This window comes from Mya arenaria, chromosome 10 (assembly GCF_026914265.1).
Source record: "Mya arenaria isolate MELC-2E11 chromosome 10, ASM2691426v1".
Lineage (NCBI taxonomy): Eukaryota > Metazoa > Mollusca > Bivalvia > Myida > Myidae > Mya > Mya arenaria.
This window is the reverse complement of record NC_069131.1, coordinates 53949848-54094026: the sequence shown is the minus strand read 5'-3', so window position 1 is coordinate 54094026 and position 144179 is coordinate 53949848. Positions and strand designations below refer to the sequence as shown.

General features: G+C 36.3%; 8 protein-coding genes and 1 long non-coding RNA gene across 11 annotated transcripts in view; 3 read left to right on the top strand and 6 right to left on the bottom strand.

The window, feature by feature from the left end:
* The window catches only part of LOC128206141 (copine family protein 1-like), a 10109-nt gene extending 3477 nt beyond the window's left edge, over nucleotides 1-6632 (bottom strand). Inside the window, exons 1-7 of the mRNA XM_052908417.1 lie at nucleotides 6566-6632; nucleotides 5518-5678; nucleotides 4813-4913; nucleotides 4151-4267; nucleotides 1977-2108; nucleotides 1134-1239; nucleotides 1-167 (exon numbers count right to left, since the gene is read on the bottom strand). The exon at nucleotides 1-167 is cut by the window's left edge and continues 3477 nt beyond it. Coding sequence (XP_052764377.1) covers nucleotides 1-167; nucleotides 1134-1239; nucleotides 1977-2108; nucleotides 4151-4267; nucleotides 4813-4913; nucleotides 5518-5678; nucleotides 6566-6612 — 831 coding nt within the window. The 5' untranslated portion in view covers nucleotides 6613-6632. The remainder of the gene's footprint in view (nucleotides 168-1133; nucleotides 1240-1976; nucleotides 2109-4150; nucleotides 4268-4812; nucleotides 4914-5517; nucleotides 5679-6565) is intronic.
* Nucleotides 6633-29807: 23175 nt separating this feature from the next.
* LOC128204824 (diacylglycerol kinase theta-like) lies at nucleotides 29808-39464 on the bottom strand. The gene is made up of 8 exons (XM_052906233.1): nucleotides 39395-39464; nucleotides 38933-39052; nucleotides 34502-34599; nucleotides 34267-34339; nucleotides 31179-31329; nucleotides 30738-30834; nucleotides 30218-30331; nucleotides 29808-29870 (listed from the first exon to the last, which is right to left on the bottom strand). The coding sequence occupies exons 1-8, from the start codon at nucleotides 39462-39464 to the stop codon at nucleotides 29808-29810; spliced, it is 786 nt and encodes a 261-aa protein (XP_052762193.1).
* LOC128206870 (uncharacterized) lies at nucleotides 37188-37673 on the top strand. Its single transcript, XR_008256608.1, has 2 exons — nucleotides 37188-37246; nucleotides 37578-37673. It is a non-coding gene; the product is annotated as an uncharacterized LOC128206870 (long non-coding RNA).
* Nucleotides 39465-43919: 4455 nt separating the features above from the next.
* Nucleotides 43920-48151, top strand: LOC128205256 (uncharacterized). Of its 2 annotated transcripts, XM_052906775.1 has the most exons (3): nucleotides 43920-44001; nucleotides 45180-45542; nucleotides 45780-48151. In XM_052906775.1, exons 2-3 carry the CDS (start codon nucleotides 45181-45183, stop codon nucleotides 47296-47298), a joined length of 1881 nt encoding a protein of 626 aa, XP_052762735.1. In that variant the 5' UTR covers nucleotides 43920-44001; nucleotide 45180; the 3' UTR covers nucleotides 47299-48151. The 2 variants fall into 2 exon arrangements, with proteins under 2 accessions (XP_052762735.1, XP_052762734.1); XM_052906774.1 differs by having other exon boundaries at nucleotides 45180-48151.
* A 4173-nt stretch (nucleotides 48152-52324) lies between these two features.
* On the bottom strand, nucleotides 52325-95184 carry LOC128205221 (diacylglycerol kinase theta-like). 2 transcript variants are annotated; one of them, XM_052906723.1, is made up of 22 exons: nucleotides 94733-95184; nucleotides 92791-92973; nucleotides 92400-92488; nucleotides 91368-91499; nucleotides 89019-89160; nucleotides 70418-70537; nucleotides 68487-68584; nucleotides 68252-68324; nucleotides 65238-65388; nucleotides 64796-64892; nucleotides 64276-64389; nucleotides 63778-63928; nucleotides 63305-63462; nucleotides 62120-62271; nucleotides 61024-61172; nucleotides 60484-60589; nucleotides 60149-60352; nucleotides 59845-60000; nucleotides 59046-59211; nucleotides 58611-58709; nucleotides 58246-58378; nucleotides 52325-57659 (listed from the first exon to the last, which is right to left on the bottom strand). In XM_052906723.1, the coding sequence occupies exons 1-21, from the start codon at nucleotides 94959-94961 to the stop codon at nucleotides 58250-58252; spliced, it is 2898 nt and encodes a 965-aa protein (XP_052762683.1). In that variant the 5' UTR covers nucleotides 94962-95184; the 3' UTR covers nucleotides 52325-57659; nucleotides 58246-58249. The 2 variants fall into 2 exon arrangements, with proteins under 2 accessions (XP_052762683.1, XP_052762684.1); XM_052906724.1 differs by having other exon boundaries at nucleotides 65238-65376.
* Nucleotides 75399-86139, top strand: LOC128205222 (uncharacterized). Its single transcript, XM_052906725.1, has 3 exons — nucleotides 75399-75486; nucleotides 77899-84326; nucleotides 85602-86139. The coding sequence occupies exon 2, from the start codon at nucleotides 77900-77902 to the stop codon at nucleotides 80021-80023; it is 2124 nt and encodes a 707-aa protein (XP_052762685.1). The 5' UTR covers nucleotides 75399-75486; nucleotide 77899; the 3' UTR covers nucleotides 80024-84326; nucleotides 85602-86139.
* A 2229-nt stretch (nucleotides 95185-97413) lies between the features above and the next one.
* LOC128205325 (mRNA turnover protein 4 homolog) lies at nucleotides 97414-110078 on the bottom strand. Its single transcript, XM_052906856.1, has 8 exons — nucleotides 109960-110078; nucleotides 106685-106743; nucleotides 105000-105103; nucleotides 103673-103822; nucleotides 103092-103243; nucleotides 100959-101035; nucleotides 100005-100125; nucleotides 97414-97527 (listed from the first exon to the last, which is right to left on the bottom strand). Exons 1-8 carry the CDS (start codon nucleotides 109985-109987, stop codon nucleotides 97424-97426), a joined length of 795 nt encoding a protein of 264 aa, XP_052762816.1. The 5' UTR covers nucleotides 109988-110078; the 3' UTR covers nucleotides 97414-97423.
* A 3149-nt stretch (nucleotides 110079-113227) lies between these two features.
* Nucleotides 113228-117988, bottom strand: LOC128206375 (solute carrier family 23 member 2-like). The gene is made up of 2 exons (XM_052908771.1): nucleotides 117687-117988; nucleotides 113228-117486 (listed from the first exon to the last, which is right to left on the bottom strand). The coding sequence occupies exons 1-2, from the start codon at nucleotides 117897-117899 to the stop codon at nucleotides 115885-115887; spliced, it is 1815 nt and encodes a 604-aa protein (XP_052764731.1). The 5' UTR covers nucleotides 117900-117988; the 3' UTR covers nucleotides 113228-115884.
* A 2213-nt stretch (nucleotides 117989-120201) lies between these two features.
* On the bottom strand, nucleotides 120202-131669 carry LOC128206227 (uncharacterized). The gene is made up of 7 exons (XM_052908557.1): nucleotides 131523-131669; nucleotides 126947-127107; nucleotides 126592-126692; nucleotides 125317-125433; nucleotides 123295-123426; nucleotides 122527-122632; nucleotides 120202-121491 (listed from the first exon to the last, which is right to left on the bottom strand). Exons 1-7 carry the CDS (start codon nucleotides 131555-131557, stop codon nucleotides 121283-121285), a joined length of 861 nt encoding a protein of 286 aa, XP_052764517.1. The 5' UTR covers nucleotides 131558-131669; the 3' UTR covers nucleotides 120202-121282.
* Between the last annotated feature and the right edge of the window lie 12510 nt (nucleotides 131670-144179).

The following is a 144179-nucleotide window of genomic DNA, read 5'->3' as shown; positions in this document are numbered from 1 at the left end:
GTACTGGTCGGGGATTTCCATAAGGGCGGCTAGCGCCACGGCCACATTCGGGTTCCTCACGCCTTTCTTCACCTGATCAAACCACACAAACTGGAAATTGTCAAACTTTCGCGTCGGTAAGTTGTCATCAAATTCTTTCATCATGTCCCACGGTCCGTCCCCTACACCTTAGGCCAAAGAAAAAAGGATGAGTCGGACTAATTCAGTAATTCTAACCGGTATGACAGGTCGACTATTAGTATATACAACATTCTAAAAACTAGCTTTTCCAATATATTGCCTACCACTTACCTTTATTTAGTGCTTTTGCTGCATATATTAATCGCTATGGGCTTAATGATAAAGTAAGCGTTCTGATACCGTTTTTCGATCCGTTGCCTTTACAAAATTTAAGGGAAATTGACCATGTGAGCTATAAGTATGGCCATGTTACTTGTGATAGGAATCTTGCTGTTCCCATTGATGACGATGGACTGGGACAATTTGGCGACCCTGAAAACCCCTTTACCGATTTGAAAAAGGACATTTACCCCCCCCCCCCCCATAGATGGCAGTATCAATCAGGAAGTAAACCGCATAATTTATAATGGTTTAATTGATTATTATTATTTTTATTACTTTATATATTTTTATTTTTTCTTTCTTTTTTTGGGAGGGAGGGGGATCTTATATTCGCACCTATCGTATGATCCCATTTTGGAATGGATATTGCTGATTCATTATAATTTCATTTCGAAACTAAGAGGCCAGCTTAATCGGATTTGTGAAACTCACGACACTGTCTAACCGATACTGTTGGACGAATACTCCCTGACCGGTAGTGCTGGACCTATACTCACTGACCGATATTCCCCGCCGATATTGCCAGACCGATGTTCCCTTACCGATACTACCGGATCGATACTCCCTGATCGATACTGCCTGACCGAAACTGCCTGACCGATGCTGCCGGACCGAAACTGCCTGACCAATACCCCCTTACTGATAATACCTGACCGATACTCCCGAACCGATACTGCGATCGATGGTCTGGGACAAAATAACAACTTCCAAATGATGATGATGATGAATTCGTTTCACTTAACGCTCATTTTAGAAGGTACCATAAGCTTTAAGGTAAACTCATATCTAACCAATGACGACGATGGACAATGGGAACTCGGACGCCTCAACTATTGCCTTGATGGTCTCCTCTTCGTTTGTCACCTGGCCGTCTGCGACAATCACCAAAATGTGGTACTGCACAATTACCGGAAATAGAATTAAGTTACGTGTGTAATGCATCACTTCATTGGCCACAATCATCAAGGGAGGAGTATGGTGGAAAATATAGGAACTAATTTAAAGGTTCAGCATATGTGTCAATTTGGTCAAATGGTGACCGTATTTGACTCTCATATTTGATTATTGGGTTTTCGTGTTTCGCAAAACATTCCAAGTTGTCAATAGCACAAACATTAAACTATTGTTTAGATCAATATTTAGTCCTTTACTAACTGACTAATTGATTAGAATGATCACAAATCGACGCTATATCCCACAGCTTTCGATAGTGGTAATGTGGCCGACATTGCGAATTGTGAATGTAAATGAATGTTTTTAACTATTGAACATTTCTAGAGATTCAATTATCTATTTTCTTTCCGAAATGGAATATCTCATATCGAGTTTCAAGCTGCGGTTTCTAAAATCTAAATACAGTCGAAACTCGTTAGGTCGAACTCTGTTATCTCAATGGTGTGGTCATTTTTTTCAATTCATCGATTAAATGATACACTTTAAATATTTCGGTTATATCGAATATTCTTTATCTCGAAGTATTTCAGAGGTTCTAACTTCTTCGACATAGCAAGTTTTGAATGTTAAGTAAACGCATGAAGGTTCGAACTGATGGTCGCTAGAGAAGTCCGTATTTAATAAAAACAAGAATTCCATAAGTATAAGGACATTTCCAGAAACCAAGTAAAGCCCGATACCTGTCGTTTTTCCTTGACGATATCCACAGCCTGCTGTATGATTGGGGCATAGCTGGTCGGACCTCCTAGCTTGATTGTGGGTGTCACTTCTGTATATATCTTTAAGACTTCCATAAAACCATCACAGTCACCCTGCAGATTTATAACAATGTCAACAATTCTTAACATTTTAGAAGCTCTTGATTTTGCTACTGTTGCACCTCAATGTCATTTTGCCAATTCCTGCTACAGCTATTGCAAGAGTGTGAGTGTGCGTTTTGCATTGCATGCAACCGCATTGTATAATTCTCGTCTTATTTTTTCTTGCTTATACAAACACACGCTACTTATGCTGATGGCTCAACAGTTTATACTACTAGTATTATTGGACAAACTGAAACATATATATACAGTATGCGTGTACCACGTAAAAAAATATGTCATAAATGCTTCATCGGAAGGCAATATTTTGCTTCGAGTGAAGACTTAAAACAAAGATAACTATACAACTTCTTCGTCATTGTAAATAAAACATGGCACAGTGTACGCCGCTTACAGAGCCCCGCCTTCGGTCTTTTGCCAGCGTTTGAATGAGCGTTTAGTTTCTCAAAACACTACGACAAAACCGCCGCCTGGTGGAGCACTGTCAAAACAGTATTTTGAAAACAGGTTTGTCGAAGTGTTTTAGGAAACTAATCACCTAATCAAACTACGGTAATAAAACGAAGTCAGCTCTCTTTACGCGGCATAGACTGCGTTTTGTTTCATTTGAAATTGTGAAAAAAGAAAATATATTTCTGTTTTAAGTATTCATTCTAAGCAAAATTTTGCCTTCCGTAGCATTTATGACGTAATTTATAACGTGGTATGCCCGCACAGTTATAGAAACTACTTATAATGTGAAGTTTAGTGAATCCACGAGAGCTAGATCATACAAACTGATTTTGAACTACAGTCTTATTTGTCTAGTGTTTATATAGTAAAATAAAGGACTGCCTTGTGGAAAATAAATGTATCTGCACACAGATTGGAGATAGAGACTGGTAGATGAAACCAACCAGTAATAATACCCCATTGTGATGTGAAATGGATGCAATGTAATAGAAGATGAATTTCATTTTATTTTTGAATGTTAATTGTATTAGAATGCAAAATATGAAAACATGTTATTATCAGTGTGTGTATACCACGTGAAAAATTGCGTCATAAATTCTACGTTGGAAGGCAATATTTTGCATCGAATAAAGACTTTAAACAAAGATCACTTCAGTTTTTTCTTAACCATTTTAATCGAAACATGGCGCAGTCTACGCAAATTACGGTGCCAAACCTTTGGTCGTTTACCAGAATATGATTGATAATTTAGTTTCTTGAAACACCTCGACAAACCTTTTAATAATACGAATTTCTGACTGAGCACTGTCAAAACATTGTTTTAGAAAGGGGTTTGTCGAAGTGTTTGATGAAACTAATCACCTTATCAAACGTCGGTAATAAGACGAAGGCGGTGCTTTTTTTAGAGACATAGACTGTCCTTTGTTTTATTTCGAATGGTGTAGTAAAAGAAAAGTTATCTTTGTTTTAAGTCTTCATTTTCAGCAAAATTTTGCCTTCTGACATAGCATATATGACGTTATTTATCACGTGGTATACACACACTTTAACATACCGCACCGATTATACCTAAATTTGTTGCATTATTCGAATCGCAAAATGTTACTGTAAATAGAAACCTTGCCATTTATGTCAATAAGTCAATGAAATTCAGATTGAGGTATTTATTGTATAACAGGAAATTTGGCAACAATAACAACTTCACGCCTAAAACTGCACTCTCACAGATATACCATTATTACAACTTTTCTACTTTTTGTCTTGGAACGAGCAATTTATTGCATTAATATCTGCGAACCAGTGATATAAGATTGCTGACAAAAACCAGATCGTAGATATTCATATTTCTATTCGAAAATTAATGGTGTATAACTTAAACAGTTACTAACGGTTTAAAAATACTTAAAACATCAATTTTTGAAATTAAATATAAAAATCAAGTCGCTGCTTCCCTGTTGTTATGGTTTATTGCTTCTACAAAACTGTCTAGCCAAGGAAAGTGTAATGTGATAATGTTAATTCTATGCAAAAGATACATGTATTTAGTGTTTTTTTCAGGTAAGGTCAGCTTTTATACTCACATCCTTTTTGAGCGGAAATACTCCCTTGTCTTTAACAGTCCTGTCCCCAAAGCCGTACACGGGGATGATCCCGTCATCATCAAGAGGTTCCAGAGTTTCTCCGAGTATACAGATTACCTGCAACAATCATCAACACTTTCTGTAAGATTTGTAATAGAGTAACAATGTGTGTATGTCACCTGATGAATTGCGTCATAAATGCTACATTGGAAGGTAACATTTTGCTTTGAATGAAGCCTTTAAACATAGGTAACTTAACTATATATTCACCATCATAAATGAATCTAGCGCAGTCTACGCCGCTTACAAAGCCCCCGCTCTGTCTTTTACCAGAGCTTGATTGAGAGAGAATTTAATTTCTTAAATCACTTCGACAAACTTTTTCAAACAACCGCCGCCTGATGGAACACTGCCAAACAATTTTTAAACAGGTTATTCGAAGTGTTTGAGGAAACTAATAACATAATCGAACTTCGGTAATTAAACGAAGGCTCTTACTGCTCTTTGTTTTATTTTAAGCTCTTACCAGGGTTACATTCTGTCTGTGCACTATGCTCCAAAAATAAAAATAATAACTTACATTAACGGAGCACTCGCCGAATGTGCAAGGCCAGAGTGCGAGTATAAATAAGCTTACATACCACCATTGACTACAAACCAACCTCCTGGTAAGGATTGGACCTAGACGGATGGACGTCGTGGAGGGACAGGCCACCATACGTTTTCTTTCCCTGCATTTGGTTGCTCATCGTGTAGTCGATACCTGGAATTATCATTCGGAACTTCTCGGCCATTTTTATCAAAAACAACCGCGGATGTATGCCGGTATATGAGTTGAAGTAGTTTGTATTTTTTTAAATTTATCATTAATTAAATGTAGAGTTTTAGAGTTGTGTTTATTGATCTAAGTTTAGATTGATTGCCAGTGAAGTGTATTATTGCAACCATAATAATTATTAAGATTCCTAAGACTTAAGTCATAGGGTTAGTCAAACTGCTAAATAAAATTACTACGCGATCTACTTGCAGCGGACTTAAATGTATCGCTTTTTGAGTATGTAAAACGTCCAAATACATCTGAGGTTGTTTTCGATAAAAATGGCCGAGGAGTTCCGAATGCTTGAATTATAATACATGAGCGGAGCTGGATAAAAAGGAAACCCTGTATACTGCTATAATTGCAGAATTTGATGATAATAATATTTAGGACAAGAACAACAAGGATGGTGAATGCGACAAATGATAATGATGACGATGATGGTGATGATGATGATGCAACTTCTGCTGCTGATGATGATGTAACTGTTGCAGCTGCTGCTGCTGCTGATGATGATGATGATGACGACGTTGTCAGTGATGATGCTTACCAAATATCAGGCCGCACTCCTTAACGCCGACGCTTTGTATGGCGTCGGTAACCTCCTTGAGGCTGTCGAATCTATCTGTGATCCTTCGAAACTTGACTTCCTCGTCATCATCCGCGATTTCTTCGCTCATGGAGTCCATCGCCTCCAGTAGGGCAATACGCCTGTAACGAAGATAGGTACATTTGAATGGTGACTTTTCATGTCTCAAATAAACACTCCAACCTCTACCCGTATTCCCGTTATTTCAGTTGCATCTGAAGGACACGGCCTCTACAAAATGGAGCTCTAATTATGTAGTTCTTGATAGTAAAAGCTACTCAATCGTCGGAAACACCCGATACACTACTACGCTTTGCCTGGTTGTGTATGTTCGGATAACCAAGACTAACTTCTACGCTATGCTTCGTTGTCTACCATGGGAGATTTGGCTAAGAAAATCTCGTAATAAATTAATCAACAAATGAAGCATTGGTTCCAAAAGGCACCGGATGTTTTACCGTTGAAAAATATTCCGGCGGAAATCGTTTTTGAACTGGCTCCGCCTTATAAGTACAATTTTATTTGTCAGCAGTCAAGACCAATCTGCCATAGAGGCTAAGCACACTTAACGGTTATTGAAAACTATGATTGTAAAATGCGATTCGTTGGAGAAAGAGTTGACTCACTTGCCTCATGCATATTAATTAAACGAGATCTTGACAGTCAATTTGACCAGGATATTTTGAAGTGTAAAGGTAGAAAGAACCGTGGTTGCCGACGGTCGCAATTGTAAAATGCGACGTTTGAAAAAGAGTTGTCTCTCCTGCCTCATGTATATTTATATATATAAGTATAAGTGTAAAGGTAGAAATAATTGTGTTTGCCGACGGTGAAGATATCTATGGCTTATATTGTTAATGATATTTCAAAGAATTGGGAGACATCGATGATATAAACTCTTGTTTACAGGAAATTAAGGCATGTCGTACATTGTTATTGTTATTTGCAAACATTTCCCTCCGACTATTGTTATAAAATCTTGTTTACAGGAAATTAAGACATGTCTCACATTGTTATGTCCAAGTATCTCTTTCCGATCATTGTTACATATGGCATGTGGCGGTCATGATACTGCGTTTCACCGGTCGATTAAAAAGAAGAAACTGACGTCATTTAAATGTTATAATACCATTGGCTGCAAAACGCTACTGGTGCTTGAAGGTCTAGCTAAACTGCAATTGACCTCAAAGCTGCATAATATAGATGGATGCATTATCACTGCATAATACCAACAAAATATGTCGATGCAAAAAATAAGGTTTTTTTTTGTTTTGTTTTTTAATTTTAATGCATAATCATGTTAAAAGCTGCACTATCACTGTTTAAACGTTTTGACATTTTTTATATTTTATTTTGTCTTGGAACGAGCCAATTTATGCGAAAATGCATGTACACCAGATATATAAGAATGCTGACAATATATTAGATCACAGATATTTATATAACGTCCCAAATTGTCTTGATAGAGCAGTGGTCAGCGCAATAACGTCCCAGTTTGTTTTGCAGTGGTCAGCGCAATAACGTCCCAGATTGTCTTGAAAGAGCAGTGGTCAGCGCAATAACGTCCCAGATCGTATTGATAGAGCAGTGGTCAGCGCAATAACGTCCCAGATTGTCTTGATAGAGCAGTGGTCAGCGCAATAACGTCCCAGATTGTCTTGATAGAGCAGTGGTCAGCGCAATAACGTCACAGATTGTCTTGATAGAGCAGTGGTCAGCGCAATAACGTCCCAGATTGTCTTGATAGAGCAGTGGTCAGCGCAATAACGTCCCAGATTGTCTTGATAGAGCAGTGGTCAGCGCAATAACGTCCCAGATTGTCTTGATAGAGCAGTGGTCAGCGCAATAACGTCACAGATCGTCTTGATAGAGCAGTGGTCAGCGCAATAACGTCCCAGATTGTCTTGATACAGCAGTGGTCAGCGCAATAACGTCCCAGATCGTCTTGATACAGCAGTGATCAGAGCAATAACGTCCCAGATTGTCTTAATAGAGCAGTGGTCAGCGCAATAACGTCCCAGATTGTCTTAATAGAGCAATGGTCAGCGCAATAACGTCCAAATTTGTCTTGATAGAGCAATGGTCAGCGCAATAACGTCTCAGATTGTCTTGATAGAGCAGTGGTCAGCGCAATAACGTCAAAGATTGTCTTGATAGAGCAATGGTCAGCGCAATAACGTCCAAGATTGTCTTGATAGAGCAGTGGTCAGCGCAAAAACGTCCCAGATTGTCTTGATAGAGCAGTGGTCAGTCCAATAACGTCCAAGATTGTCTTGATAGAGCAATGGTCAGCGCAATAACGTCCCAGATTGTCTTGATAGAGCAGTGGTCAGAGCAATAACGTCCAAAATTGTCTTGATAGAGCAGTGGTCAGCGCAATAACGTCCAAGATTGTCTTAATAGAGCAGAGGTCAGCGCAATAACGTCCCAGAGTGTCTTGATGGAGCAGTGGTCAGCCCAGTAACGTCCAAGATTGTCTTGATAGAGCAGTGGTCAGCGCAATAACGTCCCAGAATGTCTTGATCCAGCAGTGGTCAGTGCAATAACGTCCAAGATTGTCTTGATAGAGCAATGGTCAGCGCAATAACGTCCAAGATTGTCTTAATAGAGCAGTGGTCAGTGCAATAACGTCCAACATTGTCTAGATAGAGCAATGGTCAGCGCAATAACGTCCAAGATTGTCGTAATAGAGCAGTGGTCAGCGCAATAACGTCCCAGAGTGTCTTGATGGAGCAGTGGTCAGCGCAATAACGTTCCTTATTGTAATGATAGAGCAGTGGTCAGCGCAATAACGTCCAAGATTGTCTTAATAGAGCAGTGGTCAGCGCAATAACGTCCCAGGTTGTCTTGCAGTGGTCAGCGCAATAACGTCCCAGATTGTCTTAATAGAGCAGTGATCAGCGCAATAACGTCCAAGATTGTCTTGATAGAGCAGTGGTCAGCGCAATAACGCCCCAGATTGTCTTGATAGAGCAGTGATCCGCGCAATAACGTCCCAGAGTGTCTTGATAGAGCAGTGGTCAGCGCAATAACGTCCCAGATTGTCTTGATAGAGCAGTGGTCAGCGCAATAACGTCCCAGATTGTCTTGATAGAGCAGTGGTCAGCGCAATAACGTCACAGATTGTCTTGATAGAGCAGTGGTCAGCGCAATAACGTCCCAGATTGTCTTGATAGAGCAGTGGTCAGCGCAATAACGTCACAGATCGTCTTGATAAAGCAGTGGTCAGCGCAATAACGTCCCAGATTGTCTTGATAGAGCAGTGGTCAGCGCAATAACGTCCCAGATTGTCTTGATAGAGCAGTGGTCAGCGCAATAACGTCCCAGATCGTCTTGATAGAGCAGTGGTCAGCGCAATAACGTCCCAGATTGTCTTAATAGAGCAGTGGTCAGCGCAATAACGTCCAAATTTGTCTTGATAGAGCAATGGTCAGCGCAATAACGTCTCAGATTGTCTTGATAGAGCAGTGGTCAGCGCAATAACGTCTCAGATTGTCTTGATAGAGCAATGGTCAGCGCAATAACGTCCCAGATTGTCTTGATAGAGCAGTGGTCAGCGCAAAAACGTCCCAGATTGTCTTGATAGAGCAGTGGTCAGTGCAATAACGTCCAAGATTGTCTTGATAGAGCAATGGTCAGCGCAATAACGTCCCAGATTGTCTTAATACAGCAGTGGTCGGCGCAATAACGTCCAAAATTGTCTTGATAGAGCAGTGGTCAGCGCAATAACGTCCAAGATTGTCTTAATAGAGCAGAGGTCAGCGCAATAACGTCCCAGAGTGTCTTGATGGAGCAGTGGTCAGCGCAATAACGTCCAAGATTGTCTTGATAGAGCAGTGGTCAGCGCAATAACGTCCCAGAATGTCTTGATCCAGTAGTGGTCAGTGCAATAACGTCCAAGATTGTCTTGATAGAGCAATGGTCAGCGCAATAACGTCCAAGATTGTCTTAATAGAGCAGTGGTCAGTGCAATAACATCCAACATTGTCTAGATAGAGCAATGGTCAGCGCAATAACGTCAAAGATTGTCTTAATAGAGCAGTGGTCAGCGCAATAACGTCCCAGAGTGTCTTGATGGAGCAGTGGTCAGCGCAATAACGTTCCTTATTGTAATGATAGAGCAGTGGTCAGCGCAATAACGTCCAAGATTGTCTTAATAGAGCAGTGGTCAGCGCAATAACGTCCCAGGTTGTCTTGCAGTAGTCAGCGCAATAACGTCCCAGATGGTCTTAATAGAGCAGTGATCACCGCAATAACGTCCAAGATTGTCTTGATAGAGCAGTGGTCAGCGCAATAACGCCCCAGATTGTCTTGATAGAGCAGTGGTCAGCGCAATAACGTCCCAGAGTGTCTTGATAGAGCAGTGGTCAGCGGAATAACGTCGAAAATTGTCTTAATAGAGCAGTGGTCAGCGCAATAACGTCCAAAATTGTCTTAATAGAGCAGCGGTCAGCGCAATAACGTCCAAGATTGTCTTGATAGAGCAGTGGTCAGCGCAATAACGTCCCAGATCGTCTTAATAGAGCAGTGGTCAGCGCAATAACGTCCAAGATTGTCTTGATAGAGCAGTGGTCAGCGCAATAACGTCCAAGATTGTCTTGATAGAGCAGTGGTCAGCGCAATAACGTCCCAGAGTGTCTTGAAAGAGCAGTGGTCAGCGCAATAACGTCCCAGAGTGTCTTGATAGAGCAGTGGTCAGCGCAATAACTTCCCAGATTGTCTTCATAGAGCAGTGGTCAGCGCAATAACGTCCCAGGTTGTCTTGCAGTGGTCAGCGCAATAACGTCCCAGGTTGTCTTGCAGTGGTCAGCGCAATAACGTCCAAGATCGTCTTAATAGAGCAGTGATCAGCGCAATAACGTCCAAAATTGTCTTGATAGAGCAGTGATCAGCGCAAAAATGTCCAAGATTGTCTTAATAGAGCAGTGGTCAGCGCAATAACGTCCCAGGTTGTCTTGCAGTGGTCAGCGCAATAACGTCCCAGATTGTCTTGATAGAGCAGTGATCAGCGCAATAACGTCCCAGATTGTCTTGATAGAGCAGTGGTCAGCGCAATAACGTCCCAGATTGTCTTGATAGAGCAGTGGTCAGCGCAATAACGTCCCAGATTGTCTTAATAGAGCAGTGGTCAGCGCAATAACGTCCAAAATTGTCTTAATAGAGCAGCGGTCAGCGCAATAACGTCCAAGATTGTCTTGATAGAGCAGTGGTCAGCGCAATAACGTCCCAGATCGTCTTAATAGAGCAGTGGTCAGCGCAATAACGTCCAAGATTGTCTTGATAGAGCAGTGATCAGCGCAATAACGTCCAAAATTGTCTTGATAGAGCAGTGGTCAGCGCAATAACGCCCCAGAGTGTCTTGAAAGAGCAGTGGTCAGCGCAATAACGTCCCAGAGTGTCTTGATGGAGCAGTGGTCAGCCCAGTAACGTCCCAGATTGTCTTGATAGAGCAGTGGTCAGCGCAAAAACGTCCAAGATTGTCTTGATAGAGCAGTTGTCCGCGCAATAACGTCCCTTATTGAATTGATAGAGCAGCGGTCAGCGCAATAACATCCCAAAGTGTCTTGATGGAGCAGTGTGCACAAGGATCTCACAATGGCGTCCAGGATCATTTTGATGATCACCACCCTTATATATCACCAAGGCGTCGCTAGTTGTCGTTAAGCGCAGTGGTCAGCGCATCCGCTTCCCACAAAGGCGACATGGCTTTTCCGATTAGGGCAGTGGTTAAGACACTCGCTTCTCACGAATGTATTCCCGACAAGAATTCCGGCACTAGCGTAAGTGGGCTTGGTTTGTTGACATCAAGCCGGACAATTGGGTTTTCTCGCGTACTCCGGCTTCCCCTCTCAAAAGAAGACCACACTTATGCGCATCATCGTAGCGACGAGAGTGAATTAACATCAGTTGATAGAACTTGTACACATTTATTTTATGTTGTTTTAACGACGTCCCAGATCGTATTGATAGAGCAGTGGTCAGCGCAATAACGTCCCAGATTGTCTTGATAGAGCAGTGGTCAGCGCAATAACGTCCCAGATTGTCTTGATAGAGCAGTGGTCAGCGCAATAACGTCCCAGATTGTCTTGATAGAGCAGTGGTCAGCGCAATAACGTCACAGACCGTCTTGATAGAGCAGTGGTCAGCGCAATAACGTCCCAGATTGTCTTGAAAGAGCAGTGGTCAGCGCAATAACGTCCCAGATTGTTTTGATAGAGCAGTGGTCAGCGCAATAACGTCCAAGATTGTCTTGATAGAGCAATGGTCAGCGCAATAACGTCCCAGATTGTCTTGATAGAGCAGTGGTCAGCGCAATAACGTCCAAGATTGTCTTGATAGAGCAGTGATCAGCGCAATAACGTCCAAAATTGTCTTGATAGAGCAATGGTCAGCGCAATAACGTCCCAGATTGTTTTGATAGAGCAGTGGTCAGCGCAATAACGTCCCAGATTGTCTTGATAGAGCAGTGGTCAGCGCAATAACGTCCAAAATTGTCTTGATAGAGCAGTGATCAGCGCAATAACGTCCAAAATTGTCTTGATAGAGCAATGGTCAGCGCAATTACGTCCCAGATTGTTTTGATAGAGCAGTGGTCAGCGCAATAACGTCCCAGATTGTCTTGATAGAGCAGTGGTCAGCCCAATAACGTCCCAGAGTGTCTTAATAGAGCAGTGATCAGCGCAATAACTTCCAAAATTGTCTTGATAGAGCAGTGGTCAGCGTAATTACGTCCCAGATTGTTTTCATAGAGCAGTGGTCTGCGCAATAACGTCCAAGATTGTCTTAATAGAGCAGTGGTCAGCGCAATAACGTCCAAGATTGTCTTCATAGAGCAGTGGTCAGCGCAATAACGTCCCAGGTTGTCTTGCAGTGGTCAGCGCAATAACGTCCCAGGTTGTCTTGCAGTGGTCAGCGCAATAACGTCCCAGATCGTCTTAATAGAGCAGTGATCAGCGCAATAACGTCCAAAATTGTCTTGATAGAGCAGTGTTCAGCGCAATAACGCCCCAGATTGTCTTGATAGAGCAGTGATCCGCGCAATAACGTCCCAGAGTGTCTTGATAGAGCAGTGGTCAGCGCAATAACGTCCAAAATTGTCTTAATAGAGCAGTGGTCAGTGCAATAACGTCCAAAACTGTCTTAATAGAGCAGCGGCCAGCGCAATAACGTCCAAGATTGTCTTGATAGAGCAGTGATCAGCGCAATAACGTCCAAAATTGTCTTGATAGAGCAATGGTCAGCGCAATTACGTCCCAGATTGTTTTGATAGAGCAGTGGTCAGCGCAATAACGTCCAAGATTGTCTTGATAGAGCAGTGGTCAGCGCAATAACGTCCCAGATTGTCTTCATAGAGCAGTGGTCAGCGCAATAACGTCCCAGGTTGTCTTGCAGTGGTCAGCGCAATAACGTCCCAGGTTGTCTTGCAGTGGTCAGCGCAATAACGTCCCAGATCGTCAAAATAGAGCAGTGATCAGCGCAATAACGTCCAAGATTGTCTTGATAGAGCAGTGGTCAGCGCAATAACGCCCCAGATTGTCTTGATAGAGCAGTGATCCGCGCAATAACGTCCCAGAGTGTCTTGATAGAGCAGTGGTCAGCGCAATAACGTCCAAAATTGTCTTAATAGAGCAGTGGTCAGCGCAATAACGTCCAAAATTGTCTTAATAGAGCAGTGGTCAGCGCAATAACGTCCAAGATTGTCTTGATAGAGCAGTGGTCAGCGCAATAACGTCCAAGATTGTCTTGATAGAGCAGTGATCAGCGCAATAACGTCCAAAATTGTCTTGATAGAGCAGTGGTCAGCGCAATAACGCCCCAGAGTGTCTTGAAAGAGCAGTGGTCAGCGCAATAACGTCCCAGAGTGTCTTGATGGAGCAGTGGTCAGCCCAGTAACGTCCCAGATTGTCTTGATAGAGCAGTGGTCAGCGCAAAAACGTCCAAGATTGTCTTGATAGAGCAGTTGTCCGCGCAATAACGTCCCTTATTGAATTGATAGAGCAGTGGTCAGCGGAATGACGTCCCTTATTATATTGATAGAGCAGCGGTCAGCGCAATAACATCCAAAAGTGTCTTGATGGAGCAGTGTGCACAAGGATCTCACAATGGCGTCCAGGATCATTTTGATGATCACCACCCTTATATATCACCAAGGCGTCGCTAGTTGTCGTTAAGCGCAGTGGTCAGCGCATCCGCTTCCCACAAAGGCGACATGGCTTTTCCGATTAGGGCAGTGGTTAAGACACTCGCTTCTCACGAATGTATTCCCGACAAGAATTCCGGCACTAGCGTAAGTGGGCTTGGTTTGTTGACATCAAGCCGGACAATTGGGTTTTCTCGCGTACTCCGGCTTCCCCTCTCAAAAGAAGACCACCCTTATGCGCATCATCGTAGCGACGAGAGTGAATTAACATCAGTTGATAGAACTTGTACACATTTGTTTTATGTTGTTTGAACAAAGTCGGATTATTTACGTTCTTGAAAAATTATCCATGAAGTTCAAAATCTTACCTTCCAACTTTGTTTCCACCAGTCCTTCCTGCCATATTAGTTGCCAATCTGTTGAATATCACTCAATTGAACAACATCTTAAAAGCAAATGTTTATGTTTTAATGTTTCGATGAAACAAGGACGCAAATTGCTAACCACTGACGAAAGATGTGTCCTGTTTTAAATCAGCCTTTTAATTTTTATAACATTTTTTTAAAAAGCTGCAATCTCACAGATTGAACGTTTTGACATTTTTTTTTTGTCTTGGAACGAGCCAATTTTTGAAAAAAGGGATGGATATCAGTGATATCAGATGCTGTTAAAAAATCATATCGCAGATTTTCTTATTTAATTTCAAAAATTGGATGTTTTATGCACCTTTAACCGTTAGGAATGCTTTCAGCCGTAAAATATTAATTTTTGAACGGAAACGTGAAAAATCTGCTATTTTTTTTCTTTTGTAAGCAGTCTTATATTACTGGTTTGCAGATATTTACGCAAAAATTGTCTCCTTCCAAGACAAAAACTTAAAAAGTTGTCAAAACTGTAAATCTGTGAAAGTGCAGCTTTAAATAAATTGAGTGAAATATCGAAATACTATTTTAATTGGACATGCTTTTATTCTTTCTCAAACTACAAAAGCAGAGAAAACTTTTGCAACAAAAAAAACATTAATCTGTGTATCAAGTTTATAATTTTGACATGGTATTGACAAGAATGCTAGTGCGTACCTGATAAAGCCTAACAAATACATTTGGTTGAGCTTACCAAATTTACCTACGAAATAGGCTCCGACCCCACCGTTTCTATATTCAGTTGTTGTTTTTTTATTATTTTAAACTGTCTGTTTTAATATGTTGTAAAAACCTTTAAAGGTTTATACTAAATATTGCTTTAACACCATTCTCCAATGGCGACAATACGTTCTTATATCAAGCCTAATGCAAAAATAAAGTGAAATAATAAAAATCCTACCTAACCTACCAGTTTTGGGGTTCTTGTTTTTGTCGCTTTGCTCGAAATCCTTGTTAGCTCGAATTGGATGTAAATGACCAATTTCTTTATACTGAAAGTAAGCATTCATTCTTTACTCGAGTTTTTTTTTAGGTATCCTTGCTTTTACCAATCTCGAAGCAAAGAGCTTAAAGCGTTGAATGCAAAGTTTTGTGAGTATAGTCATGTAATTGTAAAACATAATTATTAACATAAAAATTTAAAGATAGTATATGCTCGCCTATAATTTCCTTCGCGAACACTTTTAGAGTTTAAAGTTGATTCTCAATGAGATCATGCAGTATAAGTTACTTGAAATGTGGACTACGCCATATAGTTACTTATAATTCTCAATATCATATTAAACCCAATGAACAATGCACTGCCACGGAAAAGGCATTAAGGAAATTTTAGTAGAATCTACTCTACACTTGAAACTTGACTTGGGCATATTTAATTTACTACCAGTGTATGCCAGCTAAACCAAATGCATCCCAACAAAATGCATTGGACATATTAATTAGTTTAATGTTTAAGCCTTCTTTCTACAACGCCAAATACCTCTGGCTCGAATCACCCACATACTAATTATTTCCTGTATGTTTGATGTACATACATGTATCCTAATTATGCCCTCAACGTATACCACTCGTGGACAAAATGAACAGATTTACATCGTAAATTAGGTCGGTGACCACCGCAGTTCTAACCGCGCTGGGGTTGATACGCCCGCGCATTAATTCGCCAATAGTGAAAAATGGTTTTGGTCCCACTTGACCTGTTTGATCTTATAGCTGTTAACCTAATTATATACAAGTCTCCGCCTGAGCAAAAATCGGCCGGTGCAGTGGGCACTTGTGATGGGGTATGGAAAAGGCTTAAAGTGACACTCTTATTCAAAATGAATACATTTACATGTATAACAAACTTAAATTTTGACTGATAAACCTTTAACTACTTACTAAATAATGCATTAATGGAAAATATTAAATTCTGATAAGAAGATTGCAACCGTGAATTTAATAGCAGAAAGCGCAAAAATATTAAATGATTGGTGAATGCTTAAAGATTTACTTTGGTCTACTATAGTCTCGTAAGGTAGATAAACTGTGTTTTATGCTCATTTCTTTCAAATCAAACTCGATATCCTTCATTTGAACCATTGTTTTTGACATTTTTCATCCTTTTTTGAATATTAAAACAATATTATTAATTGTGGTCAATCTTATTTGGGAGTAAGAGTGCATCTTAAAGTTTCTGCCATTTAGGAAAGAATGTTCAGGCTCATTTCCACTAGTTAAAATGTTAAGACATTGGGTAAAACTTTCGGCCAGTCATCCATGTAGTGAAACAAGTATTTATTACTGGATTTTATTTATGATGTCTTTCTTGGGTTCCCTTCCATAATAGTCTAATGTAATTAAACAAGAACAAAAAAATATTAGGCATGACATTCACCAGATTCTTCAACGCACGTGAGGAGAAAAGAGAGTATTTCAGTTATTTGTAAGGTCAAGTTTTGATAAAACATAACCTTATGTGTTGCTTAAATTCTTTATCGTTTATATAGCACTATTCAAGTCAGTATCTCCATATGTTACAAGACCTGCATATAATATACATGTATTGATCTGGAATTTCCGTAAGGGCGGCGACGACTACAGCATGGATGGTCCGCGCACCTTGCCTGACTTTGTTAAGATTCACAAACTGAAAGATATCAAACGTCCTTTCCGGAAGATGGTCATCAAAGTCGGTAATGACATCCCCCCATTCGCTTCGGAACCCTTGTGCGAGTTGGGTGTTCTGTACGACGTCTTAGGCATCGTCTATGAGAGGCGCAATGTTTTTGTGTCCGTCTAACCCCAAACCCGGGGTAATGTGAATGTAAACGTCCATCACCTCCATAAATCCATCAAAGTTGTTCTAAAACATTTGTAAAGCATGATACATGTCATGCTAACAAAATATCAGGAATATTAAGAATAACTTGGTTAGGCTAAAATTTGGTACGCAAGTCAATCTGACAATAGGCATAAAGTTTATATAATTAAATTAAAATGATTCTGGATGAAATAGTTGTATACACTTATCAGTAAGAGAATTACTTCAAGATAGCGACAAAGAACATATTAAGTCCACTATACGGCGATTGGAACACCTCGGTTATCATCCAACATATCCAGAATCTTGCCGGAGATGGCCGAAATGTTGCGATTGCATTAAATGGAATAACCGTTGAATTTTATCCGCCATGCTTTATTTTAAGCTCAATCGAATGTAGAGACTCACTACAAATTGAAGTTAACCGGTATAATAATCGGAGGTTAAATTTACGTTTTCACTCTTCGAAACTACATGAAGGTATCGATATTATCCACTACCAATTCACATGCCTTTAAAACGATTGAGAAATCAAACGATTGTTTACGGTATATTGCAAAAGATTGTAACACTCCTCATAAGCTCAATTGATTGATAACAGGAATGGTGTAAAGCAGGACGCTCAGATCTGAGATCTTATGCAAAACTGACAGCAAAACAAAATAAGATCAATACACAGCAGTTGTGTACTATACACGATGAGTGAGGGGCTCACTTATACAAGTCTTAAGCTAGGCCTGTAGGCTCAATTGCTTGATTAAAGGAATGGTGTCAAAAACTGAATGCTTACGTTTTTCTGAAAGATCTTTAAATAATATAGATATAGATATATGAACAAAATGGTTCAATCAAGTTACAAAATATTATCTATCTATTAAAGATAAAGAATTATATAAATAGTGTACATGTATATATATACATCGTATACAAACACTGATTGTGTCATCATGGTGCACACTACACAACTGATGCATAACGTACATTACACATTACATTTTTCTAATAAACGGTAAGTTGTAAACTTCCAAATGTATCTTTATTGAAAACTTATGTAACATTTCTTTAAATTTTAAATATTTTATTTGCTAACATTTTCTGGTTCAAAGTGATGTGCTTTGTTTTGATCAAGGGTAAGTTAAATCTAAGAATTTTAAAGTAGTTCTTAAAGTTGATATTTTCACTCCTGATTTTGTAGTGAAATATTAATTGGATATTTTCACTGCTGTTATTTCACTGATAAAACTCCATATTTCATCGAAAGGCAGGAAAGAAACAAGAATATTAATATAAAGACGGATATATGATGACAAGAAACATTAGCGCTATGAGCTTTTTTTCGACATGAATAACAAACATATATAACATATCAAAATATAACCAAGCTGGTGACCTAAATATAGAAACATATAGTTATAAATACAATGTTGATACAATATTTGAACAAGTAAGTACAAAAACCGTTTTTTTATTATATTCATTTATACAATTACAAAAGATTGGAGCACTGAATACAATGATAACATCAACAATGTTTTCCTGCTGTACGACCAGTCCACACGATCACGGTTCCTCTTGTTGACATACCACTGTAAAGTGGTTTGTTCTTTCAGTGTAGTATAACTGCTGAAACCATGGACAACAAAACTGAAACTGGTTTGGTATCAACAAAAACGCCCTTGGATACTCATAAACATTTTAAACTGCAAAATTGCAGAATTGTGAACATGGGAAATACAGCATCATACAGTGTTGTTTAGTTGGTAAAAATGTTATAATTAATTTAGCTTGCTAGAATAATCTTTGGAAAGTATTGCACGGAGGAGGTATTTTATTAATCATGTAACTTTAAATATGTACCACTAGATTTTGCTGATATTATCAGAAACAGTAGCATACAAAGGCATGGTTGCTCCTATGATTTGGTCAAGCCCTACCATTGCAGGATTCTGATCAATGGCATTTTAATGACAAAATTTGTAAACTTTAAAGAAAGGTCGAAACACATTTTTGAAAGATGTCGTATAAATGATACTTAACCTTCTAGATTGCATAGAAGGGACGTGTTATAAAAAACATAAAGCGCAGTTCTTAAACTCGCTTAACAATATCAATACAGTCGAACCCCATTGGCTCGAATTTCCAGGGACTGGAGAAAATACACCGAGCCTCGGAAAATTCGAGCCAAGCGGGAATGCGTTCGTTCTGTATACAGATATCAGTCCTTTTCATTCAATTCGAGCCAACGAATAATTCGAACAAAGCGAGTTCGAGCCAATGGATTTCGAATGTATTTATACTTTTCATCATTGGAATATAATATTAACACAGCAATCATCTTTTATCGTATATGCCTCTGATTGTCATGGCACATTTTTTTGTTTACTGCATTGGACAGCATTATAACAATTTTAATATGTATGCTTGTAGGTGTATCAGATATACAAGCGGAAAAATAAATTCTGCCTTTTACAATATTTGTCTTAAATAACGCCAAGCCTTTGGACGATAACATGATATTAACCTAAGACATATGAGCCATATACGTCATTGAAATTGTAATACTGAGTGGTACATCCTCAACGTTTGTGTACTTTTTAAGAATTAAGTCGTCTATAAATTTTGGGATAATTTTGAGCTGTTTTGCATACACAGTTTCTTTGATCCGCTAGCATGTTTATTGAAATTCTTGACTTCGTTGTTATACAACCTGGCCCCAATATCACGAAAATACTTAAGTCAAATCTTAATCTCAGTCACAACTCATTTTACCACATATCATCAAAAGTTATTAAGGTTGTCCGGTTATGGCAGTGGTTAGCGCACTCGCTTCTCGCCAAGGCGACCCGGGTTCAATTCCCGGCCTGGGCGCATGTGAGTTTGGTTAGTGGTCACCAAGCCGGACAAGTGGGTTTTCTCCGGGTTCTCCGGTTTCCCCCACAACACAAGACCACACTCTCGCGCAACATCGTGCCAACGAGAGTGACTTAGTATAAGCTATTATAGCTTTCTTCACAATCGTTGTAAAATATACAATGGTCATAGTAAAAGTTATTAATATCATATATGTTTTGACACCATTTAAAATCGCAGTCTATCATAGAATATGTTGATTAACGCCTTTGGTGAAAATTCCAAGGGAAAACATTATTAAAGCCGATATTGAATTGAGCACAAATAATTGTGTCTATGAGAAAATACGTTTTCATAAGGTATATAAAATGAGTAACGTACTGGCTTATCTTCAATCCGTGTCGTGGAGTTGAAATGGGTCGCTCTTATATATAATTTTCCTCAGTTGTCATTATCGACCAAATAATTCGTGTTCAAAGATTACGCATTGGTTAAAATAAATTTCAGTCACTTTAATTATGAATGACCTTCTATTGCGCGAGCTTGTATATTGCCGATACAAAAATACCTGAACTTTTGCCAGCACACAGATCGCAATGCTCTGTGACTAATGAAGATACCAAGTAATTGGCTCATGGAGTTCCAAGCAACCAGCTATGTTCACCAGACTAAATCGCAATGTTCTATGTTTCTGACTACAAAATTATGTATATTTTGTATACTTTAATTTCTGAAATTTTGCTCTGTCAAACAAAAGGGCACAGAAGGGTGGAAAAGTACAGCAGGGTGCCACACCCTGCTATATAGGCCTAGCTGGAGCACTAGACTATACCTTGTTGTTTTATTTCCTGCTCTTAGGTGGTTAAAAAATTCCAAGGGTCAAAACATGGAAAATTATGTTCTGACAATTGTGAACATATTATTTATTAAATGCATGTTCAGTGAAAACAGGAATTATGCATGTAACCGGTAAACCCTATGCATCAGAATCCTACATGCAACAGCGATTGTTGAGTTGCACCGACATTTCTCATTTCTATTTTCAGTTTCACTTTCATGTTTTTCATTTTGTCCGGAAGCAAACAAAACATTCAATGTTCCTATTGTCAATATTGCAACATCGTTTTTATTTTTTAATAAATGGCATAACAATAAAACAATAATAAATCTATAATATTACAGAACTTTATTGTACACTGAAAACGTTTTACGCGTTCTTCTTTCACTTTAATTAAAATTGACAGAAGGTAAGCGTGCACCTGTTTCCCGTGCTTTTTAGACCACGTGCAGGGTTGTCAACAAGTTTTTGTTGAAGCGACTGAAACAGAAAAGTAGGCGGCCAGCTAGGGGGATCCGTGGGCATCCCCCCCCCACCCGGAATATTTTGAAATTCAGCGCTTCATTTCCTGCATTCTGGGGCATTTTGGGAGTATTTAATTAATTAACCCTTCACTTCCTAGATACGCAATTTTACTTATCTATCCATAGCTTCATACATACCGAGATCCACGATCGATAGCTTCATAGATACGCAATTTTAAGTACTTGTAATGTAGGGTCATTTATTTTCATATCTGTTGCTTGTTTATTTCCTAAAAATTTATTTCCATGAAGTATTAACATCGCTAAATACAATGCACTGAAAAAACAACACTATGTTACTATTTTAAGAATTTTGGAAAATCGCGAAATAAGGTCATTGGTATCAAAGATGTAAAAAAAACGTTGACTGCGCAGGTTTGTGGGCATTCCTGTCTCGTTTTCCTCGTGGAAACAATTCTGCAAGTTATAATTAACTACCAATAATACAACTATATTTAATTGATCACGAGCCTGACGTCACAGGTCATGGTTCAGAATCGTGTCAATATGTCGGCAATGTTGAATAAACAAATACGCCGAATCGTAAGATAATGATTCCGATTATCGGAAAATTTCAAACCAGTCAAGGCGCTGCTCTAAATTTCGAAAAGAGATGTTATAGGCGAAAAGGGCCGTTTTTAGCGGTAAGGAACATTTATTACCAAAGAAACTCGCCAGCATTTTTTTTTCTTCCGGAAAGGTATCCGTTAATTTGCATAATGGGCGGAGTTAACACGTCATTGAGTTTGAGTGCTGCTAATTGACATGGAAACCTTCAGATTCCAGATCGATAATCAGTTGTCACTTCGGGTGTTAATTGCTCTTGACTTTAATTGATTTAAAAGGCATTTAGATCATGCCTTGCGGCTCCTTTTAAATGATTAATAATACACATTTATGATATCATTTTCGGGTCATTTACGATTTCTGTGCGTCAAAACCCGTGGAGCTCGGGTCGATAAACGCCCTGATTAAGTTGGTTTGATCAAGTAAACATAGGTTAGTTAATAATATTCACATGATACACGATTAACACATATTTATTTAATCATTTTGCCCCACAAATTATTGCCGGACACGCGGGCCTGCAAAATAGCTGCGATTGTCGGACCTCGTCATTTATTACCGGCGGGAGCCGAGGTCCGACGAACTTTCGTACAGACTGCTACTTGAACTGAAACACTAGGAAACCCCAAGATGTGCCAAGTCTCTGATTCTATTCTTTACCACAGTGTTTCTTGGGTGTATTTTCCTGGACCCTTGTCAGCACACAGATCGCAGTGACCTGTGGCAAACGCAGATGAGTCTTACTAGAGTTTCCATCCACCATCTCCGTTCTCCAGACTAGATCGCAATGCTATATGTAGCTGGCTTCTTTAACTGGAATACTAGATAACCATAAAGATATCAAGTTCCTGGTTCCTTTTTATCCCACAAATCGCAAGGCCCTGTGTTCATACTAAACAGCCAGAAGGTCAAGAATCTTATTTATAGTCTTGAAACGACGATTTCCTGTTAACTGCTAAATGCTACCACGACGACGGTCAGATTTCAGCTGAGCAACACGATTGTTTACTCCAGGGCGGACGAGTTCATCATTTATATGGGTAAAACGGGTTAATTGCATTTCACGTAAACTTGTTGTAGGGAGACAGCTTTATTTTTACTAATACTCCTTATGAAAACAACTGCCGGTTGGTTAATAAATAATGTTTAACATGATTCCTTCAATTATTCTTGTTGCTTATAAAATACATTTTGAATCTATGAAATAAATAAGACTGTTATGTAAAACTAACCTTTGATAAACTCTTCCAGACATGAATTTTTGTTTGGTTATGCAAATGGCCAATTTATAACAAAGGGCAGTAATTGTGTATTGATGCGGTTAAGCTACACATGCAAGATTTGAATGATACTGTTCATTTATGCGGTAAATTAAGTCGAGATAAAGACTGAGGTTTGACTTAAATATGTTTGTGATGAATATTTAGCCTTCAACTGTGATCAGTAGATGTCTGAACCCACAATGGCATAAACATGAAAATGAACCTTTGGACACTGTTAACCATATAAAACCGACACTGTTCGCTGTACTGAGAGAATGAGGCTCCGTCCTTACTTCTAAGATAAGATGCAGATACAGGTTCTCAATATTGCTTCTCGATCCATAAACTTTATGGAAAGGAGGAAATAATCAAAAGGATTGTACAGTATAATTTTAAACTTAGCAATTTACAGGTATGGGATATTTCATAAAATATGATTATCATAGTCAGCAATATCAGGTGCGCCCGTGTTTTCTGGTTCACTGTTAAATGTGAAAAACGTCATCAATTCGGTGAGTATTTATATATGTTTAAACAATATTTTTTTAAACAAAACACGACCTTATGCACTGAATGATAAGCAATTGCTAGGTTAAGATGACGCCTGTTTTATTTGAAAAGTTTGACTGTATCAAACCTTCTTGTTAAACAATGTATGTTCTTACTAGACTTTCCGATTCACTCAATGTACTTTATTTTTATATATTATTATTGTATACCGTTCTCATTCATCCAAACCTTGTCCGACATTTTGGGTTTGTCAATGACAGATATTGTTATTGTTAACCGAGCGCAGATCGCTATTTCTTGGGATGAATAATGAGAAAATGCTTAATGATTCAGTTTGTGCATTTTTAGAACACAGGTTCACCCTAAATCAGGTATTTCTATAATACACAAAAATAACGATAACAGCGTCGAAGGTTTTTCCTAATCCATGTATGTATACTATAACACGTATATCAGACAAACTCCCATTTCTTAATCACTGAAGGAGCAAAAAACTCGCATGACCATGAAAGTTAAATGACAAAAGACGTAGTCCACCGTACGTCAATTGATTACGGCTAGTATTTTATATGTACTACTTGATGGTGCACTCTTTGCGAACAGTTAAAAAGAAAGTTTGAATCGGGGATGCATTCATATTGTCAGATTAAACTGCGTACCAAATTTCAGCTTGATCAAGTTATTCTAAATATTCCTGATATTGCTAAGGCAAAAAAAACCATTATGTACGCATAACATGCACTATGTATTTGTGATATTTGAGAACGACTGTGATGGATTTATGTAGGTAATGGACGTTTACATTCACATAACACCGGGTATAGGGTTAGACGGACACACAATGATTGCGCCTCTCATAGACGAGGCCTTAGGGGACGTACTGAACAACCAACTCGCAGAAGGGTTTCCGAAGCGAACAGCGCGGTCATGGCCGACTTTGATCACCTTCTTCCGGAAAGGACGTTTGTTACCTTTCAGTGTGTGAATATTTACAAGTCAGGTAAGGAGCGCAGACCATTCAAGCGGCTGTAGCCGTTGCCGCCCTTACGGAAATCCCAGATCAATACATGTTTATTATATGCAAAACTTGTAACTGGAGAAACTGACTTGAATAGTGCTATATAAATGAAAAATATTTTTAGCAACACATTAGGTTATGTATTATCAAAACTTGACCTAACTAATTACTAAAATAATATCTTTTCTCCTCAGGTGCGTTGAAGAATCTGTTGATTGTCATGAATAATATTTTTGTTTATGTTACATAACATTAAAATATTATGGAAGGGAACCCAAAATACTCAACATAAAATACAAATTTTCAGAAATAAATACTTGTTTCACTTTCAAGATGAGTGTCCGAATATTTTACCCATTTCTAACATTTAAACACGTTAAAGCCTGGTTATTCTTCACCAAATTGCAGGAACTAACGCCTCCCCCTACATCCAGCCTCCGCCCCACCCCCCTTCCCGGAATATTGCACAAGTGGAGACTTGTTCCTTGTATATAAATATATTTACAACAACCATAATTGTGTATACCGAACATAATCTTCCGAGGCCATTTATGTGATCCTGCTACATAAATAAGAAACTATTTACACTACATGTATTTCTGCTCTAACAATGTCAATTTCCTACAAACATTTGTTGATTCAAATTATGATGCTAAGAGGGGGTTCCGGTGTCGCCTTAGAAGTGCGTTGAATGAGTACGATCGAAGTATATAAGATCGAACAGGTCAAGTAGGACCAAAAGGTTTTTCGAGATTGCTCATGTATGGATACTTAAAAAAAAGCTCCTAAAAAAAAAAAAAAAAAAAAAAAAAAAACTTACGTCCCCTGACGAGATTTTGACAGGCTTTTAAAATCCACGCAAAGCGGGAATGTTTACTTCGCTTTTGAGCTGCGGAAGAAGATGTTTGTTTTTTAAACGGATATTTATAAAAAAAAATCCAATTGTATTTCAACATGTAATTGATACGAACTAATCATATAAAACCAGCAGCATGTATGCATTGTCGGGTACAATGAATTTCATATAATCTAGAAGGTTAAGTATCATTTATACGACATCTTTCAAAAAAGTGTTTCGACCTTTCTTTAAAGTTTACAAATTACGTCATTAAAATGCCATTGATCAGAACCCTGCAATGGTAGGGCTTGACCAAGTCATAGGAGCAACCATGCCTTTGTATGCTACTGTTTCTGATAAAATCAGCAAAATCTAGTGGTATATTTTTAAAGTTTACTTCAGTATAAAGAAATCGGTCATTGACCTCCAGTTCGAGTAAACAAGGATTTCGAGCAAAACGAGAAAAAAACAGGTAGGTTAGGTAGGATTATTTTATTTTATTTTTGTATAAAGGCTTGAAATATGAAGGTGATTTTTAAAGCAATATAAAAACAACATATAAAACGCACACATTAAAAGAAATAAAAAGTAAATAATAAAAAAAATAAAAAAATCCAACTGACTTTAGAAACTGTAGGGTCGGGGCCTATTTCGTAGGTAGGGTCGGCTAACCTCAACCAAATGTATTTTTTAGGCCTAATCAGGTACGTACTAGCATTATTGTCATAACCATGTCAAATATATATGATTGATACACAGATTAAGGGGGTGTTTTTTTTCTTTTGCTGCAAAAGTTTTCTCCGATTAATTCTGTAATTTGAGAAATAATAAAAACACGTCAAATTTAATTTAAATAATATTTCGATATTTTATTTGATTTTATTTAAAGTGGCGCTCTTATTCAAAATCAATGCAAACACATGTGTAACAAACATAAAACTTAACTGATAAAGCTTTAACTACTTACTTAATAATGCATTTATGGAAAATATTAATTACTAATATCAAAATTGTAATCGTGTATCTAAAAGCAGAAAGCGCAAAAATGTTAAACGATTGGTGATTGCTAAAAGATTTACTCTCGTCTTCAATATAATTATAAGTCTCATAAGGTAGAATGTTTTATGCTTATTTCGTTTAAATTTAACTAAGTATCCTTTATAAAAACCATTGTTTTCGCCATTAATTCATCTTTTGGGAATATTAAAACAATATGATCAATTGTGATAAATTTTATTTAGGAGTAAGATTGCATCTTTAAAAATGTTACATCATTTTAGGGCTGGATTGGTTAAGGACAAATCTTATTATTGTAATTGGGTAGCATTTTGCGTCCTTGTTTCATTGAAATATTAACGTTTGTTATTAGGATGCTGTTCATTTGAGTGAGACATAAATTATTGACAACATGGCAGGAGGGACTGGTGTTAACACAGTTAAAAGGTAAGATTTCGAACTTTAAGTATAAATTATCAAGAATGATATTAATAATTCGACTTAGTTTAAACAACATTAAAACACTTGTTTACAAGTTCAATCAACTTATGTTAAGTCACTCTCGTTGGCACAACGATGCGCTTGAGTGTGGTCTTTTTGTGAAAGAGGAAGCCGGAGTACGCATAGAAAACCCACTTGTCTGGCTAAGTGACCGTAAACCAAACCAACATACGCCAGGGCCGGGATTTGTGCCTGGCACGCCTTGGTGAGAAGCGAGTGCGCTGACCACTGTACTTACCGGACAACCCGGGTAGCCTTTAAGTAAGAAGCGAGTGCGCTGACCACTGCACTAACCAGACAACCCGGCTAGCCTTTAAATGTGAAGCAAGTGTGCTGACCACTGTACTAATCGGACAACCCAGGTAGCCTTTAAATAAGAAGTGAGTGCGCTGACCACTGCGCTAACCGGACAACCCTATACATCTTGCTGGGAAGCGAGTACGCTGGTCACGACGCTAACCGGACAACCCGGGACGCCTTGTCGAGAAGCGAGTGCGCTGACCACGACGCTAACCGGACAACCCTGGACATTTTGCTGGGAAGCGAATGCGCTGCCACTGCGCTAACCGGACAACCCTGGACATCTTGCTGGGAAGCGAATGCGCTGACACTGCGCTTTACGACAACCAGTGACGCCTTTGTGATAAAAACGTGTGGTGACTCAGGATAATCCGGGACGCCATTTGTGAGAACTGCATTAACTGGATAGCCCGGGTTTGGAACGTTATTGCGCTGACCACTGTGCTACCCGGGACGAATTAGTCATCAGCGACTGTGCGCTGCCTACTGCGTTAACCGGACAACCCGGGATGCCTTGATGATCAGCGACTGTGCGCTGCCTACTGAGTTAACCGGACTACCCGGGATGCCTTGGTGATCAGCGATTGTGCGCTGCCTACTACGTCAACCGGACAACCCGGAACGCCTTGGTAATACGTTTTTTTCCTCTGACTTCTGCGATATCAAGACAATCAGTGACGCCTTGGTAATAAGCTGGTGCGTTGACTACTGCGATATCAAATAAACCTTGGACGTAATGGCGCAAACCACTGCTCTATCAAGACAACCTGGGACGTTATTGCGCTGACCACTGCTCTATCAAGACAATCTTGGACGTTACTGCGCTGACCAATACTCTATCAAGACAACCTGGGACGCTTTTGCGCCGACCACTGCTCTATCAAGACAATTTGGGACGTTATTGCGCTGACCACTGCTCTATCAAGACGATCTGGCAAGTGATTGCGCTGACCACTGCTCTATTAAGACAATCTGGGACGTTATTGCGCTGACCACTGCTCTATCAAGACAATCTGGGACGTTATTGCACTTACCACTGCTCTATCAAGACGATCTGGCAAGTGATTGCGCTGACTACTGCTCTTTCAAGACAATCTGGGACGTTATTGCGCTGACCACTGCTCTATCAAGGCAATCTGGGACGTTATTGCGCTGACCACTGCTCTATCAAGGCAATCTGGGACGTTATTGTGATGACCACTGCTCTTTCAATGCGATCTGGGACGTTATTGTGCTGACCACTGCTCTATCAAGGCAATCTGGGTCGTTATTACGCTGACCACTGCTCTATCAAGACGATTGTGGACGTTATTGTGCTGACCACTGCTCTTTCAAGGCGATCTGGGACGTTATTACGCTGACCACTGCTCTATCAAGGCAATCTGGGTCGTTATTGCGCTGACCACTGCTCTATCAAGGCAATCTGGGACGTTACTGCGCTGACCACTGCTCTATCAAGACGATCTGTGACGATAATGCACTGACCACTGCTCTATCAAGACGTCAAAATTGAATCAAAATTGAGATCAACATACCACAGGTTGCACATGCAGAAGGACTCATTCCTAGTGTTTAAGTTGACATACACGTCAGGAGTGAAACATGTTGACATTTCATGTTTTCAGAAGTTATGATGGTTATATTCTGTTAATAGTACAGTGTTACTTTAATATGCAACAAATCAGTACTATAATGACCTGTTCTTATCAAAGTGTTTGTAAGTTAACTTAAAGTTGAAACTCTGTTGTTGTTTCTTGTATCAAATTCATCTTGTTATTCATAAAGTGATAAAAAATCAAAGTTTCAGTATTAAAACTGTTGAATAGTTATTTCATGTTAGCATTACAGTGATAAATTAAGGTATTATTACACTTGTATTCTAATTATTTCACAAGATTAAGTTGTAATCTGAATTATGATAATAATGTGAATTATATCAGGAGTGAAACATTTATTCATCGAACTGCTATATCTTTATATCAGTTCTGTAAGGTGAAATGTTAAGTAATGTTAATGTAATACTCTGTGGTATTGACTTGCTATTCTTTAAAATATAAGGAAAGGTAGTTTTTATGTACAAATATTATACAATTTAATAAGAAAACAAACTTGCTTGTTCATAGTAGCCATTAAATTTGGGTAAATAATGGGGAAAAAATAATTTATTATTATTCATGAAGCAGACGTGGTAGCCGAATTCGGGGAAGAAGTAATAGTGTAATGTAACCAAACCTGCATGTGTTTTTTTTCTTTTAATTTACCCATTATCTCGCGAGTAAAGGCTGTTTTGTTCGTTTATTAATGAAAGGTAATTGATGAAATATTAGTAAGGTTGATTGTATTATTAAATACAATATTTTTAAAAAAAAATAGACTGGTTTATTTGCAAAACAGAACGCACGTCTGTGTTGAGATATTTTTGCGATATTTTCAGAAACTTTATCAAATTTCTCCAACTAGATGCATGTTCAGGTGAGAATATTGGTTGCAATTGAAAGATTGAAGTTTTATCTGCATGTTGGCTGCATGTTTTTGTTGCAACTTTTCGTTTGGGTGCCTTTGTAGGCATGTTGTTCTTAGCTGTCACATTTCGATGAAATTGGAGTTGTTTCACTTTAGTCTATTTAGACAAATCGAGATTTTCTGACTTTGTAAAAGTGCCGTAATTCATAGTTATTTATGCTAGATAGTTGGTATGAGTAACCCCTTATAGTAGCGTGTCATCTGGTTCTGATGCAACGACTCCTGAATTACAAAATCACACTTATTGCTAAAACGGAGAAAGATTGACCCAACAACTCCGAAACATACAATATTTATAAAAAGATGATAGTCTTAAGATGTGGATAGAAATTGATGTCAATTCACATTGACTCAATTATGGCTAACAACTTACCTCAAATAATGGATCTGCACTATACATGCAAGATATGAATAAATCTTGAAGCTTAAAGCTTGAAGCTTTGTATTTTGGATCAAATAATACAAAGTTGAGAATTTTATACAAACAATTTATATTCAGACCAAGATCCAACATGTTGCTCAACATTGATATTTTTTCTAATGGCATTTGCCCCCACTTATAAGCATACCTTTCTGCTGTTCTTGATGATCTCCCAAGGCCTGTCTGAGTTCTCAAGAGTCCGCTCAGACACACCCTTGTCTAGGAGAACCTCAATCAGGCTGAACTGACCTGATTCCGTGTCCTGGGAAAAAAGATTTTATAACATTACATCGGGTATTAGCTGATAATTTTTAGCATACAACAAAACATCGTAATTATCATCTTATATTTACCATCTACCAACCTGTAAAAATTAGCAACAAATGTAAACTCAGAAAACAGTAAGCATCCACCAAAAACATGAAAAAAAAACATGAACTGTTTACATTAAAAAAAATTTAACACATGTAGCATTTAGCATCCTCTAAACTCTTCCATTGTCTAATCTCTCATTTAGATTTGGCATCCATCAAAAATGTAAAATCATATACCATTTAAGATCTATCCCAAAGAATGGTAATCTTTTACTAACAAAACATATCATTTAATACATGACAAAAATGTAAAATTATCAAACAATGCAAATCCACCAATTTATGACCACTCACTGGATCTTCCATGCCAAACTTTTTCAATGCCATCCTAATTATGTCCTCTGTAGTGTTATCACTGGTTACTGTAATGTTCTTGTGACCAGATGCCACCCTGAAATGACAATAAATTTTGCATTGAAAGTAACGGATGATTGTTATTCCCTTATACTGACACATGGTTAAGGGGTAAGAGCGATCAAAAAGGGTTGTCCAGTTAGCGCACTCGCTTCTCACCTTGGCGACCCGGGTAAGTTTCCAGGCCCGGGCGCATGTGAGTTTGGTTTGTGGTCAACCAGGCCAGACAAGTGGTTTCCCCCACAATAAAAGAAAAACTCTCGCATAAAATCGTGCCAACGAGAGTGATTAATATAATGTTGTAATAACATGTTTCACAATCATTGTAAAATAAATAAATAAATAAAAACTCAAACACAGCTTGAACCCAGTATAACTTACTTTAGACTACCAGGATATATTTTCATCTGGCCTTTGTCAGGATCTCGTTCCCGATATCGTAGGAATATCGAGGGTCGTTTGCCGTCCGGAGTTTTGAGCTGGGAACGGATTGGTTTTGATTCATCCAGCTCCTTCTCACCTACAAACAGAGCTGGAAATATAACACCAAGTGTCAAAACACAGCAAGCATAGGGTATAGGTGACAAGGTAAGGTATTTAACATGGAAACTCTTCTATTAAAGTATGTATTGAAGTAAATATTTTTGTAAGTAGTTAGACTCTAATTCAACAGCAATTTGTTCCCAAATTTAAAAGCTCAAGTAGAGACAATCAAAGCAGCACTGTTTAAGCGAACTTTGTTACACCTTGCCTCGGGACACAAAGGAGAGTTTCCATGTTAAAACCATGTACAAAAACAGGAAAATATTTCCATCAAACCATGAACATTACGTACAAATACATACATAGCCATATAAATACACAAAACATATTTTTATCAAGACGAATGTTATATGAAAGCAAAATATTGTGCAATAAAACAAGTTAAAGAGCTCTCACTTAAGTGGAGAATGGCCCCCAAACTGTGATTGGAAAATATGCCTACATACAGGTGTAGTTGACATAAACTCTAAGCATATATGCAGGACCGCATGATTGTTAATTTCAAAGCATGTGTTAAAATCCCCCATACATGACAAGGTTACAGTACAGTCCAAACTCAACCATTTATAATGTATAAGCATATGTGCAGGTTTCCATCATGATTAACCTCATAGTTTGACCTTGACCTTGAAGGCAATTAAGAGGGTCTTGAGCAAGACACAATGACTTTTTCTGTTAAAACATCTGTGGGGTGTTATCTAAAAATCTGTCTCGTACAACATTACAGCCTTGACATGACCAACTATAGGCTTTGCGCATATATGCAGCATTTCATTTATATTCAGCTATTATAACTGTGACCTTGACCTTTGTGGTAGGGACATGGGTCTTGAACGGGAACACGTTGTCTCTATGTGACAAATATCTGACCAATGTAATATTTCAAAAAAATCACACCGTGCATGACAAACATCATACCAAGACATACACAACTACTGGACGGTGTGAACTTCAAGGGCATAAAAAAACTATATAAAATATATGTATAAATTCATATAAACCATAATTTATACTAGTATATTTTTGGATTAGATGCAGAAATATTGCATTTTGTTGTTAATAAAAGGAAGAATTTGTAAGAGGTTTCTTTAAATAACCATAGTGACATGAATAGCGCATTCAAATCTTTAAATGCATTTTGTTTATTTATTTGAGAAGGGTTCTACTAAATTACAATACAGTAATACTGCGAGCGCTCGAGAATGCTTGGGACCGAGCCAAAACCACGAGGGAACCGATGTTTCGAATGCCCCGAATTTTGATTTTCCAGTCTGTTATGAAATATCTTTCAGTGTATTTTAAGTTTGAAGTCGTCAAACCCACTGTTTACCATGACACCAATTACATGTTGCGCTGTGGAAATCACTTATATGTTCAAAGGCTGTCGTATACTAAATGTAAGAGAAATATCAATAAATGAATAAATAGAAATGTTTATTTTTACAAAATTGTCATATTGCAAAGCAACGTGACAAGAAGGAATTCTTTTCAGAGATTCCGATGTTGGATCGATATGGTAGTGTTTATTCATATTTCTATTACTCATTTACATTTCTCACAACTAACTCATAATTATCTTCTCAAATGCCTTTATCAACTACTATCGGTCATGCGTAAACAGTGATAAACGGTTTTTCACACCTAATCAAATTGCCTTTCAACTGTCATTGCAATTTTTACAACTTGCAAAAAATTTAACACCTAGCAATGGTTTGTTTATTTTGGAACAGACTTTCGGGAAAAAGTGTGAAATTATGACCTCGAGGGAGCCATAAGGTTTTGTGCATGATTTGTGTTCTGGGGACCGCCTATATTGCTGGACTCCTGAACATATTTAGGTTTTGATGCAGCGTAGGTATGCTTTATATGAAAATAGATGGAAAAATGTTCGGGACCAAGCTATGACCTCGAGGAACCGCCGGTTCTCGAACGACCGCTTGATCGAACGACCGCAGTTTTACTGTAGATAGAAACTGCCCTGACAATAAAGATTTAGTAGGTGCAATCAAATAGAAGAAGAAGAAGAAGATTTTATTAACTATAAGCTTACAGCCCATCAGTTACATATAATATAAACATGTACAGTATATAAACATTTCCGATATAACAACTTTCAAAATCAATCATAATGTATAAACAAAGTAAAGTTATATCACATTTGCTTTAAATACTGAAAAATAGTTAGTGGAGAAAAGTGTCTAATGTCTAAACTGGCGCATTTCAAAGCCCTTATAGACAAAACAACATAGTTTTCTAATAGTAGTTACATTTTCGCTCGAAATCAGTTCGATAAATTTAGGAATATTTGGATTGCGCCAATAATATCGCTTAATGTATAAGATTCTTAATTCATGATATAAAGGACATTCTTACTCAAGTAGAATTTAAAACATGTAAGTACTGCTAGGATATACTATGCTAGGAGATACCAAAGTAACATATGCTTTTCACAGTTGACTGAGGGCTATAGCATCCAGAGTTTTGAGCTGGAAACAGATTGGTTTTGATTGGCCAAGTAAATTGCCCTTAGTCTGCGGTATTAGCCTTTGCCCTTTATGGTGACCTCAGACAAAAAACTATATGAAATCACCTAAATAATCACATTTCATTATTTTAATACTGGTTAACCCTTTAGCGCATGTATACGAGATAGGCCGACATAGCTCATTAGCAGATGTAAACGCATCTGGCCGACCCTATACACTACTGGATGTAAACGCATCTCCCGCATATTTCAATAGGGTCATTTCAATACTTCAATATTGCATCTTTCTTTTTGTAAACAATATCCCGGATGTTTATAAAGCTGAAGATTAACCTTTTGTGTATTGATTTTCCCTCGAAAATGTCGTCTGCTAAAACACAGACAAGCTAAAATTTAGCAAAACTTGTTAACTGTACAACAATATGTAGAAGAAACACCCACCGAATTCGGAGGCCTCAGCTACATAGTAGTTTTTAGGATCATCAGATATGTGGAATGTTTTCAAAGCTGCCTCCTGTAAATATTCCAACATTTACAATTTTACCTATAAGACTATAAAATACAACATCACTAAAACAGTTTGTATATACTTTTTTTGAGTGTCATAACGTTGATCTTTTTATCATAGCTTTCGAAACAAAAATATAGGATCATGTTTATGTTGTAGATTGATTACCAGTATAGCTTGTGCTGGGGCGTTTTTTGGAACTGATATTGTCCTGTACAGCCTTCGCTTCATGGATGCATTGCCATCAAATACACGTATGATCTCCGCTACAATAAAAACAATATATATATTTATGATCTCCACTATAATCAAACAAACACACCTTCTATCTTTGCTAAAAGCTTACAAATAAACATATATATCTTTGTTATCATTTTAAAAAATACACATTAATCTTTGCTAAAATTCATCAAACACACATATGATCTTGCTACAATCTAACAAACACACATGTGATCTTTGCTACAATCTAACAAACACACATGTGATCTTTGCTACAATCTAACAAACACACATGTGATCTTTGCTACAATCTAACAAACACACATGTGATCTTTGCTACAATCTAACAAACACACATGTGATCTTTGCTACAATCTAACAAATACACATACTGTGAAATCATTAATGTTCGTGGGGCATTAATGTTCGTGGTTTTCGTGGGTTGGGTGATCCACGAATTCAAGATCCCACGAAATATAGATCCAGTTTATCAGGTTTTCAATTGTTATGTTATGTACATACTCTAGTTTATTCGTTAAGAGGCCGCAGTATACATCGTAAATATCCGCCTCTCTGTATATCTTACTATCATTGTTTTGTTAATATATTCTATCTGCATTTAATAAATAATAAACCAAATCATTTTAATGTGTTTTTATGAACCAAATGACAGAAACACGTGCCTAACACGTGCTGTTCATAAAAATCTCCAGGGGTACAAGATGTAAGTGATGAGTGTCGGTTCTCGATTGCTTTCTTTAATAAAATATTTAATTGATTACATTGGAGGTTACTGAGCACCCAACGTGACAATTTACAAAACAACGTGTTCAATATACTTATTAAACAAAAACGTGTGAATAAATATTGAAATGAGATGATATTCAAAAGTAATTGAATTTGTAAACATCAGTGATCTTTAGGGATTGTTCACTCAAATATACGGACCTTCTCGGTGTTTTCACAGTTTGCAAAATTCTTAATTGGCATTCAATGGCTTCGCCTATCTGTATTTAGGATCAGGGTACATCTTCTTTTCCCTTCCCTAAATTTGCCACCAACTTCACCAAATGCCACCCAAATCCATGGCAAATGGGTGGCACTTGGTGGAAAATGGGTGGCACTTGGTGGAATATCAAGAATTCCACCAACTGCCATGAAATTTCCACCCAACTGGAGGTGGCAGTTGGTGTAAAATTGAACTCAGTTTTTTTTTCATGTGGCACTTGGTGAAAAAGTTGGACTACGATGTTGGTGGTTCTATTGATGATGATTATGATGTTGGTGGTTCTATTGATGATGATTATGATGTTGGTGGTTCTTTTGATGATGATTATGATGGTGGTGGTGGTAATTATGATGATTGTGGTGGTGGTGATTATGATGATTGTGGTGGTGGTGGTGGTGGTGGTTGATTTTGATAATTGTGGTGTTGTTGGTAGTTCATTGTGGTGTTGGTGAATATGATTGTGGTGGTATTGGTGATTATGATGATTGTGGTGGTGGTGACAACAACAACAACATGTTGTTATTGATGATGATGATGATGATGATGATGATGATGATGATGATGATGATGATGATGATGATGATGATGATGATGTTGATGATAACAACAAAAAAAATGTGATGATGATTATCATGATCATGATAATGATGAGTTAAACTAAGTTTTCTGTGTACATGTGCTCTGTTGCTATTTCCCCAAAGGTACAGGGATCCCATTAATGTTTGATTTAAACTGGGAATGACCTCTCTGCTGGAAAATCTCCTCAAAATATTTGAATCTTCTGACAGTTACTAGCATTAATTTTGTGGAACTTTGAATAGTGAGAGAAAAAAATTGTGCAGTTTTGTTTAATAAAATGGATTGATTATAAGGTAACTGGTTTTTTTATCATATTAACAACCAAAAAAGATCATGACTTATCATTTTATTTTATTTTTACACATATTAGGCTTTTTGTCTTTGTTTAAAGTTTGACTAAGAGATAAGCTTTATGCATGTACTGTCAAATATGTTTCACTTTATTCCAAAATAATTGACAAATACTTAGTCAAGCAATGTACTAAGTTTAAAAATTATCATTCAATTTGTACAATGAAGTTGAAGATGTATAAAGAAATGTTATACACATTTTTTTTTCCAGACAAATGCCCCCCATAACAATGACAATGTACTTGGACAAGATTCTAAGACCTTTTTGGTAAATATTTGAATATTACAATAACTTAAATGAAGACTGACCTCATAGTTTTATCATATTTTATTAGCTTATACTTATTTAAAAGTGCTAAGTGCTATGAAGGGTGAGATAAACAATATTAAATGCCAGTCAAGAAAAGATGTAGAAGATGTATATGATCTAAAGGGTGTGTGTGTTTTTAAGAAAAATCGTTGAGGTATTGACAAAGCCTTGGTGTTATTCATGTTGTTGGCTGCATGATTTTGAAAAAATAAAGATATTAAAGTGAATCTTGGTGTACACTTGTTTCCAAAGACATTTGTAGAACAAATTGTAGAACAAATAACATTCTTCTGTGAGGTAAACCCTGTTATATTGAACAGATTTATTAAAATGATCGCTTTTTTCAGAAAGAAATATGAATAGAGGACTTCTATAGCAGAAGTATAGCCAAACTTGCAGAAAACAACAACCGAATGACTGCATCACTAAAGAAAAGAAACAGGTTATTGACATTTCAATATTCAAAATACCAAAACCGGTAATTAAATTAACTTTTTACCTGTATTGTCATTGCTAATACAACAGACGAGTGCTCTTGTAAAACATATTTGCAATGATTCAATGTATGAGGCTGAATTCTATATTTAGTTATGGTATATCATTTTGTTGTTATACTTGGTATTAATCTGGCTAGGCCCAAAGCTGAAGAAACTTATTTAAGAGTATGTTTTTAATGTTGTCATTTTATTTATGCATCTAATTTTAAAATATATTTTGAATAATGACAGCTAAAAGGAAACCCCCAAAATAAATAATACTAAAACTGTTTTCAGGATTTCTCCAAATGTAGAAATGCAGACAGCTCTTCACCATCAACTGTGATCCTTTGTAATTTTGTGTACATATGAAACTAAATGACTGCAAAGAATTGTGTTTTTTGTTGTTCTTAGGTTGTTGTATGCATAAATCCCATGATTTTATTTCCACCAAGTGCCACTTAATTTCCACCAAGTGCCACATTGGCATGGCATTTGGTGAAAAAAAGATCAAAGAAACTGAACGTGGCATTTGATGGAAAATTGTTCCAATACTCCACCAACTGCCACGTTGGGGTGGCATTTGGTGAAAAATTTGCCACCAACTGTCACGTGGCATTTGGTGGAAAACGTTCCAATACTCCACCAACTGCCACGTTGGGGTGGCATTTGGTGAAAAAATTTGCCACGTGGCATTTGGTGGAAAACGTTCCAATACTCCACCAAGTGCCACGTTGGGGTGGCATTTGGTGAAAAAATTTGCCATGTGGCATTTGGTGGAAAATGTTCCAATACTCCACCAACTGCCACGTTGGGGTGGCATTTGGTGGAAAATGGTGAAAAATTAGATCAAAGTCCCATTTTATTCTGTTTTTCATCGTTTTACACCAAGTGCCACCCGTTCCAATACTCCACCAACTGCCACCCATTTTCCACGTCCAATTCGTGGCAAATTTAGGGAAGGGTTATGACCTTAATTTCCAATTTAATTGATAATTGACATGGATATACATGTATGCACTAATTGGCATGTCGAACTACTTAGCGAGTGTCATAAACCGAGTGACGTAGAAGACGGAAACCACGGGCCAGCACGTGGAGATAATGCAGTCGATGTAGGACGATCACAGTTTCGATTATTTTTTTTCAAAAATGAAAAACCACGAATTCAAGTACCCACGAAATTGTAAATTTTCAGTAAACCACGAAATTTCATGCCAACGAATATAAATGATTTCACAGTATGATCTTTGCTACAATCTAACAAATACACATATGACCAGTGTTACAATCTAACAAATACACATATGATCTTTGCTACAATCTAACAAATACACATATGATCTTTGCTACAATGTAAACAAAACACATATAATCTTCACTATAATCTTACAAATATAATAATCTTGTTCTACAATCTAATTAATACATGTAGGATCTCTGCACTTCAACAAAGTATAAAGAAATTGAATTAGAAGTCAGGTGTCTTTGTCACAATCAAGACGTACTGTAAAAATTCTTCACAATCTTCATGTACAATAAAATAAGATCATATAACTGCTTTGTAACTCAACACTGTGAGCTATCAAAACTTGATTTTATAATCATAAGATGCAGCTGTGGAGATTTACATCTGCTATACGAATACCTACATTCAGTATCTTTCTCTCTGTCTTTTGTGTCCCGTTCTCGCGGCGATCTGCGCTCTTTCTCATCATTCTCGTCGTTTCGGGAGTCTCCACTGCTCGACCAGTCTTCTGATATTGTACGTGCTGAATCACAAAAGAAAAGTTATATTCAAACTAGGTTATAAAATAATTATTTTTGATTTTAGATTGAATTTGCATCAAGGAAATTTGTAAAGTCTGTTTCAGTCTTTTTTCTGTTGTTTTTTATTCTTAAATACCTTTTTTAGCAATAACAATGGACTAAATTTAAAAATCTGTTTCATTTACAAAATTTGATATACAAAAAATCCTCTTCACACTCTTTTGCACACCATTTTCAAGGTCCAAAGTTGAAAGCAAAGATATTAATTTAAGCAAAACTATGTCTCTATATATGAGGAAATTTAATGATGTTATTCTTCATTTCAATCTTTTAAGTTGGCTAACCGGTTTCAGGTATACACCGAAGATTCAACAGTATAATTATTCTCTTCCTTTGAAGAGCAACAGATGACATTCACAATATACAACATCAATCAGTGAGAAAACAACCACAACAGGTAACTGTCCACCTGAGGACTCAAACAAGGAAAATGGATTTGAGAAAGAAAATTGAGATTTTCAGCCATCACTTTTAAACTATGTTATATTCAAGTTAATCATCTGACATTAGAATGTTGTGTCAGAATAATGCATTCTCTTAAATAATAATTTAAAAAGGTAATAATGTCTGTATGTAATGCACCAGTCAATTGTAAGCACCCTCCCTCCCCCCAGGTCTGGGGGGATAGCAAGAGAAATGGTCTGTGTTTTTACCTTCCAGGTGGCCCTGCAGTGCCGGGGAATGCGGTGGTTTTGTCTTCCCGCTGAAAACAGCAGGGAATGAGCCTTACCTAGGATGACCCAGGGGTGCGGGGGGCATTTGGTGGGGATTTTACCAACAGTGTGTCCCCGCAGGACACAGACTTTACCCGGGATTGGCAGGATCGAAAGTCAAAGAACCCGCTAGTTCCTGGACCTGTGGGCGGGATACAATTGACTGGTGCATAAGTAACAAGAGGGCCATGATGGCCCTAAATCGCTCACCTGAGTAAAAGAGTTTAACCTTTGTTATTAATACAGCTTGTTTCTCAAAGAATATTGAACAAGAGCTTTCCAAGTATGTGACAAATGCCCCCCAATGTGACATTGATCTATGAACAAGTACATAAAAAGTTGATCTTGCCTTTATGTGTCAAATACATATTGCAAGTTATATCAAATTGCCTCTGAGCATAGAAAAAAAAAACCAATCATACTAAATGACAGCCAACACTCTTTATGTCCTCATATTCAGCATTCCATTGTGAATAAACACTTAGTGTATCTTTCACCTTAGAGGTAGGGACATGGGTCTTACACACGACACGTTGTCTTGGTATGTCGAAAACATATGGCAAGTCATTTTAAAATCTGTCCATATAAGAGTAAGTCACAGCGCGGACACGACAGCCTATATTTTCCTTCAGGTTGCCATGGCAACCAGAGTTCTGCATGGAATTAATTTTTTTGAACAATTTTGAAAAAGCACCAACCAAGGATCATTCCTATGAAGTTTCATCAAAATTGTCCAAGCGGTTTAGGAGAAGAAGATGATTGTAACCAATTGTTGACACTTTTCCTTTAGGTTGCCATGTCAACCCGAGTTCTACATGGAATTAATTTCTTTGAACAATTTTGAAAAAACACCAACCAAGGATCATTCCTATGATGTTTCATCAAAATTGTCAAAGCGGTTTAGGAGAAGAAGATGATTATAACCAATTGTTGACATTTTCCTTTAGGTTGCCATGGCAACCGGGCCAAACAAAATTATGTGAACAAATTTAAGAGAGGTCCATGCAAGGACACTTCAAACCAAATTTGCTGAAGATCTATCAAGGGGTTCATGCGAAGAAAATGTTAAGTTTTTTTTACTAATTTTAGCTCTGGTGGCCCTTAAAAGGGACCAAACAAAATTATTTGAAAAGACCTGACAGAGGCCCATGCTAGGATGCTTCAGACTTGAAGATCCATCAAGCAGTTAATAAGATAAAGTTGTTTAAAGGTTTTTCTATTTTTTGCTCTGGTGACCCCTAAAAGGGGCCAAACAAAACCATTTGAACAAAGTTGAGAGAGGACCATGTAAGAATGCTACATATCAAGTATGGAGTCATTCTGACCTTTACTTTCAGAGGAAAAGATGTTTAAGTGACAAGACAATGTAAAAACAAATGACCCCTGAGCAAGGCCAATTTGACCCCGGGACAATAATTTGAATACCTTTGGTGTAGGTCCACTAGGTAACACTATATACCAAATATGAAAGCTCTAGGTCTTATATTTTGGAGAAGAGGATTTTTAAAGTTTTATTATATAAGACTATATAAAAATATTGAAAACCTAAGCCTATGAACACGGGGCGTGGCCAATTTTGACCCCAGGGCTAAAGTTTGAACAATCTTAATAGTGGTCCGATAAACAATGCTTCATACCAAATATCTAAGGCCTTCGCCTTTTGGTTTCGGAGAAGAAGATTTTATAAGTTTTCATCATGTACATATATAAGGAAACCCATGACCGCCCGGGTGGGGCCATTTTTTGACCCCAGGGCCAAAGATTGAACAATATTGGTACAAGTCAACTAGATGATATATCATGCCAAATATCTAAGCTCTTGTCACTACTTGATTTTACGTGTGTATCTATATATGTATATTTGTTATTAATTGTTGTATGTGGCCCATATTGAAAATTGGTATGTGTACTAAATATGTTATCCAGTTTAAATTAAGACGTTACTTGTCTTTATGAGTTCGGAGAAGATTTTTTAAGTTTTCACTATAACACATATAGAGAAAACCCATCAGCCCCGGGGTGTGGCCAATTTTGACCCCAAGGCCATAATTTGAACAATCTTTGTAGAGGTCCACTAGACGATGAATCAAGCCAAATATCTGAGCTCTAAGCAACATAAGTTCAGAGGAGATTTTTGATTTTTTTTAATATAAACATATAGAGAAAACCCATGACCACCCAGGGGCGGGGCCAATTTTGACCACAGGGCCATAATTTGAACAATCTTTGAAGAGGTCCACCAGACGATGAATCATGCCAAATATCTAAGCTCTAGTCCAAGTAAGTTAAGAGAAGAAGATTTTTGAAGTTTTAACTATAAACATATCAAGTATATCCATGACCCCCCTGGGCGGGGCCAATTTTGACCCCAAGGCCATAATTTGAACAATCTTTGTAGAGGTCCACTTGACGATGAATCATGCCAAATATCTAAGCTCTAGTCCAAGTAAGTTCAAAGGAGAAGATTTTTGAAGTTTTCACTACAAACATATAGAGAAAACCCATGACCCCCCGGGGGGGGGGCCAATTTTGACCCCAAGGCCATAATTTGAACAACCTTTGTAAAGGTTCACTAGACGATGAATCATGCCAAATATCTAAGCTCTAGTCCAATAAGTTCAGAGGAGAAGATTTTTGAAGTTTTAACTATGAACATATAGAGCATACCCATGATCCCCCGGGGCGGGGCCAATTTTGACCCCAGGGCCATAATTTGAACAAACTTTGTAGAGGTCTACTAGACGATGAATCATGACAAATATCTTAGCTCTAGGCCAAGTAAGTTCAGAGGAGAAGATTTTTTAAGTTTTCACTATAAACATATAGAGAAAACCCATCACCCCCCCGGGGCGGGGCCAATTTTGACCCAAAGGCCATAATTTGCACAATCTTGGTAGAGGACCATTTGGTGATCCTACCTACCATATATCAACGGCCTAAGCCTTGTGGTTTGGGAGAAGAAGATTTTTAAAGTTTTTCCTTTCCATTGCCATGGCAATCAGAGTTCTGCATGGAATTCAATTATTTGAACAATTTTCAAAGGGGACCACCCAAGGAACATTCCTGTGAAGTTTGGATGAAATTGGCTAAACGGTTTATGAGGAGATGTCTTTTAAAGTAAAAGTTTACGGACGGACGGACGGACGACGGACGGACGCGGGACAAATTGTGATCACAAAAGCTCACCTTGTCACTATGTGACAGGTGAGCTAAAAAACCTCAAGGCCAGTGGCAGGTAAACTAATTTGTGTTTTTACAGGACTTCTTGTATCAAAGGCAGTGGGATAAAACTTGTATTTGTCTATATACAGTATAAACTGTAAGCTTCGACTGACTTCAATATAGGCCTATTGATTTGAACAGTGATTCCATAGACAAGATTTTGAACCTGGTAAACATAACAAGAGTGCTGCGGATTGAATGACAATGCTCGTCTGTTTGATTAGTGAAACAAGGGGCAAAACTTGACAATCATAAAAGCCAGAGTAATGGGCCTTGCCGTACATGTGTGAATTGTCTCTGGCAACATATGCACTAAGTTTCATATGAATATCTTGAACAGTATTTGAGTTTTTGACAAAGGTAAATATGTTTGCGCAGAGATGATGTTGCCAACAATGACACTACCTCAACTCTTTATTTTTCTCTAATGAACTACTCCAATGAACTACAGTCAACAATTGAGAATCCAAAACTTGATAAATTTTCCTAAAATTCAACATGTCACCTGAACATTCATATATAACAGATGTTGGACCTCAGGAATTGTGTTTTAAACATCATCAAGACTTGCAACCACTACTCTAGTTTGTGAAGACTCGAATGAAAATATTTATAAAACGAAGGGTGAATGAAAGTTTAATGATGTATAAAAATTTAAGGAATACAGACATTTGTTGTAGAAATAAATATTTAAAGAAAAGTTCTTCAAGGTTGTTGTTTTTTGGTTTTGCTTGAAAACTTTGGCTTTTTTGAATAGTTAAAACCCAACCATAAACCATTGTAATTATCAAAAATTGTAAGCTAAAAGTACATGAACATACATCTGATTACTTCCTGTATTACTCATTGTGCTCAAAATAGAAAATGTGGAATTCCTATATAAAAGGGAATACCACTCAAATAGAAAGTACGTTCAATTTTCCAAGTTTTGTGGTCCTTTCTAAGGGGTTTTAAAAGTAAGTATTTTGTCATATTTCTGTTTTATAATTTTACATAAAATGTACACTTTAAAAGTTTAAAAAAGAGGTATTATTTTTGGTCCTTCTTTGGGTTAATTGTTTAATAAATGTTTAACACAGTTATATAATTATCAAATATCAGATTTTATTATATAATTTATTAATCAGCAGATTAAAATAAAAGCAGAAATTATAATGGTCTTCTACAATAATCAAAATTAAGGTTAATGAAAGCTTATAAGGGTCCTTTACAAAATAAATTTTAGGTTAATATAAAAAGAAAGTATTTTGTAATTTTACTAAATTATAAATTGCATGAAATTAACTGAGTTCAACTGAAACTTATTACCTTTTAAGAAGTATATTGCATTCAACACAATGATTAATGATGAGATTATTACCAACAAAGAAGTTTTTGGACCAAAAATTATAGCAAAGTACTTTACCCCTTTAAAGCTGCACTCTCACAGATTTACCGTTTTGACAACTTTTTATTTTTTTGTCTTGGAATAAGCAAATTTTTGCGTAAATATCTGCAAACTACTGATATAAGACTGCTGACAAAAGATCAGATCGCAGATTTTCATATTTCTGTTCGAAAATTATTGTTTTATGGCTTAAACTGTTACTAATGGTTTAAAAAAAATACATTAAACATCAATTTTTTAACTTAAATATAAAAATCTGCTATCTATTTTTTTGTCAGCAGTCTTATATAACTCGTTTCCACGGAGTTTCGCAAAAATTGGCTCGTTCCAAGGCAAAAAATAAAAAAAGTTGTCAAAACGTTCCATCTGTGAGAGTGCAGCTTTAAAAACACACATTCACAGATTTTGCACAGATTTTTATTAAAAAATTGGCACAAATCACATCCCTTATAATGTACAAGTACAAGTATAATGTACAAGTTTGGTAATGATGGGACAAAAGCTGCTCAAGTTAAAACGCTCAACAGCGCCTACCTTCTGTTGCAGCCCGCGATAAGGTGAATCCATTATATTATGTTCTAATTTAAAAAACTTAAGTATAAAAAATTCATTTTAACACTGATCAACTTTCTGTTTGTGTAGCTTTGTCATGCTAACAGATTGTTCCGAGCTGTATAAGCTACCTGTATTAAATATCTCCTAATTTTGCTTAAAAAAGAAATGGCTGAATACAATTTTATTTGCCAGAATGGACCAGGATCCAGAGTACCAACATGTTATGTCCCTGAGACTGTCCAGGGTTCTTGAGGACATCGGGGTTACTAGACGACAGACGGTCAAGATGAGAAGGAACACTTGGCTGGCGGCTGAGAAAATTCAAACAGTCTTAGAAAGTATCCCAAATAGAAAAAAAACCTTATACATCTCTGGAAGCCAAAGTGAAGGCACAACAACTCTTGGAATGGAGTCAGATACAGATTGTCTACGTTCATTAAATGACAGTCCTGTATTTTTAGACTTGTCAGAATGGCAGCCTTCTCCAATTTGCAGTTTCCTGGTTCTACAAGATGAGAGTTCTCCACCTCAACACTGCAACCTGCAAATTCTCAGGTTTGATCTTCCACTGCCAGCAACACTGGATATAATAAATAAAAAAAATAATGTTGAGGTGGATTTGGATGGCAGGGTGTTGTTAAAAAACACTATCCAAGACTCAAATCTTCAGAAGAATTTTGGCGCTGATTTCATAAGACAAGGCCCATCTAGAAGTGGATCGAAAGATGTTGATATTGTTTTTGCTTATCACTGTGCGAAACAGCCAAAAGAGTGTCAATTTCTTTTTCACAGACCGCGGCCTGGACACTGGCCCACGCCAGATATACTGGAACAGGCAAAACAGACTGGAACATTCCTGGTGCCACAGGGACATTCTGAAAGTTGTAATCCAAAACTGGAATGGAGATTCTCAACTAACCTCATAGAAAGACTGCTTATGTTTAACCTCAACTCGACCAAAATTAAGGCATATATATTCTTGAAAGTATTGAGAAAGACTTATTTCAAGGCTGTTGTAGGTGACCGGCTCAGCACATTCCACATTAAGACAGCCCTGTTGTTCACCATAGAGAGCTACCCTTCTGATATTTGGCAGGAAGACAATCTGCTTAAATGTGTCAGCTTCTGCCTTACCACAATGAAGCGCTGGTGCAAGATGAACTATTTCCCACATTACACAATCTCTGGGGTGGATTTGTTTGTTGGAAAACTTAAAAAGTTTGAACTGCCACAAATTTCAGCCATGTTATCAGACATGATAGAAAATATCATGGTTTATGTGGTCAATATAGAAATGGATGGGCTTGGTAGAAGAATGTTGAAGCTAATTGATGCCAGAAACACACACATAACAAGCACAAGGTATGAGAACACAGTCAAAACAGCACGCTACTGCTGTGATAAAATCATATCATTTTCTTGTTACAATCATTTTATAATGAATGGTGAATCTGCTTCTATCAAGTCAACAATAGAGAAGATAGTTGTTTCTTTAAATAATATTCTTATGCAAAATGACTTGAGCATAATTATGAAAGACTTAGTGAGGGCAAATTTACTCTTTCTGTTCAATCAATTAGCAACATTCAAAGCTTCTAAGTGTATAAAATTACATCAGCCAGTCACTGCTGACATTTACAACCTGTACCAAGCATCTTTGAACTCAGACGTAACATCAAGCAGACTGAAGTTTGCCTCTATGTTATTCTGCACGGACCAGTATGAGGAGGCAGCAGCAGTGTTGGAGCACACTGAGGCTCTGGTGCATCCAGATGTGTGGCAGTACACTTTTTGTAACAGAAGACATCCTATGCCTTCAAATAATATTATGAGAAGTCTTCTTGACAGGCCAATGTTAGAAGTGATCAGAACATCAGCAGCATTAAGTGTCCATTTCCATCGTCAAGAAGAACATTGTGTGCCTAAGCATCTGGTGTTTGAGATGCACAGAACCATCAACCAAGAAGATATTCAACACAGACACCTAGTACGTGATAAATGGATGGATTCTGCCGTCACTGATTCCATCCCGTTCCTCTACTACCTGCAGTACCTCACATACAGACAACTTGGACACCAGGATAGGAAACTTACTGCAATGTGGAAACTTCGACACTACATAAACCATTATAGTGAAGGATATGGTCATATAGAAACAGCATTAAATATGCTTGGCCACTGCTTTGAATTGGAGAATAGGCTAGACCTGGCCTGGCAGTGTTATATAGAGTCACGGAGGGTCTATCAACATAACAATGCTGCCAACTGGCACATCATGAAACTTTTATACCAAGCCCTAGTCCAGGCATAAGAAAGAGACAAAAATGTTTTATAATCAAGTCAAAAGTAAACATTACATTTTGAGTTTCATACAAGTTATTTTGAAAAAAGAATTCAAGCATCCTTAAAAATGTGGAATGAAATATTACCGTAAAAGTATGTAACCCTTGATTGCTTCAAATAGTGACTATACTTAACCATGCTTACAAACTATTTTTGATCTTGAAATCAATTTTTATTTGAGCAATATGATCTGTGATGAGCAGAAATGAATATCATACTAAACTTTTGCATTATCTGTTTTTGAATCACATCAAACATGTATTTTATAAAATAAAGAATGTTTGCAAATTATATTAAACATTGTAACCCATGACCTGACACATCATCACATAATATTAAGCAGCAGAGCTGGTATACTCATAAAACATCATAGGTCATTTCTTAGGTTGATTTCCGAAAACGTTCATTATCAAATTAAGAAAAAAGTTTGTGTCTTTTTAATATTTAATTATGTATATTACATAAAAGTTATGAAAATAAAGTATTTAAGATAGAATTCAGTTATTATCTCAGATGACCAGTGTGATTCTTAAACCTTAGGAAAATTGCTTCAGTTAGGAAATGACTTAATAATTATGTTTTATGAATACTGGCTCAGGTTTTAGTTTAAGCAACAAAAAACTCATTTTGTGGCCTAAGTCATGTTAACTACAAGACTTATTTCTGCTTGTTAAGTACTACATGTAAAATTCTACATTAATCATAAGACATGCTTTTTTGTAGGGATTTTTATGTACTTAATGAAACCTTTTCTAAAACAGATGATCTTTGTGTTTGTTTGTTTTCAATCAATTTGACTATAATAAAGTGAAGAACTTTCACAGATACTGTTTTATGCTCTATAATGGCACCAAAATCACTACAAATACTATCCATTTTAGGATAGTTTGAAATTTCCACTTAAAGATAATTTGAAATGATTTCATGGAATTTCATGAATCAGAGAGCTGAACTATCCAAGTGGAACAACCCATTGCAAAATACAGCAACAGGCAGAATCTGTGAAAAGGACAGTAGACAAATATCAGTGGTTGTATAGGAAAAGTCAGGGCCGTTTGCAAAAGAAATGAGTCGCTTTCATTTAAATTTGGAAATCCTATTTACTGAATCTACAATTTGATATGATTTCTATATGAAAGACATTGACAGTTTTTAAAGCTTTGTTGTTGTTGACATTGTTTAACATGTATCACTAAATCTTGACATTTTGAAGGTAAAGATATGTGAAAGGAACGCAAATAGTGAAATACAACTAAAAAATTAAAAAGACTGCTTCACAAAATTATGAGCAAAGCACGCTGGAAACGGTCTTCAAAAGTAGATAATTTTACACCAGTCTGAAACTGCTGAATTTTCCCAACAATTTACATACATGACGTCATTACGCATGCATGCATCTGAATAACTTAGTAAATGACCGTCAAGTCAAGTTTCTATTTGAAATCTCTTAATTCATTTTGCAGATTCTTTTAACCTTTTCGATTCAAATAACACAGGCCCTGCAGGCCTGCCAACTTATATAAAAATATCCGGCCCAAGACAAGAAGTGCAAGCCTCGGGCATCGTACTTGTGGGCTTATTTCAATGACTGGGGCATAGGGAATCAGGTTATATTTCGGCCCAAAACTGGGCTAAAAAAACAACACATACTGAACAGAAGAATTTATGAATTACATGTATAATATACTTACTTGGTATATCTGTTTCCACAGGAAAGCACAAAAGGTATAAAAACTTTTAACTAGCTGTATACATAATTTTACATTTTCTCTTTGAAACCATACAATACTATTTAATAAAGGTTCACATGTAGAATAAAGCCTCAACTTGAAACTATCAATTATTTAAGAGTAATTATGCATGAAAGAGTATTTCTTTACAACCAAATTATATGCCTCAGCATGTGCGTAACATTTCTGGCAATAGGTGTGTATCATTGCCGACAACAACAAAAGATATGGAAATACATGGACATTTTCTTCAAAGAACAGAGCAGCGAAAATAACAATTAATCATAATTTAACTAATGGAGTATCTTGGTCGAAATTCTGACTTTACAGAGTATAAATTACAAGTTTCTGCTTAAGCCTTACTTGGCTTACTTATATGCAAACCATTAACAAAGAAAACCTTCAACAAAGGCATTGGTCTGATTTAACAAATACACCAAATATATCATGAATGAAAACCTGGGTTTCTCTGACTTCATCTTCACATTCAGTCAACATGGATATATGTGAATCACATGAGTATTCTGTGTGAACTATTCAACATTTTACGGGTCTTTCCATTGGCACGTTTATAGGCGTATACAACCTTGCCAAAATACATGAAAAAGAAAGGGAAGCACATGATCGCTAATTATTTTGCGAAGGGTTTGATATAGATGAAAATCAAGCCAATTAGAACATACTATTTATTTAGTTTTGAATTTAGTTTTTTTCAGTTTACTTTAATTTAACTAAAACACATTAAATCCTTACTTAACGAACAAGAATATCATTCGTTATTAATATGAGTTATTTGAAATCGAAATATTGCTGTTTTTACTAAGTTAACATTTATGCTTATGAGAAAGGTTATTAAAGCAGATCTATGTGTGTCGAGTAATGACTCGTGCTTGCTAAGTGTCTAATCTTATAAGCATACTACTTCATTGCAGTGACAGTAAATGTGTTATAATTTCAACTAACAATTTGTTGTAGTAAATAGGTTTAAAATAGCACATGCAATAACATTTAAATGAATTCAATGTTTGTAAAACTTGTTCCACATGTATATAGAATCTACAACTATAAAGAAGGTTGTTCCGATTGAGTAAATTTACGCTATACCTGGCTATTCTATTCTTCATTTAAACTTCGTTGTATACTCTACCTATTGATGATCTTGGTTTCAATCGTTCATATATTTATTGTGCAATTTATCGAGATAAACATTTGTAGTATTGAAGTTAGATAATTAGATAGGTTTATCAAGATATCCATATTATAATGATATTTTTGATAGTTAATCATTTTAACTGGTTCAAACATAGTTATAGTACTAAATTTACCCTAGCAAATAAATCATGTAATATGCATGTATAACATTAAATAAACAAAACGTATTCTTTATCATTAAAATCATGTCAATATTTAGAACATACAAAAATCTAGAACATTAATTGTTATTCTAAATATCACTACTTAAAAGTATATTTATATTCCTGTAACGAAAAGTACTCTGCGCATTCTTTTTCTGATTTCGTTTGTTTCTTACATACTTTGTAGAACCTGGTAATAAATATGTTAATGCATTTCTCAAGTCCTCATACAGTATAGAAAGCTTTCTGGACCTAACATGCAAACTGTCACCTTATTGTACTCATAACAGTGTACTGTGCACTTGGGACTAGGAGCAAATTTGTTTCTCACTTTGATCAAATTTAATCGTTCCAGACAAACAAGGCACAAAGTACTTGAGGCATTCATGGACGTTTTTCACGTTTTTTTCAATTTCTGACATGTTTGTACTCAATACAATTTGGGCACACATTGAAGGTTCCCACTTTACTCGCTCACCCTTTAGATATTCAGTTCAACCAAACAGTACTCAAAACACATGGGCTTACGAAGCATACATCTCAATTTGTCCAAAAAGGATTATTAGTACTTAGGACATAGTAACAGAATTTCATTTTGAATATTGTGCTAGCTAATCCGTGATTAAAAACCGAATTTATTAAAATATGAGATGGAAAGTGTATTTAAGAAATACATGAACATCTGGCTGCATGTATAAACGAATATTTTTGCATATTGCTAATATCCTCGTTCATATATAGTTTTGTTGAAACCAGGCCGAGTATGTGTTTAGAACAAGTGCCAATCCGGGTGCCATAACTACTCTGTATATTGGCATAACGCGAGAAGTGCCAATTCGATCAAATCAAAGTGGCATCAATACCACCTTTATATTGGCCACACGCGATAAGTACAAATCCGAGTAGCATCAATACTATTTCTATATTGACTAAGCGCAATAAGTACCAATCCGCGGGGTATCAATACCACCTTTATATTGGCCAAACGGGATAAGTACAAATCCGAGCTCCATCAATACTTTTTATATTGGCTAAATGCAATAAGTGCCGGTCCGAGTGGCATCAATATCACTTTAATATTGACTAGACGTGATAAGTGCCAATCCGCATGGCATAAATAGCACTTTAATTTAGGCTATACGCGATAAATGCCAATTCGATCGGCATCAATGCCACTTTTATATTGGCCAAACGCGATATGTACAAATCCCAGTGGTAGCAATTCTACTTTAATATAAACTAAGCGCGATTAGTGCCAATCCAATCGGCATCAATACGACTTTTATATTGGCCAAACGCGATTAGTACAAATCCGAGTGTCATCAATACTTTTTTATATTGGCTTAGCGCAATAAGTGCCGAGTAACATCAATAGCTCTTTTATATAGGTTAAACGCGATAAGTGCAAATATGAGTGGCACCAATACGATTTATATATTAGCTGAACGCAAGAAATGCCGACCTGAGTGGCATCAATAGCGCTTTAATATAGGTAAAACGCGATAAGTGCCACTCAGAGTGGCATCAATAGCCCTTTAATATTGGCTGAACGCGATAAGTGCCAATCTGAGTGGCACCAATACCATTTATATATTGACTAAGAGCAAGAAGTGCCAAGCTAAGAACGAGAAGTGTCAATCCGAGCGGCATCAATATAACGTTTATATACCTAAGCCCAGTCTTGACCAAAGCTGTAAACTAATGGGAATCACTTTGAACTCGGGGTATAGAGCAGCTTATTGCTGTGAATTGGGGCGAAGAAATTAAGTTCGACGTATGTTGAGGCTCGAATCATCTGGGTTAAAGGCATTGACCTAGACAACAAGACCACTCTTTCAATACATGTTCTAGGTCTATTATTGTGAAACTCAGTTCAGCCACTCAGTAAGAAACAAAACAAAGTTCATGATGATAAATTATACTTTAATCATAGAAAAAAATTGCAGTTGTTACATAATTATTTATATAATGTTTAAAACAATAGCTGTACATATACACAAGAGAGATACGTGTTTATTCACAGTAGAGATATAAGATAATCTGAATGCGTTCTTGACAGTCGATGTAAGGGACTTAGAGGTCCCTAAAGGGTGGGGCCATAGGGCAACTACAATATGTTGATTTATTGACAACAGGTTACATACTTGTTTCAGAAATTGCAGGATAGATGACGAAAATGTTCATGTAGATCTAGTTGGAAATAAAAAGTGTTCCTCATGTCAAATAATAGTTCCCTGTTATGTGATTGAAAATCCGGACAGCCTCTCAGAGTATTTATGGTCAATTTACTTCGAAATATGATTTATGTCCGTATATAAAACAGGGTTTCTAACAGCTGCTAATTGTTAATCCTGAAAAATAGTCTGGTGTTTTAATACAACGGATTCATGCTTACCGTAGAGTAAAGTGCCTTACACCTCATTTGAAATTGTTTCCATCGTCATTTATACTAATTTCAAGGTACTTCCTACTGTTTTTATGCAAATGTCCGAGCCAAAAACAACCCTTGCAAATGTACAATAATCCGAAGTTAAAAAGCTATCAATAGGGATGTATCCTGAAGGTTGCAAATTATTATGATAGAAGTATTATATAATTATTAAAGTAGTCGATTACATAGCTTTCTGATTTACAGGCAAACTTTTCACTCACTTTTACCGATTTGTTAAACTTCTTATATGGCAATATATTTAATCGCATACAAAGAGTTGCCTATATGTTAACACTATGCGAAATCTGGAGTCAAAAATCTGCTCTTTATATATGTAATACAAAAAAGTCCACATATAGAGAGATATCCTGATGGTAACCTGCTGGCTCATTTTACATAATTAATACAAAATATTCAAGCGAAATAGAGGTGTCTATATGATACAGCCTGTCAAATCCGGACTTAAAGGGCTGGAGTCAAGGCCTACGTTTATACAAATTTCACATGCAGAGGTGTTCCCATGTATCAGACCGTCAAAAATGGAATAAAAGGCATACTTCATATAAACCATGTGTCCATATGTTAAAGCCTGCCATATGTAGATTCTGCCATTTCTTATAATGTGTAATAAAAAATCCTCTTTTATATGTACTTAATACAAAATTACAGAGAAAGAGGTATCTATATGTTATAGCCTTTCAAATGTGGAGTAGAAGGCCTACTGTATATACTTAATACAAAATAGTCCCTTATAGTAGAATCTAGCTCAGCTTTGTATACATTGTGCAATGCACAACTCTGAGGAATATTGAGGCTTTTAAAGATAATCATGAAAACTGACTTGTAAAATCATGTTTAAGCAATAAATTTGGCCAAATAAAGTATTAAGATATTGAACACTTTACATTGGAAATTATTAGAGAAATTTGGGCCTGGCGTAAATAAGCCTACTTAGTACAAAATATTTCACATGCAGAGAGGGGTGTGGCCATGTAAAAGTAAGTAACACACGTAAGTTTTTTACATTGAGAGAGATGTTCATATGTAACAGCCTGCCAAATTCTTTTCAGATGTACAACATAACAATAGAGGCATGTCCGTTCATTTTGCTGATTGTAAGTTGGGGAAATTCTGCATTATTATTTACTAAAAGTTACACTGGCCTGATTTACGAATACATTATCATAAAACAATATTATCAAGGAAAGTTTACAGTTCATAACTATTTTTTTTCTAGTCAACATATTTTAAGTCTAAGAGTTGTACATTGCTCAAACCAACATTCGTTATATTAATATACATAAACCGTACAATCAGAAAAATGAAGAACAATGCAAACTTCCAAAAAAGTTTCTAAACAGTCATAATATTGTACAAGCAAAAATCAAATGTTTTGCTAATTATTGTATATCATATAAATAATTACAACAAAAATATTATAACAACCTAGCTGGCAGCATCTTGTCAGTTCACTTAAACATAAATTACTAAGTATAATCATGAAATGTTTTAACACAAAATACTCACACCAGTGGAGATAAAATTCAATCTAGTCATAAAAATGATATAATGCATTTATAAATAGATTGGTTCCATCATTTTATACATAAACGACTGTTATCACATGTCCAAATTCTAAATACCAGTCAAACAATACTTAAACACACATCAATAACACATTTCAATAATGTAGAAACATGTATACATTAAATTTTCTTTATCATATGGATTTACCACATGTACATATAAATGCGTCTGATCAAATTCATTTATAACAACATGTACAAATTTAAAAAGGTAAGCGTCTCCAAAATGTATGATTAAAATCAAATTGAAATTCCGGTATCACACGGATCAAAGAAATCTCTATTTCTTGGCATTTTATCATTGAATTTGTCCGAACATTTCTCCTTTTCTATCATGTTTACTTGTATCAAATATTGAAATAAATGCAAAACTATTTAACCCTAAAACAATTAATATTTAAGGAACTTTAACTAAAAATTCATATTATAGTAGATCTAAAACCAAAAAGTAAATACGAAAATAGAATAAAAAAACAAGAGGCCAACGAGGGGTTATGCTTTACTCACATGTTTTTGGTAATATACTGAATTCAAATTCAAACGGAAGCAATCATTTGTTCCTCAGAGGCAACGGGAAGGAACTACTACAATAATACAAATGTCTCTGTTCAAAGTTGTCTCTTAATACTTTTGCTAAGGCTGCAGCATTTCGGGCTAAGGGAAAGAACAATTACATTAATACACAACTATCTGCATCAAGTTGTCTCCCTAAGATTTTTTTGCTAAGGCTGCAGCATTTTGAGGGTCATAAACCAGGAAATTAACCGTGCTCTCATGGATATCTAACTATTTGACATGTTTGATTGAAATTCAATTTAAACTAAATACTGTATCGTGTTCACAGGCAATTGTTTACATACACATGGACGACGAAACACCACGTCATGGCATTGGCTCTTCTGGCCTTTAGTCAGAAGAGCTTAATTGGGTAACAAGAATAATGTGTGAATCTGCATTTAACTTTGTACCTTGTCGATTTCTATACCAATTTAATACTTCTCCTCGAACAAATTTCAATTGTAGTTTTTAGAATATACACAACAAATCATAAGTTTGTAAGCTACAACTATAACCAAAGGCTCAGCGCATCACGGACCATCTTTCTGTATGCGGAGTTACGTCGATCTTGCATTGTGCCCTTGTTATGCTAATGAGTGTTACCAAGACTGCTAGAATAAAAATACTACCAAGAGATCTGTCAAACAAAAGAAATAAAGTAACAATCTATAATAATAAAACATAAAAATCACAACCAAGTCAGTAAAGTACAACAGCATCATAAAATAAGTTTATAATGTAAAATCTAATTAACTTGCTGAATAGGTCATTCATTTTAAAGTGTTCAATGATGGTACTTTTTGCTTGACCTATATTCGCGAAGGTCCTGGCAAAGGTTCCAAAAACAGAATCTTAGTCAATCTTACTTGTAAATTGAAACGATTTTTGTGTCATATTTTTGCTATTTTGCTACAAAGTAGTGCAAATTGAATTTTACACAGTATTGAAAATAAACAGAAAGTGTTTTTTTTTTTGTGCCGAGTTATCTTTTGAAAATGACTACAGGAAAGCATATGTCATGAATAACATAACATCACTATTTACCAGATTTTATTTTGCATTGTTCCTGATGAACTAAACTCCTAAGACCCCAATTTCTCGAAATGTCTTAAGCTTAACAGGCTTAGAAAGATTATTCAATTAGCCAAAATACATGAAAAATGGTTTATTGTGATATCATAAAGATAAAAATAACGTCTAAAAACTCTTCAAGAAGTAAATATAACGCATATTATAACAAAAAATAGTCAGCTTAGCTTAATCCTGTTAAAAGGGACTTAAGAAGCTTCAAGAAATTGGGACCTGAGTCGTAAACTTAACCTCAAGACGTTAGTGAATAGAGCTCTCAGGTGATAATAAACTCATTTATAATGGTAGTAAACCTAGTTCTAAAGGTGAAGAAACCTTTGAAGTAAAAATTAGAAAGTACATGTACTATTTAATTTCAAACAAATAATTTACCCGTTCAATATATTAAATTATGTTACATGTATATACGTTTTTCTGGGTACTTCAAGATAAATATACAATGTAAACAGAGTACATAATTGATATATGTATGTCACAACTTGAAAATAATTCACATACAAATAAGTAAGAAATAGAAATAGATTTGCAACTCTAGATTGCTTTTTATGCTATAATAACAAAAGTATGCTGTAGTTATCTTTTAAAAATAAATAAAGGAAAGCATATTGCATCACTCACAAAACTTTACTATTTACCAGATTTTATTTCACATTCTTTGACAAATAGCCCAAGGAAAGAGTTCACATTTCTTCTGAATTGTTTTGAACCATCAAAACCACACATACACAACGTCAGGCAAACACACTTAAATTCTATTGCACTGTTCATCCATTCGGCCTAGTCATAGAATTATCATATGCATTATTTTATTACTTCACAATTATATACAGAAAAAATGTCTATCTATTTGTAATTCAGACCCTCAAAGTAGTTCATTCCCATATAATATTGCACATATTGAAATGCACAAGAAGTTCTTTAAAGGTATGTTTATAGTTCTTAATTACAGAATGAACTTAGTTTCTTGTTAAAATTAAATAAAATTTCATTATACCAATTCCCCTTTCATGTAAGCTAATATCCCATATCAGCCGCCAAACATTTCTTTGATAATATAATGCAAGACTTATGACAACTCACATTCAATATATTTTCAAGAATACCTTATATATGTGAATTTATTCAGTATTTAAATAAATTCAGAAAATACCTTTACTTCATAACAATTAACTCATACACTTTTAAATCAGAGTGACACATTTAAAAGTATACTAAAAATTTCATAACACAAATTACATTCATTACAGCTTCGACTAAAGCACAATCTTTTTATAAGATCTCACAAACAATAAAGTTCAAATATTCTCAGCTATATTCAAATTTAGGATGAAACCTGCATCTTACATTTTACATATGCTTACACCAGCATTTTACACATTCTCAGTTCTGAGTTCTAAATATGCTCATTCCATCCTATCCAAGTTTTACATATCCAGTATGTCTGTTTATAACTTGGGTCCCATTGCTGATCACAAATATGCTGATTCCAGGGCACATTCATCAAAATGATCAGAAAACGCATATTTACACTATGAATATTTCTCTACTTATCTAATATGTATAGGATAATATAAAGAGGCCTGAAAATGAAGAGAAAAGACAATTAGAAAGATAAGGAAACACTTCATAAAGGAAACAACATTTATATGTTTCCTTTACAATTCGCATAAAATTAGTATGCTTTAAATACAAGAAACATGAAAGATCAGTTATTTGAGAAATGGAACAAATGCATTATTTTCTATTAATATACAGAATTATCACATTTAAAATCACTTGGTTTACAAATAAGACAGACTTTGCTCAAGACGTTCATTTATATTTTCCATTTACATACTTTGAATTATACTATTACTACTAATTATTGTAAAATAGTTCCACTGTATTTTCCTTGTATTCCTACTACTTGAAAGTGGACCATGGTCATATTTCTTGCATTCTTACTTTTCTACAAAAGTATTTTCCTTGGACATTTGCATTTTAAAAAGAGTACCAACATATTTTTCTTAAATACTTACTTTTTTAAAGAATTTGGTTGCAATTTTGTTGCATTTTAGTCCATCTGTATTGTCCTAAGCTACTTACTTTTCTAAAGGAGTCCATTATAGTTTCCTTAGCAACTGGCAAATGTTTGATATAGCCACTGATTTTTTCATGGATACTTACTTTGTTAAAGAGGTCCACCACTATTTTCGTCAGTAGGAGACTGGGCTTTCAGACCCTCATTTTCCGGGAAAAATATACTAGGCTCAGTGTTTCTTCTTCTGATCTTGTTTTTGCTTTTTTTCAACATTGTTGCCTGGTAATAGATTTATTTCACCATTTGATAACTTCTTGTTTTTGATGCTAATGCAAAATGGCAATTTAACTACATTTCAAGTTTATTCTGTGAATACTTCATACAGACTAAAACAATAATCAGTTAAGTAGCATCAGTTGTGCTAAATACTTAATTACAATGCAGACAGATTAAAAGACAAAAACTAAAAAACACATTCTTGCTGTCAAGACTATAAAAGATGGACTGTTACCTTTAAAGCTGAGCGTAGAACTACAACTTGACCAGCAGGCTGTATCCAAGGCTCCCCATCAACCTGTACTGGCAGATCCGTCAACAACGTGATCCGCAACTACAAAAACATTCTTGCAATTTAAATAAAAATTCCTTATTTGAATAAAATCTGTATATTTTATATATATCTAAATCTCTCCATAATACTATGGGCTACACTCAAAAAGAGTTAAAAAATTCATCTGACCCACTAGCCCATTCCTGGTAAATTATGCGTGAGACTGGTGAAAAAGCCAATTTAACAGTTATTTTAAAGGTCAACGAAGACCAAAAAGTTATGGGATAATGCCATATAATACTAGAAAAAGTTATGTCAGCCTTGTGTTTACCTGAATATATGTAATGAATATATAAACAAAATGAACGGAACAGTTTGCACAAATGATGAACTTACATGCCCGCCCTGCGCGACACGTATCCCTGTGCGGAGCCCACTGTGTATCTGGGCCATGTGTACGACCCCTGTGATCCCTACGACCTCCAGGTTGCCGTCATAGTGGGTCGGCTTCTGGAATTGGTCCTCTTTCTCTGGCCCCCAGGGGTTTGCCCCAGAGCCCCAGCTGACATGACAAAATATAAATACGTTAGAATTTGAGTAAAATTGTTTTCAGAGATGAGTTTAACAAACATGCATCAGATGAAAAAATTCTCAATCTGTGTAAATTTATTACACATTTTTAAACATAAAATGATTTTTCATAAATCAAACTGACATGATTAGATGTAAATTTTTAATAGTGATTTTTTAACTGGCTTTCAATATCATGTCAAATTAGAAGTATGACTTGGATTATCATGGTAAATGCCATAAAATTACGATAATTTTTAACATATGCTTTTATAAACATATCGACTTTATAAATTATTTTAGAAAAAATTAATAATAATCAACAAAAGAACAACACGAGTGAAAGACAACGCTTGTCTATTTTTTAAAGATTCAAACATAGGTCATAGATTATTCTTAAAGCCTTATGGGCTGTGCTTAATAATGCATATTTTCCCTGACAGCATGCACACCAAGTTTCATTTTAAAAGATTTTTACAGTTTTTGAGATAAGGCCAAGGTTTAAAATTTTCCCCAACAACTTTGCTGGTAATGTGTCGCCCACAACGAAACAAAGGCTATCGCAATACCTCAACTCATGACTTTAAAAACACAAGCAAAACTAGCAAGCTAAAAAGCAGTGTACCTTAAAATGTTAAGGATAATAATCCCCTCACAGGGAGGTAGATCCACCAGCTTGCCGTCAACTTCAAGGCGTATACAGCGATGCAAGTCCTTACATGTGTGCTTGTTCACCATCTTACGAAGACCCATTTGCACATACACTTTCTTATTATGTAATCTGGAAAAAGAAAATGATTATCTCGTGTTTGTCCATTACATTAATAACATCCATAACTCTACCTAACATTTTGATATAAATTTGCAGCTTAAGAAGTTCACAAAATGACATATTTATATTATTTCATTAGTCATGCACGAGAGCTTACCGACTATTAAATTTATCTGGTTTTTCCTCCCTAGCTTGATGGAAGTCGAGTGATATGTCAGCATCTATTCCTAAACCAAAGTAGGTATTCATTACAAATATGGTGGTGGTGTCTTCATTCGTGTTCGCCGAGTTTGTGTCATTTGCTATCGCTACTTTTAAATCATCCTGCTCTTTTTCATTTGGATGAAATATCACTGTCCATCTGAAATAGAAAATAATTTTTAAATGTAACAATATACTTCTGCAGATGAAATGGATCCTTATATGAATACAATTAAGATTAGTTGTTGACAGATTGACCTAAGCAGTTTCCACTAGAAAACCTGCAATTACCTATCTAGTTTGATGTCCTCTGCATCTATAACATCTCGTAGGTAGTTGAGAGGGTCTTCCTGCGTGTAGCCTGGTCCCCAGCGTAAAACCCGTGCCAAATCGTTACCTACAAGCACAAGATAGGGTCAATATGAAAATCGAAAACAAACTTCTAAAGGCAAGCACAATTATTTCAAGCATGTAATGCTGTAATTTCAAAAACAAGTATTTACCAACCTCTCTCCAATTCTCAAATCAGAGAAAGATACCAAAAGAAGTAATCACAGTAACATTTTCATTTTGTTTAACCGTCATAGTGAGAATATAGGAGTCAAAGGGAGAAAATCAGATTATTTTTTATCATTCACTTTTAAAAAAAGTTATTTCCCTTACCACACCAAAAATAATTCTGCAGTCAAATTTCTATGTATTTCTCTTATCCATTAGCAATTTCAGAATAATGTAATGTTATTGAATAATTAACAAAATTAGAATATTATTCCCTAACATAGTGAAACTTTCAAAAACGAAATACTTTATTATCAGTATTTGACTGATTACCTGTGCCGAGAGGAAGAATGGAGAGAGGAGGGGACTGACATATTGCGTCTTGGCCAACATTATCAAGACAGGAGAGGACCCAGCCCACAGTCCCGTCTCCACCGCATGCCAGGATCTTGTAGTACGGCACATTTCGGAACACATATAGGCTGTAAAAGAGTGGAAACATGTACTGGCACATTTCTAAAGACATATATGGCATCAGTGATTTAAGACATGCAGTGTGGCACAATTTGAATATACATGATCTGTAATTGATGGGGCAAACATGATATCTTGCACATTTTAATTTACTTATAAGCTGATGTAGAGTTGAGACACACAAAAAGTGGTAAACAGCAGATAAACTTGCGATAGAGCAGAAAAATGTGATAGGGCAAATTTCAGAAAACAAAAATGCTCCAATAGGTCGGTACCCATTATGGAAAACAAATAAACTGTAGACAATTGGGACACATTTAAGTATATACTATTAATCAGTTGTAATAGATTTGGCCATACTTCAGAACATTTTTTTAAGTGCGGAGACAGCTTTTTGAACAAAAACAATGTAGAAACTGTAATAGGTTGGAGAAGATTTTGGAACATAATTATTCAAGCTGTAATAATTCGGGACACATATAGACATGTTCTACCACAGATTCTGGAACAAGAAAAGGGTACAATAGTTTGGCGTTTATTTAGGAATTGAACACATATGCAACCAATAGATCAGAAATAAATCAACAAAGATAATAAATGTCATAAATTAGGGCATATTTTATCACAAACATGTTGTCTGTGTCAAAGCTAGGGGCATGTTTTGAAACATAAAATAAATATACGATTTGGGAACATTTAAGCACATATAAGCTGTTATAGTTTGGGGCGCATTTCGGAACCCGTGCCAGTATAAGCTGTAATTGTTTGGGGCACACTTCAGAAAACATATAATCTGTTTTAGCATCATTCTAAATGAGGCACTCTTTAACACATATAAATGTTAACAATTTGTTAACTGTAATACATTTAATGTTAAAATGAAGATGTGTGAAAGTCTACAGTAGATAATCAGATAGCTGAATAAAGGCAACAGTTAATGCAGGCACTTCCTTACCCTGGAAGGGGTCCCCCATTCTCCAGGTTGAAAACTTGGTGAGGGTTGAGGAGTTTTCTGAACGCTGTGATCAGGTTCAGCCCCTGGCAGCCTCCACTCTTCACATTCACAAATACCAGCAGAGGGCTTGTGTTGTCTGGTATCATGTGAGGCTGAAACAGTAGGAAATAAAGAGCTTTAGCAATGATATGTATCTTTTTTAATCACTTAAAATGGACCAAAGTAATATTGCACAAATGTCTATAAGATGTACATTCATAAATGCTTTCATCTTTCATCACCATTGTTCAAGCTTAAATAACTTTAAAATAGTGCTCTGAAAAGCTTTTAATATATAGGTCAAAGATAAATAGGTTTGATGGCAGCTACAGGTCAAAGATAAATAGGTTTGATGGCAGCTACAGGTCAAAGATAAATAGGTTTGATGGCAGCTACAGGTCAAAGATAAATAGGTTTGATGGCAGCAACAGGTCAAAGATAAATAGGTTTGATGGCAGCTACAGGTCAAAGATAAATAGGTTTGATGGCAGCTACAGGTCAAAGATAAATAGGTTTGATGGCAGCTACAGGTCAAAGATAAATAGGTTTGATGGCAGCTTCAGGTCAAAGATAAATAGGTTTGATGGCAGCTACAGGTCAAAGATAAATAGGTTTGATGGCAGCTACAGGTCAAAGATAAATAGGTTTGATGGCAGCTACAGGTCAAAGATAAATAGGTTTGATGTCAGCTACAGGTCAAAGATAAATAGGTTTGATGGCAGCTACAGGTCAAAGATAAATAGGTTTGATGGCAGCTACAGGTCAAAGATAAATAGGTTTGATGGCAGATACCAGTCAAAAATAAATAGGTTTGATGGCAGCTACATGTCAAAGATAAATAGGTTTGATGGCAGCTACAGGTCAAAGATAAATAGGTTTGATGGCAGCTACAGGTCAAAGATAAATAGGTTTGATGGCAGCTACAGGTCAAAGACAATTAGGTTTGATGGCAGCTACAGGTCAAAGATAAATAGGTTTGATGGCAGATACAGGTCAATGATAAATAGGTTTGATGGCAGCTACAGGTAAAACATAAATAGGTTTGATGGCGATCTACTACTCATATTTGACACAGCAAATCCAATTTCATACACTCAAAGAAGATTGAAATGCTAGCTTCAAATTAAGTTTTAGGTTAGTTATTACCTGTATATTAGGTAATAGAAGAACTAGCAGTTGTTTCTCATCGAAGACAGCATCTTTTAGGATATTAAACACCCGTGTCGCCTTCTCAGCTTGGGAGAAGTCCAACACAAGAGCACCGTACTCATAATATATCACATCAAATCTCACCCATTTATTTTCTGAAACAAAAATTATACAAAAATAATTATTTTTCTTTAAAGGGGCATTTCGTGTATAGAACTTTTCTTGAAAATGTTTCAAAAAAAGTAGAAAAAAAAGATACTAAATTAATTTCATAAAAAAAAGAAAATTAGAAGATATATTAAAAAAGAATTTTTAGAGGGGCAAAAGGCACTTTCTTTAAAGTGATGCTGTTTTATCCATATTTTGTGGTAACTATGAGGGTTTCAAGTGTCATTTCTTCCAAAAAAGATTGTTCTAATCCTTCCTGATTTTTTTTGAAAAAAACAACAACAGCAAACAAATATTCTCACGTTTGCTGACTATGTCGAGCAGTATTTTTTCGTACTGTCGTTGTGAGAGCCCAGTGGGTAGGTTTCCCACAAACAAAGAGATGCTAGGCCCGTGTGGGTCCTCTCTCTGCTGGATATAGTAGCGTGTCATCTGGTTCTGATGCAACGACTCCTGAATTACAAAATCACACTTATTGCTAAAACGGAGAAAGATTGACCCAACAACTCCGAAACATACAATATTTATAAAAAGATGATAGTCTGAAGATGTGGATAGAAATTGATGTCAATTCACATTGACTCAATTATGGCTAACAACTTACCTCAAATAATGGATCTGCACTATACATGCAAGATATGAATAAAGCTTGAAGCTTAAAGCTTGAAGCTTTGTATTTTGGATCAAATAATACAAAGTTGAGAATTTTATACAAACAATTTATATTCAGACCAAGATCCAACATGTTGCTCAACATTGATAATTTTTCTAATGGCATTTGCCCCCACTTATAAGCATACCTTTCTGCTGTTCTTGATGATCTCCCAAGGCCTGTCTGAGTTCTCAAGAGTCCGCTCAGACACACCCTTGTCTAGGAGAACCTCAATCAGGCTGAACTGACCTGATTCCGTGTCCTGGGAAAAAAGATTTTATAACATTACATCGGGTATTAGCTGATAATTTTTAGCATACAACAAAACATCGTAATTATCATCTTATATTTACCATCCACCAACCTGTAAAAATTAGCAACAAATGTAAACTCAAAAAACAGTAAGCATCCACCAAAAACATGCAAAAAAAACATGAACTGTTTACATTAAAAAAAATTTAACACATGTAGCATTTAGCATCCTCTAAACTCTTCCATTGTCTAATCTCTCATTTAGATTTGGCATCCATCAAAAATGTAAAATCATATACCATTTAAGATCTATCCCAAAGAATGGTAATCTTTTACTAACAAAACATATCATTTAATACATGACAAAAATGTAAAATTATCAAACAATGCAAATCCACCAATTTATGACCACTCACTGGATCTTCCATGCCAAACTTTTTCAATGCCATCCTAATTATGTCCTCTGTAGTGTTATCACTGGTTACTGTAATGTTCTTGTGACCAGATGCCACCCTGAAATGACAATAAATTTTGCATTGAAAGTAACGGATGATTGTTATTCCCTTATACTGACACAAGGTTAAGGGGTAAGAGCGATCAAAAAGGGTTGTCCAGTTAGCGCACTCGCTTCTCACCTTGGCGACCCGGGTAAGTTTCCAGGCCCGGGCGCATGTGAGTTTGGTTTGTGGTCAACCAGGCCAGACAAGTGGTTTCCCCCACAATAAAAGAACAAACTCTTGCATAAAATCGTGCCAATGAGAGTGATTAATATAATGTTGTAATAACATGTTTCACAATCATTGTAAAATAAATAAATAAATAAAAACTCAAACACAGCTTGAACCCAGTATAACTTACTTTAGACTACCAGGATATATTTTCATCTGGCCTTTGTCAGGATCTCGTTCCCGATATCGTAGGAATATCGAGGGTCGTTTGCCGTCCGGAGTTTTGAGCTGGGAACGGATTGGTTTTGATTCATCCAGCTCCTTCTCACCTACAAACAGAGCTGGAAATATAACACCAAGTGTCAAAACACAGCAAGCATAGGGTATAGGTGACAAGGTAAGGTATTTAACATGGAAACTCTTCTATTAAAGTATGTATTGAAGTAAATATTTTTGTAAGTAGTTAGACTCTAATTCAACAGCAATTTGTTCCCAAATTTAAAAGCTCAAGTAGAGACAATCAAAGCAGCACTGTTTAAGCGAACTTTGTTACACCTTGCCTCGGGACACAAAGGAGAGTTTCCATGTTAAAAACATGTACAAAAACAGGAAAATATTTCCATCAAACCATGAACATTACATACAAATACATACATAGCCATATAAATACACAAAACATATTTTTATCAAGACGAATGTTATATGAAAACAAAATATTGTGCAATAAAACAAGTTCAAGAGCTCTCACTTAAGTGGAGAATGGCCCCCAAACTGTGATACAGGTATAGTTGACATAAACTCTAAGCATATATGCAGGACCGCATGATTGTTAATTTCAAAGCATGTGTTAAAATCCCCCATACATGACAAGGTTACAGTACAGTCCAAACTCAACCATTTATAATGTATAAGCATATGTGCAGGTTTCCATCATGATTAACCTCATAGTTTGACCTTGACCTTGAAGGCAGTTAAGTGGGTCTTGAGCAAGACACAATGACTTTTTCTGTTAAAACATCTGTGGGGTGTTATCTAAAAATCTGTCTCGTACAACATTACAGCCTTGACATGACCAACTATAGGATTTGCGCATATATGCAGCATTTCATTTATATTCAGCTATTATAACTGTGACCTTGACCTTTGTGGTAGGGACATGGGTCTTGAACGGGAACACGTTGTCTCTATGTGACAAATATCTGACCAATGTAATATTTCAAAAAAATCACACCGTGCATGACAAACATCATACCAAGACATACACAACTACTGGACGGTGTGAACTTCAAGGGCATAAAAAAACTATATAAAATATATGTATAAATTCATATAAACCATAATTTATACTAGTATATTTTTGGATTAGATGCAGAAATATTGCATTTTGTTGTTAATAAAAGGAAGAATTTGTAAGAGGTTTCTTTAAATAACCATAGTGACATGAATAGCGCATTCAAATCTTTAAATGCATTTTGTTTATTTATTTGAGAAGGGTTCTACTAAATTACAATACAGTAATACTGCGAGCGCTCGAGAATGCTTGGGACCGAGCCAAAACCACGAGGGAACCGATGTTTCGAAAGCCCCGAATTTTGATTTTCCAGTCTGTTATGAAATATCTTTCAGTGTATTTTAAGTTTGAAGTCGTCAAACCCACTGTTTACCATGACACCAATTACATGTTGCGCTTTGGAAATCACTTATATGTTCAAAGGCTGTCGTATACTAAATGTAACAGAAATATCAATAAATGAATAAATAGAAATGTTTATTTTTACAAAATTGTCATATTGCAAAGCAACGTGACAAGAAGGAATTCTTTTCAGAGATTCCGATGTTGGATCATATGGTAGTGTTTATTCATATTTCTATTACTCATTTACATTTCTCACAACTAATTCATAATTATCTTCTCAAATGCCTTTATCAACTACTATCGGTCATGCGTAAACAGTGATAAACGGTTTTTCACACCTAATCAAATTGCCTTTCAACTGTCATTGCAATTTTTACAACTTGCAAAAATTTTAACACCTAGCAATGGTTTGTTTATTTTGGAACAGACTTTCGGGAAAAAGTGTGAAATTATGACCTCGAGGGAGCCATAAGGTTTTGTGCATGATTTGTGTTCTGGGGACCGCCTATATTGCTGGACTCCTTAACATATTTAGGTTTTGATGCAGCGTAGGTATGTTTTATATGAAAATAGATGGAAAAATGTTCGGGACCAAGCTATGACCTCGAGGAACCGCCGGTTCTCGAACGACCGCTTGATCGAACGACCGCTTGATCGAACGACCGCAGTTTTACTGTAGATAGAAACTGCCCTGACAATAAAGATTTAGTAGGTGCAATCAAATATGACCAAAAAATATGTATAATATATCACCAAACCAATATTTTAGGTAAAATAATCACAAGTATACATATATACATTACTTAAGCAGGATGTGACATAGACACTTTACAATGATGCTTCACATTGCAAGGAAACAACAAACAAAAGGCTTCAATCCTGTTCACAATTTGCGTGTTCAAAACAAAATGTTTTTCATTGTTATTCCTTAATATAGCTGCTGATCAAAACACTGGCATCAATATCATTTATGATTATCGCTTACATCCTTTTTGTAGCAACGTTACATTCTTACTCAAGTAGAATTTAAAACATGTAAGTACTGCTAGGATATACTATGCTAGGAGATACCAAAGTAACATATGCTTTTCACAGTTGACTGAGGGCTATAGCATCCAGAGTTTTGAGCTGGAAACAGATTGGTTTTGATTGGCCAAGTAAATTGCCCTTAGTCTGCGGTATTAGCCTTTGCCCTTTATGGTGACCTCAGACAAAAAACTATATGAAATCACCTAAATAATCACATTTCATTATTTTAATACTGGTTAACCCTTTAGCGCATGTATACGAGATAGGCCGACATAGCTCATTAGCAGATGTAAACGCATCTGGCCGACCCTATACACTACTGGATGTAAACGCATCTCCCGCATATTTCAATAGGGTCATTTCAATACTTCAATATTGCATCTTTCTTTTTGTAAACAATATCCCGGATGTTTATAAAGCTGAAGATTAACCTTTTGTGTATTGATTTTCCCTCGAAAATGTCGTCTGCTAAAACACAGACAAGCTAAAATTTAGCAAAACTTGTTAACTGTACAACAATATGTAGAAGAAACACCCACCGAATTCGGAGGCCTCAGCTACATAGTAGTTTTTAGGATCATCAGATATGTGGAATGTTTTCAAAGCTGCCTCCTGTAAATATTCCAACATTTACAATTTTACCTGTAAGACTATAAAATACAACATCACTAAAACAGTTTGTATATACTTTTTTTGAGTGTCATAACGTTGATCTTTTTATCATAGCTTTCGAAACAAAAATATAGGATCATGTTTATGTTGTAGATTGATTACCAGTATAGCTTGTGCTGGGGCGTTTTTTGGAACTGATATTGTCCTGTACAGCCTTCGCTTCATGGATGCATTGCCATCAAATACACGTATGATCTCCGCTACAATAAAAACAATATATATATTTATGATCTCCACTATAATCAAACAAACACACCTTCTATCTTTGCTAAAAGCTTACAAATAAACATATATATCTTTGTTATCATTTTAAAAAATACACATTAATCTTTGCTAAAATTCATCAAACACACATATGATCTTGCTACAATCTAACAAACACACATGTGATCTTTGCTACAATCTAACAAACACACATGTGATCTTGCTACAATCTAACAAACACACATATGATCTTTGCTACAATCTAACAAACACACATGTGATCTTGCTACAATCTAACAAACACACATATGATCTTGCTACAATCTAACAAACACACATGTGATCTTGCTACAATCTAACAAACACACATGTGATCTTTGCTACAATCTAACAAACACACATGTGATCTTTGCTACAATCTAACAAACACACATATGATCTTGCTACAATCTAACAAACACACATGTGATCTTTGCTACAATCTAACAAATACACATACTGTGAAATCATTAATGTTCTTGGGGCATTAATGTTCGTGGTTTTCGTGGGTTGGGTGATCCACGAATTCAAGATCCCACGAAATATAGATCCAGTTTATCAGGTTTTCAATTGTTATGTTATGTACATACTCTAGTTTATTCGTTAAGAGGCCGCAGTATACATCGTAAATATCCGCCTCTCTGTATATCTTACTATCATTGTTTTGTTAATATATTCTATCTGCATTTAATAAATAATAAACCAAATCATTTAATGTGTTTTTATGAACCAAATGACAGAAACACGTGCCTAACACGTGCTGTTCATAAAAATCTCCAGGGGTACAAGATGTGAGTGATGAGTGTCGGTTCTCGATTGCTTTCTTTAATAAAATATTTAATTGATTACATTGGAGGTTACTGAGCACCCAACGTGACAATTTACAAAACAACGTGTTCAATATACTTATTAAACAAAAACGTGTGAATAAATATTGAAATGAGATGATATTCAAAAGTAATTGAATTTGTAAACATCAGTGATCTTTAGGGATTGTTCACTCAAATATACAGACCTTCTCGGTGTTTTCACAGTTTGCAAAATTCTTAATTGGCATACAATGGCTTCGCCTATCTGTATTTAGGATCAGGGTACATCTTCTTTTATGACCTTAATTTCCAATTTAATTGATAATTGACATGGATATACATGTATGCACTAATTGGCATGTCGAACTACTTAGCGAGTGTCATAAACCGAGTGACGTAGAAGACGGAAACCACGGGCCAGCACGTGGAGATAATGCAGTCGATGTAGGACGATCACAGTTTCGATTATTTTTTTTCAAAAATGAAAAACCACGAATTCAAGTACCCACGAAATTGTAAATTTTCAGTAAACCACGAAATTTCATGCCAACGAATATAAATGATTTCACAGTATGATCTTTGCTACAATCTAACAAATACACATATGACCAGTGTTACAATCTAACAAATACACATATGATCTTTGCTACAATCTAACAAATACACATATGATCTTTGCTACAATGTAAACAAAACACATATAATCTTCACTATAATCTTACAAATATAATAATCTTGTTCTACAATCTAATTAATACATGTAGGATCTCTGCACTTCAACAAAGTATAAAGAAATTGAATTAGAAGTCAGGTGTCTTTGTCACAATCAAGACGTACTGTAAAAATTCTTCACAATCTTCATGTACAATAAAATAAGATCATATAACTGCTTTGTAACTCAACACTGTGAGCTATCAAAACTTGATTTTATAATCATAAGATGCAGCTGTGGAGATTTACATCTGCTATACGAATACCTACATTCAGTATCTTTCTCTCTGTCTTTTGTGTCCCGTTCTCGCGGCGATCTGCGCTCTTTCTCATCATTCTCGTCGTTTCGGGAGTCTCCACTGCTCGACCAGTCTTCTGATATTGTACGTGCTGAATCACAAAAGAAAAGTTATATTCAAACTAGGTTATAAAATAATTATTTTTGATTTTAGATTGAATTTGCATCAAGGAAATTTGTAAAGTCTGTTTCAGTCTTTTTTCTGTTGTTTTTTATTCTTAAATACCTTTTTTAGCAATAACAATGGACTAAATTTAAAAATCTGTTTCATTTACAAAATTTGATATACAAAAAATCCTCTTCACACTCTTTTGCACACCATTTTCAAGGTCCAAAGTTGAAAGCAAAGATATTAATTTAAGCAAAACTATGTCTCTATATATGAGGAAATTTAATGATGTTATTCTTCATTTCAATCTTTTAAGTTGGCTAACCGGTTTCAGGTATACACCGAAGATTCAACAGTATAATTATTCTCTTCCTTTGAAGAGCAACAGATGACATTCACAATATACAACATCAATCAGTGAGAAAACAACCACAACAGGTAACTGTCCACCTGAGGACTCAAACAAGGAAAATGGATTTGAGAAAGAAAATTGAGATTTTCAGCCATCACTTTTAAACTATGTTATATTCAAGTTAATCATCTGACATTAGAATGTTGTGTCAGAATAATGCATTCTCTTAAATAATAATTTAAAAAGGTAATAATGTCTGTATGTAATGCACCAGTCAATTGTAAGCACCCTCCCTCCCCCCAGGTCTGGGGGGATAGCAAGAGAAATGGTCTGTGTTTTTACCTTCCAGGTGGCCCTGCAGTGCCGGGGAATGCGGTGGTTTTGTCTTCCCGCTGAAAACAGCAGGGAATGAGCCTTACCTAGGATGACCCAGGGGTGCGGGGGGCATTTGGTGGGGATTTTACCAACAGTGTGTCCCCGCAGGACACAGACTTTACCCGGGATTGGCAGGATCGAAAGTCAAAGAACCCGCTAGTTCCTGGACCTGTGGGCGGGATACAATTGACTGGTGCATAAGTAACAAGAGGGCCATGATGGCCCTAAATCGCTCACCTGAGTAAAAGAGTTTAACCTTTGTTATTAATACAGCTTGTTTCTCAAAGAATATTGAACAAGAGCTTTCCAAGTATGTGACAAATGCCCCCCAATGTGACATTGATCTATGAACAAGTACATAAAAAGTTGATCTTTATCACCTTTATGTGTCAAATACATATTGCAAGTTATATTAAATTGCCTCTGAGCATAGAAAAAAAAACCAATCATACTAAATGACAGCCAACACTCTTTATGTCCTCATATTCAGCATTCCATTGTGAATAAACACTTAGTGTATCTTTCACCTTAGAGGTAGGGACATGGGTCTTACACACGACACGTTGTCTTGGTATGTCGAAAACATATGGCAAGTCATTTTAAAATCTGTCCATATAAGAGTAAGTCACAGCGCGGACACGACAGCCTATATTTTCCTTCAGGTTGCCATGGCAACCAGAGTTCTGCATGGAATTAATTTTTTTGAACAATTTTGAAAAAGCACCAACCAAGGATCATTCCTATGAAGTTTCATCAAAATTGTCCAAGCGGTTTAGGAGAAGAAGATGATTGTAACCAATTGTTGACACTTTTCCTTTAGGTTGCCATGTCAACCCGAGTTCTACATGGAATTAATTTCTTTGAACAATTTTGAAAAAACACCAACCAAGGATCATTCCTATGATGTTTCATCAAAATTGTCAAAGCGGTTTAGGAGAAGAAGATGATTATAACCAATTGTTGACATTTTCCTTTAGGTTGCCATGGCAACCGGGCCAAACAAAATTATGTGAACAAATTTAAGAGAGGTCCATGCAAGGACACTTCAAACCAAATTTGCTGAAGATCTATCAAGGGGTTCATGCGAAGAAAATGTTAAGTTTTTTTTACTAATTTTAGCTCTGGTGGCCCTTAAAAGGGACCAAACAAAATTATTTGAAAAGACCTGACAGAGGCCCATGCTAGGATGCTTCAGACTTGAAGATCCATCAAGCAGTTAATAAGATAAAGTTGTTTAAAGGTTTTTCTATTTTTTGCTCTGGTGACCCCTAAAAGGGGCCAAACAAAACCATTTGAACAAAGTTGAGAGAGGACCATGTAAGAATGCTACATATCAAGTATGGAGTCATTCTGACCTTTACTTTCAGAGGAAAAGATGTTTAAGTGACAAGACAATGTAAAAACAAATGACCCCTGAGCAAGGCCAATTTGACCCCGGGACAATAATTTGAATACCTTTGGTGTAGGTCCACTAGGTAACACTATATACCAAATATGAAAGCTCTAGGTCTTATATTTTGGAGAAGAGGATTTTTAAAGTTTTATTATATAAGACTATATAAAAATATTGAAAACCTAAGCCTATGAACACGGGGCGTGGCCAATTTTGACCCCAGGGCTAAAGTTTGAACAATCTTAATAGTGGTCCGATAAACAATGCTTCATACCAAATATCTAAGGCCTTCGCCTTTTGGTTTCGGAGAAGAAGATTTTATAAGTTTTCATCATGTACATATATAAGGAAACCCATGACCGCCCGGGTGGGGCCATTTTTTGACCCCAGGGCCAAAGATTGAACAATATTGGTACAAGTCAACTAGATGATATATCATGCCAAATATCTAAGCTCTTGTCACTACTTGATTTTACGTGTGTATCTATATATGTATATTTGTTATTAATTGTTGTATGTGGCCCATATTGAAAATTGGTATGTGTACTAAATATGTTATCCAGTTTAAATTAAGACGTTACTTGTCTTTATGAGTTCGGAGAAGATTTTTTAAGTTTTCACTATAACACATATAGAGAAAACCCATCAGCCCCGGGGTGTGGCCAATTTTGACCCCAAGGCCATAATTTGAACAATCTTTGTAGAGGTCCACTAGACGATGAATCAAGCCAAATATCTGAGCTCTAAGCAACATAAGTTCAGAGGAGATTTTTGATTTTTTTTAATATAAACATATAGAGAAAACCCATGACCACCCAGGGGCGGGGCCAATTTTGACCACAGGGCCATAATTTGAACAATCTTTGAAGAGGTCCACCAGACGATGAATCATGCCAAATATCTAAGCTCTAGTCCAAGTAAGTTAAGAGAAGAAGATTTTTGAAGTTTTAACTATAAACATATCAAGTATATCCATGACCCCCCTGGGCGGGGCCAATTTTGACCCCAAGGCCATAATTTGAACAATCTTTGTAGAGGTCCACTTGACGATGAATCATGCCAAATATCTAAGCTCTAGTCCAAGTAAGTTCAAAGGAGAAGATTTTTGAAGTTTTCACTACAAACATATAGAGAAAACCCATGACCCCCCGGGGGGGGCCAATTTTGACCCCAAGGCCATAATTTGAACAACCTTTGTAAAGGTTCACTAGACGATGAATCATGCCAAATATCTAAGCTCTAGTCCAATAAGTTCAGAGGAGAAGATTTTTGAAGTTTTAACTATGAACATATAGAGCATACCCATGATCCCCCGGGGCGGGGCCAATTTTGACCCCAGGGCCATAATTTGAACAAACTTTGTAGAGGTCTACTAGACGATGAATCATGACAAATATCTTAGCTCTAGGCCAAGTAAGTTCAGAGGAGAAGATTTTTTAAGTTTTCACTATAAACATATAGAGAAAACCCATCACCCCCCCGGGGCGGGGCCAATTTTGACCCAAAGGCCATAATTTGCACAATCTTGGTAGAGGACCATTTGGTGATCCTACCTACCATATATCAACGGCCTAAGCCTTGTGGTTTGGGAGAAGAAGATTTTTAAAGTTTTTCCTTTCCATTGCCATGGCAATCAGAGTTCTGCATGGAATTCAATTATTTGAACAATTTTCAAAGGGGACCACCCAAGGAACATTCCTGTGAAGTTTGGATGAAATTGGCTAAACGGTTTATGAGGAGATGTCTTTTAAAGTAAAAGTTTACGGACGGACGGACGGACGACGGACGGACGCGGGACAAATTGTGATCACAAAAGCTCACCTTGTCACTATGTGACAGGTGAGCTAAAAAACCTCAAGGCCAGTGGCAGGTAAACTAATTTGTGTTTTTACAGGACTTCTTGTATCAAAGGCAGTGGGATAAAACTTGTATTTGTCTATATACAGTATAAACTGTAAGCTTCGACTGACTTCAATATAGGCCTATTGATTTGAACAGTGATTCCATAGACAAGATTTTGAACCTGGTAAACATAACAAGAGTGCTGCGGATTGAATGACAATGCTCGTCTGTTTGATTAGTGAAACAAGGGGCAAAACTTGACAATCATAAAAGCCAGAGTAATGGGCCTTGCCGTACATGTGTGAATTGTCTCTGGCAACATATGCACTAAGTTTCATATGAATATCTTGAACAGTATTTGAGTTTTTGACAAAGGTAAATATGTTTGCGCAGAGATGATGTTGCCAACAATGACACTACCTCAACTCTTTATTTTTCTCTAATGAACTACTCCAATGAACTACAGTCAACAATTGAGAATCCAAAACTTGATAAATTTTCCTAAAATTCAACATGTCACCTGAACATTCATATATAACAGATGTTGGACCTCAGGAATTGTGTTTTAAACATCATCAAGACTTGCAACCACTACTCTAGTTTGTGAAGACTCGAATGAAAATATTTATAAAACGAAGGGTGAATGAAAGTTTAATGATGTATAAAAATTTAAGGAATACAGACATTTGTTGTAGAAATAAATATTTAAAGAAAAGTTCTTCAAGGTTGTTGTTTTTTGGTTTTGCTTGAAAACTTTGGCTTTTTTGAATAGTTAAAACCCAACCATAAACCATTGTAATTATCAAAAATTGTAAGCTAAAAGTACATGAACATACATCTGATTACTTCCTGTATTACTCATTGTGCTCAAAATAGAAAATGTGGAATTCCTATATAAAAGGGAATACCACTCAAATAGAAAGTACGTTCAATTTTCCAAGTTTTGTGGTCCTTTCTTGGGGTTTTAAAAGTAAGTATTTTGTCATATTTCTGTTTTATAATTTTACATAAAATGTACACTTTAAAAGTTTAAAAAAGAGGTATTATTTTTGGTCCTTCTTTGGGTTAATTGTTTAATAAATGTTTAACACAGTTATATAATTATCAAATATCAGATTTTATTATATAATTTATTAATCAACAGATTAAAATAAAAGCAGAGATTATAATGGTCTTCTACAATAATCAAAATTAAGGTTAATGAAAGCTTATAAGGGTCCTTTACAAAATAAATTTTAGGTTAATATAAAAAGAAAGTATTTTGTAATTTTACTAAATTATAAATTGCATGAAATTAACTGAGTTCAACTGAAACTTATTACCTTTTAAGAAGTATTGCATTCAACTCAATGATTAATGATGAGATTATTACCAACAAAGAAGTTTTTGGACCAAAAATTATAGCAAAGTACTTTACCCCTTTAAAGCTGCACTCTCACAGATTTACCGTTTTGACAACTTTTTATTTTTTTGTCTTGGAATAAGCAAATTTTTGCGTAAATATCTGCAAACTACTGATATAAGACTGCTGACAAAAGATCAGATCGCAGATTTTCATATTTCTGTTCAGAATTAATGTTTTATGGCTTAAACTGTTACTAATGGTTTAAAAAAAATACATTAAACATACATGTGATAATTTCTTGGGTCGATTCCGTGACACCCATCGTAATGTCAACGCACAATAGGGGGGTCCGGGGGGCATGCCCCGCGGAATTTTTTTTAAATGGGGAACGTCTGTGGTGCATTCTATAGCATATCTGGGGCTATTTTAGTCATTTTTAACGTCGGGAAAATGTACCTATTTTGACTGCCAAGACGTATTTTTTACTTGACATGGTTGTTTTTTTTCTGCATTTTCTTGAAAAAATAAAACCACCAGATATTTTCCCAGGCTTTAAATGAAGTGCTAACCAGGAGGATATGCAGTCTACTTTCGGTTTCATCAAAACAGGAAATAAACAACTATACGGGCACCTGTTTTCCCGCGCTTTTGAGAACATGCGTTACAAAATATTTATTTTTTCATCACATTTAAAACGTTTGCAATTTATGACACACAATATTTTTCAGACGATAAAGAAGATTTTCCAGTCGATGAGCTTTTTTCCGTTTGGAGATGCATATAATTTTGATAGAGACGTGTCAACAAACGGCTGTATAAAGGGATCACGTGACTTACCATGGTCACGTGATTAAAGCACTCTATATAACCACCTGTAAACCCCATATCGTCAGTTTTATTTCGGCGTAAAAATACACACGATAGTTCGGAAAAAAGGTCAAAACACTAAAATTCCTTATGGACGCATAAGTTGTTAAAAGTATAACGACGTATCGACTTTGAAATTTGAAAGGAATATGGGATGTTTTCCGTGTTTTAATTTTGTTTTTTTTTACTCATTTTGTCACTTTCTTTGAACTTGCCTTCATGCTCGTTTGTTGGTAAAATGTGTGAAAAATATCAATTCATCAATTAAAAGCTATCATTCATAAGACCAAACAAATCCATATGAAAACAATGAATTTGTATACAAGAACCCTCCCCCACTCGTTAAGCACAACAATAGGCCGATAGATCAATTATCGGGTGATTGACGATGACCTCGACGACACACGTACCAATTAAAGGATTAGTGTCAACATGTCCTGTGTTTTACGACCAGTGTCCCGGACAGGCAAAATAGCTGACTTACATTGGTAAAATTAAGATAATCGATTCCGATTCCGAGATTTTTTTTTTTTTCGTTTTTTTTTATGACTTTCCGGGACAAACATGCACCCTCCGTGACTCCGTGACAGAGATACGATTTCCGGGACAATCCCGGACGTCCGGGACGTTATCACATGTATGCATTAAACATCAATTTTTTAACTTAAATATAAAAATCTGCTATCTATTTTTTTTGTCAGCAGTCTTATATAACTCGTTTCCACGGAGTTTCGCAAAAATTGGCTCGTTCCAAGGCAAAAAATAAAAAAAGTTGTCAAAACGTTCCATCTGTGAGAGTGCAGCTTTAAAAAAACACATTCACAGATTTTGCACAGATTTTTATTAAAATATTGGCACAAATCACATCCCTCATAATGTACAAGTACAAGTATAATGTACAAGTTTGGTAATGATGGGACAAAAGCTGCTCAAGTTAAAACGCTCAACAGCGCCTACCTTCTGTTGCAGCCCGCGATAAGGTGAATCCATTATATTATGTTCTAATTTAAAAAACTTAAGTATAAAAAATTCATTTTAACACTGATCAACTTTCTGTTTGTGTAGCTTTGTCATGCTAACAGATTGTTCCGAGCTGTATAAGCTACCTGTATTAAAAATCTCCTAATTTTGCTTAAAAAAGAAATGGCTGAATACAATTTTATTTGCCAGAATGGACCAGGATCCAGAGTACCAACATGTTATGTCCCTGAGACTGTCCAGGGTTCTTGAGGACATCGGGGTTACTAGACGACAGACGGTCATGATGAGAAGGAACACTTGGCTGGCGGCTGAGAAAATTCAAGCAGTCTTAGAATGTATCCCAAATAGAAACAGAACCTTTTACTTCTTTGGAAGCCAAAGTGAAGGCACAACAACTCTTGGAATGGAGTCAGACGTGGATTGTCTACGTTCATCAAATGACAGTCCTGTATTTTTAGAATTGTCAGAATGGCAGCCTTCTCGAAATGGCAGTTTCCTGGTTCTACAAGATGAGAGTTCTCCACCTCAACACTGCAACCTGCAAATTCTCAGGTTTGATCTTCCACTGCCAGCAACACTGGATATAATAAATAAAAAAAATAATGTTGAGGTGGATTTGGATGGCAGGGTGTTGTTAAAAAACACTATCCAAGACTCAAATCTTCAGAAGAATTTTGGCGCTGATTTCATAAGACAAGGCCCATCTAGAAGTGGAACGAAAGATGTTGATATTGTTTTTGCTTATCACTGTGCGAAACAGCCAAAAGAGTGTCAATTTCTTTTTCACAGACCGCGGCCTGGACACTGGCCCACGCCAGATATACTGGAACAGGCAAAACAGACTGGAACATTCCTGGTGCCACAGGGACATTCTGAAAGTTGTAATCCAAAACTGGAATGGAGATTCTCAACTTCCCTCACAGAAAGACTGCTTATGTTTAACCTCAACTCGACCAAAATTAAGGCATATATATTCTTGAAAGTATTGAGAAAGACTTATTTCAAGCCAGTTGTAGGTGACCGGCTCAGCACATTTCACTTCAAGACAGCCCTGTTGTTCACCATAGAGAACTACCCCCCTGAGCTTTGGCAGGAAGACAATCTGCTAAAGTGTATCATCTTCTGCCTTACCACACTCAAGCGCTGGTGCAGGATGCACAATTGTCCACATTACACCATATCTGGGGTGGATTTATTTGTGGGAAAACTTTACAAATTTGAACAGCAACAAATCTCAGCAATGTTATCAGACATGATTGAAAACATCATGGTTTATGTGGTCCATATAGAAATGGATGGGGTGGGTAGAAGAATGGTGAAGCTAATTAATGTAAAAAACACACACATAAAGAGCACAAGGTATGAGAACACAATGGCAACAGCTCAGTACTGCTTTATTAAAGCTTTAGAACTGAATTATTCTCGGTTGTTGTCCTGTAAAGATTCTGCTTTTTTCAAGTCAAATTTAAAAGAGACAATTGATTCTTATACTCATTTTTCCATGCAAAATGACACATTTATCAAAGACATTGTGAAGCCATTAGTACTACTTCTGAACAATCTTTTAGCAACATCCCAAGCTTCTACATGTGTAGAATTACATCAGCCTGTCACTGCTGACATTTACAACCTGTACCAAGAATCTTTGGACTCAGACTTGACATCCAGCAGACTGAAGTTTGCCTCTATGTTATACTGCACACACCAGTATGAGGAGGCAGCAGCAGTGTTGGAGCACATTGAGGCTCTGCTGCATCCAGATGTTTGGCAGTACAGTTTTAGTAACAGAGGACAACCTGACCCTTCGAATAATTTTCTGAAAAGTCTTATTGACAGGCGGCCAGTGTCAGAAGTCATCAGAACATCAGTAGCATTTAGTGTTACTTTCAAGCCTCAAGAGGTACACTGTGTGCCTGAGCATTTGCTATTGGAGATGCACAGAACCATCAACCAAGAAGATGATCAACACAGATACCCAATTGATGGTATATGGATGGATTCTGCCATCACTGATTCTATCCCCTTCCTCTACTACCTTCAGTACCTCACATACAGACAACTTGGACAACAGCATAGGAAATTTACTGCAATGAGGAAACTTCGACACTACATAAACCACTACATAAACCAGGGTAGTACAGAATATGGTCATAAAGAAACAGCAGCCAATATGCTGGGCCACTGCTGTGAACTGGAGAACAGGCTAGACTGGGCCTGGCATTGCTATTCAGAGTCACGGAGGATGTATCCACATAACAATGCTGCCAACTGGCATATCATGAGACTTCTATACCAAGCCCAAGTCCAGGCATAAGAAAGAGACAAAAATGTTTTATAATCAAGTCGAAAGTAAACATTACATTTTGAGTTTCATACAAGTTATTTTGAAAAAAGAATTCAAGCATCCTTAAAAATGTGAAATATTACTGTAAAAGTATGTAACTTTTCATTGCTTCAAATAGTGACTATATTTAACCACGCTTACAAACTATTTTTGATCTTGAAATCGAATAATATTTGAGCAATATAATCTGTGTGGAGCAAAAATGAATATCATACTAAACAAGTGGTCGAAATTAGCACAAGCTTGCAAGCCCTGCACTGGTAAAATGCATTCTGGCTTGCTCAAAATCTTGGTTTTATACAGCAGGGCTTGTTAAAAAAATTAAATGCCAAGCAGTAGGAAAATATCGGATCGTAGAATTACATATTTCCGTTCGAAAATTAACGTTTTAAAATTCTACGATGTGATTTTTTGTCAGCAATCCTTTATCATTGGTTTCCAGATATTTATGAAAATATTTGCTCTTTTCAAGACAAAAAGTAAAAAAGTTGTTAAAAAGGTCAATCTGTGAGAGTGCAGCTTTAAGTGGATTTCTGAAAATGTTCATTATCAAATTAAGAAAAAAAGTGTAATATTAAATTTGGACCTTCTGGCTGTTACAAAACATTTAAATTTTTCACAAAAATATTTGTAAAATTTACATATATATCTAAAATATGGTTTATTTTGCATCATTTTTCTCCATTGTTTTTAGTCATCAAACTGTATTAAATGATTTTGCATTTGTTTATTATATTTAACATACAAATCACAATAAACAATGTTATTCTAGCACATGTTTCTTATTATCATTGTCTTAAAATTAGTCTTGTTATTTCAGTTTATTTTTCTCTTTTAAGGGAATGGTGGCAGGGCTTTTTAATAGGGGAAAATTAGCGTTGATTTGACAAAAAAAGGAAAACAATAACAATGTAACATATTCATCAAAGGCACTTTATTTATACATTTCCTAAATGGGGTCAATGCTTCTCAAAAACAAAAGAAATAAAGGTGGATTTTTCAACCAGGGTAGGGGAAAAATATATAATAGATTAAAAGAATTGCAGAAGGCCCTCGATTCTATTTACCAAAAAGTAAGAAAAAATATTGAGCATCAGTCTTCATGGTCTTTTTAAGACCACAAAGGGCTTGTTAACCCATTTCATTCGGGATACACCTTTTGGTGTAGTTACCCTTTACATGCGGGATACACCAAAAGGTGTAGTTTTTGACGTACTGAACTTTCACTTTATTTACTTTCGTTTTGACTGTATTGTTTCCGGTTTATACGTTTTCCGGAATGACCGGATGTTATGCGCAGATAGATGCGCAGAAAATTTTCATGAAGAAATAATTTTAAAACTCAAAAATCGAGTTAAATTTAAGCTTTTTATTGCGATTTTGATGCAAATTTTTGTTGAAATGGATAGGACTTTCGACCACAGTGACGATAGTGATATTGGGATGGTTATAATGACGAAGTTTATGTGAATTTGTTTGATACAAACAGAAGACATATTAAAACATCGATAGAAATCACAAACTATGACATTTGCATTATTTGGTGGAGTTTTTATGACGATCTTGAGGAGTTCTAGAATGATTGAATGACAAAGAGGATCACCCCAAGGTTTCCAAGTGGGAATACAAAGAATGGTGGTCCTAAAGAACAATATGACCCAAGAAAGCCAGGATATTGCATTACTGTCATTTATCAATAAAACTGTTATGGGGGCAAGACTTTTGGACCTTACTGGTCGATGATTCAAACTGCTATGCCAACCAACATCGCGATGAACATCCACCCGCCCGATTTGCTCCGAAGTGGACATGGGATGATATAAACTGTTATAACTTTTTATAGATTTAAAATATATGCATAATTCTTTCTGCAATTTAAAGACAGATTAATTTAGAAACTTTCATACATTGGATTATGTGACATTTGAAAAAAATTGTGTGTTTTTTTTTTGCTTTCAATTTGTGCATATTTATTTTTTGGTGTTTTTTTTTTTCATCATCACCTGGTTAACTTGCAAAAAATAATTTATTTAAAATCATTTGCTAATAAAACTTACATAAACATGTGCATATTTTTATTTCCTTTCCAAATATGTAATCTTTATTGGGTCTTGTACCAATAATAAAGAAGTTATTAGTGTTTATACAACACAATGGTCATAAAAAGGCAGATGGCTTATCAGTCATTGGAAAATGCCCAGATATTCAAGGTATCATATCTAACTGGGTCTCAGAATGAAATGGGTTAATTACCTAATTTTACAGACTATCACAATTATTTACAAGCCTTTAAGTATATTTGTGATAAATAGGTTATAAATTTATTTTCAAGAAAATGCAAAAAAAGAACAGTACAGTGTAAACTCACTAAACCGGACAAGGTCCGGACTGTGCAAAATTTCCAGTTTAGCGAGGATTCCGGTTTAGTGAGGATTTGATGTACGGAGTCAGTTTACTCAAAATATTAACTGAGTTAAGGGTCCTTCTGAGCTATTGAGTAATATTTTTTGTTTTTTATAAAAATGCTTGTAAAATTGCAATTATACTTGGAATATAAATAAATAACATTTGTGTTTTCAAAACTTATATCAAGGATATAGAAAACGATAACTAAAATGTCCTGTTTATTAGGAATAATTTTTAAACTTTAAATATTTGTTAAAAAACGACGATTTTGGAAACGTTATTTGTGACATTTTCGAGTGCTATCATGCAAACTGTAAAAAAAGAGTAAATATTGCTTCATAATTACGGCAATTAGAAACAAACAATACAACAATAAAGTATGTATATAAATACGCAAATAGTTTGATTAAATCAGTTTGTTATCTTGTATTTCTGTCCCGATAAACAAGTGCATTAGGACGTTACTATGTCGGTCCATTTTTTTGCATGAAAACATTGGAATCTCGATACGTCCATGCATATAATGTTGTGTGATGTGAGCGGTCTTTTACAAGAAGAAACACTGGTTTCGCGATATTTATGCGTTGCACCTGAATCTGATGATCAGAAACGCCACTATAAACTTTTATTCACAAAGTTTAATGTGTCGGTCCAACCTATAACGTCCGGTTATTTATCATTAAATACAAAACTACGTAATTTTATAAACATGTTATACTTCGGAAACGCAGTGTTGTGTACTACGTCATCAATTGTGGGCCCCGGTGTACACAACGAAAATTAGCATGGATCCAAATGAGGTAAGTTGGTGTCGGTCCATCATGTTCTTAAGCGCATAACGGGCATAGTACAAACCGAAAATGATTGTCATATTGTGTTTCTACTGTATTCATGTATTGGGGTGATTTATTAACCTCCTTATACATGACAAATGACAATGTGTTGGATTTTCGATGTTTTCACTCGGCATACTGGGGGCCTCCCGATAGTTATCGTCTGTATTGAGCATGCTCGTTACGTTTGGACCATTATTTTGGTTTTCCCGTTACACGTGGACAACGCTATGCATTGAGTCTACACTGCCAACGTAACGTCCACATACTATATTATCATTCTTGCATTGTATTATAGTTTACAATCACCATCTTATTGGTAAAAAACACTTCATGTTTCACATAATGTATCTGTACAGACAGTGTATTGAGAGAATGTCGTTGAAGTACATGAAACACTTGAATATCACAGACGTTATTTTGGACAATGACTTTTTGTTTTTTTGTTACGTCAACCCATAACATCTGTACATACAGATCTACATTCCGAATGTATCTGATAGAATATTGTTTCATTACTTGCAAGATGTGTTACATTTGATTTGATGATCAAGTAAATGAGACAAACCAGATCCGAAGTAATATTATAGAGGAATAAAACTGTTTTCATGTATGGACGTTACTTCTACACCTAAACTGTATGTCAATGTGTTCTACATAACGTCCAAATAGATTTTGATTATATCTATAAACAATCTTGTGCTAAAACTTGTATGAATGAATAATACGTATGTTTATTTAAGAAATATGATTGCACATGAAACATTTAAGTTGAATAAAACAGAATTCATATAAATAACAACATTTGTGTACGGACGTTAAATTTGACATGATATTAGTGTCGTAAGCTTATTGACGACTGATCCGTGTTGACATGACGTCGAAAAACGCTGTCTCATATTGTCTCATTCAATTGTCTCAGTCTGTCCATATTATAAATAATTATATATATATACAGGTTGAATTTCAACTTGGGTGGATTCATGGAAGTTGCCTTGCCATGCAGTAAAAACAGAAAACTGTTTGTAGCAGAGGTATACACTTAAAACAAAGTTGTCTCTTGCTTTGAACGAATTCTTTATTTTGTTCTTGTTAATAGTTATTGTTCACATTATATGTTTGTGTTTGAAACATTGTTATGTTACAGAACTTTCCATTTATTCTTGGATTCACAAACATTGATAGGAAGCGGTAGGTCCCGTGTTCGATCCGGCCGGAGGGCGGGCTCTATTAGTTTCCGAACACCGCTTCATTGGACAGGATGTCATTCATGTTGATTTTCATGATAATCATACTCTTCGGCCCTATATGACCTACAATGTCCAGTGTTTTTCCTGCCTATCAACTCCATTCTGAAGTAAATTTTGTTTTAACCCACCAAAACTCTTTTCCAATCATAAGATGAATTTATTGTATAAGATGAATTTATTGTATAAAACACCTAAATCCAGACATAGTCGTATGATGTACATGTAACATACCTTTTATAGTAAATAAAGGGATATATGTAGTTATACTTAGCTCTAACAATCCATGATGATGATGATGATGATGATCTACCTATCCATGGTGATGATGATATCATGGTGACTGCCTTTTTCATTCAGCAATAGTATGATGATGTCAACAAACAAACCAGAATGCTACAAATGCTGTTACAATACTAACAGACAGGTGCATCACCCTTAGTTGAATACCATTTGTTGCTTTTCTGATGCTGATGATAATGATGATGATGATGATGATGATGATGATGATGATGATGATGATGATGATGATTGGTATAATGTCCAATCAAGGCATGCAGGTGCAACACTCATATCATGAGTGTTGCTTTACAATTGATGATGATGATGAAATCAGAAGTTGATGATGAATGACTGCCTTCTTCCATTCAGCTATTTTATATTGTTGTCAACAAACACCAGAATGCTACAACTGCTGTAACAGTACTAAAAGACATGTGCAGGAGCTGTATTCACACAAAATCTTAAACTTAAGTCAAAATTTCAAATGCAGACTTCTCTATTACTAACTATACGACTTCAATGAAACTTTTTATGACAAGTTTCATTGAAGTATATCTGAAAATGAATTAGAAATCTGCATTTGAAATTTTCACTTACGTCCAATGTCTTTCCTAAATAGCTTTGTGAATACAGCCCCTGCACTCTAGTGCCTTTTATTACTTTTACATCTATAGATAATGATGATAAAAATGAGCATTAAGTACACTATATTACTGATTTGTAATGATTGAATGTGTCAATCTGACTAATTATTCATCCAATGTCTTCATCTGACTTCAGGTTATTGATGTCCAGGAGGATGAAGTGTTGTTTCGTTACATGGAAGCTGCCAGAGGTGGATTTAAATGGCCAACAGTTGAAGATGTCAGCTGGGAGCATCATTCATCAGTTACTCGCCACCTTGATAACCCTGTTCTTGACATCCAGAAGAGTTCAAACCATGTTCAGATTTTTAAGTTAAATTAGACTTTGACTTTATCACAGGGGAGAACCCTGTTCTTGACATCCAGAAGAGTTCAAATCGTGTTCAGATTTTTAAGTTAAATTAGACTTTGACTTTATCACAGGGGAGTACCCTGTTCTTGACATCCAAAAGAGTTCAAACCGTTTTCAGATTTTTAAGTTAAATTAGACTTTGACTTTATCACATGTATGGGAGATCCCTGTTCTTGACATCCAGAAGAGTTCAAACCGTGTTCAGATTTTTAAGTTAAATTAGACTTTGACTTTATCACAGGGGAGAACCAATCATTTGTTGTGGTATTTTTTCTATTATAATTTAGGCGATTTCAGTTAAACAAATAAAGTTATGGAAATACTTCAGTATCGTTTATAACGTTGGGGCCAGGTCCGTGTGCAGGGTCCATCCTAGAGGGTAATAGTCGATTTGCCAGATAGAGATCACTGTGCAACTTGTCCGGGGTGAGCAATGATGTGTAACAATGAAAATGATGTCATCACAGATAAAGTTGCACAATAATCTCTATCTGGCAAATCGACTATTAGGGAGAAATACTTGTTAGCCTAGAGCTATAGATTACCAAACTTCTCCAATGCCGAACTCAAGAAGTGTTTTTATATATATAACGTTGCGGCACACCAATTCGCCCACCAAAAGAATATATTTAAACGGTGAGGGAAAAATAATAAAGTTATGAAGCTTTTATTTTGTGTCCACCCAAGAGAACATGTGACCTTGATAATTGTCATAACATGTTTCCAACCGGGTTCATATAAAGGTCAGTAGTACCGTCGTCAGGTGTCTCTCTCTCTTCTCTCTCTCTCTCTCCTCTCTCTCTCTCTCTCTCTCTCTCTCTCTCTCTCTCTCATGCATTTTAGGTACCTCTTACCCATAGGGCATGTAATTTGTTGGTTTTTAATATAATATGGTGCTTTAATCCAATGCCCTATGTCAATAGTAACGTCCAAACAGAATTTGGGTCAAACTGTCAACAGTAACATCCGAACATTATTTTGTCCAGAATTGTTTCCTACCTTCAAATAAACATTTACAAAGTACATACATTATAGTCTACGTTGTAATGAAGAGATTACAAAGCTAATATAAGTTAAGAAGTCAAATCTGATATGTAGAAACAAATGTAAAGTCCAAAAATTTGGGTAACGTCCGTACCACTTACAATTTAATGTTTTATTCTTTTTTACATTACAATGTTTGAGAAATGATCACTATGGGCATGTACACTGTGCATCCAACTTGTTGTAAATTAACATTCATCTCCAATTTAGCACTTTATTTTTATGTCAAACCAATGTCAAAGCATGTTGAGTAACGTCCGTAACTTTCAATGTAGCTCATAAAAAAACTTAATTTGTATATATTATGCATTCTGAACTATCTTCTAACGTACCATTTATAAATGGTGAATAAATCTGCCATAACTAGAACCCATGAATTACAGGATATACTCAATTCTATTTATTCAGGTGTTGTCAAAAAAATATTACCCAATAGCTCAGAAGGACCCTTAACCTTTAAAGGGAAGTAGAAAACTGGAATAAAATGAAAACACATTAAGATAACATTGATTTTACATCAACAATGGTTCAAGTAACTTAAAATAATGCATAGAATATACATGTATATTCATTAATATATCAATGTGCATGTGTTTGTAACATTAAAGCACATGCAAAAGTGATAAACATAATTAAACATTTCAGCGTTTTTATAATCATCTTTTTTTCCAAGTCTTAAAATAAAACAACTCGCATAATTTAATGCTTGTTAAGTACGTTTGATAGTTTAAATAACGCACCGCTCTAATTTGATTCAATCATAGAAGTCTTTAGATAAAACAACCCTCCAAAATGATCACTTTAAATAACTGTTTCTAGTTCTTTATTTTCTGCAACAAACAAATTAATGTTTCAATCAATTTTCTTTTCACAAGTTTGATTATCGTTTGATTATTGCGCGGCAGTCAATCCACAGCGCAATCATCATTATCGATTATCAAGTTAACACAACATCACAAGTGCAATAATTAATGATGCAACAGCTGTCAAAACAAAGTGACAAAGTGACACGTGATTCGCGAATTCCTAATACACAAAATCATTTTGACACGTTTGAACAAATATATGTCCGGTTTTGTGAGGTAAAATTACGTTGACAACTAACAAATTTTCTCGATTTTTTGTCCGGTATCCGGAATTCCGAGGTTCCCGTTTTGTAGGGATTATTTTACATTGAAAATAGAAGGGGAAAACCGGGACTCTGAAAAAAGTCCGGTATCCCGAGGATTACGGTTTTGTGGAGATCCGGTTTAGTGAGTTTCCAATGTATTTCTTTATTTCAGTTTTGTTGTTGTTGACATTGTTTGACATTTATCGCTTGACATTTATTGGTTGACATTTTAAAGGCAAAGATTTGAAATATAATTAAAAAAGACCGCTTCTCAAAATTATGAGCAAGCACGCTGGAAACGGTCTTCAAAGATAGATAATTTTACACCAATCTGAAACTGCTGGATTTTCCCAATAATTTACATGAGGTCATTACACATGCAAGCGTCTGAATAACTTAGTGAATGACCGTCAAGTCAAGTTTCTATTTGAAATCTTTTAATTTATTTTGCAGTTTCTTTTAACCTTCTCGATTCAAATAACATTGAGAAAAAAATATCTGGCCCAAGACAAGAAGTGCAAGCCTCAGGCATCGTACTTGTGGGCATAGAGAATCAGGTTATATTTCGGCCCAAAACTGGACTAAAAAACAACATATACTGAACAGAAGTATTCATGAATTACATGTATAATATACTTACTTGGTATATCTGTTTCCACGGGAAAGCACAAAAGGTATAAAAACTTTTAGCTAGCTGTTTACATGATTTAAATTTTCGCTTTGTAAGCAAACAATATGTTTTAATAAAGGTTCACATGTAAAATAAAGCCTCAACTTGAAACTATCAATTATTTAAGAGTAATGCATGAAAGAGTATTTCATTACAACCAAAATTATATGCCTCAGCATGTGCGTAACATCTATGGCAATGGGTGTGTATCATTGCCAACAACGACGACAGATATATAAAAGTACATGGACATTTTCTTCAAAAAAACAGGGCAGCTATAATCACAATAAATCATTATGTAACTAATGGAGTATCTTAGTCGAACTTCTGACTTTAATGAAAACAGTATAAGTACATATTTTTGCTGAAGCCTTACTTGTTTTCTTGTTCATGCCCATCATGGTTTCGACAGAGAGGTCCATTCTTGGCATGGACATACAGCTAGATGGCATCATAATCTCTCGTAGACTGCCAAAGTTGCACTCGGCTGGTAGCAGGCGATGGCAACTAGCATGCGCCTGAAATATAGATTACATGATTTATTGTTTAAGATATTTAACAAATATAAATGGTTTAAGATGTTGTCGCAAGCATGAAAAAGGAAGGACACCAAAACGACTACTTAATATTTCCCAGACTGCATTGATCAGGACTGTTAACACATTATTCTCAGTATTTACAACTTATAATTTGCTGTTTCTGTTGAAAGTTATGTATATATATATATATATAACAAATTCTCCATTGCTTTTATTGATATCTATATAACTTCAGATTTCAAGGACACTTGGTAAAAAATACTTGTAAATCAGTCAAGCACAATCCCATTGCCATTTTGCACCAAAGGGAGATTCAATAAGTATCGACCCAACAGTGGCATAGAACAGAAATTTTCAGCACCTTAAAGAGTTTTGTTTATAACCTCCCTTTTCTATGAGCATAATTTAATGTCAAGTATCTAAGTAATTAATTGGTCAGCTGAAGTGAAAACTATGTAAACTATACATGTATGGGTGATTTACGAGGGTATGGTCCTGCCTCAAAGTAAGTTCTATGTGATACGTCAATGGCTATAGTCGATTTCTTTGATGTGGGAAGTCAATCTACAGGCTATATATATCGATATTTTACTTCATTTGAAACTCACTTTTAAAAAAAAAAGGGCATACTTAAAGCCATGATTATTAAATGCTTTAAAAACTTTAAATGCTACATTGAAAACAGTAGTACGAGTTGGCCTTGTATATACAATGTTGTTGTTTTTCGTATCTGAATTCAGAAGACTGAAAATAATTCCATTTCATTTTAAAATCAGTGTTGGTAATTGGTTCCAGTTTGACTATTGATCATCAATTCTACTCAAATAACCGCTTTTTAAAGGATTTATAATTGATTAAAATATGTATTCATATGTGCTCTAATGTAATGTCATAATTTATTTTTCATAAAATATATGAAAATAAAATAAATAAGAAGAGGATCATTGTTGCACATGTCTCATCTGGTATGGGGGGGGGTGGGGGGAATGCCAGATTGAATTTCCACTGGAAACCTTCCACTTTCCACTTTGTCAGAAATAATCATGTCACAAAACATATAAATATGGCAGTCAATGGGAATGTCCGAAGGACAGTCGGACATGTCTGTGATATTTCCATTTTGCCCGCAGAACCTTTGTTTTGGTCGTCAATGTCCAGTGAAAAATTAAGGTCAACACCGTTTAATTTTTCGGAAAATTTACTTTCAGTTTTAAAATAATTGTTCAATATTAGTTTTAACTATTATTTCATGATTATTCAATGTGTAAATCTGTGTATCACTATTTGTAAACCCCGTATTTCGTAAAATCTGAAAATATACACACGGTTCTAATTTCAGCGCGTACATTTACCGAATGCTCTATTAATAGACGGAATTTTAAGGAAATGTTCGGACATTACAAAATTCCATATGTATTTTTCGGCAAAGGGGTTCCTAGCAATCATGTTAATTTAAATATGATGATGAATACACTGTGCTGTCACTATTTCGGATCTGTTTAACATTGTTAATAACAGAAACTCTACTTTCGTTTTCCGTTGTGTCTGAGTTTGATTTGTAATTGGTTACATGTTATAACCATGCTATATCTTTAATTAAAAGATAAATAAAAAGCGCTAGATCAAGCTGCCCTATGGTTGAACAAACAGGAGGAGGACATATAATATGAGTTTTTGGGGAGGCAAAAAATGACACCTTAAAAGTCCGAAATAATGACTGTTTCGTACTAATGTTAAGCTTCTTTTTTTATTTATAACATTAGGGCAAATCTAACCAAGAAACTCTAAACATGCTATAATGAAAAATTACAAAATTTATTTAAATAAGGGGCTTATTTAAACAAGGGGCTTAAAATCAAGATTAAGGCTGATGTGACTGAATTCTGTTAAGAAACATCGCGACAGGTAAAAAATTGTTGCGACAGGTTTTAGTATTTACTTGTCGAAAATGTCCTATGATGAAAAAAATCATGTTGTCTGATATGGATTAAATAATTGTCAATTAGGAAAAAACAAACAATATTACAGAAGAATATAGCTACTAGCAGTGAAAATGCAAACTTATTCTAAGATTTAGACATACATATTAACATGTATGACAGGATATATTTAAGTAAAATATATATATAATTAAGTAAAACTATACCTCAGACTTAAAAAGTTACATAATTCCTAATATCACCCACCGTTAGGCCACACCATTCACAGCGCATGCCGGCCAGGCACTCGGATGACCAGCATGTTTTCTTGCACGCCAGGCATTTAGAGTTGGCTGGCAGATTGCCCTCTCGCCAGTGGTGGTAATGTACAACAGATTGCTGAAATGGAAATCAAGAGTCAGTGATTCACTTGTCATTTTAGTGACTGGATATTTCATATTTAACAGCACTTTATAAATGAAGTGTCCGCCTGCACCTGATGGGGGCATTAGTTTGAACACCGCCAGAATATTGCGCTTACCCTGATGAAATTGGGCGAATATAACCAACTAACCGTGTTATAATATATATTATTATATATATTATAATATATATTATTATATATATTATAATATATATTATTATATATATTATTATATATATTATATATATATATATAATATATATAATATATATTATAATATATATTATATGTTATAATATATATTATATTGTGATAATATATTCAACTTTTCAAGGTTGTGATATTAGAATGATATTAGCAACTTAACCTAGGGATATTGTTAGAATATATTCATCTAAGTGATATTAGGTGAATATATACTACTGACCCTTGTGGTATTGGGATTTCAAATATAATGGACTTACCCTTGTGATTTTGGGAGATTATTTTTTGACTCACCCTTGTGATATTGGGAGAATATCTTCTGTGTTATCCTTGTGATATTGGGAAAATATCTTCTGACTTACCCTTGTGATATTGGGAGAATATCTCCTGACTTACACAAATGTATCCTTGTGATATTGGGAGAATATATTTGGATTATCCTTGCGGTATTGGAAGAATATATTTCACTTACCCTTGTGATATTGGGAGAATATATTCAACTTACCCTTGTGATATTGGGTGAATATATTTGACTTTACCATTGTGATATTGGGAGAATATATTTGACTTACCCTTGTGATATTGGGAGAATATAATTGACTTACCCTTGTGATATTAGGAGAATATATTAGACTTACCCTTGTGATATTAGGAGAATATATTAGACTTACCCTTGTGATATTGGGAGAATATATTGCACACTCCTTACAGTCACTCACAACAAAGTCATGGCAGTCTAAATGTGCATAATACTCGCAGACTGAAACAGTAAAACGCAATGATTTTTTTTAAAGCTGTAAAAACGTCAGTCAATGACTTGTACATTTCAAAATAAACTTTCTTCACAAATAGCTACACTAATTGCTTATAAATATAAATATATTTCAGAATACATGACTTTGTATGAAACAAAGCATTTTAAAAAGTTAAAAATTCTTAAAAAGCATTTTTATGATAGCTTACCTTAGAAATAGGACAGAAAAAGTTTCATTTGAAAACTATGCATACAATAGTTACTATATAATTTATGAATATTTGGCAAGTCTTAGTCCATCAGCATACTTTCACATCTGAGAGCCAGAGAGTCCTCGAGGCGTTTCCGGCACACATTGCAGAACTTCCTCTTGAAGACGCCCGGTTCTGACCAGCAGTGAGCCACAGGCTTCTTTACCAGTGTTGCCGCAATGCTCGAGCATGCTGACACAACAGTTCGCAGACACTTCTCATGTACAACAAAGTTACACACTGCAATAAATAAATACACCAACATATTACACACCAACATATTGATAAATGACTATTGTAAGGATAATGTATAAGCACAAGTCTTCGAGCTTGGTTAAAAATTCAATGTTCTGTACTGGTTCCAATGTTGAATTTAAAAAGCCTTGCTTGGACCCTCAATATGTCCCTTTAAAAAACAAAACCATATATATTATATGTCAAAAAACACTTTAAATTTCAAAAGGAAGGGTTTTGTCATAAATCATACAGATCTGACAACACGCCAGAAATAATGCAGGACTCCTTGGCTTTACAAATCAAAACAAGTTTTGCTAAATAAAAATGAACAAGCTGGGCAGGCATTTATCATAATCAGTGTCCAGCTTGTGTACTTGTGCTAATTTTGATCGCTGGAAAGTCTTAACTTTAATTCTGATAAAAGTTTATAAAGGTAAAATTATCATTGCTTTATGTTTAAAATGTCTTTTGGATATTCCCCATTGGTTTTATATTCCCATGTATACAGCCCAGGGCCCCTTTCCCCTGAAGTACAGTGAGGGCCCTGCAAACACCTAAAGCATAAGTAAGAATTGGGGCTTGCTCATCAAAACCCACTTATTTCCATGAGTGCACTCATCATCTTTTGGCCTGTTTAGGAAAAAATATAATCAATAATAACAACGATCACATAAAGAAATTTAGAATGGCATGATTCACTGCATATTAGTGTATAAAAATACATAATGCAGAAACAATACAGTAATTCAGAAAACTTGGAAATGGGCTTTAATTACATAACAAACGATTATGTAACAGTTGAAATTAGTAGCAGTATCTTTAAATGTTTATTAAAATGTAACAACAAATAATAAATCATAATCCTTTTTATGAATGAACTAATTGACTAAGACCCTCTTTCTTATTTAGAACATGAGTATTCTAGTCAAAAATTGAATTCTGTTTTATCACATTGCACAAATAAATGTATGCAGCATAGCAATTTCATTATCATATGTAGAGCAATTTGTTAAGTTTCTTTCGCATTTAACAATTTTCAACATTTTTAGCCAGTCTAAAAGAAGGGAGCCATATTTTATATCAGAAATAGAGTAAAGGCCACAGTATTGATCCAAGTTCATCATATTCTGAGGCTCCACACATTATGGACATTTCTGAAAATCCAATATCACTGACAATGCCAGAGTTTGAAATCATCATCACATTTGTGCATCATACGCGACAGAAACTATAAATACGTTTCAACAATAATTGTATGTTGAATAAAGAGAACTGAGTTGATAGGGTTTTTTTCATGTTCATTCAATACAGTCTAATGACCTCTTTTACATTATCCACATAAATTAAGTATCATACTACACTAGATTTTGATAACAGCCATACACTGAATAATACTGGTAAATTTACACTTTAAAATGTCTTTATTTCATGACAACTACAGAGTTGTACTTTTTTAACACCAGATAAAAGCAAGTACAGTCAAAATAAATTAAATGGATGGAAAAGGGCCTTTTAATCTGACTCTATTAATAGTAATTCAAGTTTAACATCAAGGCCACTTCCACAAAAATCAATAGAGGCTACAGCTTCATCAAACATGAATAATGTTACCAGATAACACTTTAATATTGGCACTGAAAAGCAGCGTTTTGAACATTGATCAATACTGCATACTTCTGTCAACACTTCTGCCGTGGCGGTGATAAACAAAACAATTAAACGCTGTCAAACCAACCAGGAAATGAACGTCAAAATGTCTTACCCTCACAGACCAACCCTTGTCCAATCAATCCCCAAAGCATGTCCGTACAGTGGTGGCAGTACGTCGGTTTATGGAAAGTCTTCTTAACAAATGAGTGACCATGTCCACGATCGTCGTATTCAGGATAATTCGTGGCTGGACTGTCCGAGCGGTCGGAATTCTCGAATTGTTCCAAATCAAAATCCGCCATCTTGCTTTCCGAATCGACGAATTCACCCCGACATTTCATGGAGAATTTATTGCCCGGTGCCAGAAATGGCACTCAGTCTGTGACGAATATTAAGATCAACATATCTACTAAGCGAATGATTGGAAAAAGCGTGATATTTTCATCGCAATTCAAGTTAATCCGTAACACTTCATCTTGAATTGAAGAATCCTGAAACACTCCAAGACTGTTCCACTTTTCTAGCGGAAATGAGCGAGCTGCAGGAATTGAACTCGAGGCTGGGATGCTGACTGCAGAACTTTCCGCGGAGCAGCTTTATGCAAATTTATCGATTACGTCACGGCTACAGTGGCAGATTCATCGCGCGCACTGTGAATGCGGTAGTGAAAGTGAAACTAGACATTAATTAACATGTATTTTAATATAAACAGAACTACGGTATCTGTAAGTGTATATGGGCTGATACACTGACCATAAAGCTGTGATAAACTGTAATGGTTGGCATATATTTAAAGATATGTATAGGCGTATTTCAGCCTTTGATTATATGACCGAAATACTTCAAAATAGTATCAATACTCCAGTTGTTCAATGAAATAAACTGATGTATCTTTAAACGGGAGACTGTCTTTAATGTGGATAATTCCCGAAGTGAATAACCTATTATGTTGTATAGCGGGCCACTATTTTAGTAGGGTGATATTATAATTATGACTGTTTAAGCTGTTTGATGTTGTTTTTTAAAGGGACTCGATCATGTTTAGGACCAAATTTTTCTCTCTCATGTTAATGCAATTTATATCACCTGTATTATAAATATTTTACTCTTTGATACCGAAATTGCAGAAAAAAATACTATTTAAGTATAGTCAAACTGTGGTTTAGGAAGGGAGTGAATCCAGGCTGACACAGTGAAAGCATTTTTTTTAGAAAACTACGGTAACAACAAAACCGGATGTCCACAAGGACTTTTTCATATTTATATAAAGTTGAGAGGTAATTTAACTCTAGGCCTTCTGTTTAAAATCTTGCACTTCAAAGAGCTTATATCAACATTTGTTGAAGGTTCCAGTCGTCAGTATCAGTTTAACATTCCTAATGAATTACTACACTTTTATTTTGTTCTTAACGGGACTGTACAGCAGATTGGCACCAAAATTTTTTTTCTGTAACGAATCTCAGGACAATTATCTAATAGAATGTGTTACGCTTTGATATCATAATTGTTAAAAAAAGTACCAAAATGTAAAAAAAAAATTGTGTCGGAGACCGGGTTCGAACCCATTTCGCCAAAATTGAAGTCCAGCGTCGTATCCACTGCTTTCTCGAACTAGGTGGCATAATTAAGCTACACACCTACCTCGATAATATCACGTGATAACACCGACTAGCCAATCATGCAAAAGAAATAAATCCTACCTGGTAGACATACCCAGTAATCTTTCTTAATGGAAAAAATACGAAATAACTGCTAAACTTAAATATATTGCAAACTATGTGGTACTTCAGTTAGTAAGTTTCAATGCATTGTACACATCATTGCCAATTTATGTCAGTTTTCAACAATTTTCTTTTTTTTCCGCTATTTTAACATACTGAGAACAGCCCCTTTCAGTTTGTTTTTACTTTTAAATGTGCAAAGTTTATGATATCAACTGCGAATTTTATCAGGCAAATTGAGGTAGTTGCCATTTCATAGCAGGGGCAGATCTAGGATTCGATGTAAGAGGTGGCGTAACTTTGGATCATAACTTTTTGTCTTGGGCCTCTCCCACTGAACCACATTTTATTTGGTTTAAAATGTTTGGAGAGGGGTTTTGGATGAATTTGACAAATTAAGGGGGAGGGGCACAGGCCGGGTGCGCCCCTCTTTGATCCGCTAGTGCATAATTTCTTGGTATGAAAGTTTACACCTATCAATGTTTAACCAATTTGGGGTGGGACACACCCAGTGTATTTCAAGGTATTTAACATTTATGATTCGTTCTTTCTCATCCCTTTATTTTCCTCCCCTTCCCTATTTCCAAGTCGCACCCAACCTCAAGGCAGAGTTTCCTGTTGAATTTTTTAATTGCTGTAATTGCATACCAACCATAAAAAGACATTTAAAAAAAAATCCTTCCTTGGTGCAGTTCAGCGCATTTATGATACTTGTTAGTGCTAACTTCAGTTCCTGTGAATGCAGTTTCCTATGGTATCAAACATGTCAGTGTCCTCAACACAATCATCATCATTATATTCATCATCATCATCACCATCATCACCATCATCATCATCATCACCATCATCACCATCATCATCATCATTATCATCATCAGAGGCTTTTCCTATTCCTGTGTGATCTCAGTTCTTAAAAGAAAAAACACTTAAGAGAATACCCTACTAAAGGAATGTGATAATTATCGTCATGGTGGTCATCATCATCATCATCATCATCATCATCATCATCATCGATTCCCATAACACTCTTTCTCCATCACTCCATTTCATTCATATTTCATTAATAAACATATCACATTTTATCATTTATTTTCATCATCGTCATCATCAATATCATCATCATTGTCAATGATATCCGCTTCCATGTCTTCTTCAATTTCTTTCTTGGACTTGGGCTTTGGTCGCACTGAAATGATAAAATCATCATTAAATTAGAAATCTTAGAATAAAACCTTTTCTGCTCATTTTGGGAAAAAGCCCCAATACATTTTGGAAAAATTTGTGTCGTGAAATGTGCCAAAATTGGGAAATTTTAAAGCTAAAAGAGCAAGCATTTCAGTCTCCTGTGAATGAGGAAATTATTAAATATAAATTTATTTTCGCTTTCAAAAGACCTGAAATATCAATCCCTTGGGTGTAAATATCCATAACAATAAATCATAACAGATAATATTTCATACTGATCTCTGAATGAGATGAAAATCAATGATTTCTGATTTCAATTATCCCCAAAATTTACATTACGCAAAGGATGTTGAATGAACCAGTACATGTAAAAACACTCTCATTAAAAACTAGAACTCCGCGAGTCGGATGTGTCGCCTGACGAATTATTTACTGTCAACATTATAGCTGTTAGATTGGCATTTTATTCATTTATAGACAATGATGTTGCCATTTAAATTCAAGTGTAGGTGGCATTTGAACCCTCAATCAGATATACCTACGGAATAAGTTTCAGGTTGAAACCTCCTATAGTTTACGAGATATGCCACGGACAAAACCTAAGCAAGAAAATTAACAAAGGGCAATAACTCTAAAAATATGGCAGCAAGAGTAATGGTTCTTGTGCACTGCACTTGCCCTCAATGAGATCTATCTAGCTATGAAGTTGATACCTCTTATATTCTTCAAGATATGCCCCATATTACAAAGGGCAATAACTTTAAAACTAAGAAAGCAAGAGTTACTGTTATTGTGCACTGCACTTGCCCTCAATGAGATATACCTAGCTATGAAGTTTCAAGTTGATACCTCTTATATTCTTCAAGATATGCCCCGGACAAAACTTAAAGCATGAAAATTAACAAAGGGCAATAACTTTAAAACTAAGAAAGCAAGAGTTACTGTTATTGTGCACTGCACTTGCCCTCAATGATATCTATCTAGCTATTAAGTTTCAAGTTGATACCTCTTATATTCTTCAAGATATGCCCCGGACAAAACTTTAAACATGAAAATTAACAAAGGGCAATAATTTTAAAACTAAGAAAGCAAGAGTTACTGTTATTGTGCAGTGCACTTGCCCTCCATGAGATCTATCTACATATGAAGTTTCAAGTTGATAACTCTTATATTCTACAAGATATGCCCCGGACAAAACTTTAAGCATAAAAAATAACAGAGGGCAATAACTCAAAAAATATGGAAGCAAGAGTAACAGTTCTTGTGCACTGCACTTGCCCTCAATTAGATCTATGTACATATGAAGTTTCAAGTTGATACCACTAATAGTTTAGGAGATATACCCCGGACAAGCGAAAATGGGACGCGGACGCCGCCGCCGACGACGACAAAAGTAACCCCTATATATGTCGTCTTTTCAGGCGACACAAAAACTACTTTTGAAAGGATTTTTTCTGAAGATTGAGAAAAATATCATATATTTTGCTAGGGGAATGGGTGCGATAGTCGGACCCTTTGGTACTATAGAAAAATGCCTGAATCTACATGCACATTTCCATCCAATGGTTTCGCGGCAATTGCCTATCAGCCTTCAAAATGTATTATTATTTATTTTTTCACAAGGGGAAGTAGCCTTTAGAAGGCAGTAAATTGCACCAAAACGAATCACTGAGGTGGGATATATCTTTTTTTAACAAGAGCGCAAAGACCAACTCTTGTCTGTTATTTTTCGGACATATAAAAGACATAAACTGACATAAAGTCATCACAATTTTCTAGATATGTTGATTTTCATTCCCGATAATATTTGTTCTGTTTCTATATAAAACATTTCCGCTTTTGTTGATTTTTTCTTTCTGGATTTTTTCACTATGTCATAAGTCATATATATTTAGTCCCTGCGTTCACTCAATTTATGTGGTAGACAACCATAGAAAATTTCAAATTAGAAAAATGTGCAAAAACTGCGAAAGTGTGTCATTAGTGATGTAATATATCAGGAAGTAAGATTCAATGCAATGTACACAACAATATCAATTCTTTATGTAAGTTTTTGACAATTCTCTTTTTCTCTTGCAATTGTATCATCCGGTGTCTAGTCCCTTTAAAGCCAGAAGTATAGGCCTTGCTATGCATGTGTGTCTAGTCTCTGACAACATGTAAACCAAGTCTTATTTGAATATCTTGGAAAAGGCTTTGCAGTTACAATCATTGAAAAAAAATAGACTTTGGATAAACAAGCCCGAATTATATATACTTGGCATCACATTTTTTAACAAGCCCTGCTATATAAAATTCAGAATTTGAGCAAGCCCGGGAGACATTTAACCAGTGCAGGGCTTGCGGGCTGGTGTTAATTTCGACCACTGTAGTTATGGCCACGATATTGCATTTTGTTGACAATGACACGTGGCTAAGAGAATACTCAACCTTTTCTCCTTTAAAAACCCAGACAAGCTAAAAATTATTGGGCCTTACCTCGAACTTTTGTGGGTGTTAGTGTGTCTGGTTTGGCCTCTATTTCTTCAAACTTGCCAGTGTTTGACCACATGTTCTCCACTGTCACCTTGAACTCAGCCATCTGATACCCAAACAACTTCTGCAAGAGATAATTGACTGCTTCAAAAACAAAAATCGACTTTGAAAGGTAAGAAAACATAGTTTTCTTCGAAGGTTTTTCTAGCTGTTGTTCAATTTTGTTCTTTTACCTTTGACAACAAAATTGAGATAGCTGTTTAACAATCCTTAGTCAAGTGACTTCAGATAGTAAAATTCTATGATAAACAGCCCTTAGTCAAGTGACTTAATTTAGTTAAATTCAATGATAAACAGATCTTAGTCAAGTGACTTCAGATAGTAAAATTCAATGATAAACAGTTCTTAGTCAAGCGACTTCAGGTAATAACATTCAATGATTAACAGCCTTGAGTCAAGTGACTTCAGATAGTAACATCATATGATAAACAGTCCTTAGTCAAGTGACTTCAAATAGTAACGTTCAATGATTGACAGTCCTTAGTCAAGTGACTTCAGATAGTAACATTCAATGACTTACTGTCCTTAGTCAATGACTTCAGATAGTAACGTTCAATGATTAACTATTCTTAGTCAAGTGACTTCAGATAGAAATATTCAATGATTAACAGTCCTTAGTCAATGACTTCAGAAAGAAACATTCAATGATTAACAGCCCTTAGTCAAATGACTTCAGATAGAAACATTCAATAATTAACAGCCCTTAGTCAAATGACTTCAGATAGACACATTCAATGAATAACTTTGTTGACTGTAGACCGCTGCAGGCAGTATAGGACAAGTTTATTGCCTGTTATGCAGATTTTTTTTTAATTCAAAGCAGTTAATTTTGTTGAGAGGTCTCTTAAGCGGTAGTTTTGTCCTACAACCAAAATAGTTCAGCCTTTCTCCACTCACCAGTATTCGTGCCTGTTCTGGAGATAGGATCTGTCCTAGATTGCACACTTTATGATCCTTCAGCAACGTTATCACCCCTGAAATATAGATACATTTGAATATATCATTATACCACTAGCAATTAAAATGTAATGTTGTTTTTTCCCCTTCTTATGTTAATACCTTCCTTCAAATTTATTTAAGGTTGTTATTGCTTCCAGTATAAAGTGTCGCAGAGTGAATGCTACAAATGTACACATTCCCACTTGTAATATGTTTTAGGGCTCTCAATAAGAACCGGGGGCTGGGGATATCCCCTGGCAATTATGGCAGTATGACCCGGCTATTCTCCCGTTAACAGCTGCCTACTAAATTAGTAAGATTTCATGATTTTGTTCTTAAAATGTCCCTTATCATACAAAAAATAAAACTATGTCTATACGTTCAATAAGTTTTGAATTGAAACCAAAAAATATGATCAATTTGTTTTTTTAAATACGTTCGACTGCGATGGTGCAATGACATTTTTTCTTTCTTTTTTCAGTTTCACTTTCAAGTTTCGGATGTATAAACAAAAAAACCCGCTTTTTTTATTGCCAATATTACTATAATTGTTCTTTAAAATAAAAGTAAGCGAAAACTGCCGACATTATCAGTAAATTAATTTACATAATGGGTGGAGTTAGTGACGTCATTGAGTTTGACTGCTGCAAAAAGACGTTACTGGCTAGAGACGATCGATAATCACTTGTCACTTCGGGCATTAATTACTCTTGATACATGTGTTTATATAAAATAAATGAATAAGCAACTGTTCAGCACATAGCTTGCAGTCCTGAATTATGAATAAAAATATATATGTTTTCGAACTTAGGATTATTTCTTTTTTTACTTGCATCAATGGTATTTACACTCAAAACACATGTAAAATGATGTGCAAAACAGGAATTTTGCTCTTAGGAGATCTAACTTTACAGATTTCATAATGCCTGAAATCGTTCCCGGCCTGTGGCCCCCTGGACCCCCGGCTAGATAGGGGCTCTGCCCCTAAAACACCGCTGGGGGAACCCCCCAGACCCCTTTCTACTTTCTATGCTCATCCTCCTACTTCAAAAATTATTGAGAACCAAGTTTCATGTGTATCTTGAATGGTTATTAAGTTACAGCTAAATTAAAGTTTTTGTCTGACTTTTTTTCAAATTACCAAGGGGCATAACTTGAAAATTATTAAAGCCAGAGTAGTGGGCCTTCTCACACTTGTGTATAGTGTCACCAGTAAAATGTGTGCAAAGTTCCATCTTGAATGATTTTTGAGTTATGGCCACGGTTCCAATTTTTGCCCAACAACGCAGACAAAACCAAAGCTATGACAATTTTTGTTATTTTTTTCTTTAAAAAAAAGCAGATGAGCTAACAAGACCACCAGAAGTGGATAGCGATGCTTGTCCTGTTTTTACAGTACAACAAGGGGGATAACTCTACAATGATAGGAGACAGATTCAAGACTTGATATCAATTGCTGATTGTCACCAGTAACATATATCGAGGATAATTGTTTGTTTTAGTGTGAGACCATAATATATTTCACAAGTGAGCTCCAAAAGAAATATATTCTCTTTTTGTGTTCACAAGGTGAAATATATTGCTATCTTACACCTTAAACAAACAATTTTTCTTTTTATTACATGCCTAAAATCAGAGTTAAAAGTAAATTTATTTACAGTTTCTTTGAAAATGCACCAGCATGTATGCGCACTCACTGACATTTTACCAATGACGTTATTGAAATTGTGCCCAGCACTGTGCACACTAACACTTGATTTGAAACAGTAGCTGTAAAAACAGTAACAGGCAAAAAATTCATAACAGTTAAAAATATCAATTTTATTTCACTGATAAACCTCTGGAAGCCACTGGAGAGCATAGGATAAACATCTGTACTTCGTGTTAATATCTTGAAAGGTTTTGGAGTAACAGCCAAGGGTTAACAATGCCACAGCCATTTAAACAAGAATTACGACAACTACTCAACTAATTTTCTTCAAAAAATGATTTTTTGTAAGTAGGGGCCACGGTTGATTGGGAGAGGGTTTCAGCAAAACACTTCAGTTGAATTTATCATCTGGATTGTGGCTAGCAGGCCCAAAATATTACCTTTCTTCAGTGCTGTAGGTAAGCCCAGCTGTCTTAGTTGTGGTTCCATGGCGTGTGAGAAGTCTGGCAATGGCCCTTCCTCCAACGTTACCTCCTGAGTAGCTTCAACACCTGACCTTGCATAATCACTCTTGTGGAAGTCGGCAAAGTACCTGAGTATATGGCGGTCATGTAAGTTATGTTTAGGAATGTTTTGGAATGGGCTCAAGTCTAAGTTAAAGGCAGCCAAGCTGCAGCACATCCACAACCCTATAAAAACTAAAGAAAGAGATAATCTTCTTGAACTGTACAATTTATAACATAAAAGATGCTTTAGTTGAAAGACAATGGCAAAATAGCTCAAACAATAGGATAAACCTCAGAAGCCGAAACTGTCACAAGCCCACAAGCCTTGCACTGGTAAAATGCTTTCTGGGATTACTCAAATTCTGTGTTTTATACAGCAGGGCTGGTTCAAAAATGTAATGCCTAGCAGTAGCATATGAATTAGGAGTTAAGTTCATCCAAAATACTAATTTCGATAACTGCAGTATTACTCCTGAACTTTTCCACCCTTGCTTCAGGTAGCTGGGGAAACTTACTTTACTACTTCGTCCTTGGTTTTGTTGGTAAAGAGCAACCCTGTCTGTCCCTTCAAGTGTGTGCAGATGTTGTGAAGATTTTCCCGGTATTCGTCTGAACTCGTTCTGCCTAGCGCTAATGACATCACTTTGTTTTTTCCAAAATAAAACCTGAAAGGGTAAAACATTTAACACATTTTGGTAACTTCATTACTTCAATGACCAAATATGGCCAGTTTAAACAATTGTACACCATCATCCAAGTTCTATGTCAGATTTTCAATAAGAGGATTGCTCCCATTTGTCCAAAATTGGTAGGTTAACTTTCATTTCAGAGAGATTTTTAATAAGATATGGACATTTTCTGACCTTAATTTTTGTGTGTGTTTTCGGAACACTTCCTATATTATAGACGCTTATTAAATGCAGGTTAAAACAAAACTAATCCGCATCGCAAAAGTGTTTTTGTGCATTGACGATATCAATGAAAACAATTGATAAGGCACGGGCAGACCTACAGGGCTTCCATTAAGAATTTGAAACTGGAAGTATTAACTTCCTGTCCATCAATTTTGGAAGTTTTTCACTGAAATGTGTAAGTTTAAGCCTCCTGAACACAATATCTTTTTCCACTATTTTTCAACTAGTATATATTAAAAATCAAATTATTTGCAAATTTAACATACCAAATTCACTACTTATATTATGATAATTTATTTCTTGATATTTGAAACTTCCAAGCTTACAACATTGGAAGTTTTCTTCAAAAGTTTTTGTACTTCTAAGCAATCAATTTTGGAAGTTTTAACCCATTTCTAGGAAGTAATATACTTCCAAACTTCCTTTAACGGAAGCCCTGGACCTAGTAGACAACAACGCCTTAAATCAATAAACAAGAAGAGGGGCCATAGGCCGCACCCAATCTGTAAACAATAAAAGCTAAAAGGCACAAAATACACAAACTGCAAGCGAGCAGAGTATATCTCATTTTAGTGTATTTTCAATACATTTTTTTTGCAAGAAATTACAAAAAAGCGCTTCATAGAATTATCTCTGTTACCATGTCAAGAAGCAAGAAAAAAGAGTGCCAAGAAGAGAATGCGAAAACTACTTTGTTGTTTTTTCAGTCAAAAAGGGGCACAACTCAACAACATTATGGGCCTTGAAAAAAAACATGTGCATTCATGATCATCTTAAATTTACACCTCAACTTCTATTCTTTAAATGAACTGCCTTTCAGTAATTGCAAATATTTTCTGATGAAACTAACATCTTCTGATATGTTCCGTTTCTGAGTTATGGCCAACCTTACCAAATACTTTGACTCTCTTCTTCGTCTTCTATATACCTGCTATGTTTCCAGTCCAGTCTAATGTCCTTCAGATATGTGTTCCTCATGTTGTGTACAGAAAATGTGAAAATACGGGCATACTGGTCCACGGACTCACGGATCTGAAGTGTATGGAGAAAGTGAAAAAACAGGCATACTGGTCCACGGACTCAGGGATCTGAAGTGTATGGAGAAAGTGAAAATATAGTCATACTGATCCAAAGACTCATAAATCTGAAATGAATGCAGAATGTGCAAATACTGGCATACTGGTCCACGGACACACAGATCTGAAGTGAATGGAAAATGTGAAAATACAGGCATACTGGTCCATGCACTCACAGATCTAGGGTGAATGGAGAATGTGAAAATACTGGCATACTGGTCCACGGACACATGGATCTGAAGTGTATGGAAAATGTGAAAATACGAGCATACTGGTCCACGGACACACGGATCTGAAGTGAATGGAAAATGTGAAAATACTGGCATACTGGTCCATGCACTCATGGATCTAGGGTGAATGGAGAAAGTGAAAATACGGTCATACTGGTCCACGGACACACTGATCTGAAGTGTATGGAAAATGTGAAAATACAAGCATACTGGTCCACGGACACACGGATCTGAAGTGTATGGAGAAAGTGAAACTACAGGCATGCTGGTCCACTCACTCACAGATCTATGGTGAATGTGAAAATACGAGCATACTGGTCCAAAGACTCACAAATCTGATGTATATGGAAGAAGTGAAAATTTGGGCAAACTGGTCAACTGAGTCTCAGATCTGAAGAATGTTTAAGCACGGTCATACTAGTTCATGGACTCCTGAATCTGAAGTGTACAGAGAATGTGAAAATAAAGGCATACTTGACCATTGACTCATGATTCTGAAATCAACAACACAGGAACACGACCATGAATACAAGCAGATTCGAAATGTTGCTCCATTTTTTTCAGCCAATCAAGAGCAATATTTGAAATTAAGTGGCTTCAATACTCCTTATTTCTTAGTGCTAATAATAACCCATAATTGTATCATGTTTGTCAGTCAAGAACAAATGGTCTAAACTACACACGCCTAGCCCTGCACTATTAAAATGGTTGCCTAAGTTCGCTCTAAATTTGCAATTTACATAGCAGGGTTTGCAGCAAATTTTTAAGCAAAGTTAAAGTGTAAGTTCAAGTTTTATTGATTTAGAATGACTGCATGTAGAACTCAGGTGTACCATGTTTCACTTATTTACTGTCAAGCACTCTACAGCATTACCCTACGCAACTGTGCAGTAACCAAGTATTAAGCGCCACCTACTGTATGTCCCTGTGGCTTATATAATATAACGTGGACTTTCTGTAGGTCAGGTGGGTTCTTAAACTCTCCCACTCTTTCATAAATAAACACTATTTTGATTCAGATTGTTGCTTTGATAAATAGGGCTCTAATTTAGTACTATCAAACAATGCTATGCCTACAGAACTTGCCCCCCCAAAACACAGCTAGAGGTACTTACATCTTCTATAAGCTTCTGTCCCCACAAAACAAAGCTAGAGGTACTTACATCTTCTATAAGCTTCTGTCCCCACAAAACAAAGCTAGAGGTACTTACATCTTCTATAAGCTTCTGTCCCCACAAAACAAAGCTAGAGGTACTTACATCTTCTATAAGCTTCTGTCCCCACAAAACAAAGCTAGAGGTACTTACATCTTCTATAAGCTTCTGTTTTAACTCCAGCCCTTTCTTCCGTGTCTGTGTCAAAGAAACTGAAACAATTAGAACATTTTGTAGAATACTGTCTGACAGGAATATTCATTTTAAAATAATACTTCCACCAATTCTAAAGATCAAGATTGACAAATTTCTTACTGACAAAAGTGTTCATTAAGTATGTTTGGTAGTTTTAGAACAAGTAAAATGTACAGTTTCAGTACACTAAAAAATGATCTACAGCAGGCTGAGATGAAGTTAAAAAGTGTCTGCATAAGCCTAATAGAGCTACTTCAGTGATATACCAACAAAAGGCCGTCAAAAATGTTAACAATCAAAATAAGGTGGAAGCCCTCCAATATTGTAAACAAAACATGATGTTTCCAAAAGTTGAAATCATAATTAACATTCAGGGCTTCCATTAAGAATTTAAAACTGGAAGTATGAACTTCCTGCCCATCAATATTTGAAGTTTTTTACTGAAATTTGGAAGTTTAAGTTACCCGAATACAATTTCTTTTTTTTTCAGTATTTTTTAAATAGTATGTTAAAAATCAAATCATTTGAAGCTATATCTTGCCAAAATCGCAGATTTGTGTTATAAAAATTCAATTTACTTCAAGACTGATTGAAATTGTGAGCATACGTAATATTATTATAAGTAATATTGACACCAGGTTTTGATATTTTATGTTTAAACCCATTTCTAGGGAGTAATATACTTCCAAACTTCCTTGAACGGGAAGCCTTGCCTTATAACCTCTGCAACTTTTTGGAAACAGTTATTTAAGATTTTAAAGCGAAGGAAAATAAAAAACAATGGTTAAGTGCCCTTAGAAAGTACCAGTCATTCCATTAATTAGTAAGCTGGCTCATTTCAGGTAGTACTGGTCAATTTAGTATACACGAGGCTTTTTCAGCATTAATTTGGTTTTTATGTTTTTGGAATTAACATCAGGGCTTTTTCACCTTCTTTGCTAGGGGCCGAAATGAGGCTACTTCACAATTGGGAAAAATGGCATATTTTCCCAATTTTCAGATTTTTTTTTCACAATTCCCAGATATTTTTCCCAAAAAGGAAGATCTTACTTCAAAAATTTACAACAAAAATTTATTCTGTTTGAGCATTTTTTTCTTTTTATCTTTTAAGTTAACATAAGAAGAATGCTGTATAATTTAAACATTATTCGAGGACCAATTAGTCCATATGTTGTTATCAATTGTTTCCCTCAATTTAGAATCAACTCTATGAAGATTAAAACTAATCTCTCTCCCTCTCTTGTCATTGTGTCATGTTAAAAAAGAAAAGTCAAAGACATGACTTCTCCCCCAATAAGATCTACATGATATCAATTGGAAGTCCATACGTTTTAGACCTTTCAAGCTTGACCCTGTGGCGTGTTTGTACACATTTCACATTAAAAAGGTCATAATTGAAAAACAAGAGGCCCAAAAGGGCCTATGCTCTACTGGCATGGCTTTTGTGGTCATATCAATCCAGAGCATGTATGTATGGGTAAAAGGCAACAGACATATACTTTATGTTTTGTGTTTGGGTTACCTGAAAACGTAGCACGTTCAACATCTGAGCCCAGAAAGTATTGTAAGCAGATTAGTTGCATGAACTATTTTAATATGTGCCAAGTAAAAGTCATCTGACAAAAAAAAAATGCTTTCAAAACTGTACTCATAGTAAAAATTTCTGTAGTTTTAAAAGTTAAAAAAAGTTGGTCAAAAGGTCAAAGTCAAGGGCTTCCTAGGACAACATTGATCAATTTGAACAAACATTCACAATCAATTGTGCTGAGATGGATGCACGAACACACAAAAAGATTTTCAAACCTTTCCAGATTTATGTTTACCAAACCTGTGAACCCTGGGTGTGGCCAGTAATGACACCAGGTGCATAACTTAAACATTCACAACCAATTTTGTTAAGATGAATGCGCAAACTACAGAACTTAAAGCTAAAATATGGTCTTTGGGCTTTCAACAAGAACAAGGCAGAGTAATACACAAAATCAACTGCAGAAGCAAAAAGCAAATTGTCTCTCAAAATCCTAGACTTGCAAATTGTCTCCCTTAACTCTAGACTTGAATTTACATGTACATGTAAACTTGGCTAAAAATAGAATTCGCTCATGCAGACCTGGCTAAAAATAGAAAGCATTTCTTTAAAACTTTCATGGCCAATAATCTAGGCATTTATGGGCGGATCTGGCTGGTTTTCGAAAGGAACCGAGCTCTAATGGATATCTAGATACTGTACAAGTTTCATCGAGATACAATCAAAACTGAAGACTGTATCATGTTCACAAGCAATTGTTTACAGACGCACGAAAGCACAACGGCACAGATGCACATACTATGTACACATTACCATCGCATAAGCTCTTCTGGCCTTTGGCCAGTAGAGCTAAAAAATCAGCTAGAAGTAGACTCACATGTAAGATATGAGCCTGTTTTTTGCAACATGAGTTCCAAGTTTCATATGGATACCTTGACCAGTGTTTAAAAGGTGTCTTCAATCCTCATATGTGGAATTTCCCATTTTTGAGATGTTTAAGCATTAAATTTCCCAATTTGCAGAATTTCACGCGTTTAAATTTACCAAAATAAAAAGGCTAGGCCTCTTCACAATTTTTGGTGAAAAAGCCCTGAACATACTTGTAACAATAATTTATATCACAACTATAATATCAGCCGAAGTACAATGCTCCGCTTTTTCAGAAAATAACATTTAAAAAATCTTTTTCAACGTTTTCTGGCAAAACAACAAGTTTTATTCTTTTAACATTGTACTTAATGGTAGTTATTTATGTGATAGAAAGAAGATAAAAATGGCTAGTTTAAATGCCATTTAAATGACACAAGATGGCAGCTTTTTCACACTAAAACAGTAGTTATAACTTTGTTCGGTTGGTCAAAAGATATTCATAGCTAGTGTTTATCTGTAATGTCATACCAACTGAAAATAAAATCTGATTTATTCAGTAGTTACTTCAGGATTGTGCAATTCCAGGATAGGTCTTCATTGATTTTGTACACCATGATTGTGATTGTTCACAGCGTAAATTTATTAAATACGATAACAGATAATTAGAATGAAAATATGTTGCTACTTTTGCTACTCGAACAAATAAATTTACAGATCAGTTAACACATGTATCCGAAACATAGCAAAATCCGAAATATGCTATTCAACTAAAACATATTCATAAGATTTTAAATTCATTAGGTTAGACTTGTCAATCTATAATTAAAATACTCACTCTTTTTATCTCTCTTTGATTTTGGCATTTTTTCTTCTTAAATGGTGTCTGATTAAGCAAAAACTATATATTTTGGTCGCGAAAACACGTGTTTATGGTAAACAGGACTTTGGTAGCAATCAATACTTTTTTTATGAGCAGACAACACAATACAGTGCACCAACGTATGAAGCGATTACTTCCCTTAACCTGATAAAATAAACATTGATGACAATTAATAATAGTTATAATACTTATATAACTATCTATTGAAAAGTTGATTTTGTATATATTTTTTTAATAAACATTTGTTTTCTAACTTAATTTTTAAAGCTTTGAAAGACATAGATTCCTTCTAAGATGAATTGTAAATGAACAATGACCCACACTAAATAATTACCGGCGAGAGACTCAGAGTGAGCTTTCTTTTTAGTCTCAACAACATATTAAAATGTGGTATGAAAATGTGCTAATGTACTCATACAGATCCAGCAAAAAACTTCAATCATCTCCCTTTGATTCGTCTTTTCTTCGACTATAACATGCCATTTTGACTATATATGTAAACATGCACAGGTACGCAAGCATGTATATTATCATATGAGCAGTGCAAAAATGCCATTGTAATGTATTAGTATTACTGTGTAGTATATGAGATTTTAATTACTTACCACATATAAATATATAAAAAGAGAACACAGTTTTGACTTACATATGATACGTCACAGTCACGGCGCGCTATTTTGAACCCCATCGATTAGTGGAAGGGACCAATGACAGGTCTGGTTTCTACACAGGAAACGGACGTTCCGCCCGGTTAGCTCAGTCGGTAGAGCGTTGGACTGTTAATCGGACAACCCGGGTTCGATTCCCGGGCGGACCAGGTCACTTCTGTTGTGATTGGTTATGAAATCCTTTCTACGACCATTCGCACTGTACCACTGCCCCTGGCATGTACAGAAGTTGTCAGTTCCTTGCAGAAGTGAAGGCACCTAGTACTGGTTCACCGCCCAGGATAGGTGTGCGGTGGTTGAACTGTCACTCTGGGACCCTTCAATGTGCTCACGCCGGGACCCGGAGTATAAACTACTAACACCACCACCCAGGAAACGGACCCTGGAGTGATTTATATCACCTGTTGTTTTCACAATCAAGTCAAAACCAGCATATTCGAGAATGGATATCATCCGCAGAGGTATTCATTGTCGAACAACCATACAATTCAAGACACCCAAAATTACAAAAAAAACTCTCCAAAGAGCAATAAATATAAGCAATTTATTACAACAAGTAATTATAGGTTATTTAACATTGTTCTGTACAATACGGATATACAAAAATGTATATTTGGACGAGTACATAGCTTGGAAAGTCATATTGGACGAGCCGCTAGGCGTATATATATACCACTTTTAAACATTTAAGTACATACATGTACCGGCAGGGCTATATAATTCTAAAACTTGGGTCACCGCGGCGCTTAAAATTGAGAGGGGGCCTAAATTTATTACTCGGGGCGCTTGGATTACATATTTGTAGCTTCTGTAATGTTCCAGCGATATTGTGCTATTGTGCCGCACCGGTAATTAAGTCACTTGCCATTGTCATATCATATGTAATTACATTTGGAACTCCTCGGCCTCGACTGTTTGTCGAGAGGTCAGTTATTAAGGCAGTGGCCGCAGAATTTCGGCGACAGAAACAGTAAATACCCCCCCCCCCCTACACAATTTTCGGCGATCGGAACAGTAGCATTGATAACGGGCCCACGAATTTCGGCGTTAAGTGTAGTGAAAAATAACACATACAGGCGCAAAAACTGTAGCAACGACATATATACGCATTTATAACGACAACAACTAGGGGAAGTGCATCGTCGGCAACCGCGGTACTTTATTCGGCTATAATTGTTAAATACCGTGGGATAATTGACTGACAAAAACTCGTATATCCAAGACGCCGGAGAGACAACTACGTCTTCCAATGAATTCGCGTGTAACAAATAAATCTTCTTCAATAAACCTGTAGTGTCAATAACCTCCATGACTAATGGTATTGACTGCTGTCAAAACTATTGCTCTGAAAGGGCTCAATTCCGACTTTCGCAAGAATATTTTACTACGGGAAAGCACTGACAAATTTAACGTTTTTATAAGGTGCAGGGTTCAACTGATCCGATACTGGCAAAACTTCTACACCTTTCACTATTCCATAGTTATACACACTTTCAATTTCTGTCTTTAAATGACAAAGATGTGGCTCTGAACAGACACATCTAAGTTTTTGCAATTAATAAAAGGGCTTCACAACCACCATATAGAGTTATGCACACCTCATGTAAGTTTCGCTAGTTACATAGTGTTGCCTGCGAACCGATTTTTCAAACAATGTGACAATTGCGTCTGAATACTTTCACACTTGCAAAGTATACTATTCAGGGATCAAACTACGTTTTGAGTTAAAACAAAGATTTGTACAAAACGGGTCGAGTTTGTATGAGTTTAATCAAACTGACTAGAATTATATGTATAGGACGGAAACAAAGAAAAGGCCTTCAAAGAATTGACAGCTAATTAGCCGTTAATTAACATTTCGTAACGCCACGTATCGCGGTGACTCGACGCGGTGGAACGCGGGGGAAATAATAGGCATGATCGCGGTGGGCATTATGCTGCGATCGCGGAGAATAGTGAAACTTAGATTAATAAGATAACGTCCGCGGTAAGGAAAAATCGCGGCGATGTGCGAAATGTGCAAACCACCCGTGGTTGGTGGTGTAGTTATACCAACCGAATCGGATTTCCAAACTTAACTGTTTAAAAAAAATATATAGACAAGTTTGTGTTTCTGAAAAAAAAGACTTATATAATTTTTCACATTTTTTTAGTTTAGATTTATACAATTTATTTTTTGAATTTTAAAACTTTTAAAGTAAGGTTCCAGTGGCATTACTATGTTCATTTGGATCGGATCAGTAAATCGAGAGTTTTAATCCTTTAATTAATGAAAATACGTACTTGACATAAACTTTCATTAATTTCTGCCCATTTTAAAGGTACATATTATTGGTTACAGACAAACCAACAACGCCTGACCTATATACCGCCGAAAGGTCCGAAAGCTCCACCAGGGGACAAGCATATCAACAACTATATGTATAAGCCTATACGTCTCAATATATTTTATTTGTACATTTTAAGCATAAAGATCATCAAATTATTTAATATCATAAGCTGGTCTTTATAATTGTAGCTACATGTAATTAAACAAGAACATTACCATTTTATAGGTCAAATTCTTAAGCTCTCCCTAGGCATACATTTAGCTAAACGATTATTTATGCATGACCACATCTTAATAATTGATTCATTCACCGTTGACATTAGGTGTCTGGTCCAATGGTAGGTAGATGCTAAAGATACACAAGAAAAACTGTGATACAAAGTATAAAAGCGGGCCCACAAACAAATCTACCATGTAAATATTTTGAAGTTGGTGATGGCTGATGTCGAGTCAAGGCTATGAAGGAATTAAAAGAGACCTATTTTGGTAAAACATTAGTCTATGCACAACTACAGTTTATATTAAACACTTCTTCCATGTTATAGTACAACTATAAGTTTTACAGGGGACAAAGTTTTGTAACAGACAGACAGCACTAAATCAACATGTCTCTTGCTTACTCGGGAAAAGACATAAATAAGGCAAACCAAAGTTACAGTTCTTGCACAAGCACAGCTGTAACAACCTTTATTTATTTTGGTATCCATTTTTATATTCAGTAACAATTCTCGGGACATTTAGTTACTTATATTGAAAATAAGTTTCAATAACATATTAGTTAAATCACTATGTAAATTGACACTAACTTTACAATGCATCAGAGTCAAGTTTTCATATATGTTATATTGGTCAGCTGAGGAATTGGTTAGTAACTTAACAATACGGCAGTATCGAGTTTCCCTAAAGCATACATTGGTCAGCTAAGAAATTGGTAATTAAATTCTGAAAAAGGCAGTAATTGGTCATAAATATGCACTGGACCATGAAATGTAATGACCATACAACAATTCAACACCCCGAGGGTCTTTGTGCGAAATGTGACAACACGCCTTTGAGGTTTTATTGGATTATACAAGTTAATTAACAAATAATAAATAAAAATGAATAGATTACACTTATTTCGCCATTAATGATTCATGCTTTATTTTATTATTTTACATCATATGAACATTTTATTAGCAACAGTTTGCCTTGTTTTCCTCAAAACAACTTCAAAAATACAACAGATTAAAGAGAAATCTATTTCATTTAAAATGATCAATAATGGATTGGCAAACAACATTCCTTTGATCGTTCTTTGATGTAGTGCAGATAGTTTTCCACAAGTTGTGGGGCTTACATTTAAAGCTACATTTACAATTAAAATAATTGGTTCAAACAAATGTAAATGAAACACCTAAAAAAGTAATTGAATCCGTGATATCTTCTCATCTTTTCACCAAACCAGCAAACAAATTAAAATATACTCAATTCATTTCAATGAACTGCCATCAATAAATACACACAAACATCCGTCTTTACGTACACTTTAAGAAGTATATAAAATAAATTAATTAAATCAGCAACTCTACTCTATTTCTGTATCATCAGCTAACTCGTCAGCACTTAAGTACGTACCCAGAAACGGGATTGGCAAACAACATTCTTTTGATCGTTCTTTGATGTAGTGCAGATAGTTTTCCACAAGTTGTGAGTCTAACATTTAAAGCTACATTTTCAATTAAAATAATTGGTTCACGTGACAAAAAATACTCATTTCATTTCAATGAACGCCATTTTCAATAAAAATACACAAACATCCATCTTTACGTACACTTTAAGGAGTATATAAAATAAATTAAACAAAATAAGTCTTAAAAAATCTTTAATTTCAAAACTTATTTTCTTCCTTCTTTGTCTTTATGGTCAGCAATTGGTCAGCAACTCTACTCTATTTCTATATCGTCAGCTTACTCGTCAGCACTTTAGTATTTGCCCAGAAACGTCCCGAAAACAAACATACGAAAGACAACTCTTTAAAAAATTAGACTGTGTCTACATAATAAATGTCAAAAGTAACATCGTTTATTTAATTATGGTAAGAACGACAACTCATGTATTCAAGGGAAAATTTAACTGTGTCTACATTTTCAGCTCAAAAGTACTTGATTGCAGCGGCCCGCAATGAACCAGCAGGTCATTGTACTTTATTTTGGACACGATCAACTGATGTGTGTTGGTTGTTTAAAACACAGAAACATCAACAACAACCTCGGACGTATGCCGGTATATCTGGTGAAGTAGTTTGTAAATAGGTAAATAATAGTATCAATTTAATTGAATGCCAGTAAATGGTATAATTACATAAATTATTAAGATTCGCAAGAGTAAAAGTATTACGTTTATCTTCTTAATAAATCAAATAACTACGCGATCTTCTTGCAGCTTAGTTAAATGTAAAGCATTCTGGCAGTTTTAACCGTCCATTTACACCCGCGGTTGTTTTCAATGGAAATTGGCCGAGGTGTTTCAAATGTTAAGAAATAAGGACCACCCTGTGTCCTTTCGTAAAGTCAGAAAGGAAATGCGCTGAGAGTTCATACATGTACCTTGTTTAGCCAAGAAGAATGCAAAGCAAAACCAGTAATGTTAACGCGCCTAGTTAGTATGACGTTTGTAATTGAAAGACTATTTCATACTCAAACATACACAACCTGCTATTACTACTTCTAATAAGGTGTCCAATTTTTAGGCATCGTCTGGAAGTAGGCCCTGACCCAGTTATTATCTTAATAAACATGGCTTAATTTTCAAACGTTTACAATCAGAGAAGGAAAATATATCACTTTTAGTCCTGACACAATGATGTACTGTCCATTGTTCACGAAATACATAGTTACTCAGTTACGTCTTTTTATAAGTGGGACTGATTGGAAGGTATCTAAACACCGGAAATTTTCTCATCATCGCGCCAATGACAGGTAAGTCGTACACAGATTCATCCGCGGTAACGAGTTCGCTCCCTTTGCCATCGGTTTGCACCCTCCAAGATTTGATTCCCCGCTCTTCGTCCGTGCCGGGTACCAAATTGTCCAGCACAAACCCAAGAACTCCGCCGACGAACATTCCCGTGCTTAATAAAACAGTGAGTAGTTGGTCCACCGTTTCGCTTCCTGTGTTAATTCCGCCGTTATGCTCTAGCCATTGTGATAGGCTTATTCCAAAGAATATTGGGACGCCGAGTACAAATAGGTTTCGCGGTGAATTGAGGTTCACGAATTGAAGGTTTGATATTCCAACAGCTGTAACCATTCCGAAAGTTATCATAAAAGTTCCACCCAAAACCGGTTTCGGTATTATCAAAAAAAGGGCAGCAAATTTTCCAAGACATCCGAGAACTAACATCATAAGCCCGCCTACTTGCACAACGCGTCGTGATCCAACTTTGGTTAACCCAACAACGCCGATGTTTTCCGCGAAAGAAGTAGTACCGTTTCCAGAACCCCAAGCACCGGTGATTAAACAACAAAGACCTTCAGTCATTACCCCCCTATTAACAGCGTGCAAAGGTGGAGGCGGTGCACCAGCAAGTCGAGCAAGAGCGAAGTAGTCGCCAACGGATTCAATCATTGCTGACAATACTCCAGATAGCATACCGAACACCCCTATGACAGAGACGGTTGGTACGCCCCACTGACACGGATAAGGAAAACGAAACCACTTTGCTTTACCTAAAACGTGGAGATTTGTATCAGTGCGCGCCTCATAGCCCCATTCATCTTTATCGTCTGTCCAAACGCCCGTGGTGGTTAGGATGGCACAAACTATTGTGGAGATGAATATTCCAAAAAGAACTGGGTATAGGCCGAATAGTTGTATACTAGACTTGTTACAACCTTTACGACCCGGACAAATTACGGGTACCTTAAGTTCGCTTATTATTTGACTAAATGCTGTAATAAGAACCATAGTCAGGATCGCGATCCACCACTGACCCGATGCCATATCAGCGCTGACCGGAAACAGTGAGATAGAAGTCAATGTGATGACAGGTACAATGGTTAGTGGACCTACGAATCGGAGCAAATAGGACATGACGCCGCTAAGACCAATGGTAACTTGAAAGAGCGACGCAACAATTATAGCTCCTTGGATTTCTCGGATCCTCATTTTCCAGATGTTTCTGTGTTCTTCGCTTCCTATCTCAGGCAAACCAATGTCCGTAAAGTTCACACTGTGGCCATACATTGCCCTAGCCTCAGTGTACGGACACGTCCACTGTTTTTGAGCAAGGATCGCAAGCGTTGGTACCACAAACGTAATTGTACTTCCCTGGACGATCGGAAGGCGTACCCCAAGCGTGGTCTGAAACAACGTGGACAGACCGGAAACGAAAAGGATGGTCCCTATGAGCTCGCTGACCCCTACTACGTCATCATCCATACAAAAGGGTTCACGTAACATCAGAGGAACGGAGATGATGCTACTAACGGCCGTGATATAGTGCTGCAATAATAGAAATGTGTTAAGACCAGAAAAGATGCAAACCTCTTCATGGCATACTCGTATCAATCATTACTGTTCGAGACAATCAACTGCAGGAACATATTTAACACAATCAAATCGAGTCAATTCAATACAAATAATGAAACTCGTCTAATATATACTGACAAATATCACCATTCTGTCTATGCATATCTACGTACCTGAAAGCCTAAAAGTAAGCACACATTAAACGGTGGGGTATCCGCAATTGAATACAGAAGACTTTTCTTGGCAATGTTCTCTTCAACTGTAACAACTGTCTCCTGTATTGTTTCGTCCTGATCTTTCTCACTATCCTCCTCTGTTTTATTCATCTGGCGGCAGAGTATTTTCATTCCCGAACAACCATCACTCGCATTAGTAGTAACGTCCATGACTATATTAAAGATGTTTTCGACTTTATAGCCTAAACTCCGTATTTTCTTCACTAGTGTTACTCACGATGGTATAATGTCTTATAAATTGATAAAATTTACGCATGAGATGTTGCTTATTGTATTAATGCAGTATACTGCAACATATAAAACTCTAATTGAATTAGAAATTCATAAACACGACATGAACTTTTGAACTTTTAGGGAGGTTTCACCTTGATTAACGTTGAGTTAATTGCTTGTGTACAGTTTATTAAATGTCCGATTTTGGCTGAGGACGTTTAGACTTTAGTAGCAGGTTGATAAAGGCATAGTTTTTTCATCCAGAGCTCCTCGGCTTCTTTTAAAGAAAACTACGTTGTTTTCGAGAAAAATGGCCGAGGAGTTCTGAATGTTTTTTTTAACATATTTGCATTTTCTGCGTTTTTATCTATAATTATTTAATCCCTCTGTTCCTTACAAAGATATATTTTAATATATTTCGGATTTGTTTCAAAATAGCATCCATCTTTGCATCTTTGAATGTTTTAAATTAAAGTGGTCTCTTAATTGCATTATTTTAAACCGTATACCATCATACAGCCCATTTCGTAAACCCGGCCAATTGATACATTAACATGTCATGTCAAAGCGCAATTTGAACTTATTTAAATAAAGTCGTCTCTTAATTTGCATTATTTTAAACCGAATACCACCATACAATTTGTAACCCCGGTGCATCATTAATACTGTGAATTAAACTATATTGTTTTCATTGCCAATAGTTCGGCATGTAAACGACAAAAAAGTGTAAAGGAATACGTGTAAATTGTAAATGCCATTTTTTCGCCTTTTTAATGTTAGTCAATTTACATCCCCTCATTGATTAATATCCTTTACATTGTATTGAAAATTGCTCAATTGGTAATGTAACCCGTTTCCTTAGATACTATTTAGGGTAAACAAAATCGTGAGAAATCCCTCTGGATAGGTACTTGCTCATGTTTTTGTAAAACGCGCTTGTTTTTGTTTTGCAACATCAAGTATGGCAAATCATTAAGAGTTATATTTACTTAAAAAAACTGGAACCCTTCAGCAAATGTTGATATTTTCTTATTAGTGTTAACAACGCCTATACTCACTTAATTACACGTTGTTGTTGTGTGATTGAATGTTTGACATTATCACGCGATGTTATCAAAATACTAACATAACATAACAAAAGGTTTATTTTCGATGTAAGCATTCACAGCATATTATCGCATACGAAATATTATAACACACATGCAAGAAAATGGAATGTATTATAGGCTACGGGGTTAGTAGGTGACCCAATATGGGATATACGGGGCAAAGGAAACCATATCGTAACGTATACATCACGTCGATAACCTGTTTACCTGTTTAAATGTTTTATTTATTCATCAGAATCAGAAAATAGACGCCATTTTGGTACGATATAAATTTGGTGACCCAATATTATAATATGGTTTCCTGTGCCCCGTATATCCCATGTAGTGTCACGTATATATAACGTCGATAACCTATTAAAATGTTTAAATATTTAATTTATTCATCGGATTCGGAAAATAGTCGCCATTTTGGTACGATATAAATTTTGGTGACCCACTTTAAAAAATATGGGGTCACCACGTGACCAGTCCTGGTGAAATGACGTTGCGTCATTTGTGTTTGAGGCGTGATATAACAATTTTACGATCATAGCATACACAAATGTTTATTAAAAAATTCCTCACTTTATTTGCTTTAATCACATAAATAGCTATTTTGTGTAAAAGTTTTTTTGTCGTATTTCAGAGGTTTACAAATATAAACATACTTTGTCTTCTCAAATTGAACTTTGGTATAAAATGTTCTCGTAAATCAAAATATTGTTAAGAGATAGACATATCAACTGCTGTAAAACTCCTGATTGGTCACTTAGTTGTGGCTTTGTTGTTGCGGGATTGGATGATTGACATTATCACGTGATGTTGTCAACATATTGTTAAGAGGTCAAAATATCAACTGCTGTAAAATTCCTGATGGTCCAGTGGTTCAAGCGATGTTTTACTATTTTGTTCTTGACCTTACCGGGGAGGGTTGGCACCCCACTAAAACAAATATAAGTCTACATACTACATTTATTTCTGTAAGTATCATAGAGTAAAATAATAAAAAATAATTGCATTCCGCTACATTACCGGGATATAAAAGCATGAGCGAGTACTGTCTTCTTACTAACTGTCTTATTACCACCATCAGTTAGAAATAATCTAGGTTTCAGCTAAAATATTTTATGAAAATAACAGTGTAAGTATGATTAGTTTGTGTATTTTTTTATTTAAAACTAGAGATTCTGAGTTAAAAAGTGCAAATCTGAAGAATATATGGCATCATAGAATTTTAGGTACACTACCAACCAAGCGCTTTTTGTATACTTCGCCCATCGCCGCGATTTTCTTTGCCGCGGATGTTATCATTTTAATCTAATTTTAACAACACGTTGCGATTGAAGCATAATGTCCACCGCGTTCATAACTATAATTTCCACAGCGTTACGCGGTCACAGCGATACGCGGCTTTTAAAACTGTTAACTAACGTTAATTATGATAGCTGTCAATTGTCTGAAGGCTTTTTCATTTTTTCACATATGATTCTAGTCAGTTTTACTAAACAGATACAAACTCGAACCGTTATTCACAAATCTTGGTTCGTACTCAAAATGTAGTTTGACCCCTGAAATTAATGCTAAAATGCAGCTGTGAAAGTATTCAGGCGCTATTGTCAGCATTTTCGTAAAAATCTAAATTTCGATTGTATTCGTTGAACTTGTGGTATTGGGAATTATATATAAATAATAACTCGAGTCAATTAACTTATCAAAAAACTTAAAGAAACACTCAATATTCCAGCAATATAATCATCAAGTTTCGAGGATGAGATTGTTTACCCTCACAATCGAGTGAAATACTTTCTGCGAGCAAGGTTCAATTCACATCTATAATCTTCGATTCGCGGCGATACGTGGTACGCGTTGGCTACCGCGGTAATATATTCCGCGTTAGCCAACGATTTTCCGCGATGAAGCAATCTCTCCCGCGGTAGCAACGTTTTTTTATCAAAAACGCGTGGTTTGTAGGAAGTCAGGTGATATGCGAATTTCGCAATGAAGTTGTGCGCGCTAAATTTAGGTTAACCTTCGGTTATGTTGCATTTTGTAATTGCAATCAAATTTGTTTATCATTCTGGGGATTAAAATGTCAAATAGATTGAGAGAAGTCTTTCGGATACACATACAAAAACGTTTACATCTCTGAACATAATGGGACTTAAAATATAAATCTTTCTTCAGGAGACATGGTCTTGACATATTTTCCAAAAATATTCACAGGTTATGATTTTACAATAGGTTTTCCATTAAATGCAGCTTCTTAATGTACATGTACTGGTCGGGGATTTCCATGAGGGCGGCTAGCGCCACGGCCACATCGGGGTTCCGCACGCCTTGCTTCGCTTTGGTAAACCCCACAAACTGGAAATTGTCAAACTTTCGCGCCGGGAGGTTGTCATCAAAGTCTTTCATCATGTCCCACGGTCCGTCCCCTACACCTAAGGTCGAAGAAAAAAGGTGAGTCGGACTTATTCAGTAGCAAAGTTCTAACCTATATGACAGGTGGGATACTAGTATATACAAAATACTCAAAATTGGATAGAACATGCTCTTCCAATATATTGCCTACCACTTACCTTAATTTATTACTTTTGCTTCACATATTAACCCTATGGGCTTAATGAAAAAGTAAGGGTTCCTATATCATTTTTTCGATCTGCTGCTTTTTAAAACTTGACTATGTGAGCTATAAGTATGGCCTCGTGATAGGAATCTTCCTCCTCCCATTATCGACAATCGCGAGGGACAATTTGGCGGCCCTGAGAACCCTTCACCGATTTGAAAGAATGCCATTTAATCCCCCTCTCCCCAGCTACGTAGCCCTTTTTCGAATGGATATTGCTGAGCAATTGTATTTTTGTTATTTCGAAACTAAGAGCTTAAGTTGTCAGTTAAGGCAAAGTGTATTTGAGTTTGCAAGGAAAATGCTTAATTAGATCTGAGGCACTCAATATATATAATTGACTGAATTTTTTATCTTACAACATTTTGTATTGATATTTGTTATTTTTTTTATAAAAATATCAATTATATTAAATTTGCTTTCACCATCACTGACCGAAACTGCCTTACCGAAACTGCCTGATCGATACTGCCTGATCGATACTGCCTGATCAATACTCACTGACGTACTTCCTTGCCCATATTGCCCGACTAATACAGCCGGAAAAATACTCCCTGACCCATACTGCTAGACCGATACTTCCTGACCGATAACACCTGACCGATACTGACAGACCGATACACTCTAACCGATACTGCCGGACCCAAACTCCCTGACCTATACTGCCGGATCGATACTCCCTGATCGATACTGCCTGACCAATATTTCCGGATCGAAACTGCCGGACCGATACTCCCTGCCATCTATGGTCTGGGGCAACATAACAACGTCCAAATGATGATGATGAATTCGTTTCACTGAATGCTCATTTTAGAAGGTACCATAAGCTTTAAGGTAAAATATATCTTACCAATGACGACGATGGACAGTGGGAACTCGGACGCCTGAACGATTGCCTCGATGGTCTCCTTTTCGTTTGTCACCTGGCCGTCTGCGACAATCACCAAAATGTGGTACTGCGCAGTTACCGGAAATAGAAGTAGGTCACGTGTGCAATGCGTCACTATTTTGGCTTCACTCACTAGGGAGGGGTATGGTGGAAAATATAGGAACTAATTTTAAGACTCAGCATATTAGTCAATTTGGTCAAATGGTGACCATATTTCACTATCATATTTGATTATTAAGTTTTCGTGATTAATAAGACATTCCAAGTTGTCTCCAGCACAAACATTAAACTATTGATCTATTAAGATCAATTTTTAGTCCTTTATTCACTGACTAATTGATTAGAATGATCACAGATTGACACTGTAACCCACAGCTTTTGATAGTTTGTGGTGACGTGGCAGACATTGCGAATTGTGAATGTAAATCTAGTTTTTAACTATTTAACAATTACGTTTTCTGAAATCCAAATATAATCGAAACTCGCTATGATGTCCTTTTTTGGTTGTTTTTTTTTCCTCGATTTAATTATATACTTTTTATATATTATGATTATATCGAATGTTCGTTATGTCGAAGCAGTTTAGAGATCCTAACGACTTCGACATAGCGAGTTTTGAATGTAAAGTAAACGCGTGAAGGCTCGACTTGATGATCGCCCTATTCAATAAAATCAACAATATTTTAATGAGTATAAGGACATTCCCGGAAATCAAGTAAAGCCTGATACCTTTCGTTTTTCCTTGACGATATCCACAGCCTTTCGTATGATTGGGGCAAAGCTGGTCGGACCTTTTAGTTTTATTGTGGGTGTCACTTCTGTGTATACCTTTAAGACTTCCATAAAACCGTCACAGTCACCCTGCAGATATATAACAATGTCTAAAATTTTTAACTTTTCAGAAGCGCCTGATTTTGCTACTTTGATAAGTATGCTCTTCTGGGTTTCTTGCTTGTATGTACACCTACTACTGATGCCAATGCTTTAACGGTTATAGTACCAGTATTATTGGACACACTGAAACATATGTTAGACAATGTGTGTGTACCACGTTATTAGTTGTGTCATAAATGCTTCGGTGGAAGGCAATATCTTGCTTCGAATGAAGACTTGAAACAAAGACAACGTACTTGACCATTTCTTCACTATTATAAATGAAACTTGGCGCATTCTACGCCGCTTACAGAGCCCCGTCTTCGATCTTTTACCAGAGTTTGATTGAGCGTTTAGTTTCTTAAACACTTTTCACAAAACAGCCGCCTGGTGAAGCGCTGTCAAAACAGGCCTTTCGAAGTGCATGAGGAAACAAATCACCTAATCAAACTACGGTAATAAAACGAAGGCAGTTAATGCCGCTTAAAGAGTGGCATTGGCTGCCTTTGTTTCATTTAAAATGGTGAAGAAAAAAGAAAAGTTATCTTTGTTTTAAAAAATATTTCGAAGCAAAATGCTGCCTTCCGTAGCATTTATGAAGTAATTTATCACGTGGTATACACTCACTGTTATAGAAACTGCTTTTTATGTGAAGTTTATTGGATCCACGAGAGCTAGATCATACAACTGTTTGCAGATTTTAAACTACTTTCTTATGTGTCTAATGCATGTATAGAAAGTTATAGGACTGTCTTGTGGATAATTATAAATATCTTGCAAGTCCGAGAGTGTAAGATATGTTCATCCCCAACCCGAGCGCAGGGTGTTTTTCGGAAATGATAATGCTTCACTCTCCGTAGAACTATTTTAGGACCGATTTGACTATTAGCATTATCTGAATAACTGTGCGCATATCCATGGCAACCATGAATTATCGCATATCCATATACGCAATTATTTTCGATAAGCACAAAAGAGTTCCAGCAAAAAAAAATTTTTTTTACTTAATTTTGTTTTAAATGAGGTGGGAGAAAAAGCATCTACCATAGCCGCTCGTGTAAGATAGGTTCATCCCAATCCTCGCGCAGGGTGGTTTGCGGAAACTCGGTAACCTTCGTTTCCGCAAAATACCCTACGCTCTGGTCGGAATGAACCTATCTTACACTCTCGGCCATGGAAGCTTATATTCTAGCATGGCCATTTTTTAGAGTTACTTATCTGAGGTCGAAGAAAATTTTATATGCACACAGATTGGAGATAGAAATCGATAGATGAAGCAAACCAGTTGAAATACCACACTGTGATAGAAAATGCATGCAATTTCATAGAAGATGAATTTAATTGTATTCTTGAATGTCAATTATAATGACATCTAAGAATGCAAAAAAGTGAAAACATGTTGTTATACCGCCCCGATTATAACTAAATTTATTGCATTATTTAAATCGAAAAAAGGTTACTGTAAACAGAAACATTTCCATTTATGTCAATTAGTCGATGAAATTAAGATTGAGATATTCATTATTTACGGGATATATTGTGAACTACTTCACTTAATGTAACTATATTGATGCTTTATCGTTTTTCCGTATACTTTGCTGTTAATTTATTTTTTTCAGTTGCATATATGAATGTACTGTATATTAACTATGTTTAGAAACTTGTTTTGAAATTATAGCATGTAAACGCATGGGCATTTTTGTCCAATGGTTTTTGAAAAACGTATTAAAAACTTACTGAACGGGAGTCGCTGCTTCCTTGTTCCTATGGTCTATGGTTTATTGCTGCTACAAAACTGTGTAGGCAAGGAAAGTGTCATGTGATAATGTTATTTCTATGCTAGATTTTATTTCAAGTAAGGACAACTTTTATACTCACGTTCTTTTTGAGCGGAAATACGCCCTTGTCTTTAACTGTCCTGTCCCCAAAGCCATACGCCGGGATGATCCCGTCATCATCAAAAGGTTCCAGAGTTTCTCCGAGAATACAGATTACCTGCAACAATCATCAACACTCTCTGTAAGATTTATAATAGAGTAACAATGTGTGTATACCACGTGATGAATTGCGTCATCATCAAGGGGTTCCAGAGTTTCTCCGAGTATACATATTACCTGCAACAATCATCAACACTCTCTGTAAGATTTATAATAGAGTAACAATGCGTGTATACCACGTGATGAATTGCGTCATCATCAAGGGGTTCCAGAGTTTGTCCGAGTATACAGATTACCTGCAACAATCATCAGCACTCTCTGTAAGATTTATTATAGAGTAAGTATACTATTTTTTATGTAATTAATTATGTACAGTATTTTGAAAAACCATCGACAATCAGTGAAAAATCGTATTCAATCTCAGAAACAATCACTAAGTAATCATGAACATTTTCAGCTCTTACAATTAACAATTTCGGAACAATCATTTACATTACATATAAGCAATAACCAATAACAATTACTGGAACATTCATATAATTTCTTAGCATAACCTTTCACAATCACTGAACAATCATATTTAAATCGTCTATGATCATCCTCGGTACCCCAGCATATCCTAACCTATATGATACCCTGGGCAAATTGGCTACCGAAACTTTGTAAATCGTGAATATTCACCAACATAAAAACGACAAATGAAATAGCCAATACCAAAAAGAAAAGAATCTCCTTTGTGAAGAGCTATCAGCAAATTTAACAAAATGGCGATCGCCATTGAAAAAAACGGCGATTTATGTTTCTGTTTTATATCATATCGAATGTTGGACTGTTTATTGAAATGTGTTTATGTTTGTTCTTGAAATCGCTTTATTTCAAATACTCAATTTCCTCGTTATAATGCATAGAGTCTACCATATTTGATGTTCTGCCTAAAATAATTCGAAAGTTGTGATTGGATCATTGAGAATCGAGATTTCGTCCATAACTTACCGCATGAGGTGTGTCTCATGCAACCAATCAAGCGGCTCGATTTCACCTCGTTAATTATTCATGAGTAGGAGATTTGTACAGCTGATTGCTTAGGGTATCACATATGTTATTAATAAGCTGGGGTGCCAAGAGGATGGCCTATGAAATGAACCGTACGTCCATGTTAGCAAACTGTAATAAATTTTATAAAACGTTTTTTACAGTGTTTCGGCTAAAAACCAACCTCCTGGTAAGGATTAGACCTAGACGGCTGGACGTCGTGGAGGGACAGGCCACTATACGTCTTCTTTCCCTGCGTAAGGTTGCTCAACGTGTAGTCGATACCTGGAATTATAGTACACGAGCGTTCCTGAATGAATTGGAAAACCTGCTTTAATTGCAGAGTTTGATGATGATACTATTGAGGACAAATATAACGCGGATCAATGATGGTGAGTGCGACAATTGATAATGATGATGATGATGATGATGATGATGATGATGATGATGATGATGATGATGATGATGATGCAACTGTTGCTGCTGCTGCTAATTATGATGATAATGTGGACGACGACGTTGTTAGTGGTGATGCTTACCAAATATCAGGCCGCATTCCTTTACGCCGACGTTTTTTATGGCGTCGGAAACGTCCTTGAGGCTGTGGAATTTATCTGCGATCCTTTGAAACTTGACTTCCTCGGCGTCTTCCGCACATTCTTCTCTCATGGAGTTCATCGCATCCAGCAGGGCATTACGCCTGTAACGAAAATAGGTTCGTTTGAACGGTGACTTTTCACGTCACAAATAAACACTTCCACTCCTACCCCTATTCCCGTTACATATTTCATTCGCACGACTAGTATGGGGTCTCTACAAGCTATTTGCTACGTTGTGTATCGTCGGATAATCAAGATTCACTAATACATTATGCTTCGTTGTGTACCTTGTGCGAATGGCTAAGAACATCTCGTAGTTAATTATTCAATCAATGAGGCTTTGGTTCCGCAAGGAAAATTTTCTAGCGAAAGCTGGATTTGAATCGGGTCCACCTTTTCAGTAACATTTTATTTGTGAGCAGTCAAGACAAATATGCGATAGAGGCTAAGCACAGTAAATGGTTATTGAAAACGACGATTGTAAAATACGATGTTGAAAAAAGAGTTGTCTCTCCTGCCTCATGCATATTTGTATTTTTAAGTATAAGTGTAAAGGTCGAAAATATTTTATTTGCCGATGGTTAAGATACTCATGGTTTTATTGTTCTTGATATTTCAATGAATCGGAAGACGTCGATGATATAAACTCTGGTCTACAGGAAATTAATGCATTTCTTACATTGTTATTGTTATTTCCAAAAGTCGCCATCCTATCATTGTTATAAACTCTTGTCAACAGGAAATTAAGGTATGGCTAACATTTCCAAGTATCTCACTTTCATCATTTTCATATATGGGATGTTAAGGTCATTATATTGCAACGGTCGACATGAGCCAAGAAACTAACATCAGTTTATTGTTAAAATACGACTGGCTGCGGAATGCTATTGGTGCTTGAAGGTCTAGCTAAACTGCAATTGACCTCAAAGCTGCATAAAATAGATGGATGCATTATCACTGCATAATATCAACAAACTAGGTTGATGCAAAAATAAGCTTTTTTATTGTAATGTATTATCGTGTTTCATTTATTAAACGGAATCGGAAAATATACGCCATTTTGGTTCGATATAAAGATTAGTGACCCTATATTGAAAAAAATATGGTGTCATCGCGTGACCAGTCCTGAATCAATAGCGTTGCATGTATCAGTTGACCACAATTGTTAACGGTTAAGTGCTCTCAACGTTGTGGCAGTGAAAGCAAGGAAGAAGTCTGTTCTTAAAGCATAGTATACGCCTTATAGAAATGATGACCCCTCCCCTTATCCGTGTATAGTGCATAACTTCTGTGTTTTGATCTTAATCTATTTTGCCCATTGCTGTCTTTCAGATCCCAGATCTGTGTGTCCTGCTGTGCAGTGTGGTAGGTTTTATCAAAGAAATGAACAAACTAACGTATCTGATAGTTTTATTTCATTTCAGCAGCTCTTGACCGGTTCCATAATGTAGTGTTTTTTTCGTCTGCTTTACACGCATTCGGAGCTCCTCGGCCATTTTATCGAAAACAACCTCGGATGTATTTGGACCATTTACATACTCAAAAAGTGGTACGTTTAAGTCCGCTGCAAGTAGGTCGCGTAATAATTTTATTTAGCAGTTAAACTTTATGACTTAACTCTTGGGAATCTTAATTATGTTTGCAATAAAACATTTCACTGGCAATCAATTGAAACCTAGATCAATAAGTGCAACTGTAAAACACTACATTTAATCTATGATATAATTCGAAAATTTACGAATACTTCAACTGATGTACCTGCATACATCCGAGGTTGTTTTCGATAAAAATGGCCGAGGAGTTCCGAATGCTTTACACGCAGATGGTCCTGGGTTCGAGCCCCAGTGGAACCAAACACATTTTTTTGAAGATATTGAGTGTTGGTAATAACATTTGGTAAAACAAAACACAACGTATTTTGTACAGAGAGAATGACATAGGAAATCTGAATATACAAAATGTATACTGATCCATTTTTATGAGTTGTATGAATAATGTTTGCATTGCCACACCTTTATAGTATGTATTCTCATACACTTTTTGTCATGTATTTGTGTAATGAATTAAGTTTATAAACTAAGAAAACTGTGCATAAAACGACATGTTTCTTAAATAATGTCATGTCTTTTAATAATTACATGTTGTTAAATTCGAATGAGTTGACGCATGAATATAACTTTGATAGATAAGTACGTCCTTAATCAAGTGAAAAAAAACCCCTATTCTATCTCAACACAATAATTTGTCCAATGAAAAGGAAGAATTTTGCAAGCTTTCCAATACATCTATTTCAATAAATCAGCAGTCAGCCGTTCAGCCGTTTTTGATTTTAATCAGGTGAATCGGTAGTATAACTCCATACAGTGGCTGGCCCTATTAGTGGCTAGTTTATACAATATAATGTAGACTATTAAAAATATAAGATTGTGAGTATGTACTTTAAACATGACTTAATAACTTGCTATGTCTTGAGTTTTTTAAAGCTGCACTCTCATAGTTTTGACAACCGTATTATATTTTGTCTTAAAATGAGCCAATGAGCCTATGCGTAATTGTATGTAAACCAGTGATATAAGACTGTTTTCAAAAGATCAGATGGCATTTTTTCATCTTTACATTCGAAAATTTATGTTAAATAGCCTTTTTCCAAACAAATGAAATCCATTACAGTGTGAGTCATCTTATATGATTCATTTGAATGCATTGATGACAATTTCAGCTGATTCTGAGACAAACAAATGAAATAGAAGTCCAAACTGTCACTCTGTGAAAGTGCAGCTTTAAGAGTCAGTATAATATACCGACATACATAATTTCGCTAGTTTATATTAGAAATATTTGATTTGTTTTACTGTAGGGGCATATAATAGATTGATGCACATTATTTTATTAACTTAGTTTTTTGGCGCTTTTCTAACTATGGAATAAGTGGCCAGGTAGCTTTGTACTAAAAAAACATGTATAAGGGCAACAATATATTCATCTGTACACAAATCACATTTTTTTATGTTGACTTCTCATCAATAAAGTAAATTGACTAAAACATGAAAATGCTTTAAATTGAAAAAAAGAAGATAAAATAATGAAAATTGGCATCAAGCCTCTTAAGTGTCTTTAATAGTGTCCTGGTTTGTCCGGTTAGCGCAGTGGCAAGGGCACTCGCTTCCAACCAAGACGTCCCGGGCTGTCCAGTTAGCGCAGTGGTCAACGCATTCGCTCAAAACCAAGACGTCTCAAGTTATCCGGTTAGCGCAGTGGTCAACGCACTTGCTCCTAACCAAGACGTCCCGGTTTGTTCAGTTAGCGTTGTGGTCAACGCACTTACTCCTAATCAAGATGCCCCGGGTAATCAGTTTAGCGCAGTGGTCAACGCACTCGCTCCTCACTAAGACGTCCTGGGTTGTCTTGATTGTCAAGACACTCGCTTTTTTACCAAGACGACCCGGGTTGTCCGGTAAGCGCAGTGGTCAACGCAGTCGCTTCTAACCAAGACGTCCCAGGTTATCCGGTTAGCGCAGTGGTCAACGCACTCGCTCCTAACCAAGACGTCCCGGTTTGTCCAGTTAGCGTAGTGGTCAACGCACTCGCTCCTTATCAAGATGCCCCGGGTTATCCGGTTAGCGCAGTGGTCAACGCACTCGCTCCTCACTAAGACGTCCTGGGTTGTCTTGCTGGTCAGGGCACCCGCTCCTCATCAAGACGTCCCGGGTTGTCTTGATGGTCAGGTAACTCGCTTCCATTCAAGACGTTCAGGGTTGTCTTGATGGTCAGGGCACACGCTTCTAAACAAGACGTTCAGGGTTGTCTTGATGGCCAGGGCACACGATTTCAAACAAGACGTCCCGGGCTGTCTTACTAGCGCAGTGAACAGCGCACTCACGCCTAACCAAGACGTTCCGGGCTGTCTTGATAACGCAGCGACCAGCGCACTCGCTTCTCACCAAGACCCGCTGGGCTGTCCGGTTAGCTCAGTGACCAGCGCACTCGCTTCCCTTCAAGACGACCTGGGTTCTCTTGATAGCGCAGTGACCAGCGCACTCGCTTCTCACCAAGACGTCCCAGATTGTCTTGATAGCGCAGTGGTCAGTGCATTCACTTCCCAGCAAGATGTCCAAGTTTTTCTGTTTAGCGACGTGGTCAGTGCACTCGCTATTCTCTTAAAGGCTACCCGGGTTGTCCGGTTAGACCAGTGGTCAGCGCACTCGCTTCTCACTTAAAGGATACCCGGGTTGTCCGGTTATTAAGTTGTCAGCGCATTCGCTTCTCACCAAAGCGTCCCAGGCACGAATCCCGGCCCTGGCGTATGTTGGTTTGGTTTGCTGTCACCAAGCATGACAAGTGGGTTTTCTACGCGTACTCCGGCTTCCTCTTTTAAAAATAGACCACACTCAAGCGAATCGTCGTGCCAACGAGAGTGACTTAACATAAGTTGATAGAAGTGTTTTAATGTTGTTTAAACTAAGTCGGATTATTAATAACGTTCTTGATAAAGTATACGTAAAGTTCGAAATCTTACCTTCCAACTTTCTTGCCTGCAGTCCTTCCTGCCATATTAGTTGTCAATAATTTAAGTCTCACTCAATTGAACAGCATCTTAATAACAAACGTTAATATTTCAATGAAACAAGGACGCAAAACGCTACCCAATCACGAGAGATAAGATTTGTACTTAATCAAACTAGCCCTAAAATACTTGTACCATTTTAAAAGATGCAATCATTCTCCCAAATAAGATTTACCACATTTATAACATTGCTTTAATATTCCCAACAGAAAGAATTCATGTGGAATACAATGTTTTTTTTACGAAGGATACAACGTTTAATTGGAAAGAAATGAGCATACGACACATTAGAAGACCAGAGTAAATCATTTAGCATTCACCAATTGTTTAACATTTTTGCGCTTTCTGCTTTTAAATACACGGTTACAATTTTGTTATCAGTAATGAATAGTTTCCATAAATGAATTCTTAAGTAAGTAGTTAAAGGTTTATCAGTCAAAAATGATGTTTGTTACACATGTGTATGTATAGCTTTGAATAAGAGTGCCACTAAATTAAGGAAAATATCAAAATTGTATTGTAATTAAATTTGACGTGTTTTTTATTATTTCTCAAATTACAGAATATATCGGAGAAAACTTTTGCAGCAAAATAAAAAAAACACCTTAATCTGTGTATCAATCATATATTTAACATGGTTATGACTATAATGCTAGTACGTACCTGATAAGGCCTCCAAAAATACATTTGGTTGAGGTTTGCCGACCCTACCTACGAAATACGCCCCGACCATACAGTTTCTAAAGTCAGTTGGAATTTATTTTTTTCTTATTTCAAGCCTTATACAAAAATAAAATAAAATAATAAAAAGCCTACCTAATCTACCTGTTATTTTTCTCGTTTTGCTCGAAATCCGTCTTGATTCGAACTGGATGTAAATGACCGATTTCTTTATACTGAAAAAAAAGCATTCCAAGCATTGGCTTGAATTTTGAAAGCCTGTCAAAATCTCGTCAGGGTACGTAAGTGTTGTTTTATTTAACTTTTTTTAGGAGCTGGTTTTTGAAGTATCCTTACTTTGAGCAATCTCGAAAAACCTTTTGGTCCCACTTGACCTGTTCGATCTTATACACTTCGATCAAACTAATTCAACGCACTTCTAAGGCGAAACCGGAATGGGGCGGAACCCCCTCTTAGCACTATTATTAAAATTAACAAACGTTTGTAGGAAATTGACATTGTTACAGCAGATATACATGAAATGATATTTTTTTATTTATGTAACGGGATCAAATAAATGGCCTCGGAAGATTATGTTCGGTATACAAAATTATGGTTGTTATAAATATAATTGTATACAAGGAACAAGTATCTGCTTGTACAATATTCCGGGAAGGGGGGGGGGGGGCCGCTGGATGTAGGGGTGGGGGGTGGTCGTTAGTTTCTGCCATTTAGGGAAGTATATCCAGGTTTATTTTTGGCTTAAAATGTTAGAAATTTGGTAACATCTTCGGCCAGTCATCTATGTAGTGAAACAAGTATTTATTTCTGGAAATGTTTATTTATGAGGGCTTTCTTGGGTGCTCTACCATAATAACCATAATATTCTAATGTAATTAAACAAGAACAAAAATATTAATCATTCAACAGATTCTTCAACGCCCGTGAGAAGAAAAGAGAGTATTTCAGTAATTTGTTTTGATAAAACATGATGTGCTGCTTAAAATCTTTATCCATAATATAACACTTTTCAAGGCAGTTTCTCCATTTCTGAGTAAACCGTCCCTTTACATACGAGGTTGTTTTCAAGAAAAATAGCCGAGGAGTTCCGAATGGGTAATTTCAACATATTTGTATTTTCTGCGTTATTATCTATAATTAATTATTCCCTTTGTTCCTCACCAAGATTTATTTAAAATTCTTCGGATGGCTTCCAAATTAGCATCCATCTTTGCATCTTTGAACGTATTGAAATAAAGTGGTATCAAAATTCGCATGATTTTACGACTTCGTTTGAAAAGAAAGAAAACAAAATTGATATTTAGAGACATCCTACATATCCAACATTAAACAGTACAATAACTTTGCTATACAATAACTGCTATTGGTACAACATCATAAAATAAATAGTTAGTAAAAGGATTGGGAAGATATTGCTGTGAAAAACGAAAAAAACGAACTCCATAATAGGTCTTAGTGAGATACGGCTGGAAGTCCGAGTGGGAACGAACCAGGCAAGCAGGGTGAGGCTAGGCTGACCCGTTGGATCAAGTGGATATACAACATGTAATAACATTTTGCTAATGCTGGTAATGCAACACAACGCAACGCAACAATGCAACCACCAACTGCCAATAGCCAATGCAACATCGGCAATCTCCTGGCAATGCAACGCAACGCAACGTAACTATGCAACCACCGGGACGCCAAGTACTTGGATATTCCCGGACTTGAGAAATGTATATTATTTAATCTCTATTTTTTATCCATTCCAAAATAAATTAATTTTAGTTTATAAATCCCAATTTGATATTTATAGCAAACATGTGAATTCAATTACCAAATGATAACTAGCACCGATGTGCTCGACCAAGGTGAAGGTCACGACAAGCCCAAATTATATATGTATATATGCATTTTTAAACTGTCGGCTTGCGATTTTTTCCCACCATAAAATTGTTAAACAATTTCCCCCAAAAATTCATTTTCAATGAAATGTGTTTTAGAATCCCTAGCGTCATTTAAATTATATCCACCGGAAGTTGAGATGTACTCTAACCATGCCCCCCCCCCCCCAATGAATTTGCGGTTGAAGCGGTTATATTTGCACTCATGATGGGTGGGGAATGATTGAAATGTATCTCTGCATGCCTTGCCCCACATCGTGAACAGACATGGTTAAATTTGAAGCTCGCGAACAAGCATTTCGCTTTTGTTCGGTTTCAATGCAAGCATATCGTGTAGACGATCGTGTTTGACCCGTTTGATTAACCGAGGACATTTGATTTCCCTGGAATCACATACTAACATACTACTTCGCTAAAGATCATTATTTTGGAGGTCATCATGGCCTGTCGTAACCTGCATAGCATCATTGTCGTGGCGCGCCTTCTCTAATGTTATACATGTATATCAGCATTTAATTTTCAATAGATTGTATTCTTTCCTACTATCGTTTGATTTAGACACAATATATCCATCTAATGGGGTAGCTATCCATTTTAAAACAGCTTTCTTTAACTATAAGAAAAACAGGTTGACTAGGAAATCACCCCATCCGGACCTTCATTCTCAGTATTTTCATTTTAACACATATCAATCCTTAACCTCGCTATTAAATAATGTGAAGAAAGTCTTTTATAACTTTTCACCATTGTTTCAAAAACTAAGTAAGGAACCTCTTTAATCATATCTAGTTTTGCAACATCAATCAAATTGTATCATCATAATCCCTGAGATCTCGAGCACTTTTATCACGAGATTTGCGCGTAACTGCTGGGCTTTGACATCATTTTTACTAATACCAAATCATTAGAGTAGCTGCTTTTGAAATTTTCGAAAAATGTAAAAAAGAAAAACAAAACAAACACCCAGATAAATCCATCACAAACGAACGTGTGCTCGTGTGCACCAGTAAACATCCTTAAAAATCTGCCGGCCACCTCATCTGATGTGCACACAATTCATAAATGGCGGTCAAGCGACCTGAATTCTTGAAATAAGGCAACGCTAAATTACAGAATGGGTTAACATGACCAAAAGACTTAGTGTCAAAATAAAGAAATTATTGAATGTAAGTTTCTGATTTAGGCGCATCCCCAAGAAGTGACAATGCAATACAGACTTATTGTCTATGCTTCTGTTCAAAATGATCACATAGGAAGACACCCATGCTCGCAAGTCATCTAGAACAGTTGAAGGTTTAATTTCAAGACAGTCTTGTTTTGGATATAAGTTATATTAGCCCTCATTACGAGTAATTTGACATGATGAACTGTCCATGTCTCCGAAATATTGTAAATATCTTATTACAAGTTGATTTTTGAAATTAACATTTTTGACATTTTTTTATATTTTTTCTTCAATAAACAATTGATTTAAATAGTGCTGGCCTAACTATAAAAACGTGCCGACACAGACCGAGTCAGAGTTAGCGAATCTAGACACTCGAATCAAGGTGACGGACTAGTTTAACAACACAAACGCGAACTTTTGACATGTTGTACCTAAATACTTGTGGCAATAAAGATAAATGGCATGTCTAATAAAAGTAACTTTATGTTTTCATTGTTTTGTTCAACTCTTTAACTGGTGGTTAATTCCCTACATCTGCGAATCATGTTTAGTCGAGTATACAGTCAGCCCGTCAATTTTGGTTCCTTTTGAATTTGACAGCCATGCCACCTACTTTTCCAAATACCACGAGAGCCACGAAATTTGAATTATAATGTGTTTTTAACAAACACTTACCGTATAGTCGTTATAGTTAATATAAAAGTAATCGTTATATTCATCACAACCGTCGTTTAGAGCGATTTGATAGAAACGCCGCAATCGCAGATAGCCATTACTCAAATAAGTAATGCACCAGTCAATTGCAACCACGGCCCACCCAGGTCCGAAGAATAGCGGGGACTTTTACTTTCGGTCCAGCAAACCCCGGATAAAATCCCCACCCTGCGGGGATAAACTGATGGTAAAATCCCCGCCAAATGTCCCCGCACTCAAGGAGCCTAGGTAAGGCCTATTCCCCGCTATATTTTACACGAAGACAAAACCACCGCATTTAATCGGCACTGTGGGGCCACCTGAAATGTAAAAACACGGTCCATTTTCCCGGATATCCCCGGTATACCCACCGGACCTGGGGGCCGTGGTTGCAATTGACTGGTGCATAAAGGTAACGTTTTCTTTAGCGACTAAAGCAAATCCGTCGTAAGCAAAATATACCAGTATCCCAAACGTTTTAATAATGTGGATGGCGGCTGACCTTCCTGTAAAAGGATTAGGTTTGTTCTTACGAAGTAATATGTATTTATTTTTATGTTTTAGAATTGTCACGTATTTGTTTGCCAAATAGCTACATAAATGATAAATACAAGCATACTTACACAAAGTTGTGAATTAACATTAAACAAACGCCGCCAAAAGCCTGAACGTCCCATTTATTGTTTTAACTAACTGCTTCGAACTTAAACATTTATGAGAAAAAAACGCCAAATGTCCACTAAAGAACACAAGGGTCAAATAAACACAAGTGCTGTACCGGATGCACTACGACACCAAACTTTTGCACATGTTATTCAATTCCATTGCCCCTTTCAAAAGATTGGCCAAATTTGTAAACCCTCCCTTCATGATTTGCCAGTTCAATTGTGTTGGGACACATGTTGACCAATCATTATTCGCCAACGTATACATGTCCATGACACCATCAATTCAGTTTGCACCCATGAGAATAGTTCCACCTTGACCAGACTCCGCCATGCCACACCAAGAATCTAATGAGCAAAGCCTATCCTCCAGTGTGTGTATACTAAGTGATAAATTGGTTCATAAATGCTACATCAGAAGGCAATGTTTTGCTTCGAATGAATACTTCAAACAAAGGTAACTTCACTATTTCTTCACCATTTTAAATGAAACATAGCGCGTTCCACGCCGCTTACGGAGACCTGCCTTCGGTCTCTTACCAGAGTTTGATTGAGAGTTTAGTTTCTCAAAACAAACCTTTTCACAATACGGCCGTCTGATGGAGCAATGTCAAAACTTTACTTTGGAAACAGGTTTGTCGAAGTGTTTGATGAAACTAATCATGTTTATATCTGATTTAACTATATTGTTTTCATTGCCAATTGTTCGGCATGTAAACGACAATAAGGGTTAATGTATAAGTGAAAAATGTAAATGATTAGAGACGTGTGCACCTCTTATACAAAGGGGCATACAAACTACATCCACATCGAGCAACCACTTTCGGAAGAAATCATTTTATTATATGCTTTCCGGTGATAGGTACAGATTTATCACTGAAATAAAAAAAAGATATATCACTGTTCACCTCGTTCCATATAACTTTTGGTGCTCACTGTTTATGACCATTACATATTGGATAGTACACAATAATGATTAAATAAAGTTTAAATTATCATTTTATTGGATATGGCAAAAATTCTGCAGGAATTTGGACGTAATTGCCAAATTTACAACCAGTTAATCCTGTTATATCGAAAAGGAGGTAAAATTAGCAAAGCCTAGTAAGAGGGGCCAGCGTCATCAACCTTGACTGACAGTTAAATTTTTTTGGCCGCCAGGTCTTGACGCACGAATCGAAACGAAATGTCCAAACTATGCGATCCCGCGAATCTTATCTACCTGCTATTCTTTTATTCAAGATGACTAAAAAATCAAAAAAAAATCAGCATTTCTTCTTTGACACGGAACAGGGTGTTCTATTCTCCAAAGTGCTTTTCATGCTCGAGGCGTCAAGCATTCCCGGCCATTTCGGGCGGTATCTAGATGCCAAGCCTAAGGTACATCGTGTTTAACTGATAAAGCATACTTAATTATATTTTATGAGTACTCTCGTAATAGTAAGAGTTGAGTTCATTCGTTTCGAGTAATTGACAAACTAGGATAGGCATTGAAAAATGTCATTTATTCACATCAAATGACGTATATCGTTAGAGAACGAACGACGAATTAAAAAAATGTCATTTATTCACATTAAATGACGTATATCGTTAGAGAACGAACGATATACATGTCCGAAACAAAGTTGGAGGTAAATTAAACAACGCACTCCAATAGAACATATCAAAGAATACAAAATGCATGATTTAAGTCAAAAAGTAAGATGACAGTATAGCAAAAAGTATAAAAACAGGCATGACTGATAGTGTAAAAAACAAAATATGTACAACATGAATAAAAAGAATTAGAAAGTAATATGAACACAAACAGGCATGGCTTGTAAGCGAAAAATGAAAGGACTGGATTTAGTATGATACCGTGAAAACAAACTGGCCTATTAAGTGGGTGAGGTAGGGTTGGATTAAAAGCTTGTGAAAATACTGTGTAGTCCGGGTTTGCATAAATTATCTGTGAAATTATTACGTTGTGAGATCAGCGAGACGAGACGGTTAAATGATACTATCAAAATTGGAAACTCGGTACTTATAATTTACTAAGTGATGAGTTAGATCCCTTGAAAGTATCATAAATAAATTTATTTCTTAGGCAATAAATTTAATTTTATGAGTACTCTCTTAAAAGTAAGAGTTGAGTACATTTGTTTCGAGTAATTGACAAACTAGGATAGGAATTGAAAAATGTCATTTATTCACATTAAATGACGTATATCGTTAGTGAACGAACGATATACATGTCCGAAACAAAGTTGGAGGTAAATTAAACGCCATAAGAAACCCCAACATCAACTCATACGTGATAAGAGAATGACCAAGATGACATGATGTAGAAACAATCAGTGACTAGAAAAATAACATTTACATGAACGAGAAAAATAATTACAAATAAAGGGAATGAGGCTGTAGAGAATGAGCCCACAACTCCAATCTTTAAAAAAACCAACAACCTTAAAACAGTGAGGAGAGTACAGCAAGGAATTAGAGAAAGAGCCCACAACTCTAGTCTCTGAACAGGAATAACACATAAAAAAGAGAAAGAGCCCACAACTCCAGTCTCCGAATTATGTACCTGGAATCTAAACATATCTGAACAAAAGGGGTTGAATATAAAGCAATAAATTGACATGAACAAGAAACATGCACGGAATACAGCAGACAAACCGACGTGCTCGAGCCCTTCACTCGAAGCGCGCCGATATACAGATACACACATATACATACATATATACATTTATACAACAGCAAGGAAGTGCTTACACGAGCCCACAACTCGAAGTAGGCATTAAAAGAAATACTGAAACACGACACGTAGAATAAAGAGCGGTTAATGACTAAAACGAAACTTTCCACCGGGTAAGGCCCGAAGGCATTCAGTTCTGTAGCATTGGTATGCGGATGCATTTTTTATAAGCCGAGGATTTCCAACGCCCCATTTCCTGAATTTGCGACTCCGAAAGGCCCTGTTCGGCTGCCGAGGTCGCAGCTCAAATACGAAAACTGTGGCCTTTGTAGAGTGTGGTATCGCATTCACAAAATATCAACGAAGCTCGAAGATTGCTGGAGAAGAATGTTCTTGACATTTGCGATCCGCCAGGAAAGGTGAAGAGAGGACCTGGGTTGGATCCACGTAGCTTACAAAACTGCCAAAGGGCAGCCACTGGACGAGTTGCTACAGGAGAGACTTTGCCCGGTATAAGCAACTTTACTGTTTTTCCGTGACTGTGTTTATAATTTTCCAGGTGTAGTTCAAGCGCAGAAGGAATGTCAGCTGTGTAATGAAACGTTATGCACGAATAAGTGACCACTGCTGGGCCACGACCGTGTCCTGTCAGCTCACCTACTCTGAGAAAAGCATGGACAGCTAAGAGGTACATAGCCTGAACGGTGGGAAGCGGCATTACAAGTGAATTGCAAGGAATGTACCAGGCGTTCCAACAACTGCGAGGTGATAGGTAAGCGTTTGTCTGGCGAACGACATTGATTGTTGTAACCTAGAAGACATTTCTTTACTAAAAAGTGTTGAGTAGGATCGCTAAAATTCAAGAGTTTGTGAGCGTAACCAATCGCCGACAAATACGTTAAGGTCGTAGATGCAGCCAACTTGTTGATGTAGCAATGTGCAATGAACGCCAAGATAGCCCGTGGAGGTGAGGGATATGTTTGTGGCAGATCTGGAGTGCGTTTTGCCAGGAAGCTCTTGTAGGAAGCCAAAGCTCTGTTGTATGTTTTTGTCGAAGAAGTTGCCAAAGCGTGGCTGACTAGCCCGTCTGCAACGGCCATCTAATTATCAAGCTGTCGAATGGAATCAGTTCCAGCACAGGGTTGTTGGCCGGACAGCTTCGCAAGAACTTGTGGACTTGGTCACGGGAAAGAAAGTCGGCTAAAATGTTGTGAGAGCCGGGAATATGTTCGGGTCTACAAAGTACATTGTACTGTAATGTCTTTACCACAAAACGGCGAACTAGTTTCATGAGATCCTTATTTTTAGAACTTTGTTTGTTAATAATATGCACTACGGCTTCATTGTCCGAATGGAAAACGATACATTTATTCTGCAGGAGTGACCCCCAAAGCTGCAAGGCCAACACCAGGGGGAACAGTTCTAGATGTAAATGGGCCAGCAACTCTGCCGGGCACTAATTCTTCATGAAGTGCTTGTCTGACATGGCATGGGTGAGTTGAAGCTGATAGAAGATTAGTCACTGGTTGTTTAGTTAGAGCTCCCTCAAACGGAATTGTAAAGCCATTTGAAAAGCCTGTTAAAAGAAACTCGGATAATTGTCGATCATAGCCGTCTAGCCAAAATCGTAGACAGTGGACGCGGATGGGGGTAACAATGTCTCGAAGAGAGGTAGCGATATCTTTATTTGTTGAATGCTGTTTTTGGTCGGTTTGGGTAAGGCGCTGACGGCTTGTTGCGAACTGGAGGTTCCATGTTTGTGTTTAGCACAAATGCGTTTGGGATGTGGTCCCCTACAAACTTGACAGGTGTGCGCGTACCGACATCGTAATCTAATGCACGTGGCGTTGTTGAACTGGTAACATTATTGTCCGCCCCCCGGCTACGAAAGGAACCTTGAGATGGTGAGGATCAAAAACGATAACACAGGCCTTCAGCTAACGCCTTATTATAAAGTTCCGAATTTGGAAGGTCCCATGAATGTCGAGCCTGGTTGTCTTCGCGAGCTTTTCTAAAGCGTACCTCATTCTGTAAAGCAGCATAAGGGCCGACTTGTTTGGCCAAGTCTTGTATGATAGATGAGTACTTCATTAAGGAAGCTATGCATCCAGTGTTCTTTTCTGTATACAACGCCACGAAAATGGCGAAGGCCTTGTGCCAGGCTTCCATTGATTTGATCTCTTCCTGGTCAGCTTTATGAAAAGAGATAATTCCCTCGCTGGATTGGCGTATTGAGAGTTGAACAGATTCCTTTGAGGAAATTAATCCCCGAAATGAAATGAACTGCTCGCCCCATATCTTGGCCTTCAACTTCGGGTTCACTCCCGCAATAAGCGAAATACCTTGAGCGCCAGAAGAAGTGGCGAGCGCGGCGGGAGCGGGAATTGAGTTTGTTGCATCAAGGGGTGTTATGTCTGAATTGTTAGCTGTAGCATGTGCACCGGCTGAAGTCCGCAACGGATGTAGAGTGTCTGGATCTAAGGGCATAGAGACTGTTGGAGTTGTCAATGCTGGCGGTTTGATGACGCCCATCTCCAGAAGCGACTTAATAACCGAATCGGTGACGACCGGAGTCACTTTAGACACTATATCGTCTACAGACGGAGTGTCAGCTGCCACACGCTTCCTTTTGCTCATAGTTGTCAGAAGATAAAAGTGCTTTTCATTCAGGTTCTTACACCTTAAAAGGTACTAACAGAAGATTAATAGGACAAGTGGCCCCATAGAACTACTCCTCAAAAGAGTAAAATAACATTCGACCCCAATACCCCAATTCCGTCTTGGCGCCAATAGCCATATTCAATCAATAGATTAAAAATCAACAAACGGCCCCAATAGACTCTATAAAAGAGTAAAAATAACAATCGGCCCCAATAGCCAGACTCTACAATAGAGTAAAAATCAACAATCGGCCCCAATAGCCAGACTCCATAATATAGTAAAAATCAAAAATCGGCCCCAATAGCCACACTCTGCAATAGAGTAAAAATCAACCATCGGCCCCAATAGCCATACTTTACAATGGAGTAAAAATCAACAACCGGCCCCAATAGCCATACTCCATATTATGGTAAAAATCAACAATCGGCCCCCAATAGCCACACTCTACAAAAGAGTAAAAATCAACAATCGGCCCCAATAGCCACACTCTACAATAGAGTAAAACTAAAAAAATCAGCCACAATAGCCATACTTTACAATAGAGTAAAAATCAACAATCGGCCCCAATAGCCAGACTCTACAATAGAGTAAGAATCAACAATCGGCCCCAATAGCCATACTCCCCAATAGAGTAAAAAACAGCAATCGGCCCCAATAGCCACACTTTACAATAGAGTAAAAATCAACAATCGGCCCCAATAGCCACACTTTACAATAGAGTAAAAATCAACAATCGGCCCCAATAGCCATACTCTACAATAGAGTAAAAATCAACAATCAGCCACAATAGCCATACTTCACAATAGAGTAAAAATCAACAATCGGCCCCAATAGCCAGACTCTACAATAGAGAAAGAATCAACAATCGGCCCCAATAGCCATAATCCCCAATAGAGTAAAAAACAGCAATCGGCCCCAATAGCCATACTTTACAATAGAGTAAAAATCAAACAACTGCCCTTATAGCCATACTCGACAATAGAGTAATAATCAACAATCGGCCCCAATAGCTCATACTCATTATTATTATAGAGTAAAAATCAAGCCGAACTCCAGAATCGGGAGCCTAATATATAAACTTAGAGTCAGATACACATATATACCTACACAAATAAACACACATACAAGTACATATATATAAATATACATACATATGTATGAAAATATATATACACATATCCACTCTAAACAGATCCTACAAATAGCATGACACATTTGGAGGAAAGTCAAACCGGTAGATGCTAAACTTGTAAAGCAATACAGACAGTCAATTGTGAATGTTATAGCAATGAAACCAAAATTAAATCATTTGACGTTAATTAGTTGTAAATTAATGTGCAGAATGCGCATGCAATTAGGAATTGTGGTATAAGTACCATAAGCTAGAAAAATAGCGGAAACTTAAGAAAAAACAAAACAAAAACCAATGTAGACATGCGCAATGGGAATGAAATAAAATGACAAAGTGTCTATGTATGTGGTCACATTCGGCAGGAGCCGAGCATATGACAAAGTCAATGTAGTGGCCAACACCGAAGGACAGCCCCCGAATGCTGTGGAACAAAATATTGAGTCCTCTGGCATTCAGATGTACACCGTCCAGGAAGATAGCCTTGGAGGGGTCCGAGAGACGTCGCACTTTCCAGTAGTGAATACTGTCCTGTCGTCCACATTCAGCTTTCAGGGAACGATTAAATAAGACCACCGCCTCGTTAAACTCCACGACACGAATGTTTCATGTGGTTCGTCGAGGAAGTAGCTGAAGAATAAAAATCCCTCGGAGATGAAAGCGGGTTGCCCATAGCGACATTAGGGCTACCATGCGCAACACTAATAAATGGGGATCCAATAAACCATTCGCACAGTCAATGTCGTATTCCCCAATCATCATGATAACAAAGCTCGGCGAATAAAACGATTACTTCCTTTCAAAGGAGCAGATAACACGACTGTCAGTGAAGCGATCACCACTGAGTCCAAATAGTCCAATGGACTGACCATGAGACAAACGAAAAGCGTCTGCCACCGAGCTGGCATCCTCGAGGAGGAACCGATGAAGTCTTTTTACGTGGGAATCACCCAAAATCAAAACATCCATTGTCTTTGTTCACATCCGAAGTTTTTGTTTCGTAAACACACAAAGAACAGAAGAAATATGTTCGTAGCGGGACGATAATG

Bases quoted from the DNA above. Each gene is read 5' to 3' on its own strand.
- LOC128204824 (XM_052906233.1), bottom strand. From the start codon at position 39,464: ATGTCATCTGTTGCTCTTCAAAGGAAGAGAATAATTATACTGTTGAAT. The intron at 34,600-38,932 runs GTAGGTATTCGT...TTTTTATTGTAG, and splicing joins CAGAGAGAAAGATACTGAAT to CGGAGATCATACGTGTATTT. The intron at 29,871-30,217 runs GTATGCTTATAA...TTTGTAATTCAG, and splicing joins TCATCAAGAACAGCAGAAAG to GAGTCGTTGCATCAGAACCA.
- LOC128205256 (XM_052906774.1), top strand. From the start codon at position 45,181: ATGGACCAGGATCCAGAGTACCAACATGTTATGTCCCTGAGACTGTCC.
- LOC128205222 (XM_052906725.1), top strand. From the start codon at position 77,900: ATGGACCAGGATCCAGAGTACCAACATGTTATGTCCCTGAGACTGTCC.
- LOC128205221 (XM_052906723.1), bottom strand. From the start codon at position 94,961: ATGAAATGTCGGGGTGAATTCGTCGATTCGGAAAGCAAGATGGCGGAT. The intron at 70,538-89,018 runs GTAAGGCTTCAG...TTTGTGATTCAG, and splicing joins GGGCATGAACAAGAAAACAA to CACGTACAATATCAGAAGAC. The intron at 58,710-59,045 runs GTAAGTTCATCA...ATGTTTTTGTAG, and splicing joins GTGTCGCGCAGGGCGGGCAT to TTGCGGATCACGTTGTTGAC.
- LOC128205325 (XM_052906856.1), bottom strand. From the start codon at position 109,987: ATGCCAAAATCAAAGAGAGATAAAAAGA. The intron at 105,104-106,684 runs GTAAGTACCTCT...CATACACTTCAG, and splicing joins AACAGAAGCTTATAGAAGAT to ATCCGTGAGTCCGTGGACCA. The intron at 100,126-100,958 runs GTGAGTGGAGAA...TATCTCTTGCAG, and splicing joins CAGAACAGGCACGAATACTG to AAGTTGTTTGGGTATCAGAT.
- LOC128206375 (XM_052908771.1), bottom strand. From the start codon at position 117,899: ATGGACGTTACTACTAATGCGAGTGATGGTTGTTCGGGAATGAAAATA. The intron at 117,487-117,686 runs GTACGTAGATAT...CTATTATTGCAG, and splicing joins GCTTACTTTTAGGCTTTCAG to CACTATATCACGGCCGTTAG.
- LOC128206227 (XM_052908557.1), bottom strand. From the start codon at position 131,557: ATGGCAGGAAGGACTGCAGGCAAGAAAGTTGGAAG. The intron at 126,693-126,946 runs GTAAGCATCACC...CTATAATTCCAG, and splicing joins GGAATGCGGCCTGATATTTG to GTATCGACTACACGTTGAGC. The intron at 125,434-126,591 runs GTTGGTTTTTAG...TGATTGTTGCAG, and splicing joins GGTCTAATCCTTACCAGGAG to GTAATCTGTATTCTCGGAGA.